General features: G+C 52.4%; 6 protein-coding genes across 10 annotated transcripts in view; 4 read left to right on the forward strand and 2 right to left on the reverse strand.

Annotated features, from left to right (window-relative positions):
* Positions 1-6,533, reverse strand: part of ZDHHC4 (zinc finger DHHC-type palmitoyltransferase 4) — a 10,340-nt gene extending 3,807 nt beyond the window's left edge. For 3 of the 5 annotated variants that reach the window (XM_037134859.2, XM_053656964.1, XM_053656965.1), the window contains exons 1-6: positions 6,469-6,533; positions 5,838-6,026; positions 5,141-5,264; positions 4,112-4,185; positions 3,438-3,616; positions 1,148-1,273 (exon numbers count right to left, since the gene is read on the reverse strand). In XM_037134859.2, the coding sequence (XP_036990754.2) occupies positions 1,148-1,273; positions 3,438-3,616; positions 4,112-4,185; positions 5,141-5,264; positions 5,838-5,917 (583 nt within the window). In that variant the 5' untranslated portion in view covers positions 5,918-6,026; positions 6,469-6,533. Of the gene's footprint in view, positions 1-1,147; positions 1,274-3,437; positions 3,617-4,111; positions 4,186-5,058; positions 5,117-5,140; positions 5,265-5,837; positions 6,027-6,468 lie in introns of those variants that run through there. The other 2 variants (XM_053656963.1, XM_037134861.2) reach the window with 2 other exon arrangements.
* A 25,328-nt stretch (positions 6,534-31,861) lies between these two features.
* GRID2IP (Grid2 interacting protein) lies at positions 31,862-48,901 on the forward strand. The gene is made up of 21 exons (XM_053656929.1): positions 31,862-31,896; positions 33,742-33,990; positions 34,217-34,302; positions 36,220-36,289; positions 36,759-36,853; positions 37,098-37,281; positions 39,369-39,523; positions 40,449-40,601; positions 40,795-40,892; positions 41,044-41,161; positions 41,842-42,203; positions 42,596-43,015; positions 43,461-43,548; positions 44,260-44,337; positions 44,842-45,038; positions 45,387-45,542; positions 45,674-45,760; positions 46,560-46,689; positions 46,779-46,897; positions 47,613-47,777; positions 48,024-48,901. Exons 1-21 carry the CDS (start codon positions 31,862-31,864, stop codon positions 48,093-48,095), a joined length of 3,117 nt encoding a protein of 1,038 aa, XP_053512904.1. The 3' UTR covers positions 48,096-48,901.
* A 5,519-nt stretch (positions 48,902-54,420) lies between these two features.
* On the forward strand, positions 54,421-67,946 carry KDELR2 (KDEL endoplasmic reticulum protein retention receptor 2). The gene is made up of 5 exons (XM_037134831.2): positions 54,421-54,638; positions 61,563-61,663; positions 64,383-64,541; positions 65,594-65,846; positions 66,838-67,946. The coding sequence occupies exons 1-5, from the start codon at positions 54,548-54,550 to the stop codon at positions 66,870-66,872; spliced, it is 639 nt and encodes a 212-aa protein (XP_036990726.1). The 5' UTR covers positions 54,421-54,547; the 3' UTR covers positions 66,873-67,946.
* A 4,602-nt stretch (positions 67,947-72,548) lies between these two features.
* On the forward strand, positions 72,549-94,414 carry DAGLB (diacylglycerol lipase beta). Its single transcript, XM_037134806.2, has 15 exons — positions 72,549-72,738; positions 74,367-74,518; positions 80,215-80,386; positions 81,289-81,547; positions 82,950-83,072; positions 84,106-84,233; positions 85,129-85,255; positions 86,770-86,853; positions 88,240-88,317; positions 91,089-91,169; positions 91,258-91,385; positions 92,202-92,270; positions 92,354-92,426; positions 93,304-93,527; positions 93,649-94,414. Exons 1-15 carry the CDS (start codon positions 72,644-72,646, stop codon positions 93,854-93,856), a joined length of 2,001 nt encoding a protein of 666 aa, XP_036990701.2. The 5' UTR covers positions 72,549-72,643; the 3' UTR covers positions 93,857-94,414.
* A 3,084-nt stretch (positions 94,415-97,498) lies between these two features.
* On the reverse strand, positions 97,499-116,646 carry RAC1 (Rac family small GTPase 1). Its single transcript, XM_037134807.2, has 6 exons — positions 116,353-116,646; positions 108,504-108,575; positions 106,072-106,189; positions 100,393-100,455; positions 99,403-99,562; positions 97,499-99,144 (listed from the first exon to the last, which is right to left on the reverse strand). Exons 1-6 carry the CDS (start codon positions 116,385-116,387, stop codon positions 99,014-99,016), a joined length of 579 nt encoding a protein of 192 aa, XP_036990702.1. The 5' UTR covers positions 116,388-116,646; the 3' UTR covers positions 97,499-99,013.
* A 12,132-nt stretch (positions 116,647-128,778) lies between these two features.
* Positions 128,779-139,185, forward strand: part of LOC119041538 (small integral membrane protein 10-like protein 2A) — a 10,717-nt gene continuing 310 nt past the window's right edge. Inside the window, exon 1 of the mRNA XM_037134857.2 lies at positions 128,779-129,219. Within this exon, the coding sequence (XP_036990752.1) occupies positions 129,034-129,219 (186 nt within the window). The 5' untranslated portion in view covers positions 128,779-129,033. The remainder of the gene's footprint in view (positions 129,220-139,185) is intronic.

The following is a 139,185-nucleotide window of genomic DNA, read 5'->3' on the forward strand; positions in this document are numbered from 1 at the left end:
TGAGAGAATGCTTCGCTGGTGTTCATAAATTTACAGTTGTTTTTCAATTTGTGCAATACTCCTGCAGAGTTCAATGTGAATAATTTTGAGATAAAAGGAGTTAGTGAATTTACTTAACTTAGGCAGTTTCAAATAAATGCTTCTGCTCTAAAGGCAAATCAATTCTTCTGATAAAGATAAACCATTATGTCAATGCAGATGTGGATATTATAGAAAATGACACTTTGGTACTGGCTTGGATGATGAAGAACTGTTAAAACTGGAATAGCTCAGGTAAGTGAGTCTGCTCTTCCAATGGCAAACTTTATGATAACTAAATACAGAGCCTGGATTTCCAATGAAAATTTGGCGTCTGCATAAGAGGTGCTGAAACGTCTCTCTGAACACACACCAAAAACTCAGTACAAAAACAAGAATATAAACTACCCCATAAATGCTTTTTAAAATATTGATTACATGTTAAAATACTATTTTAAAAGATTTCATTAATTTATTTTCAGAGAGCAGAACAAAGGGAGAGAGAGAAACACCAATGTGTGGTTGTTTCTTGCACGTCCTCTACTGGGCACCTGGCCCAAAACCAGGGCATGTGCCCTGACAGGGAATTGCACCGGCAACCCTTGGCTTCACAGGCTGGTGCGCTCAATCCAGTGAGCCACATCAGCTGGGGAAAAATAGTATTTTCGATATGTTAAACTGAATAAATTACATGATTAAAATTAATTTCACCTATTTCTTTTTACTTTTGTAATGTAGCTACTAGAAAATTTAAAATCACGTATATGTGGCCCAGATTCAATTTTTGTTGGACAGCACTCGTCTAGCATGCTGGTAACTCCCCAGAACAGGCTCTGCCCGATGGGGATCTGCAAGCACCACGTCCTGCAGAAAAACCCCTTGGGCAGGATGCTAGCCACACGGCCAAGGATGGCTGTCCTGCCCAGCACGGATGGTCGCCCACTAGGCAAGAGCACGAGACCTCACCTCCAGTCATGTGAAAGAGACCACTACCAGGCCGCCACCAGCAGGGGCTGCCTGTGTCTGGGAGTCACGTGGCCCCACTTTCCACACCTGTAACAGCCCTCACAGGTGACGTTCACTGTCTGCCGTGGGAAGGTGAAGCTGGGGCAGCCGGGGCCACACTTACTGCAGTGCTTGGACCGTGCTGGCTTCCGTAAGTCACAAGTAGAGCACCTCACATTCTTTGGAAACATGACCTCATCAAATTCATAAACTTGAAGAAGTAATGATTCATTTGCTTTTGTTATGGTACCTGAAAAAAGTAAGCACAAAGGTAACACAGAATATTCACAAAATCTGTCCCGACATGGCACAATTAAACATTGCTATATTGAATGTTTTAATTCACGTTATAATTTTTCACAGCTTTAATGAAATGCAATTCAAAGAACCAATTCGCGCACTTAAACCACACCATTTGGTGGTTTTTAGCACATCGCAGAGCTGTGACTCGTGGCCACAATTTAGAACACTCTCATCACTGCAAAAAAAAGAAGTCCGGCCACAGTCGGCGCCCACTTCTCTCTACGCCCTACCCTCCGGTGGCCAAAATCAATACATCTGTCTGCATGGATGTGCCTTGTCTGGACACTCTATATAAACAGAATCACACAGTATGTGGTCGTTGGTATCTGGCTTTTCACTAACATACTATTTTCCAGGTTCATCTGTGTGGTACCAGGTATATAAGTACTTCATTCCTTCTTATTGCTAAATAATAGTCCACTGAATAGGCATACCACATTCTATTTCACTATTCATCAGTTGGTGGACATTTAACACTTCAAGAACAGGAAAGGTTAAAATCACAAGAATGGGGGAGAAACAAGCAAATATCAATCAATCAAAGTAAAAACAGTATAATAATTTTTTAAAGATTTTATTTATTTATTTTTAGAGAAGGGAAGGGAGAGAGAGAGAGAGAGAAACATCAGTGTGTGGTTGCCTCTCACATGGCCCCCAGTGGGGACCTGGGCCGCAACCCAGACATGTACCCTGACTGGGAATCGAACCTGCGACCCTTTGGTTTGCAGCCCATGCTCAATCCACTGAGCTATGCCAGCCAGGGCTTTTCTTTTTTTAGTATAATAATATTAATATTAGGCAAAAGAGACTTGAAAGCAATTACCAGTGACAGAAGTTCATTATATTTTGAAAAAAGTTTCAAGGGCAGAGATGATACTAATTCTAAACTTAATGCATGTACTAAGAATTATACATGTGTATAACTAATACACACGCACACATACACAAACACTAGGTTCAAAATATGTCAAGCAAAATCATACAAAAAGAAATCTCTCAAGTCTACTATCAGAATGAGAACACCTCTCAACAGAAGAATTAGTACGACTATAAAAGATATTAACATAATTAATAAACGATGTAATGAACTTATATGGTGCTGTATATCCAAGAACATGGGCCATTTACAAAAACTACATGCCCAGGCATAGTGCAAATATCAATAAAATTTTCAAAAGAAATACTATCCTTCAGACCTGGCCTCTGTGGCTCAGTGGATTGAGCGCTGGCCTGTGAACCAAAGGGTCGCCCGTTCGATTCTCAGTCAGGGCACATGCTGGGTTGTGGGCCAGGTCCCCAGCGGGGGGTATGAGAGAGGCAACTACACAATGTTTCTCTCCCTCTTTTTCTCCCTGCCTTCCCCTCTTTCTAAAATAAATAAAATCTTTAAAAAACACTATCCTTCAGAACATAAACTTTCCATAAAACACAATTAAGTGGAAGTATAAACAATTAAACTAGCCCTAGCCAGTGTGGCTCAATTAGGTAGAGCGTCATCCTGTAAACTGAGAGGTTACGGGTTTGACTCGTCAGGGCACATGCCCACAATACAGGTTCAGTCCTGGTCAGAGTGCACACAGGAGGCAATTGATTGATGTTTCTCTCTCTCCCTTCCCATCTCTAAAGATCAAGAAGCATGTCCTCCAGTGAGGACAAAAAATAAAATAAATAAAAATAGAAAATTAGCCCTGGCTGGTGTAGCTCAGTGGATTGAGCGCAGGCCTGCGAACCAGACAATCGCGGTTCGATTCCCAGTTCGGGTACATGCCTGGGTTGCAGGCTGGTTCCCTGCAGGCCAGTTCCCAGCAGGGGACGCACAAAAGGGGACCGTACATTGATGTTTCTCTCCCTCTCTCCGTCCCTTCCCCTCTAAAGATAAATAAATTAAAAAATCTTAAAAAAGAAAATTAACTAAAAAATTTTCAAAGGCTCTAAATGACCCATGGGTCAAAGAAGGCAGGAAAAATAAAATTAGAATACACTGAAAATGAAAAGATTATGCAAACGCTAAACAGCAAATCTTTTGCAAAGTCCTTCGCAGGATCACTATGTTTGCAGCACCATTAGTAAGACTGACAGCTGAGCTGGCTCTACCTAGAGCCTCCACGTACCAGGATCGGTCACAGAACTTAGGGCAAAAAACGTCAGGTTTACAATGAGCAGCACGTAGGGCAGCAGGAGGAGACACAAGGAGAAGTCCAGGTCTCGGCAGTAGGCAAATATTTCCCAGGTGTATTCCGTATAAACCATCCCTTGCAAGATGAGGTGCAGGATGATGAAGATGTAGTTTCTGAAAAGAAATAGGCACACGGCTTGTTCTTGGGGACTTCTCCAGGATGAAATCAGGCTACACCAAGGAAAGTTAACTGAGGGCCAACTACTGCCTTTGGGCTTGAGATGACAGTAAGAATTACAGGAGAAACTATGTGAAACATTTGGCATAGTGCCTAAAACACGGTACGTTCTCAATAAATGTTATCTATTATTATCAGCTATCTTGGGAACTGAGTTCTCAATATCTGACTATACTTCTTTTTATGGAAATGCATATCAGTATTTTCTCACTCTTCAAATACTTGTTTGAAAGCGGACGTGTCCCGCCCCTAGAGAGAAAAGGCAGACTATCTCCGAGCACAGGTTCTGAGCCCAGGCCTCCCCGTCCTCGGCAGCAGTCCTCTCCGTGTCACCCTGGAAACCTTACAAGGAGCTTCCTGGAGCTACAGAATAGCCACAATTAACAATCAAAAGAGAAAGGAAGATACTATCTAAACTCAAATATAAATACCGTGTGTGAAAGAGGTAATGGAGCAAACTTAGCATCGCTCTCTGAAGGCATTCTGGAATTACATAGGAAAATATCTAAAACGAAAAAAAAAGGAACATTCAGTTTCATTTTTCATTCTCCCCACTTCCCCCCAGCTCCCGCCAAATTAGATGCTTTATGTTCAGCTGACAATACTGGTGATATTGTGCCCCTGCATATGCGCAGGGAAGAGGTTTAAGAGCGTAATGAGGATGGCTTCCCTCAGCTGGCCTTCCTCTGAAGCCGACTCCTCCACTTTCCGCCCCGACCTCCAAGAAGGTGCCATGTCAAGGTCTTCAAGCCAAGGGAGGGGAGCAAAGCAGATGGATCAGGTAATGCTAAGGTGAATGCCGCTCCTTTCCCTGACCTGGGTTCCATCCTACGTTCTAGAGTCCAGATCACTGGCCATTAGGCCAGGCCCCTCCCAAATCAAGCTCTTCCCAAGGACTGCTCACCCCAGTTTTGCTCCCTTTGATCCTTGAAGGAGTGGGGGCAGCCCAATGCTCAGCTTTCTGCTCCTGTGTGCCCCAGTTTCACCCATCAGGCCCCTCTAAGCAGACACTGCTCAAATCCATGCCCAATTAAAGGCATCAAATCCAGAGAAAACTACCCAACCTTAAGAATACTACCTTCCGCCCTGGCTGATGTGGCTCAGTGGATTGAACACCGACCTGGGAACCAAACAGTCCCCAGTTGGATTCCAGGTCCCCAGTAGGGGGGTTTTGAGAGGCAACCACACACTGATGTTTCTCTCCCTCTTTTTCCCTCCCTTCCCCTCTCTCTAAAAATAAATAAAAGTTTTAATGATAAAAAAATGCTACCTTCTCTCAAAGCATCAATACAAGATTACTTTAAACAATAAGGAAAAAACACACTAAGACTTTGCAATACATGACAAGTGCCACAAATGAAAGAACAAGCGAACACACACATAAAAAAGGCATCTCTTGTTTGTTCCATCAGGAATACCGGTGAGCCTTCTGAACAGTGGTCTCCAAGCAGCACTGTTACCTGTGTGCCTCCCCTGACCAGGCCTTTCAGGTAATGGGTTGTGGAGCAGACACAGATAATGGCACCACCAACCAGCACTACAGCCAAGTAGAACAGGAAGAGAACCAGGAAGTCCATCCTGGGGCTGCGAAGGAACAGAAAGAATGTGACTACACTGAGGGATTCATTCCATGGCTCATATTCTCAGACATCAGCTCCCTAAACGATTCCCAAAGCAAAATTCGCCAGCCTGTAAGCACACTGCCTCTTCCATCAGGCCTCCAAGCAGGTCCTGAGCTCTCTCCCCTGCAAAAGTTCCCTGGTTAAACCAGTGTGGCCCGCTTTGGGGAATCTCCTATCTGCAAAATCCAAACTAAAGTGGGGAAAATATGCAAAAGGCATCCACCTTCTCTCCCTCAGCAACAAATCATTCTCCTACTTCCTTAAATATATACAAATATCCATACAGATGTTGACACAGACGTAGCCTAAAGAATGTGCAGGCAATGCCATGGGAACAAGCATCCCCTACAGGCGGTGGAGGGCCCAGGACAGGCATTCTGTCTGTGAAAGGACGTAGGTACACGGGCCTGTATTAAGAAACTGGAGATGATGATTTTTGGCCTCAGTAAATATGTTTCTGGCTTCCAATTACGATGACCGAACTAGGAACTATTCACGGGGCGAGACAGAGAAAATGAACAGCAGCAATCCTCACAGTGACTCGGGTCCCCAGCCTACATATCTCTTTTTCGAATAATTTTCGGCGGGTGGCTCTGACGTTCCTCCTGGCAGCATTCACAGGGAATTCCAACGGCATCTCCTCTTGCGCAGAGGCAGGCGCCTGGACCAAGAGGGGACACCCAAGGCTGCAGGAGACATGGCTCCTCCAGGCGGCTGAATCTGGCTGCAAAGACAGATCAATTCAGCCATCGCATAAGACAACTGGTGATATAAAGGAGTCAGGGGAGGAATACACAGAGGAGAATTGGAAACTCGGGGGATGCGAGACCCCGCAGGGCGAATGGGGTTATAAGACTTCCGGAGAAAAAGCTAACTGGGGGGAAAAAATAAGCTGGGAGCCAGGTGTCGGCGCCGGGGACCCAACAGAAGGGTCTCCCCGAAGCTGTTCTTCTCCAGCCTAGGATCCCAGCAGGTGGGCCGGGTAAGGACCTTCCCTCGGGGCCCGGGACCTGAGGTGGGGGGGCGGGGCTCAGGAGGCTGGAGGGGTACTTGGGGTTGAAGAAGGCTGCGGCCCCACATAGACCAGTGCGCGGGGCAGCTGGACAGACAGACAGACGGTTCCAGGCCTGCCCGGGTACCTGAGCGCCTGGCGCAGGAAGCCTTACCTCGAAGGGCGACCACCAGCCCGGCGCGCCCCACTGGCGCTTCCTGGGCGCGCCCCCGACTTCCGTCGTGTTCGTGACGTCACACGCACCGGCTTCCGGTGGAAGTGCGGAGGCCTTGGACTCGGTGGTCTGTGCGGTTCCCGATCAGCTCCTACTGGGGCGATCGGAGTTGCGTGACTCGGGCCCTCCGGGCTGCTATGCAGCCTGACGCGGGAAGGTGGGACTTCAGAGCGCGGTTGCCAGATAGCCGAGGAAAAGATGGGCCTGCGTCTGCGGGCGGGCCGGGAGCCGGAGCCGGGCAGCCGCCTGAGTCGCCCTGCGGCCCCGGCAGAGCCGAGCGGGCCGGGCAGTCCAGGGCACGCACCCGCTGTGCCTTCGTGCTGAACATTTTGCTTTGCTTTCTGCCAGCCCCACCGTTGGAATCTTTGCTCCTGCTGTCTTGGAACAGCTCTGAACATTTTGCCCCTGGGAGCAGTGACAATTGCCTGACGACAAATCTGGAGGATAAGAAGGAAAACTGTTTCATGATGGTTGAACCTGGGGGACAAGAGCTGCTTCCAAACATAGCCCTGAAAAGGCCCCTGGGGCGTGTTTCTCTGCTCTGAACGCCTCTGAGGCCGCTGGATAGACTGGTATCTATTCTTGTACCTCTTAAAACCTGTCTCACTGAGCCAGGTCTGCCCTCCCTTTGAGGGGCAATGTCTGATCTCCAGACACTGGCCTGAAACGCGTCTTTTCCCGGCTGGCTTTGCTGCCTGCCCCCAGAGGTTTTTCCTTTTTAAAAAACTTACCGAGCTGGGCACCTTCTGATACGTTGTGTGCAAGGCCTTTATGGACTTGTAGACACAGAGTTGGAAAAAAAAACAATAGATGTGATCGCATCAGGGAAGACTGGTCATGGAGACTCATCACATCCCGACTGAGCTGGATTCGTCCTTGTCTCCAGCTCACCCTTCACCCCGGTGGTCAATTCTGAGCTGGAGATTAAGTGTTTTGAGTTAGATTTTTTTTTCTTATAATGCAGAACTTTATTTTTACTCCTATTTATATGTTTCTGGATGGTTTCACTTGAGGCTGACCAAGTCTTGGTTTGATCACCTATGTCACATTGTGCTGGGTTGACTTTCTTTCATTTTTTAAAATTTGAGCCTTGGCTGGTGTAGCTCAGTGGATTGAGTGCAGGCCTTCGAACCGGAGGATCGCGGTTTTATTCCCAGTCAGGGCACATGCCTGGGTTGCAGGCCAGTTCCTGGCAGGGAACCCATGAGAGGCAACCATACATTGATATTCTCCCCCTCTCTCCTTCCCTTCCCCTCTAAAGATAAATAAAATCTTTTGAAAATTTTGTGAAAGTGATACAATATTACGTTCTCCTTGTAAAAGAGACTCAGGAAGCCCTCAGCATGTACAGGCACTGTCTGCAGGTACCTCCACAGTGGGCTTTGGGGAGACCTTCCCTGGACACCCCCAACTGTCTGCCGCACTGTTAGAACAGACAGACCCAAAATGCAGTGGCTTTGATGGGAAAGAAGTTTCTTTCATGTGCAATAGTCCAAAAGTAGGTGCAAAGTCCAGGGGTGGTGGGCAGCTCTGCTCCAAGAAGTCCACGAGATCACACAAACCCAGATTCTTCCTGTCTTGTCACTCACTCCACCACTAGGCAGAGCTTCTCAGACTTTCTCTGTTCACAGTGAAACAGTTTCACTGTGTCACCCTCAAGTGACAAGTTTTTCCCAGAGCTCCTAGCTAAAAGAAGTATCTAACAATCCCATCTATTAAGTAATTAGCTTCAGGCAAGTTCACAAGTGCCATGTCCTAACAATGTGTCCTTTGCACACTGCATAATTGATCAAACTTTCAAATCAGGTTGGAAACCACCATTCTCATTTCCTGCTCCATGTAGATGTGCTACAGGCACTTGCTTTCTCAGTCCAAGCTAGCATTTCATGTTCAACAGTAATTTTGCTTTGTTTCCTCAAAATTTAAGAAATTCCAGAGCAACCCTACGAGTTCGTGGTGGCACCCCAGGGCACCGTGCAGAGTTTGGAGCTACAGGACTAGGGTGTTGCCTCCCCACCTTTCGGCCCCTGAGAAATGGCAAAAGAGGAAATAAAAGGCTCATTCATTTTAGGAAAGGAACTAGAATGTTGCACCCAGCCTTTCCTGCTCAGATCCCACTGGCCAGAACTTAGTCACTGGCCACGCCTGGCTCCAAGGGGTGCTTGGAGTTGTAGTTTCTGGCTGTGTTGCCATGTGCTCAGCTAACACTTGGAAGGTTACTACCAAAAGGAGGAAGTGATCTGTGGCTCAGTGGATTGAGAGCACTGGCATGCAAACCAAAGGATTGCTGGTTCGATTACAAATTAGCGCAGGTGCCTGGATTGTGGGCCGGGTCCCTAATGGGGGGAGGGGTGCACGAGAGGCAACCACACGTTGACGTTTTTCACTCTCCCTTCCCCTCTCTCTAAAAGTAAATAAGTAAAAAATGAAGAAATGAATATTATTCTCTCACATTCTGGTTATTCTTTGATGTAAATTTCAACGATTTTCTCCTACATGTCACTTATCTATTAACTTTGTTTATAGTGTCTTTGTCATACCAAGGTTTTAAGTTCTGGAGTACTTGTATTTATCAGCCTTTTTCTTTTGTGGCTTTTTTTGGGGGGTATCATTTGACAAGGTATTCTTTACTCCAACATTACACTCACACACACACACACACACGAAAAGTGCAGACAGACAGACAGCCCTGGCTGGCGTAGCTCAGTGGATTGAGCGTGGACTGCAAACCAGACAGTTGCCAGTTCAATTCCCAGTCAGGGCACATGCCTGGGTTGTGGGCTATGTGCCCAGTAGGGGGAGCTTAAGAGGCAACCACACATTGATAGTTCTCTCCTCCTGTTTCTCCTTCTCTTCCCCTCTCTCTAAAAATAAATAAATAAATTATTTTTAAAAATACAGACAAATATAGTCTCTAGTGTGTCCTTTGAGTTGATTCATACTTTTATCTCTAATCTATCTGCAATTTCTTCCTGTGATGGCTGAGATCATTTCAGAAGGGAAAGGAGAGGTTTAAAGGGTGAGCCACAGCACTATGTAACTATTAAACTCGCAGCTTCTGGCCAGCTCATATTCCTGTTTTCCATGACACTCTTTGGCCCATAACAAGGTATAGTGGGCAGTAAGGTTTCCTACCGAACATATAAGCCACATGCACTCTGGGTAAGACCGAACTACCCCCAGATCTAGGGGTGGGTTTTAGTTGGTCTCAGCCAATCAGAGTAGCCCTATCCTTATCACAGTTTTTTTAAATATCAGATTTTATTTATTTATCTTTAGAGGGGAAGGGAAGGAGAGAGGGAGAGAAGAATCAATGTATTGTTGCCTCTCATGCGTCCCCTGCTGGGAACTGGCCTGCACCCCAGGCATGTGCCCTGACTGGGAATCAAACTGCGATCCTTTGGTTCGTAGACCTGCACTCAATCCACTGAGCTGCACCAGCCAGGGCCTTACCACAGTTTTTTTAAAACAAAAGCAAAACCTCTGGAGTGCAAGGCTAGCAACTGGAATAGGAGTGAACCAATTAGAATGAAGCTAATATCCCCATTCATTCAATAGAGGTGCCTCCTGTCCCTTATATTGAATAAAGATATTAAAGAGGAGCCTGTAGCTTCACCTTCTTTGCCTTGGGACTATGAGGAAAACCAGCCTGAGGAGGAAGCCCACACACGGGGAAAGGTAGACCTAAGAGAGTCACAGAGAAGTGAAGTCAGAGCCCTGAGCACACAGTACCTGAATCCTACACACCTGTGGACTTCATAGTTAAATGAACCAAACATCCCTTTTAATTTTTTAAAAAAGATTTTATTTTTTTAGAGAGAGGAGAAGGGAGGGAGAAAGAGAGAGAGAGAGAAATGCACGTGCACCCCAACCAGAGATAGAACCTGCAACCCAGGGATGTGCTCTGACCGGGAATCAACCTAGCGACATTTCACTTTGCAGGACAACCCCCAACCAGCTGACCCACATTGGTCAGGGCACCCGCTATTTTTTTAAACCCCATGAAGTTACCATTTTCAGTACCTTGCAACCAAAAACACCCTGATTCTAACAGAAACATGTCGTCACTTGGCTCTTCTTCCTGTACCTCATATTTTTCTATACTCATTTTAAATTCTATAGAGATCTACCATATAAATAACAGCAAAGAGAAAAGACTATATTTCACTATCTTAAGTACTACTTCATTATTGTGTATTTGTGCAAATGGGAAGAATGCGAATTGTATATTCATTTGAAAGGTTTACATAACTGTAATCAGAATCTAGGCAATTTTTAAAATTGCTTCTTTTATTCAGTTTGTCCTACATGTGTTTCCTCTATCTAAATAGTTTTCATTATTATTCAAGGATACAATATAATGAACTTAATAATATATTGTTGGACATTTGTATTATTTCCTATTTTTTAATGTTATAGGTAGTTTTGCAAGTAACATAGTCACAGCTTTTATTGTTTTCAGTTGAAATGTTTTCTCAGGATGATCCTCTCAGTGGTTGGTCAGTTCCTGAAACTCATGGGCTTCTGGCATTTTGATGCTTTCCCCCTGTTCTTCAAAACCTCCAAGAAAGAAACTTGACACTTGTACACGTGTCAAGGCAAAGCAAAGGCAAAAAGCACATGCGAAAAGCACACTATTCAGTCTGAAACCAAACATTTAATTCAAGCTCGTTAAACAGGATTGCATCCCCCGTGAAACATGTGGCCAAGAATCCGTGTTCAGAGCATCCTGAACGCTCCTGTCGGCCCCTGAAACTGGACCCGTGGTATCAGTTTTTTACCTGCTCCAAGATCGGCTGACAGGATTAACCACCTTTTATACTCAGTCTCAAGTCCCCATGGGAATGACTGAGCAACACTTTGGAAATGGGATACAGGACTTCGTATCTCCCCTTGCAGCAGTCAAATTGCACCCAGTGCTTGTTTTAAATCAGCGACTTGTTGGGCAAGAGCAATTTTACAACGGGGAAAACAAGAAAAAGCTTTAAAGCAACATAACTATTTTTGTTGGAGTGCGAAGATTGTGTCTCTGTTTACTGTAAATCAGTAGCAACTATTTTAATGACTCACTCATAGTAGATGCTCAATAAAAATGTGTTGAATGAATGCAAGAAAAAGGATGAATATATATACCCAGAGGAAATCTATATCCTGGAAATCGCCAAAACAAAAATTCCTCTGGCCAGTAGGTGGGGCCACAGAGTGGAGCATAATGTCGCTGTGGCCAGGTCACACTTTCCACTTGGCCTTTGCTACCTTGATCGCTGTCCTTTAAAGCAACTGTGCTCAGCTACCAGGTCAAAGGGGGACTATCAGGGGAGAATCTCCATGTGCCAATCACTTCTCAACTGGTCTTGTCTTAACCTGGCGTACTGTTCAGCTCCGCTCACGCCGAATGCTCTGCTGCTCTGGTCCCCAATACTGCAGTTCACCTCCAGCTGTGGTATCTCTCAAATGAGCATATAAGTTTACTATACTTAAAAATTACCTGCTGTTTATCTGAAATCCACATTTAACTGGGTATCTTCTGTTTTTATTTGCTAAATCTGGAGATCCTATTTCCAGCCACTCTCTTAATGTCTCTCATCACAGATTCTGCCCTAACTGGGACCCAGAATTAGTCTTGCGGTTGGAGTTTGGTCATCCCTTGGCTAGCAGTGCCGAGCACAAGGGGCATCCAGCCCTGGACATTGAGGCAGGGCTCAGGGGTCTCAGGATGGCCTCTGAGACATCTTCAGAAGAGAGGGGCCTCCTGACCACCCGGAGAAAAGGCAGACAAGCAGGAGAGCACCAGCTGACTGGTGCAGGATGGTCTATCCCTCCATATAAAGTGTAGTTTGTGCTCTGCTTGTTCTATTTGTATATCACACAGGAAGAGGCTAGAGAAAGACAAGGGACGATACTGTGAGTGCTGTCTCAGAGCTGTGGGGACAAAATGAATGGCACTATTTGGTTAGTGGCCCGGAGCCGTAACTCTATTATTAACACTCTCAACACCCAGCAAACAGGACGGACGCTGAGCTCTGCACAGAGCAGACATGAATATAGTCCCAGAAAGAAATGTGAATGAAAATATTGGATGGGCAGGCACGTAGGGGTTAAGAGTATGAGCTCAGGAATCGGGCTTCGTGGGTTCCAGTCCAGGGTCTATCGCAACCAGCTGTGTGGCTTTAGGCCAGTTACTTGACCTTTCTGAGTCCTGGTTTCCTCATCTGTAAATCGAGGATGAAAGAATCAATCTCAAAGGCCGCTGTGAGGATTGAATGAGGTAATGCGTGTAAAGCACATTCAATCAATACCAGCCACTAATATCACAGGTTCAATCCTCAAAGTTAACTAATGTGATCGACACAGAGGAACAAAGTGGGAAGTATGTCTGGTACAAGAGGTTTGGGGTATCAGGGTTCTCTATGTTTTGAGTAACAGTAAGCCCAACTCAAACCGAATTAAATAACAAAAGAGGTTTCTGGTGTCTGCCAGTGGGGTGTCCAGAGATGGTGCAGCCTCCAGGAACGGTTTGAATCAGTGGCTGAATGGCATCACGATGCATGGGTGTCCTTGTCCCTCGCTCTGACACCCCAGTTTCAGCATTAGCTCCAGACCAGCTTCCCTCCTGGTGATGGAATGGCTGCCAGCCACACTAGGGGCTTCATGCTTTCACATTTGCTTAGAATGAGGGGGGACTAAGGGAGGTTTACCCTGGCATTCCAAGTAGGAGCGCTGAGGTCCACCCTGTCTGGCTCGAGACATGGGTTCGCCCCTGAATCGATCAATGATGGGGCCAGGAAAATGGAATGTGCCATTTGGTGAGTTAAAGGAGCTGACTCCCCGCCCCCTCCCACACTTGAAGCTGCAAAGGGGATCAATTTCTCCAAAATCACATAAGCTGCTCAGGGGAAAAGTGGATTCCAGATGGAGACCTGGGTAATACCAGAAAAGAGCATGGATGTTGGGTAGGCAATAAGTTGTAATATCTGCAGAAATCATGTCAAAAATATCCCTCAAAATTGAGAGTAAGCGCAGGATGAATGAAGGTGCAAACTGAAAGTGTGGGGTGCCCGGGGCATGGCAGGAGCTTGTGGTGGATGTCCTTCGTTTCCCAGACTGAAAGGCAAATCTATTAATAAAACTCCTTGCTGGCTGCCGTCTCCTGGTGTAAGCTCAAGGAAATGTATATTCAAAGGAAGGAGGAAATTTTAGCCACAAAGCTGTAGTAGCACATTCTGCAAGGTCACTCAGAACAGATGAAGTGCCTTAGGAAGAGCAAGAAGGTGTCAAGAGAGAAGGGCCTGTCCAACACCACGGGGCCAGCAGAAAAAGAGGAGCTGGCAAAGAAGGCCAAGGGAGGTGGTCAACCTAACTGGAGAACCAGCGGGCAATGCCGCCACCATGGAAGGCAAGAGGAGCGTTTGGTAGCCTATCCAGGGGGCTCAAACAGGGGAGCCAAGGTGAGTGGCCTGGAGTGAGTGTCCCACAGAATCCATGCAACGTCCCTGGGGAGGTGAGGAGCCCTCCATCCTGGCTCAGTAATCAACCCACCTGGTTCTGATGGCTGCTCTGGACCAGCGAGCCATCAGGGCAACTCCACTACAGATGGCACAGAGCTGCAGAGGCCCCCCTTCCCCCAACCCACACCAGACCGTGATGCAGGTGAAGAGTGAAACTTGGAGGTCATTTGTTACAGCAGCTAGCGTTAATCACCCTGACTAATACACTGGTGGTGTTGGTGAAAGCCCCAACTCAATCCTCAAGCCTGCCCTGAAAAATGCCCTTATGATGTCATCGGCCAACTTCAGCTCTCAGGTCATGGGGACGGACAATCATCTGCGCCCACCCCTCCATCCCCCCAGCAGGTGGTCACCCACACCCCTGACTTTGATCTTCAGGACATAATACAGACACACTCAGAGGCTTTGGGCCGGAGCTCATGACACGACTGCTCGATAGTAGTGCCCAGTTTGGACTCTTCTCAGTCCAGAGAGGCTGGGTGTGTTAGAGTAGATTTGGCAGAGAGAGAGGAATATGCCAGCCAAAATTTTAAAGATATTGTTTATTTATTTTTAAAGAGATGGGAAGGAAGGGGAAAAGAGAGGGAGAGAAACATCGATGTGTGAGGGATGCATCGACTGGTTGCCTCTTGCACACCCCCCAACCAGGGACCTGGCTCCGCCACACAGATGCCAGCCCATTTTAAGCTGGTGTCTGGGTTTTCCCAGTCGATTCCAGTCTGCCCTCCTTTGCTCTCCCTGGCCAAGGCCACTTGCCCAGCTCTCAACACATCCTGAACGTGTCGAGACACATTCAGACACAATTTATGGCGGTGCAGTCGTTTTGGGGGCTGTCTTCCCAACGTAGCACAGCCTGGTATTAGACAATATAAACGTGTTCTCTCACAGTCTGGAGGCTGGAAGTCGGAGATCAGGGTGTCAGCAGGGTGGTCTCTCCGGAAGCTTCTCTCTGTCTCCTCGGCTTGCAGACAGCCGGCCGCCTTCTTCCTGTGTCCTCCATGGCCTGTCTTCTACATGTACCCATCCCTGGTGCCTCTTGGTGTCCAATTTCCCGTCTTTGTAAGGATGCCAATCATGTTGCACCAGGGCCCACCCTCGACACCTCATTTTAGCCTAATCACCTCTGTAAAGGCCTTAATAAATACGCCACATTTTGAGGGACTGGGGGTTAGGAATTCGACGTATGACCTTGAGGGGAAACAGCTGATTCCATAACAGGCTGGATCCATTTCACGGTGTTCACATTCCTGTTCCTGTGAGTTGTTTAAAGGCAAAGAGCCCCTAGTGGAAGAGTCAGATTGGCCACATCGTACCTGTGACCGGGCACCGTGGTTGGGCTGGATGCTTCCCAGAGTTTGCTAGAAGCACAAAATACGGAGAAAAGCTACATAACCTTGGCTTTGGTGATGGGTGTCTAGATACAACACCAAAAGCAAATTCCTCCCAAATTTTAATAAACTGGATCCTTACTAAAATTAATACCTTTGCTTTGTGAAGAACACTGCTAAGAAAGGAAAATACAGGTTACCCACTGGGAGAAAATATTTGCGAATCATATATCAGATAAAGAACTTGTATCTGAAGTACACACACACACACACACAGCACCTATTAAAACTCAACAATTACCTTCCCCAAATGTTTAATGGTCAAAGTATCTGAACAGACACCTCCACAAAGACCCACTGATGGGAGATAAGCAATTGAAAGGATGCTCAACATCATTTCATATTAGGGAAAAAGCAAATGAAAATGTCAACTACTCTCCATGAGGATTAAAACCCAAAATAACCTTCAGGCCAGTTGCCTACAAGAATGCGGAGCGACCACAGCTCTCATTCGTTGCTGGTGGGAGTGCGGTGTCAGCAGACACCTCGCAGACGGTGCGACAAGGTCGAAACCCGTCTTACCACACAGGACAGAAATTGCGCTCCGAGATGTCCACCCACCTGACTGCAAACGACGTCTACACAAAAACCTGGATGGGGACATTTACAGTAGGTTTATTCACAACCCCGCCCCCCAAACTGGAAGCAACCAAAACGTCCTTCCATAGATGAATGGATAGCCCAGGCTGGTGTGGCTCAGTGGATTGAGTGCCAGCCTGGGAACCAAAGGGTCCCTGGTTCAATTCCCAGGCTAGGGCATGTGCCTGGTTGTGGGTAGAGTCCCCAGTTGGGGGTATGTGAGGGGCATCCATACATCGATGTTTCTCTCTCTCCTTTGCCCTCGCGCTAAAAATAAAATTTAAAAATGTTTTTAAAAATCTAGTTTATTGAAATAGAATTTATATCCAATAAACTGCACACATTTAAGGTGTGCAAGTCAGTTCATTGTGACACCCACATCCTTGTAGAATTACCACTACATTGAAAATACAGATCCCGCTTGCATCATCCCAGGGGCTGTCCCATGCCCCTCTGCCATTCCCCGCCCTCCCCGCCTCGGCCCAGGTACCGCTGGGCTGCTTTCTGACATCACAGGTGCGTTTGCATGTTACTGGAGACAAACGGAACCACAGAGCGTCTGTTACTGGCTTCCTTCACTTAGCATAATGCTTCTGTGCAGTAACATGTTATTGCACATATCAACAGTTCATTTCTTTTTATTACTGAGCAGTTGTCCATTGAACAGATGTTTGTCCATTTGCCAATAGATGGATAGGGAGATTGTTTCCCGTCTGGGGCTATAGGAATAATGCTGCTGTTCCACTCGTGTCTGAGTCTTTGTGTGGACCTAGATGTTTTCTCATTTCTCTTGGGTAAATAAACACCTAGGTGTTGGGGGGGTCGTGCGATACGTGCATGTTAGCTTTTTAAGAAACGGCCCCAGTATTCCAGAACGGTTGTAGCAATTCACACTCCCACCCGCAGTGTCAAGTAACTCCTGTCTGCCATCTAGGGAAGCATCCGTTTGTTGACACAAGAAGACAACAGGGCAGGCCAAGCAGCCCCCACGGAGCCTCCTCCAAGGACAGCACAGCTACAGCCCTGTCACGCTTGGCTCTGCACGTGAACACAGGTTCTGTTACATCAGGCGCTCTTCCACCAAGCTCTCGGACACTCTCGTTCACCCACGGTTATCTTTTTAAATTTTTTTAACATGAGGATATACTGTAAGCGCCCTAGCAGAACATATAACGTACTGGAGACTGGAGAACCCATAAGGACACAGCTATCACGCACGTGCACACACACACACACACACGAACCTGGAAAACATCTCTGAGTAAAGCAAGCCCTGGAAAACTTCCAGCTCAATCATGGTGACCTATCTTGCCCTGACCGGTGTGGCTCAGGGGGTTCGGTGTCATCTCGCAGACCGAAGAGGTTGCCGGTTTGATTCCCAGTCAGGTACATGCCTGGGTTGCATGAGACAGAGAACTGACTGATGTTTCTGTCTCACACTGATGTTTCTCTCTCTCTCTAAAATAAATAAATAAAATCTTTTAGAAAAAGAATATCTTTTAGTCTATCTGATCCCCATCCCCCACACCCTAAGAAGAGCATTTAAATATAAACCTTTTGTTTTGAAATAGTTTTAGATTTGCAGACAAGTCACGGAAACTGTGCAGAGTTCCCATCTGCCCCACGCCCGGTGTCCCCCTACTGCGGACACCTTACATTACTAGGGTACATTTGTCACCACCAAGGAACTAATACTGCTCCATCATTATTAACTAATTCACATTTCCTTCATGTGTTACCTAATGTTCTCTCTCTTCGAGGACCCCACGCAGGATCCCACGTTGCATTTGGTCATTAGGTCTAGTGAGGCTCCCTTAACCTGCCACAGCCTCTCCGGCTTTCTTTGTTTTTGATGACCTTGACAGTTTGGAAAATTCAGGTATTTTCACGACATCCCTCAGTTTGGGCTTGCTTGGTGTTTTCCTGGGAGACTGGTTGTGGGTTTGGGGGGTGGGAGGGAGGCGACAGAAACGAAGTACTGTTCTCATCACGTCTAATCGAGGGCACCTGCTGTCACCCTGGTGTCACCCCGTTGATGTGGACCTCGATCACCCGACTGAGGTCCTGTTTGTGGGGTTCGTCCCCTGTAAAGTTCCTCTCCCATGCCTTCATGCTGTCCCCTTCAAAAGGAGGTCACCGTGTGCAACCCACAGGTCAGGGTGCGGAGTGAGGCTCCGCCTCCTCTAGCTATGCAAATTACTTGGAATTCTTCTGGGAGATTTGTCTCTTTTCCTCATTCATTTAATAAATTGTCTGTTTATATCAGTATGAACCGGTGGGTATTTATTTTATACTTTGGGTTATAATCCGATCCTATGGTATTTTGTTGATCTAATTGGTGCACCATTGGTCACTGGGAGCATTTTCAGGTGTCTCCTTTGTCCCTTTGACAGTGTGTATGTCTGTGTGTGTGTGTTTAGCACTTCCTTCCTCTCTGGTCCTACAAGAGGCTCCAGGCTCATCTTGCGCAGCTCCTGCTCAAGCCCTAGAGTCAGTCGCTTCTCTAGCTTTCACTGGGGAAGGATGTGGAAATCAAGCTGAGGCACTGGACGCGCTCTTTGCCACCGGAGTGTCCTTCCTTCCAGGCCCTCGCTGCTGACAGAGTGAGCAAATGCACGCCCAGGTGCTCCCCCGTGTATGCACACGTATCTGTCACCATTTCCACATGCATCCCCCTGCAGCTGTCCAAAGGTAACCCAGTACCACGTGGGTCATGTCAGCTCTTGCCAGCTCACCGCCCCTCTGGTGGCTTGTCTGCAACCTCGCACTCCAACGCAGAGGAACATGGCTCCCGTGACCCCCTTGCTTAATCGTCTGATTCCAGCATGCACCTACTGTGTGACCTCAGAATCGTTAACCTGTACCCCGTGGGAAACACACCAGAGTGCAGTACCATGTGCTGCTCCTTTTGCCTTTAGTTTCACAGACTCCATTTCCAAAATTACTGAAATCTGCACCATTTCTCCATCCAGATCTTTCTTTCTGTTCTGGCTCTCCCTGTCTCCTGCCAGTGAAGCCTGGCCTGTGGGGCTCTGGTTGTGGTGTTCTCTGTGGGTGCCGAGTCCCCATGTACCCCCGTGTATGGAACCTCATCAGTCCCCTCTGCCACCCCTAGGCCTGCTGACAACCCTCACCCCAGCACAACCCAGCTAAATCCTCTCAATCCACTTGCCGAACTCTGCGATCCCGTGGGTGGACCCAGCACAGGGCTCTGCTCCGGTCTGTCCTCATTCTTGCCTGAGAGACCATTGTTCGCCCACCCAGGACCATGCAGCAGGGGCTGGCTGGCCACTCTGGGCCCTGGCCAAGCCGTCCGGCCATCCTGCTGGTCTGCCTGGAAAGTGGGGCCTTCTCAGATTACTCAGAGGATCACTTTGCCTTAGAAACTCCAGCTGTCACCTCGGGCACATCAGTAACCGAAGCCAAGGCCCTGAGCAGCAGAGGGCCAGCAGCAAGCAAGTGTCCCTGGCTGTCCCACAAGCACGGTGTTCTGCCACTGCAGCCACAGCAGTCACCAGTAAGGAAGGTGAGCAAACCTGGCGGGGGATGGTGGCACTCCATATTCAGGGAGGGGGAGCCTTTCGATGCCTCCTTCTCTCCTTCTGAGATAGCCCATCGGCCCTGTTGGGAGCCTGGATTCCTGTTTCCAGGGGAAGGGGAGAGGGGGAGAGACTGGCCCAGATCAGGAGCTCTGGGTGGGCGGGAGAGGGTGGGGGTCAGTCTTCAGGGCTGGGGACACAATGGAGGGCTTGACATAGTTAGAGCCGGGGTGGGGCGGCTCTTAGTGCTGTAGCCCCTTTGGCCCATCGGCACCACAAGTTGGGGGTGGAGGTGCCAGGGATTGCCAGCTGTGGCCTCTGGCAAGCAGGCGTGTGGGCCAGAATAGGTGTGCACCCAGGGAGTGGGTGTTGGCCCTGGCGCCAAACTCAGTTTCCAGCCAGCCCCTCCTGGACTGGGGAGGAATTGACTGCTTCTCTGGTGGTACAAGCTCCTCTAAGACATGTGTTGCCCACATTCTTCCTGGGTGCAGTGGACGTAGGGGTCTGGTGCTGCCACCAAGCAACAGAGGAAATGTCCGTGAGGCCCCATGGCAGTACCACTGCCTGGAGGAGGACAGAGACTGTGGGGCGTGACAGACTCCACCCCACCCAGTGTGTGGAGCTCTCACATCGTGCTCTCTGGTGGCCCAGTGACACCGGTTCTCAGGATGTCATTCAAGGGCATTTCCTTTCAGTCCATGATGATATGGGACCCTGGGTCTCCTCCCTGCCCCCAACTCTCCAGCTTCCAAAAAGTGTTTCCCAGGCGTCCTGGGAGAGGGAACCAAAGGGACAGGGGTCCCCTAGCATCTGAGGAGGTCTGAGAGCAGAGTCTCCAAAAGCCAGCCCTCAGAGGCCCTTCACAGCCAGGGTCAGGAACTCCTCAGAACTAGGCCCTCTTCCCCAGGAAACAAGCCTGCGCACGGCATATTGCCTGCGAGGTCGCCCTTCCGTGGGCTCCTGTAAGGAATCCCTGCTCTCAAAGGACAAGGGAAACACACCCACGCAGAGACGGTCCCAACCATGACAGTCATCCTCAGGTCCCCAAGCTGTGCCTGCGCCTCCACCTACCTCAACGGTCCACTCAGTCAGCCTGTCTTGGAGGAGAGAGGTACCTCCTCTCCCTGAGCCTGTCCTAGAGCCAGGAGTCCAGAGACCCCCCAATCAGCCACACCGTGCTTCCCCAACGACGGAGAGTCTTACAATTCAAAGGGCAAGCCCTCCCCCCCACCAAAGTCAGCAGGAATGTGTGAACTCGTTACTGGGAAGTCCTTTGGTCACATGGAAGTTGGTGAATTTCAGGCACAGCTGGATCCAGCAGTTCAGACGCCAAGGAGGGAACTGATCTTCCCCTTGGAGGTCGAAAGTAGAGGTCCTGGGCCTTTGAGCCGCCGCAGGCAGCACCGCGGACAGGGCCACAAGGACTCTCCTCTGCTGTTTTCTCTCTCCAGACGCACAGCAACCGCTGACATGCCGACCACCAACCAGGGTTGGCCCGAGGACTTCGGCTTCAGGCTGGGCGGCTCCGGCCCCTGCTTCGTCCTGGAGGTGGCCGAAGGGAGCAGCGCGCACGCCGGGGGACTGCGGCCTGGGGACCAGATCCTGGAGGTGGAGGGGCTGGCCGTGGGCGGTCTGAGCCGCGAGCGCCTCGTGCGCCTGGCCCGGCGCTGCCCGCGCGTGCCGCCCAGCCTTGGTGTGCTCCCGGGTCCCGACGCCAGCGCCGGCGCGGGATCCGGCTCTGCGCTCCCGACCACAGCCCTGCGGCCTCCGCGCCTGGGCCGTGGCCTCTTGCTGGGCCGCGAGCTGTTGCGCCTGGGGGGTCGCAAGCGCCCCGACGCCGTGCACCGAGAACGCAGGCGCAAGGCGCAGGAGTTCAGCCGCAAGGTAGGATGGGCGGGGCTTGGCTCGTGTGGGCGGGGCTTTGGCTCGTGTGGGCAGGGCACGTCGGGGCTTCGCCGGCCTTTCTCCGAAGACCCGGAGTGGGTCTCGCACAACGTGGGGCTAAGGACTCCTCTAGGAACAGATTTACCACAAATGCAGTGACGCTCACGTTTCAAGGTGCTGTACTTTGATGTGTGAGCGTTGCTTTTCTTTTCCACTGAGGTATGCAGTTGATACAGGTATATAATAAAGTGTTTTACATGTACAGCTCAATACATTTTATGTGAACACACCCTTGTAACCACTACCCTGATAAAAATATAGACTAAGGTGGTGGTTAAAAGGGTGGTGGTTCTGGCTTGCATCATTATAGATGAGTTTGCATCTGTGAACGGCATATAAATGGAATTATTACAATGCGTGCTCTTTTGCGCCAGGCTTCTTGCGCTCAACATTGTGTCTTTGACTTTCGTCCATGTGTGTAGCAGTTCATCATTCTTTCCGTCGCCCATATCTTAGTCCAAGCGGGCTGCTATAACAAAATACCCGACCGAGATCAGGTGGCTCATCAGCAACAGGGAGCTATTTCTCACCGTTCTGGGAGACAGCAGGCTGAGATCAGGGCGCCAACGTGGTGGAGTGAGTTCTGTCTTCTAGGTCGCAGACTTCGGGTTGCGTCCTTCTGTGATAGAGGGCGCTAGGGAGCTCTCTGGGCTCTCTTCAAAAGGGCACTAGCCCCACCTGTGAAGTCCCCACCCTCAGCACCTAATCACTTCCCACTTCCTAATACCATCCCATTGGACGTTAGGTTCTCGACAGGTGAATTTGGGAGGGGGGACACAAGCGGTATGACTGTAGCAACTAGTAATGTCCACTGTGATCCCAGATGACTTTCTGTAGAGCCAAATGCCTGTCCTGGACTCCATCTAATCCCTGCAAAGTCAGAAAGGGGTATGATCAGAGCCCCCAGAAGGGCAGGGTGTTCACACGGACATGCCAGAAAGCAGGGCCTGGGTGGCCACCAGCAGAGGGTGGAATCTGGTCCGATGCCCGGGCCAGCTGCGGTGTGCTTTCTGGTAAGGGGGCCTAGAAAAGGTGGATTCTGACCCTGGCTGGTGTAGCTCAGTGGACTGAGCATGGGCCTGTGAAGCAAAGGGTCTCCAGTTTGATTCCCATCAGGGCACATGCCTGGGTTGCAGGCCAGGTCCCCAGTAGGGGACATACGAGAGGCAACCACACATTCATGTTTCTCTCCCACTCTTTCTCCTTCCCTTCCTGTCTCTCAAAAAGTAAATAAATAAAAATATTTTTTAAAGAAAAGGTGGATTCCGCTTTGAGCTTGCCAAGCACCCCCAAAGGCTGAGAACAAATCCCCAAACACGACTGCTTCAGGAAGACCAGGGGCACTGGTGGGCACCCCCCCCCATTGGTTTTCAACAGTGGGCTCTTGGGTTCTCATTCAGCGCTCTCCCTGTCCCAGTTTTTCCTCCTTGAAGGCTCTGATATTCAACAGAAAATCCATCTGCGTCCCGTGATGGCGTCTCATGCTTAGATGTAGGTTGAGAGTGTCTGGATAATAGCTGACACCAAAACCACACTGTGGCACAGGCCCCAGGAGGGAGGAACTATTTTTTCCTCCTTCTTACATAAAGCCTCTTTCCAGCCAGCCATGCTCTCCTTTGACCTGAGGCTGCAGCTGACTTTGATTTTAAAACCACCGATGTTTCCCAGCATGGTGGGTGCACGGGGAGGGGCTGCGGGGTGCTGCAGCCTGCCCTACTCACCTGGAGGGAAACTGAGGTTGGCAGGGGGACAGCAGGAAATGCAATGTGAGAATGGCCGGCCACTCACAGCTCTCTGGTTTGGTAGCATACACTTCCACTGGGTGCCTTCCACGTGCCGGGGCCTGTGCTTGGGGCTGGGCAGGGGTAAGAACTCAGGTCTGGGTCTCAGACCATTGTAACTGGAGGAGGAGACAGAAGCCTCCACAGACCTGTGGTGTGCATGTACTGGGACTCAGGCATGCCAGAACATGGTCACTGACTGATGCCCTTGAACCCCCTGCCTCCATGGTGTCGCCCCCTCTAGAAAGCCTTCCTTAATCTTCTTGTGTCACCAAGTAGGAAGCAGCTGGATATGCAGTCCTGAGATCCAGGAACAAGCTCTGGGATGAAATCATGATGTGGAGTCACCAGGTGGGGTCCTTGGCCAGAGCCTAGTCAGGGAGCTGCGGGTGGGGCGGATGCTGGTGGGGAGGGACAGCAGGTGGAACATCGCTGAGCCAAAACAGTAAGAGGATGACCGGGTTGTGCAGAAAGGAGGACTTTGCCCTGGTGGCTGGTGTAGCTCAGTGGATTGAGCACAGGCCTGTGAAGCAAAGGGTTGCTGGTTCGATTCCCAGTCAGGGCACATGCCTGGGTTGCAGGCCAGGTCCCCAGCAGGGGACACATGAGAGGTGACCACACATTGATGTTTCTCTCCCACTCTTTCTCCTTCCCTTCCCCTCTTTATTAAAAATAAATAAATAAATTTTTTTAAAAAAGAAAGGAGGACTTTATTAACATTCCTTTATAGGCTGAGAGAGACCTGGACCTTTATATGAGCTGAAGGGGAGGAGGCAGCAGAAATGCTTAGGTCCATGCCTTTAGTGGTTACTGATCACGCACCACGATTCCAACAGGACAGGCAGGGAGCCTGCGCTCCTGCAGCCGACATTCGTGTGGACAGAGACGAGAAGGGAGCGGACACATCACAAAACAAGCTATTGCAGGTCATGACCAGTGAAGTGAAGAAACAAACAGAGGGAGATAAGACAGCGATGGCGGCCACTCAGACAGGGTGGTCACGGAGGCCCCTGAGAGTGCTTTTTGGCTCTTCATCCACTTGAGAGTGGAGGGCAGAGGGCGGAGGTGGAGGACACGGCGCCTGATCGGAGTTCAGAGGTGGATGGAAGATGAATGAGGACCAGACAGCCCTGGTTCCCACTGAAGTTGCGCCCACACGCCCCTGAGAGAAAGGTGCTGGCTCAGCCTCCCAGCCTCTTAGCCTCCCAGCCTCCCAGCCTCTGCTTCAGGGTCCGCTCAGGATGTATATTTCCATTGCACAAACACCTGTGTAATTACATACCATAAAAAGGCAAGCTGGTGTGTTCCATTCGATAACCTGCTTTTTTCACTTGCCTATTTACCACACTTTTGCATGTCTATTATACCACTTTACTGAGATAGAATTCACTTACCATACAATTGACCCGCCAAAACTGTATGAGACAGTGGCTTTTAGTGAAGTCATGACTTGGGCCGCCATCACCACTGTCAATTTTAAAACATTTTAATCACCCCAAAAAGAATCCCTGAACCCCTGACAGCAGCTTTCTCATGGCCGAATGGTACCACCTCACACAAAATCTAAATAAAACACCATCAACTACAAGATGCACCGTTGTTTCATTTTCTGGTGAGAAAAAAAAATCCCTGCCAATTAACCCACGACACACACATCCTTATCACTTTCTTGTAGCTTAATTTAGTAGTTACAGAAAGAGGATTTTCGGTCTTATTTGGACAAATTTCTTACCAGTAGTGCACAGAACTCAGTGACTATAATCATAGGAACACCTATGGCTAAATTCACACAGGAACTGTGTGCAGGAATGACAGCTCCCTGTAAGACACATCCTGACCTCAGAGATGTTAAAACGCAAAGAAATGCTCATCGTGGAACCTACGTTGTCCAAAATTACAGAGCGTGGAGTGACCCCAGCTACAGGGCAGCAGGAGTCAACTTCGACAGCTGAGGCAGGAAAGCAATTGTGGGAGGGACAGTTCGCCGAATCAGTGCTGGAGACCCAGGCTTGGCACCAAGAAAAGGTCAGCAACCCAGAGCACAGCGGTCCTAAAGCATCCTTCAGGAAGAGTGTGCTCAGGGTGTCCTATGGGCTCTGCCACTGCCCTGAACAAGCTCTGCTGTCCCCACATTTCTGCACCATTCCTTCAGTAGCCAACGCCCTGGCCAAGAGCATCCTAATGGCCAAAGCCACAACATAACTGCCAGGGTCTTGCCTTTCACCCAATTTGGAGTTTTCCTCCCTTTTTGGCTGAACAGCCAAGAAATTACACATACCTCACAAATAGCTGTTGATATGCCTGTTTCCACAAGCCGCACACATTCCTCCGAGCAGACTGGCATCAGCTGGTTTGTACACGAAGACAAAGAAAAGAAAAGTCCAGAGCCAGTGCTAATGGAGTCACAGTTCACAGTGAGGCGTGCACTCCAGGGCTTTTAGGTGGAGCCGGAACGTTCTCCGCAGCATCTAAGCAAACAGTGTAGTGGAAGGGAGTAGAGTAGTGTAATAATAGTAACTAGCAATTACAGAATGCCTGGTGCAAGTGTAAGCTCTCGTATTGATTCCTTCGATCCTTATGGTGTTCAGTAGAAGGGCTGTGTCTGGGCTCGAGTCTTGACCCCATGACCTTGGGCCAGTTCCCTGTGCCTGTAGCAGCCTCAGGGTCCTTCAGTGAGAAGGTCAGTCCTAGACATGCCCATGTCATTGGGCTGTTGAGGTCCCAGGTGGAGTGATTTGCATAAGCAGCTCATGGCTGGGCCCGGGCAGCACGCCTGCCTGGGTTAGCTGTTCTGTGGAGGTAAACTGAGGGAGGAAGGGAGGGGCGAGTGGTGAGTGATTCCCCGTGTTCTGCCCTGGGCCCCTTGCGATCATTCACAGGACCCTTCTTTGCAGGTGGACGACATTCTGGGGGACCAGCCGACAGCCAAGGAGCAGGTGTTTGCTGCGTTGAAGCTGTTCGCGGCTGAGCAGCGGGTGGACGAGCTTGTGTGGGCACTCTCCTTGGTCCTGCCCCGCGAGGCCCGAGGGCCGCTCCTGGACAGCCTCAGGTGCCTCAGTCTGGGGTGGGGTGGGCAGGCAGGGGGTGTGGAGCTCAGGGGTGGCCACTGTCCCACCGCCACCCCAGGCACTGCTGCCGCCGCCGCATGGCCTGCCACTAAACTGGACTCCCACACCCCGCAGCCCCAGAACAAAGGTAGGCGGTGACCCAGAGAAGGGGCGCTGGTTGGCTTTGCGGGGGGCCAGGGCATCACTTGGATTGAGAAGGAAAGGTCTGCTGACGGCTGGCCTGGGACAGGCACCGAGGGGGCCACCTCCTGATCTGAAGCCTTAGCCCACCCTGCTCTGTTCCAAACCCCAGGTCACAGGAATAAACAGGATGCCAGGACAGTCCTAATTCTGTCCAGAGTCAGAGTGAGGGGCACAGTGTGAAGTCCAGCGTAGTGCCAGGCGGTGCGCCCTTTGCCCTTCGGCCAGGCCGCAGGGCTGTCAGGGTCCTCCCCAGGATGCCAGAGGAACTCTCTCTGGCTGGCTGCCCTGGTTATCTTGTTATTCCCAGTTCACAGAGGCAGACTGAGGCTCAGAGAGGTTAAGAGGCTGGCCAAAGTCACACAGCAAGTGAGTGGCAGGCACGGAAGGTCAACCGGGTCAGCTGTGCACTTTCTGCTCTTCTGCCCAGCTCTGGACCATCTCAGTTTATTCTTCAGAGAAACAAACAGAATCTCCTGGTGGGTCCTTGCCTGGAGCGGCCCGGGAGTCCCCAGAGCCCCCTCCCGGAGTCCCCTCCGGGAGCCCGGTCCCCGCCTTTCCTGCCAGAAGCCACTGCTCTGCACTGCCCAGCTGTGACCAGGCCCGCGGGCCTGAGTGCTGTTCTCAGCCCGGATCCCGTGGGGCTTTCTCTCCCCACTCGGCTTCCTGAGCTGGTGTCTGCTCCCCAGCCCCACCCCTCCCCCTCCTGGACTCAGCCCGCCCCCTCCCCTCGCTGCCATTCACCCCGCAGCCTGCCCCTCCCTCTGGGCCTGGCCAATGTCAGGGACCCGGTTGGCCACCCCCCCTCCCCAAGACCGGGCGGGCACAGCCTCTCGGCTCTGCGGCGGAGCACAGAAGGCCACCGAAAGCGGCCACCATGAGCTGCCTGGGGTGAGTTAGGGGCCGGGGAAATCCGGAAAGGAAACAAAAAAAGTTATTCCTGGAGCCAAATTTGCAGCGGAGATGCGGCGTTGGCGCTGAGGGCTCCCTGGGGAGGGGATGAATGGGCAGCCCCCCCACCAGGGCTGGGCCGGGCGGCGAGGGCGTCGGGCTGTCCCCTGGGAAGTTGGCACGCGGCTGAAGACGGCTAGTACCCGGGCTCCACCAGCTCTCACTTCCCCTCCTCTCCCTCCGGTGCTGCCCCAGCTCCTGTCCCCGCCGCCTCTGCCGGGTCAGCCTGTCTGCCTCGCGGACAGCCCTCACGCCTGCGGTTCCCAGCCGCAGCCAGCCCCCGAGCCGCCGGCAGCTCATCGGGAAAAGCCGGGGTGAAGGAGGCACCCCGTTGGGCGCTCGCAATTTAGAGCCTGGGAAACTGGGAACCCTGGACACGTGGGAATGCCCGCTCCCCGCAGCACCCCCGGGGTGCCGCTGGGGAACATGAAACAGCAGCCTCTGTTGTCAGCGCGTGTCGAGTGCGACAGGAAAATTGGGGAGGCTGCTGGCGGAGGGGGCGGTGCCCAGCCTGGCAACCCTGGCAGTGTGGCTTCAGCGCCCCACCCCCATCCCATCCCATCCCCAGGCCCTGGTGGGCCAGGGGTGCACCCATCCCCACGCGGCGCGTTTCCAAGGGAGCTCAGTGGGGCAAGGGGGAGTCACCTTTATCTGTGACTGCCGGGTTGGCGGAGGGGGGATAAATGCCCGCAGAGACAGCCCAGGGCTGAGCGGTCAGGGGCAATCAGGGCGGGCTCCCAGCAGGAGGCAGCTGGGGCCAGTCTGTGGTTCAGACAGACAGTATGTCCTGTGGAGGTGGGAAGACAGTCCCAAGGGGAGTTCATCAGGACCAGGCAACTCGCCGCAGGGGTGGACCTCTGAGCGCCAAAGTGAGGGCAGTGCCACACAGGCCTAAGGGTGCCCAACACAGGGGGCCCGACTGTGCCTGGCTGTGTGCCCTCCTACCCTAGTGAAGGGCCATGAAGAGCTTCAGTGTGGCCCTGGGGACCTCCCTCTCCCGTCAGTGAGAGGCTGAGCAGCCAGAGGTAGTCTCACAGACGTGTGCGTGTGTGTGCACACGTGTGGGCATCGGTGCTCACCAGGGGCTGGAACCCTCCAAGGTCTGGCTGGTCCCAGGGGTCAAAACCGAAGGCTTGGGGACAAAGGAGAAGGAGCAGTGAGACTGTGAGGCTGATCCACGCAGCACGGTAGCCACCAGCCACATGTCACCCTCTAAAGTGAAATTTAATGTGTATTAGGTAAAATTTTAATTTCAGCTTCCCAGAGTCACTAGCCACAGGTCAAGTGCTCAACAGCCACACATGGCTAGTGGTGACCTAGAGACAGGGCACGGGAACATCAGCACAGGCAGTTCTCGGGGCTGGCACTGCCGCCCTGAGGGGACGTTCAGGTCAGTGGCAGCCACGTCAGAAAAGGGTCCCGTCTTCCTTCACCACAGCGCTACTCCCGTGGCTCAGAGCCTAATTTGGGTCTGTCCCCAAAGGGATCCCAGTGCGATGAAGTGATGGCTTTCTAATTAGGACAGGACAGGCTGTGGAAAGTGTGACGTGGTCAGGAGGGAACAGGAAAACTAAGTCTGCTCTGGGGTCTGCTAGTGTCTCAGGAAATACGGAGGGAGAGGGAGGGGCAGGCTGGGGGGGAGGGGGAGCAGGGAGGTGGTGGAAGACTTGTAACCCCAACTGACCTGGCTTGAACTCCAGGCGTGCTCACTGGCTGTGTGACCTTAAGCAGTTCACTGACCTCCATGATTTATCTGTAAAAGGGGCTGGTAATACCTACATGTCCCCCCGCAGGGCTCTTGGTAGGAAATCACGTAAATGAACTCTGCCACCTGCGAACAGAAAAGATATTAATTTTATTGGGATGATACTGGTTAACAAAATTACATAGGTTCCAAGTGTAGAATTCTGTGATATACGTTACGCGTACTGCAGCGATTTGCAATCTGTGCCGCAAGAATTTGTAGCACAAGCAATGCCTGGCTATTTAGCCAGAGACACTGACCCCCTTTGCCTTTAGATTGTCAGATAAAACAAAGATGACAACAGCCAACACAACAATAACCATCCAGTGTGAACTAATCAACGTTACACCTATTTTTTGTCGGATGGGCAAAAAATACAGTTTTTTTTTTGGTGTGCCACAGAATTTCTGTGGGTAGTGTATGTGCACCGTGAGATGGAAAAGGTTGAAAATTGCCGGTATGTGGCATACCGGGTGTTCACCACCCGAGCAGAAAAGAGACTGGTTGAGAACCTGGGGTGAGGTGCGACGAACCCTGTGCTTCCTCCCCCCTCTTCTGCTCCAACAGGTGCCGGGGACGCTGCAATACAAAGCTCCCAGGAGAATTCTGTGGGACCGGGTGGCCGGCGGTGGCAGGCATGCCTACGTGCTCCCTCAGGGCAGTTCTCCCTGGGGACGGTCTCCTTCTCCCTACAGGAGTCTCTCAACCATGGCACTCCTGACGTTTGGAGCCCAATAATTCTATGTCATGCCCGGCCATTCTGTATGTGGTTAGCAGCAACCCTGGCCTCCGCTCGCAAATGCCAGTGGCACAGTCCCCTTCCAGTTGTCATTTTGTGACAACCAAAACTGTCCCCCGGCCATGCCGAATGTCCCCCAGGGAGCGAAATCATCCCTGGTTGAAAGCTACTGCCCTACAGTCATCTGTCCCTGGTGGTGTACTCTCGCTGGGGTAGGCACTTCAGGGAAGGCCCGCTGTTGCCCAACCCCCAGCCACTGCTTGCTGCCTTGAGTCACCTGCCCCATGCCTGCTGCTGGCCCCTGGCAGCGCCTTTCCCAGCCCCAAGGCACTGCGTGCACGGCCGGCTGGATCTGGCTTCCAGCAGGAGCATTTGCTTGGTGCTGGCGTCTCCTCGGTCCACAGCAAGGTGGGCCGTGTTCAGACCTCCCGAGCAGGCCTGGTTGTGGATGCCGGGCCATCGAAGCTTGGACAGATCGACCAGAAATGGCTCCGTCGGGAGGGGACGCTTATGCACTGTGGGTGTCAGGGAGCTGGGCTCGTGGTGAAGGTTTCTAGACATGTCTGCCCCTGGCAGGGCTGAGGACACGGCTTGGGGAGGACGTGGCTCTGGTTTCCTGCTGCTGCTGGGGAGACACGCAGCCTGAGGGGTCGCTGTGGGGTGGTGGCTTTGCCGGGGTCAGGAATGTGGGGATGAGGTGTGCTAGGTAGTAGGGCCCGGACAGAGGACCAGAGATCAAAGGTCTGGTCTGCAGCGTCACCACCCCACCCCCCGCCCCACCCGCAGCCATGGTGGGCTGCAGGAACCTGCAGGCAGGACCATGGGAGCTGCTCCCCACGATGACTAAGACAGTGGTCCCCTGCCTCTGCAGTTCCAGCTGCTCTGGGTGGTGACCATCTCTTGGTGAGGAGAGAGCCTGGGGCCACTGCCCCCAGGGTGCCCTGGGCCTGCTCCCTGGCAACTCTGAGCCCTTTCTGGCCTGCAGTCAGACCTGCGAGAAAGGGCAATGCCTTGGGGTCCCCAGGGGCCTTTCCTGTCATCTCCCCCCTCCCCGGACTGTCCCTCCCCTCTCCTCCCCCAGCTCAGTGGGGCCCTCTACTCTCCTCACCACTCACCTGGGAGCAGCCCCCTGCTCCCTTCCACTCACTCACCAGGTCTCATTCACTCTCCTTCCTCTGTTTTTAGAATCTAGAGACTTGTCCCATCCCAACACCCTTTCCTGTTGCCCTCCCAGCATCACCCCTCCCCTGGTGTAAGAAAACCTCTGGTGTCACTCCACCTCCCCTTAAATCCTTAGACCCTCCCATGGCTCCCTCTGGTCTCAGTGCAGTCTCAGCGGCTGGTAGTGGCATTCAAGGCCTCCCTCTCCAGCCTCTTCTCGGTGGGAGCTTGCCCCGGAGAGGTAGAGAGGGCTTCCTCTTGCTGACCTCAACTCCTACTGAGCCCCTGAGGCCCAGCGCCACGGCCACCCGCTCCGGAAAGCCTCCCCGTGCTCTACAAGAGGCAGTCGGGACTTCCTCCGAACTGTCGGGTTCATTCTCCCTGCAGCGGGTGTTGGAGACTCGCCACTATGCGAGGAACACGGGCTCCCGGCCGGCCGGAGATCGGAGGCCAGGCGCCCGGGAGGGACTAATGAAGGGGCCCAAGGAGAGGCAGCTTGACAGCCTCGAACCGCCCCAGATTGCTCCGAGCTAGCTGATGGATGCCCCCCCCAGAGGGGCGGGGCGGGGCGGGGCGGGGCTACTCGAGAGGGGGCGGGCGCCGGCCGCGGGCCGCGCTGCCTCGCTGCCTCGGGAGGGGCCGTGTGCGCTCGCCGGGCAGAGGCACGAGGAGTCGCGGCGCCCTAGCTCTGCTCCCGGGCTAAGCTACCCCCTGCCGTCTGCAACTGCTGCACCGCTGTCGCCCGCTCCAGATGGGGAAGGACCAGGGCTTCTCCCGGCACTTTCGGTAGCTTCCCGACTGCGTCCCGGCCCCGGGGAACCGTGCGCCCTGGGCTCCGCGGACCCGACTCCGGCCCGACTGAGAGGGGGTGGGGCTGAGGCACTGAAGGGCTTTCCTGCCCTTGGTGGGCACCCCCCGCTCCTGGCTGGGGTCTGAAGGCAGAGGAGGGTGGACATAAACGGGAAGGGTAACAAGGGGCCAGTTCCCCGTGTTGGGCGCCCGGAAGACGCGCACCGCCCTTGGGGTAGGGATGGGGGCAGGAGTCTAACGGCTGGGATTAAAATGCCCTCTTTCCTTCCTACGCCTGGGCTGGTCCAGGGAACTGGGCAGAAATCAAAGTCAGGGCATGTCATGGAGAGAGAAGAGCCTAGGGCAGCTCTGGAAGGACCCTGGAGATGGATTAGACTTGACCCCCACCCCCACCCCCCACCCCCGCGCCGGGGGCAGAGCTCAGCCCCAAGGACACCGGTCAGGGAGCCGGCCACCCAGCCTTCCCCCACCTGTGCACTTGGAGAGTCACCCTGGTTCCTGTTCAGCAGGGTCTTTTCTGGCTGCTGCTGCCGGAGGGTAGGGCTGGGATGGTCATCTGGTCCCTGCCCAGGCTGGCCCCAGGCTGATGCCTTCTGGAGTCTGGGGCTGGAGCCCAAAGTGCGAGGTGGACAGTTTCCACCCTGTCATCTCTCCTTTGTCTGAGTGCGAGGCCTGTGGTGGGTGCAGGAGGGTGTGGGGGAGGCGGAGGCCAGGCAGATGGAGGTGTCAGGCTCCAGAGACCTTGAGTGACCATCTGGGGAACGAGGCTGAGACTCTAGGTTCTGGGGAATTGCTGCGGGCGGTGGGGAGGAGCGGGTCAGGCAGGGATGCGCCTGGCAGCGTTGAGTAGGCCACTCATTCCGTCCCCCGATCTCCGGGGACATCCAGAAGCAGAGCTCACTCACTGTGTGTGGTGGGGCTGGTGGGGGGAGGTCCTGATGCGCCCCTTCCCTCCCAGCAGGCAGCTATCCTGCCCACCTGGCCTTATTAATTCTACCCACAGAGGTCTAGGGAACTGAGTGGGACCACGGGCCGACCCCAGAGGGGTTGCATTTCAGTTGGCTGCAAGACCACCGATCCCCCCACCCCCTCCCCATTATTCCCTTGGTACTCGCCCCTGGTATGAAAAAAACAGGGAAGGGAGCATGGAATGCAGCCAGGTGGGGGTGGGGGGCTTGCTAACAACCAGACCTTCAGGGGCCACGGCAGAGCTCTGCCACGGCGCTGAGGCCCCGAGACTGGGCTTCCACCCCAGCCGTGCCAAGGGCCAGCTGCGTTAACTCTGGAAAGTTATGGACCCTCAGAATCCTCTTCTGTGGACCGAGGAGTCCCCCTGGGTATTACCTGCTACCATCACTCAGGTGTGGCTGGACCATGGGTGGACCCCTATTTATCGAGTCACTGAGTCCCTCCCATGGGCTGAGCCTGGCTGGTCACCGTGGTTCCAAGCTGAGCTACAGACCCAGCCCTCAGAGAGCTTTCTAGGTCGCAGAGGAGACTCATGGTCACCAAGGAAACATTCCAGGGTGTGGGTCCCCACAAGGGGGACAATGAGAACCTCCCCCCTGCTTCTCACCACCTCCTGAAGGCTTCTCTGAGAGCAGGAAGCCCAGTGCCTGGCTGGCCCAGATCGCAGAGCCAGAGAGCAAGTTCGGAGACCCAGGGGGAGGCTGGGGTGCCGGCTGCTGAGGCCCCAGCAACCCTGAGCAGAGGCGGGAGAGCCGAGGGTGGAACCTGCTAGGAGGTGCCTTTGGGCCGCGGTTTGAGGAGATCGGAGCACGGTCTGAAGGCGCGCCCCGACTCAGTCGGCCTCCCCGGCAGGATCTTCATCCCCAAGAAGCATCGGGCGCGCTTCGACGAGGTGGTGTCGCAGGGTCTGCTGGGCAAGCTGTGCCGCGCCCGGCGGGCGCAGAGCGCCCAGCGGCTGCGCCGGAGCCGCAGCGAGGAGCGGCCGGAGCGCCTCCTGGTGTCCACCCGCGCCAGCGCCGCCCCGCGCCGCCCGGACGAACCACCTCCGCACAAGACCCCCTCGCTGCTGGGCTGCCACGCTGGCCCGGGGGGCGTGCGCAGGTACGGGGGCCGGGGCATGGGCTGCAGATACCGTCTGCTCCTGGACGCGCTCATGACGCAGACTGGACAGAGGGCGCGGGCGCGAGGCATGGACACCTGGCGTGGGTGGGTGAACAGGTGGGAGATGTTGAGGGGAACCGGACATCTCGGTCCCGTGTCTCCCAGCCCCTTCTCCCCAGGGCAGGGTACGCTGCGCACCCCCACCCCGCGCCTTCTTTCTCCCCAGGACAGTCCGAATTTACAAAGGCAACAGGAGCTTCGGCTTCACACTGCGCGGCCACGGGCCTGTCTGGATCGAGTCTGTCTTGCCTGGTGAGGGGTAGGGGGCTGTCCGGGATGGGGTGAAGGACCCCCTTAGGCCTCTGCTCAGCACCTCTCCCCCCACCTCGTATTGTCTGTGTCCTTTGCGTGTCCTGCAGCAGCACGTCCAGATCATTCATCTGCTGGAGTTGGGCCAATACCATCCAAGTTCAGGGTCACCCTGAAGCCAGGCGAACCAAGTTCTCCAACCAGACCTTTCCTGTGTCCACAGGGGAGGGGGCCCCTTCCTGGGACAGGCGGCCAGAGCAGAGCTGGGGTCTGCCCAGGCTGCACCTCAGACAACATGCCCCGTGTGGGGTGCCTCAGTCCCCGTGAACTGGGCATTTGCCAAGAAGGCCAGGCCCAGAGAGGTGTGAGGGCTGCAGGACCTCTGTGGTGACCCAGTCCCCTCGGTCTGGACTCCCGCCTCCTCCCACCCAGCCTGCCCCCTCCTGTCCCTCGGACTGGGGGCGTCCTGAAGAAGGCAGAGCAGGAACCGCTCGCTCCTCCTTGCCCCTCCAGCCAGAGCAGGCGTGGGGGGAGGGAAGAAGACACTCCTGTCTGCTGAGGCAGCTCATTCCAGTGTGGAAGGTCCCTGGAGGCCAGAAATATCTCCTGGTGCTGACAGAACTCCCCTGTAACCACTCACGGGACTGGTCACCTGCTCTGGCCTGTGCCCATCCCCTCCCAGCACCCGAGCATGGTGCTGTTGGTGACACATCCCCATCAGGGCTCCGGCTGCGTCCCTTCTGCCCTCTGCCCCTCACACTGCCAGGACACGACTTGTGAGACGGGCATCTTCTGATCCCCGGGAAGGTGCCTCAGTGCCTTTGCATCACCGTTCCAGCCACTGGCGAATCCCGAGATCTAACCCTGCGTTCAGGGTCTTCTCAAATCCGTGTGCCACTAAGCTGTCAACACACTGTTGTTTGGAAAAGGTCCCAGGCTGCTCTCTGGGCAGCTTCTTCTAGAAACGGTTACTCTCTCCTCTTTGGATGTGTCCCTTCCAACTGTGCCACCAGCACCACTGCCACCTCCCTGCCTCTTCCACGTGGGCAGCCAGAGACCCGTGGCCTAGGGCCATGTTAAAAATCAAGTGCACTGGTCTGCATAACCCAGCCTCCAGGCCGGTAACCCCCTGCCGTCTGAGGTGGAGGGAGCCAGTGGGAACTGTGGACAAGCAGGCCCTTTGCTGTGGTTTCTGTGGGACGGAATGGGCACGGCAGGGTGAGCAGGCTGAACAATTCCAGGGGGGCTCGGGGGCCTGGGGCTGTCCCTCGCTGTCTGGCACTTGGCCCTGGATGATGAGGGCAAGTGCTCCGTGGCTCAGGGTGTGAGAGCTCGTCACGAAGGAGGCCAGCAGGTGTGGGCTCAGGACTGGTGGGGTTGCCTGCCAAGGGCCTGCTTGCCTGCAGCCCAGTCACTTGCTTTGTCTGGGAGTCAGCTGGCCCTGGGAGGGACAGTCGATCAGTCCAGTGTCAGCAAGGCCCCTGATGTCAAAGCCTAAAACACAAGACTGACACCGTGTTTCCCAGCCCCGAGGGAGGGCACTGCCTCCCTCCAGGCAGACAGTGTTTTTCTGGTGACAAAGGTGCAGAGGAGTCTCTGCCATGGACCTTCAGATGAGGGCTGACAGCAGCGTCCGGCGTGGGGCCCTCCAGGGCACAGGTGCTGCAGAAACGCTGCTCTCCAGACCCCCTTCGTGTCGGCTCCTCCCCAACGGCTCAGGGCTGACCGGTGGCCACGCCGTCCCCAGCACTGACCCCCACCCCAACCACTGTGGAACCGTCCCCTGGTTGGAGCTGCGGAGAACAGAGAGGCACTGTGTCCCCCGGCGGCTCCCCCCCCCCGCCCCCATCCCATTTCTGGGCTGTGAGACGAGAGTGGCCCTGCCCCGCTGACCAGCTCGCCCTCTCTTCTTGCTCGTAGGGAGCCCGGCCGACAGCGCTTCCCTCAGGTCGGGTGACCGGATCCTCTTCCTCAATGGACTGGACATGAGGTCAGAGGCCACTGGGGATGCCAGAGCTTGGCGGTGAACTGTCCCCCAAGACTGCTGCCTCTCGGGACCTCTCGGCCATGGTCCTGATCTCCTCTGAGCAGTGGGTCCCCGGGTTTGTTCCTCGTCCTGTGGGAACTCTTGAATGTATTCTCCCACCCTAGCTAGGACGTCAGTTCGTCCTTCCAGCCAGAAAACACTCCAGCTCCACAGGACACCAGGAAAGCCCTGCCTGGGAGGGGGGGTGACACGGGTGAGAGCCCTTCTGTGCCCAGAAGTGTCCAGCAGGTCCTGGGCCTTGAGCTTTTCCTGCGCAGATTAACGGGCAGGAGAGGCAGGGCCCTGGCCCCTGCTCGCGGCCCCATGGTGGACTTGTTGCACGGCCTCTGCGGGCAGGACAGGGAGGCCTGGTGGGTGGCCTTGGGCAGGGCTCATCCCTGCCAGGCCCTCCCGGGCCATCTCTGCTCCGCAGGAACTGCTCCCACGACAAGGTGGTGTCCATGCTGCAGGGCAGCGGTGCGATGCCCACGCTGGTGGTAGAGGAGGGGCCCGTCCCGTTCCCCAGCGGTGAGACCCCCACGGCCATGGAGACCTAGAGGGGGCCCCTCTGCTCTGCCCCCAAACCCACAGCATCCCTCCCCAGGTGGCGCTGTGGAACCCAGTGGGACCAGCTCAGGGACTCTGCCCCAGCTCCCCCTCCCCCCCTACCCCTGGCCTCGGGGCTGAGTCCACGGATTAGGAGTTTGATCAGCCTTAGCACCTGGCCTGGGGACATCGGGTCACCGTGCCTATCTTGCCTGTGGCCCTGCAGACTCCGATTCGTTGGACTCCCCCAATCCATCCTCGGCGCTCACCTCCCTGCAGTGGGTGGCGGAGATCCTGCCGTCCAGCATCCGTGTGCAGGGGAGGACCTTCAGCCAGCAGCTGGAGCACCTGCTCACGCCTCCCGAGCGCTACGGGGTCTGCCGGGCCCTCGAGAGCTTCTTCCAGCACAGGTGGCCAGGCCAGAGGGGGGCGGGCACCTGCCTTGGGTGGGCCCCACATCCTGCCCAGACTCACCTTCCGGGTCTCCCTGCCTGAGCCCTCTCACCCCCCTTCTCTGGGGGAGGCTCAAAGGACACAGCAGCTGGTACCAGGGGCCCCCATGTGGGGACAGGGCGGGGGGCCGCACCAGAGCACACCTGTCTCTGAAACTTCCCAGCCACGCGACCTGCACGAGTCAAGGCCTTGTCTGCAAAGTGAAGCAGACAGTGATTGGTCACCGGCAGTGTGGACAGTGGGGTCCAACAGGAACAGTACTTCCTGTGTCAGCAAGGCCCCCAACATGCCACACACCTTCAGGCATTGGCCACCGGCCACACACTCTGGGGCTCGGCTTGGTGTCTGTCTTTTTGTAGCTCAGGGGCAGCAGCTTGCCTTTATCACCCTCCTCAGCCCAGAGGGTCATTGTCACGGTGCCACAAAGCTGCTCACTTGTTCGTCCTTTTTCTTTTTTTGTTGCAAGAGTGTTATTGAGACATAATGCACATGCCAGACAAGTCACCCATTTGGCAATTCAGTGCACTGGTCTTCAGTATATTTTAGTATATTGTACACAGATGCACAACTGTCACCACACGGGAAGTTTAGAACATTCTAGTCACCTCAGAAAGAACCCTGCACCCTTCACCCCCGCCCCTGCCTGCTTCTCTCTCTGCCCCCCATAAGCAATCACTAGTCCACTTTCTGTCTAGAATTTCCCCGTTCTGGACGTTTCGTGTGAATAGAATGGCACACTATGCGGACACGCGTGTCTACTTCCATCACTTAGAGTGTTTCCAGCATTCACCCCACTTTTATGACATCTCCTGCATTGTTTTAGGGCCAGATGTCCCCCGGTGTGGATGACACACATGTTGTGCGTCTAGCCATCAGTTGGTGGACAGTGGGTGCCTCCCTCTTTCATTCCCTTTGGCCCCCGTCGCTGCCCGCCAAGTCTGATGTGTGCAGTGGGGTCTGCCCCTTTGTCTGAAGGGGTTCTTGGGAAGTGGGCAGGTGTTGCTGTTCTGCACGATGTGTTTTTTACTTTCCATCGTCACCGGGCTGTGTACTCCACCCTCTGTCTGGCTTTTGTTCACCAAGTACTCTGTGTCTGTCCCTGCCTCTCGCTCAAAAGACATTTTCCTGTATTCTTTCCTGTTCATTTCATAATTTTAGCTTTCACACCTTGGTCTTTTATCCAACCAGAGTTCACTTTTTAAAATGTTTTCTTCTTTTTTTTTTTAGAGAGAGGGGAAGGGAGGGAGAAAGAGGGAGAGAAACATCAATGTGTGACTGCCTCTCACACGCCCCCTACTGGAGACCTGGCCTGCAACCCAGGCCTGTGCCCTGAATGGGAATCGAACCTTGACCCTTTGGTTCCCAGCCGGTGCTCAATCCACTGAGCCACACCAGCCAGGGCAGAGTTCATCTTTATGCATGGTATTATACGAGGACCCTGTTATCTTTTTGTATAATACAGAGATCAGCTCACTCTTTCTGGGAAGGGCTTGGTAGTAAATATTTCAGCACTTTGGGGCCACACAGTCTCTCTTGAAACTATTCGACTCTGCTGTTGTAGCTTGAAAATGTCCATAGACGATACATAAACAGAAAGGCAAGGTGTGCTCCAATAAAACTTTCTTTATGTAAACAGGTGGCGGGCCAGATTTTGGCCCAGGGGCCACCACTTGCTGATCCCTGACTCAGTGACCCAGCTGTCCCAATACACTACATCTATTTCCATCTTCACTGCAGCTCTGTGTGGTAGATGGTACTTTTCACCCCATTTTACAGATGAGGAAACTGAGGCACAGAGAAGTTAAGTAACTTGAGAAAGGTCACGTGGCTGGTAAGCGGCAGAGGCGGGATTTGAACCTGGGTGGCCTGTCCTCAGAACCTCCCTTCCTGTCCCCTTCTCTGTCTTGGCAGTGGGAAGGGGGCACAGGGCACGAGCTTGGAATCTGTGGCCTAGAAGTGCCCCCCTGGTCCCTCCCCGCCCCACTCCGCTCCCTAAGGTGAGGCCCAGGGTAAGGAACGCCTTGCCCCTGCACCTGCCCCCCAGGAACATCGACACGCTCATCGTCGATGTCTACCCCGTGCTGGACACACCTGCCAAGCAGGTGCTCTGGCAGTTCGTCTACCAGCTGCTGACTTACGAGGAGCAGGAGCTCTGCCAGGAGAAAATCGCCTGCTTCCTGGGCTACACAGCCCTGGCAGGTGAGCATCCCGCCCCCTCCCGGGCCGGACACCCGTTCTCACCTGCTAGGTATTACATCGGACGTGGTTCCCTGCCCCGCACAGAAGTGCCCCTGCGCCCTGCAGACTCGTGCCCGCACGGCCATCTGGTCCCATGCCTGGCCCTTCAGACGCACCTTCCCAGCTTTAAGGATCAAATGCAGCCTGACCTTAGACACCCCACCTCACCACTGTGGCCTTGGGTTTCTCATCCACAAAATGGGGGCTGGGGGGACTTTGGTGGCTGTGCTGTGTGCAGACCTGGATCGTGAGTGTGCAGCCGGGTCGCACCTGGCGTGGCACTGACGAGGGCCTGCCAGGCCTTGTCGTTGCTGCTGCCGGTCACAGAGCCCTGTGCACGCAAAACCATGCACTTTGGTGTTTGGCCACAGGAGTTGAAACCCTGCGCATTGTGTCTAGGCGCTCCACACCTGCCGTTCACGGCCCGCAGGTCTACGTGCTGGCCCCTGTGTGCTCACTATCCCGAGACTGGGGACCCACAGTTAGTAGGGGGAGTGTCCAGGGTTTCAGTAGGTCTTGGGTGCAGGTATCTCACACTCTGCCTCCTCCTGGACTTCCTTTCACCCCATTCGTCCCTGTAGGCAGCTGCAGCCAGGCATTGAGACCTCGGATTGTGGGGCCCCGGGCTCCTGTGATTAGGAGAGGCCCTGTGGGGTGCGCCATGGCCGCCTCCCCCAGACCCTGTATTCCGGCTAACACCACCCTGTGCTCCTGCCCTTGGCACCCAGTTCTCACCCCAGGCTTCCCGTGGGCAGCTGTCCTAGAGCTAAGCAGGCTGGGGGCACAGGTTGGCGCAGCTGGCCGCTGCCCTCCCCTTGCCTGAGTTTGGTGGCTCCTGGTCTGGCTGAGGGGCAAGGGCCCATCTCTCCTTCATGTCCCACAACAGAGCCAGAACCGTCGCTGGACCTGGAGCCGGAGCTGTCGCCGGAGCCGTCACCGGAGCCGGTGCCGGAGCCCCAGCGGCGGAGCTCCCTGAGGGCCTCGTCCATGTGCCGCCGCAGCCTGCGGTCCCAGGGCCTGGAGGCCAGCCTCAGCTGCGGTAAGGCCCAGACCGAAAGGCACGAGAGGGTGCAAGGGGCTCCCCTCTGCAGAGTGAGAAGTCCCCAGAAACAGGTGGGGTGGCGGCCCTCTGGGGCAGGTTCTTCCTCCCTGGCCCCTGGCCGGTGCCTGAGAGCCAGAGCGCGGAAGCAGACCTTGGACCCCTCACAGCTGAGTCTGCCCTCCCTCCGCAGGCCCCAGCGACTTCCCTGAGATGCCCCTTCCTCTGGTCCCAGGCGAGCGCCAGGCGGGCGATGGCACCTCCCTCCCTGAGACTCCCAACCCCAAGATGGTGAGACCACTCTGCCCTGGCGGTGTCAGTTGGGGGCTAGGGCAGACCCCTGCCTCCCAAGCCAGCCAGGCCTGGCCTCTGAGACCGTGTGATGGCCACTCGGGGAAGGGGAAGGGGAGGGTGGCTGGACTCCCGCCTCCTCTCCCTGCAGATGTCGGCCGTCTATGCGGAACTGGAGTCCAGACTGAGCAGCAGCTTCAAAGGGAAGATGGGGGCCACGTCCAGATCCCGCGCCTCCCCGCCAGAGCCCAGCCCAGCAGGCACAGCAGGTAGGGGCTCTGCCAGCCCAGCCCCTGAGGGCAGGGCTGGCTGCACGCCCCCATCTGGCTGGCTGGCTGTCTGGGCGTCTCCCCTTTGCTCCATGGCCATGGGAATGAGTTCTGGGGAACCCTAGCAGCCTTCATGGTGAGGGACCACCGAGCCACGGTTGCCCTCGTCCCTCCTGTCCCCTCTGACCCTCCCCACTGCTGCGGATCTAGAAAGCAGAGGGCTGCCCACAGAGGTGTCCTGGGCTAGCAGTGGCTGTGGGACAAGCTGCCCTGCTCTGGGAGTGGCAGGGCTGGGAAGGCCGCTGCTGTCACAGGGCACACACAGCGACCCGGCTGGAGTTCAGAGGCAGGACCCCTGCGTGATGCTCCTGTGGGCAGGGTGTGTGAGGTGCCTTGTGAGGCTGGTCCGAGGCCTGTAGAAGGCCCCTGGGCCCTTTGAGCTGTGTTCAGCAGGTCCCAGGTGGTACTGCTTGTTCCCCTCCAAGATGAGCTGGGGTGTGTCCTGAACAGTGCCCCCACCTCTGAATTTGGATTGCCCCCTGGGAACTGTGTCCAGGGAGGGAAAGGAGGGGGCCCAGGGACACAGAGCCCACTGACCCTGGGCCCCTCCCCTCCAGCCTGCGCCTGGAACCCAGGTACTGGCTGGAGCGGGGTCCTCACCTGTGCCCCCCCCACCCCAGGGCCCAGGACTCTATCCGGCGTCTCCTGGCCCAGCGAGCAGCTCCTGCCCTCCCCCTGCTACTACCCACTGTGCTCGGGGGGCCCGGCTTCCCCCAGCAGCTCCGAGTCTCACCCCTATGCTAGCCTGGACAGCAGCAGGGCGCCCTCCCCACAGCCAGGCCTCGGGCCCATCCACTCTGACAGCCCCCCCAGCCCCGACCTGGCCCGCCAGCCCAGCCGCAGGAAGCTCTTCACCTTCTCCCGGCCTGTGCGAAGCCAGGACGCTGACACTGACCGCTTCCTGGATGCCCTGAGCGAGCAGCTGGGCCCCCGGGTCCCCATCGGGGATGACTTTCTGAGCCCGGAAAATGACTATGAGGAGGTGAGCATTCAGGCAGAGGCGGAGGGCCAGAAGCAGGTGCGGTGTGGGGGTCTTCAAGGGCGACATTGTGCCTGAGCTCCCTGCCCTGGGGACCTGTCCCAGGTCAGCCCCCTCCCCCAGCTTGAGCTATCCAACCTTTGACTCAAGCTAGGACACCCCTCATTCAAGGCTGCCCCACCCCTGTCTCAGATCACCCCATTCCTTGTCCCGTACTCCGCACCCTGTTGGACCATCCCCTGAAACCTTGGGCTAACCACCCAGACTGTCCATCCTTGCCCCTAAGCCATCCCATCCCCTACCCCAGGCCACCCCACTTTCCCTCACCTTGCCCTCTGCGCTGCTGTCCCTGAGCCCAGCCTGGTCCTCCCCTCGCCTTGTTCTGTCCCCTTCAGATGAGCTTCCATGATGATGACCAGGGCAGCTTTGTAACCAACGAGCGGAGCAGTGCTAGCGAGTGCATCAGCAGCAGTGAGGAGGGCAGCTCCCTGACCTACTCTTCCATATCCGACCACATCCCCCCACCCCCACTCAGCCCCCCTCCACCGCCACCCCTGCCCTTCCATGACCCCAAGCCCATCCCCCGCACCCCTGACGGTCCCCGGGGCCCCACTCAGACTCTGGCCAAGCCCCTTACCCAACTGAGCCATCCAGTCCCTCCACCGCCCCCGCCGCCCCTGCCCCCACCCGTGCCCTGTGCACCCCCCATGCTGTCCCGGGGCCTGGGTCACCGCCGCAGCGAGACCAGCCACATGAGCGTCAAGCGCCTGCGGTGGGAGCAGGTGGAGAACTCAGAAGGCACCATCTGGGGTCAGGTAGGTGGCCTGGGGTCCCAGGGTGCCGTGCACCAGTGGGGGGGGGTGGCCTGGGTGGCAGCATTGAGAACTTGTCCAGCTTCTGCCCCTGGCATTTCCCTGATTCAGTTCCCCCTGCATCAGAAACCTGGGGCAGCTCTGGTGAGCTCATTCCCTGCAAAGGACATTTCAACACAGGGCCAGACTCTCGGCCACCTCGAAGCCCCCTGGGTGGCTGCAGCCCCTTTGCAGCCCCTTCCCCCCACCCCTGGCTTCTGCGTGGAGAGTGTTCCAAGTGTGAGTGTGACTGACCACCAGAGGAGCCGGCTCGCGCGTGCGTGATTTAGCTTCTCCCGCAGCCTCCTGCCCCTGGGTTCACCCCAGGGCCTCAAGGGGCTCTCCCTCTGGGGACCGCAAGCCAGCTGTCAGGGTCCCTCCTCACTCTGGGCCTGCCTCTCCCTTGCAGCTCGGGGAAGACTCTGACTATGATAAGCTGAGTGACATGGTGAAATACCTCGACCTGGAACTCCACTTCGGCACCCAGAAAACTGCGAGTGAGTGGCCTGAGGGCCCCGGGGAACCCCCATACCAAGGTCTCTGTGGTGTCCCAGGCTTAGAGCCCCAAAAGTCTGCACCGACTTAATTCACTTACTGTGTCCCTGAGTTAGCTTCTCCCAGCCTCCGTTTTCCCACCTCAAAACCCAGATGCTAATATCTGGCTTTACTGCATGCCTACGAGATGCCAGACACCCTCCACCCTCATTTCAAAACTGATCCTGTGGCCCTGGCACCTTCCCAGGGGAGAGCACAGACAGCCCAAGTGACCTGCTCAGTCACACAGCCAGAGTCAGGTGGGCAGAAGGCACCCACAGACACCGCCCCCTGTCCCTCTCTCCCCTCCACCCTATGGATGTTGGGTGGGGCTCCAGGCAGCCAGGGATCCCATGTGTGCAAAGTGATCCGGAGGGGAAGAGGGAGGCCCTTGTCCCTCCAGGAAGCGCCCGCTAGGTCCAGAGGCCACTGGTCCCCCTGACCCAGTCAGCTCAGTCCCACCCATTCAAGGGTCAGAGGATGGGAGGAGGGCTGTGCACAGTGCATGCCGAATGTTAGACCCGGCGACAGAGTCCATGAGTGGGGACTGTGAACGCCGGGAGCGGATCCATCAAGGCCATGGTCAGGGGGCATCCCAGCGGTTGGGGTGGCGGCACCCTCCCACGCAGCCTTGCCTGGCCCTCAGCTCATTAAACCATCACTGACCCCTCCAGAGCCAGTACCTGGGCCTGAGCCCTTCAGGAAGAAGGAGGTGGTGGAGATCCTGTCCCACAAGAAGGCCTACAACACCTGTGAGGGGGCAGGGGGTCTCAGGGGTTGTGGGGGGCAGGGGGCGGCCCTCCCTGGGCCGCAGAGCCACGGATCCGCCCCTTGGATGACAGAGATTAGGCTGTAGGCACCCCTCCCCCAACGTACCTTCGGCCCAGCAAGGTGAAGGCCCCCCTCCCAGCTCCCACCAGACTAGTGCTGGCCTTGGGTACTCCCCCGTAGGCCCCGCCCCTGTTGGCGCCCCAGTTCTGGCCCCGCCTCCAGGCCCCTCCTAGGTTCCTTGGCCCCACCGCCACGGGCCCCACTCAGATCTAGCTCTGTGTCCTCGGGAATCCCGCCCTCGCTCTGTTCTCCTTCCCCGGGAAGAAGGACTCTCTTCATCTCTTGGCGGGCTCCTGCCTCGCCCAGGTTCCCCCGCCCCACCCCTCGAACCTCTCGGCTCCACCCAGTAGCCCGGTTGGACCTCGAGGCCCCGCCCACTTCCCGCCGGGCCCCGCCCCGGCTCACCTAGGCGGCCCCGCTCGCAGCCATCCTACTGGCGCACTTGAAGCTGAGCCCCGCGGAGCTGCGGCAGGTGCTCATGAGCATGGAGCCCGGGCGCCTGGAACCCGCGCACCTGGCGCAGCTGCTGCTCTTCTCGCCGGACGCGGACGAGGAGCTGCGCTACCAGGCCTTCCGCGAGGCGCCCGGCCGCCTCAGCGAGCCCGACCAGTTCGTCCTGCAGGTGCGGCGGCCGTGGGCCCCGCCCAGGGTCAGGGGCTGTGCTCCGCGGCCCCGCTCGCCTCCATCCGGGCTCCCGCTCTGTCCCGGGGCCGCATCGGTCCACCTGCCCCCCTACGCTCACTCCTCTTGAGTCCTAGCCAACACCGTTAATGGCCCGGTCCCACAGTAGGTCTAAAGCACAATAAATGGGTTAAGGGTGCCCCCTAGAGGTTGTGCTTATTTTTCCTAAGGGCCCACGAGGTCCAGGCAGCCGGCTCCGAGGTCCCCCATCTGAGGCTGGTTGGGGCAGTGGGTCTCCCGGCCGTCCTGTATGGACGGATGCATAATCCCGACCCTGCCTTCCTGGCAGATGCTATCCGTTCCGGAATACAAAACTCGCCTGCGCAGCCTCCATTTCCAGGCTACCCTGCAGGAGAAGACGGAAGAGATCCGGGGCAGCCTGGAGTGCTTGCGCCAGGCCTCTCTGGAGCTCAGGAACAGCCGGAAGCTGGCCAAGATCCTGGAGGTCAGGGCGCACATCTCTCTGGTCACTCCCTGCCCCTTTCCCCTGGGGGCTTCCAGCGTGGAGGCGCATCCCGAGGGACCCCGCGATGCGGGATGGGGCGAGCACCTGCCTGCACACTTTCCCTTCCACAGTTTGTGCTGGCCATGGGCAACTATCTCAACGATGGACAGCCCAAAACCAACAAGACCACGGGCTTCAAAATCAACTTCCTGACAGAGGTGAGGAGCTGGCCTTGCTTTGCCAGCGAGGCTGGGGAGGCCGGGCCTGACCAGATTGTAGCAGGGTGGCCACTCAGGGCCCTTCCCCCATGGGAGGAAGAGATGGCTGCCCACAGGCCAGGGCTTGCCTGCAGCAAAGTTGGGCAGGGCAAGGGCGTGGGTGCTCCTCCAAGCCAAGCCTTGGGATCTGGAATGACGGACTAGTGGGGAGCAGGGAGTGAAAGCTTCAGGAGGAAAAGGACAGCACACCTGGTGGGTTCCGCGCCCTCCCCAGCATCAGCACTGTTAGCGCTCAGATACCCAGCCTCCCCCCAGTGTTGCTTGGACTTTTCCCTGGTGTGTAAGAGAAAGAAAAACCCCATTTGTAGATATAAATGGTTTTTTTAGAACGTCTGGGGCTCAGATGAGCCACAGATGCTTCCAGAACATCACAAGAGGGGAGATCTATGAGCGATGCTCCCCATCTCCGTGGTGTCAGAGGCTCTCGGGCTGTATCCGTCGACAAAGACAGAGAAGCCTAGGACCCTCCTCTAGCTGGGTGCGGCGTACCTGGTTCCTGGGGTCTCAAGGATCTAGGCCAGGGAACCTCCTGACTCCTAGAGAGGCCAGTGGCGTCCCAGCAGGTGAGACCTTAGAGGGAGCAGCACTAGCCATCGGTTTGCCGGCTTTGGAGTTAGTGAGTGTTGAGGGCCAGGAACTGAAGCCGCAGTCTGGGAGGAGCAGGGCTGAGAGTACCAGGGCCGTGTGATCGGGAACCTGATGGGGACCTTGAGGAGTCTGCGTTGGGGGTCACTTGCAGCTGAACTCCACCAAGACAGTGGACGGGAAGTCCACCTTCCTGCACATCCTTGCCAAATCGCTGAGCCAGCACTTCCCTGAGCTCCTAGGCTTCGCTCAGGACCTGCCTACTGTGCCCCTGGCTGCCAAAGGTAGGCCGGGTGGGCGGGTCGGGAGGCAGAGGCGCTACTGTCCTGGCCTGGGTGTATGGCCCCATGAGGCTCTGTCCCCTTCGCTGCAGTGAACCAACGGGCCCTGACCAGTGACCTGGATGACCTCCACTGTACCATTAGTGAGATACAGGCAGCCTGCCAGAGCATGTCCCCCTGCAGCGAGGACAAGTTTGCCATGGTCATGACAGTATCCTCTGAGCAGCCCATCCCAGTGCTGTGGTGGACCCTGGGGTGGTCAGGTAGAGCTGGCTGTGGCTCCAGGGACCACTGTGGGCCCTGTCTCCCTGCAGAGATCCTGGGCAGGGGCTGCTGTGTGTCCGGGGGTGCTGGAAGAGGGTCTGTCCCGGGCCATTTAGCAGCCAAGCACTTATGCCAAATCTGTGTGTAGCTGGAAGGAGCTCTTTGTCCCAAAGCTGCTGCCTTATCCCATTGTCATGGTCCCCAGGAGAGCCCAGACTTAAGTTACAAGGCACAGAAAGGGGTTTGTCGGGCCCTGGCCCACCAGGAGACAGTTGGGAGAGAGGAACATTCCTGCTGAGCAGAGACAGTGACAAGGGCCATGGAAAAGGAGAGACAGTGTAGGCCTGGAGAGGCACAGGGGACCACCCCGAGTGAATGCTTATGGACAAGGGGCGGTGGCGGCTGAGCAGAGCCAGGAGGGAGGAGACAGTCACTCCGCAAAGAGGGGCAAGGGAAATGGCTGTGGCTGGGCTGCACATAGCTGGTCTCAGGATGAACTTGGGGGCAGCAGGCCCAGTGCCCCTGAGCAGGGCATGGTTCCCAGCTGAGCACTAGGTCTGGGGAAGACAGGCACAGGGCAGCTTGGCTGCTGTCTGGGGTCACTGCCCGGGAACCTGGGGGTGCCCGGTGGGTCTGCAGTTTCCTGAACAGAGGCCCACCAGTCATTTCTGGAGACCGCCCAGCCTGTGTTGCGGGCACTGGACGGGCTGCAGCGAGAGGCCACAGAGGAGCTAAGCAAGGCGCTGGCCTTCTTTGGGGAGGATTCCAAAGCCACCACCTCTGAGGCCTTCTTTGGCATCTTTGCAGAGTTCATGAGCAAGTTTGAGGTGAGCCATGGTGGAAGGCCTAAGGGGCCCCTCAGGAGAGGTCAGGGGCAGAGGTCGAAAGAGGGGGTCTTCTGTGAGGCAGGGTTTGGGAAAGCACCCGCAGTGAGAGGCACATCCCCCCAGTGGGGGGGGGGGTGGTAAGTCTCTGCCCTGGCTCTGGGTGGTGGGATGAGGTAGGGCGGGTGTTGCTGGGGTGGCTCCTGGAACCCCTGACCAAATCCTCCCCATCTGCTCCTCCCTGCCCAGCGGGCGCTCAGCGACCTGCAGGCTGGGGAGGGTGTGCGCAGCTCCGGGATGGCTTCGCCCCTGGCCTGGTGACAGCGGCTGCCCTACAACCCCTTCAGCCCAGGCATGGAGAGGGACACCAGAGGCTGTGCCCAAGTGGGCTGCCTGTGTGCCACCAAGGTTTGGGCCATGCCTGCCCCTCCCACACCTCCTCCCTGGGACCTTGGGCTGTCGTGCCTGTGTCTCCAGCTACCTCAGCCTTTGAACTTCCGCCACTGTGAAGGTCCTGGGTTTGGTTGGACCCCCATCTCCCAGCTGACCCCTGGCCCTGAGCGCTGAGGGCATGGGGCAGAAGTGGGTGAGGACTCCCAGGGAAAATGAACCACATCTGCCATGGGCGCTGGTGTGCTCACCCCAGAAGGACCATCCACTGCTCCCAGCCTGGCTGCACCCCACGTTCCCCTGACTTGCTTGGCTGCCTAGCTCCCAGGGATACCAACAAGAGCAGCCAGCCCTCAGGTCACGGGGAACCCAGGGAGGGGTGAGGGACTGCAACCAGCAGGAGAATTGAGAAGTGGCCACGGCCCTGGGGCAGCATCTGCTGTCATGGCGTGGCCAGAGCACACAGGTGCTGAGGAAGGACGTCCGAACATTTCTTGGCCCACTCAGAGTGGGCCCCGGGGGACGTGATCATGGAGCACAGACCTTGAGGACCCTGCGCCCTGAAGAGAGAGGCAGAGCTCTTGGACACGGCACACCACACCATGGTGCATTCTGAGACCTGGTGGTCCCTCATCCAGCCGGGGTCTCCTGGGGCCACTCAGAAGGCAGCAGGAACACAGGAAGGAGAGCCACAAGTGTGCACCCAGGCTGAGTCTTGGAAGCTGGAGGAGACTGCAGTTGGCTGTGGCCCAGAAGCAGGGCAGGTGGGGTGGGGGTGAGGGAAAGCAGGGGAGAGAAATAGCGAAGAACTAGAAGAGCAAGACCCTCTGTGTTAGATTGCAGAATTGAGGTTTTTATCCAGTGGACTAACATCAATCCCATTTGGAAGTGGTCACTTGGAAGTGGGGAGTCTGGGAGTGGGATGGGGATCATCAGGGCGGAGGCTGGGAGAACGGAGAGATGTTAGGTGGTGAATGAACCGGGGCTGGTGGCTGCTGGGGATGGGCGGAGCCATGGTCCCTGGAGCAGGTCCGGTTGAGTAAAGCTTAAGGGCAAATGACAGGATCTAGGACGTATTTGGAAACACCAGGGGCCGTCCCCCACGAGAGAGTGACCTGGATGTGGGGGGCGGGGCGGGGGAGTAGGCAGGAGAAGCTGTGGTCAGGAAGGGCGTGCTGACTTCTTTCATCCTTTCCAGCCTCCAGCTGGCAACTCTTGGCATCAGGCAGTTTCTTGTTACCTTGTTACCTCTCTCCTCACCTTTCTTCCAGGAAATTCTGAACGGGGCTCTAAACCCGTCTTTTGGATTCTTTTCCTCCCGCAGGGTTCAAACGGCCCATGTTGCTCCTGTCCTTGCCAGTCTCTCACAAGCCCGTCTTTGAGGCCATGTTTTTTGTTTTGGGTTCTCCACTCGTGGCCACCATGTAGAAATGCCTAAACCAGAACGTATAAACCCAGGGTGGAGAAGGCCACACCCAGATATGGGTAGTGGTGTACATGTCTCCCCAGCAGCTCAAGCTGGATAATGTCCACACATTTCCACAACCACATCTCTGAGGAACGTGTGATTGCTAGAGATTATAGGTCCAGCAGGCTGTGAACAGGTGTGACCCCGCAGCCCAGGTACCCCGTATGGCGTTTTCCTGCAAATGAGAAACACATGGTAGATCCGACTCTGTGCCTGGGAGCACGGGTCGGCAAGCTGGGCACTAGCTAGATTTTCTCTCTAACATGCCTTATACTGGTTAGCCATTTGCTGCATAATGCCACGTAACAAACTTTCCCAAAACTCTGTTGCTTAAAATGGCAGCCACCGACTGCTCATGAGTCTGTGGGTCCCCGGGCAGTTTTGTTCTGAGCTGGGCTCAGTGGACTCACTTGAGCACCTTTGGCCCCCTGTGAGTCAGCTAGGCTGCCGCGCTCACCACACAGGCCTCTCCCCCGAGTCAGGCCGGGGTGGCTGGGATGGTTTCACGTGGCCTCCCAGCCTCCGGCCCAATTCCAGGATGGTTCGCAGCAAGGGCGCGGAAGAGCCCTTGTGGCCTGAGCGCAGAATTGGCGCACCATCCCTTCCATCCCAGTCTATTGTCAGAGCAAGTGACAAAACCAGCCTGGGATCCAGGGGAAGGGAAATACACTCCGCTCTTGATGAGAGATGCTGTAAAATCACATTGCAGAGGATTCGGGGGTGGGTGAGAATCGGGGCTGTTTTTGCAATCAGTATACCACTTTGCCCCCTTGGCCAGGCACCTGGTACAGATCCCAGTCTCCTTAAATGCCTCCGTGTCCCTGGTCCTGCCTGGACCTAGCACAGCTCTGGCTACCTATCCTCATGTTTCCTCCAGGTGGCATGCTTCTCGCTGTCTCCTACCTGGTCACCCATGAGTGAGCTGACACCTCTCTAGATACACTCAGTCCAGTGGGCAGCCCTGGTCTGTGCCTGGTGAGAAACCAGTGGCCCTTCCGCTGGGGACACTCCCTGGTTTCCCTCAGGAAAATTATCCCTCCCCTATTTCCATGCCCTGGAGTGGTACCTACTGGATAAGGATGGTCTTGTGATTCTGGCTGGGTGGCTCAGGGTCACTGCAAGAGTCAAGTTAGAACTATTTGGAAAGGAAGGCTTCCTCTCTTTTGGATGAATTGCTGGGCGTATAGAGTGTAGAATGCTGGCAGGAGCTGCCCAGACCACCCCCTAGAGTGTGCCTGCCTGGGTGTAAAGCTAATACAGAAGGGCAGAACCGAGATTGCTCCATACACCCCTTTGTCCCTGGATCCAACCTTGCCTGAAGCAGGTTTCTGGACTTGTCAGTTTCCAAGTCAGTTTTAAAATTTTATTATTATTATTTTTGGCTTTGGCTGGTTTGAATGGGTTTCTGTCTCTTGTAACACTAAGAGGGTTGAGTAACACACCCATCAACAGATGATTATAGATGTTCAGTCTTTTAACATTCTCAGTGAACTCTCTTCATTCATAAATGCATTCGCCAATACCTTTTGACTGCCTCCTCTGTGCCAGGAATAATGCTGGGTGCAAACATCTTACAGGTCAGCCTCTCTGAGTCTGGTTTCCTAGGAGGTTGTATGTCATGGGTTTCACAGCCGAGTCGGTGCAAAGCCCTGAATGTGAGTGAGTATATGCATCACACCCTGCACCACCTCCTAGCTGTCTCCCAGGAATGCTAACACAATGCCATAGCCTAGTTACACACCGCCTTCCCCGGTAACATCAGTCAATGGTTGCTAGGTAGTGTGCTCAAGGTTTTCACACATTTCATTTCATTGTACTTCCACAATACGACCCCCTGGGTTTTGTTATCTCCTTTTTACAAATAAAAAGTCTGAAATTCAGGAAGGTTATGTGACTTGCAGGAACAAAAACTTGGGTCTGTCTACACCCAAAGCCTATCCTCTGAGCGGAAATATCTTCTTTGTTTTGTTTAACATCGTTTCCATGCGTTTTAAATTTTAATATTACTATTCCAAGGGCCGCAGATGCTAGTGACTTCAACAGAAAGCCCTCACTTCCTTTCTTACCACTTCCTGTTCCTGCTCAGAACACCATAACAAAATACCACAGACTGAGTGGCTTAAAACACAGGGATCTATGTTCTCGTTGTTCCTGGAGGCTGGAAGTCCAAGATGAAGGTAGGGGCAGGCTTGGTTTTTCCTGAGGCTGCTTTCCATGGCTTGTGGATGGCATCCAATCCTATTGGATTAGGGCTTCACCCATATCATCTCACTTGACCTTAATTACTGCCTTAAAGGCCCCATCTCCAAATGCAGTCACATTCTGAGGTATTGGGGGTTAGGACTTCAACATTGGGGAGGGGATCCAGTTCGGCCCATCACACTTCCTTATCAAGGTGCCAGGGGTACAAACAGTCCCAGTTTGAAGGAGGCCTCAGTTCAGAGATCACTGGGTTGAGCTGATGCGAGAAAGGGTTCCATCAAGCAGGATTTTCTCGCCTTACCCTTCTGCACATATCTCTATGCATCTGCTCTCACCGTCATCCCATGCTGTCCAGGCCTTCCCGTTCACTCCAGTTCACAGCATTCCTGCTTCCCCAAGCTCCCAGGCATCTCCATGGGCCAGTGACCACAACTCTCCCCATGGACTCTGCCCTGTCCCCCACAAACATCCCTCCTGCCACTGCAGCCCTCTGAGAACAGTTTAGACCTCAGTGGCCAGTGCCCTTTAGAGCCAAATGTTTCAGGCTGTTGTCCACACCGGCTGCTCTGCATCCTCACCATCCAATCACCTCTCAGCATATGGCAGGGCCTGGCTTTGCCTCTCGTCGCCCCCTGAAGCTGATATGGCCTCCGATAGGAAGCTACAAGAAGGATCTGTTGTCCTTATCTTAACTGACCTTCATTAAAGCAGCTCTGGGCACTGTTTACCCTCCCTTGGCAAATTCTCACACACCCAGGTTCTGGTTACCAGGTGTCTACTCACCGATAACCCTGTCATCCAGCAACTTGATTTCCCATGGGCCCAGCTGTTTCTAGACTTTGCACACCGCAAGTGCCCAATAATTGCCCACTAAGTCAAACCAAATAACATCAAGGTAGAGGGCTACCAAGTCGCTCTAGAGAATTACCATCTCCTTTCTATGAAACAGTTTGGTCACCTGTATCCAGACCCTTAAAACCAGGAGTACAAAGTAAAAATCTACAGGGGCCAGATGAACAATGCAAATATATGATGTGGGGGAGGCAAGGAAACAGTGACACAAGGACAAGGCTGTCAGGTAACTGACACTGGGGGAACACGGGAAAGACATTAGGGAGGGCTGGAGGGTGGATGCAATCTGCAGGGGGAGCCTCTGATCCCTCCAGCCGTGGACTTCCACATAGCTCGGGATGCAGCTTGATCTTCAGACCTTCTCAAAGGAAGCCGGATATCCAGAGTTTTACTTATTTTTTAGAGAGAGGGGGAGAGAGAGAGAAAGAGTGAGAGAAACATTGATCAGTTCCTCTCGCAGACCCCTAACAGTGTGGGGTGGGTGGGACCTGGCCTGCCACCCAGGCTTGTGTCCTGACCAGGAATAGAACTGGCGACCTTTCGGTTCGAGAGATGACGCCTATCCCACTGAGCCACACCAGCCAGGGCCAGATTTTTATTTTAAATATTTTCTTTATTTATTTTTCGAGAGAGGGGAAGGGAAGGAGAAAGAGTGGGAGAGAAACATCAATGTGTGGTTGCCTCTCATGCATCCCCTGCCGGGAACTGGCCTGCAACCCAGGCATGTGCCCTGACTGGGAATCGAACCGCGATACTCTGGTTCGCAGGCCCGTGCTCAATCCACTGAGCTACGCCAGCCAGGGCCAAGATTTTTATTTTAAATGTCCCGATGAAATGTTGGCAACCAATTCAAAACTTAAAACGAGGCGCTCAATTATGAACCAAAGAAAACATTTGTGCGAGCCAGGTGGAGCCCAGCTTGTTTGTGACCCCTGAAATAAAACATTTGCATCATTTAATGCATTCGTTCTGCCCTGGGGTAGAAGGGACCCCCTAAAAAGGGACCCGATGCAAATACGTTAGCAAGGGAGCTGTGCTGGGGGGCCACTTGGCGGTTCTGGATGGCAGGATGCTGATGACTTACTTCGAAGATGCCTTTTGTTTTAGGAAAACCACAAAGGGCTGAATGGGCCCTTTAGTCACAGGAAGGCAGGAACCACCCAGTTTTCTGTGGGGAACCTGTGAAGTCACCTGAAACCAAGTGTTATTCCTCCGAACTAGGGGTTCAGGATTACGTGCGTCAGCGTCGTTCCATTGGGAATTTCCTGGGATTTACTCCTTCATCCCACAGAATTGTTCACTCTCCCACCTAATTTTGCACACTTTCTCAAAGGGAATCGCCAGCATGATAAAATCTTCAGACCCCCTCGTAAGCCGCATCCTCCCGGACACCCCCAATACCGATCTTATCCTGAAAGATGCCATCACAGATTATTTTTTATTTGTCTCTTACATTTTTTCATAAGTAAGCCCGTAGAGCTTTTAAGATTAATGGGAGGGAAAATATCGCTCACAAGGGAGTGTTATTTCAAAAATTAAAGGAAATCGCTGGCACTCGAGGAGAAGCCGGAAGCTTCCCGCAGGGGGAAGTTGGAGGAGAGTCGGGGTCCTTCGGAGGAAGCCCGGGAAAAAGTGCTCCTTGCTCTGCCAGCGTTGGGGCGCGCCCCCTTTAAGGGGCGGGGGCGGGGCGGGGCCTGGCGGAGGCTAGCTTTCCCAGGCTGCCCCGCGCGCGCGCCGGCAGTTTGGCCACGTCCCTGGCCACGTCGCGCCCGCTCTCGCCATCTTCGTCGCTTCCTTTTAGTGGTCGTCGCCTAAGCCTAAGCCGCCGAGCCCCGGGGCAGCCGCGCCGACCGCCGCCGCCATGAACATCTTCCGGCTGACCGGGGACCTGTCCCACCTGGCGGCCATCGTCATCCTGCTGCTGAAAATCTGGAAGACGCGCTCCTGCGCCGGTGAGCAGCGGGCGAGGGCCGGGTCGCAGACCCGGTTGTCCGGAGGACCCGCCGACCTCGGCCGGCCAGCCGCCAGCAGGCCTGCACTTTCCAACACGCCCCCCGGCGGCTTGGCGGGCGGCGGGACCCAGGGGGCCTGCGACCCCTCCGGGTGGGCTATCAGGCCGGGGCGAGATGTCGTGGTCCTGGGCCCACTCCACACTTGGTCCGCTCCAGAAGTTGAGCTGTCGGGGTGCAGAAGGCGCCAACCCCACAACAGGGAGCCCTGTTCTGCCTGAAAAGTTTGGATGATGGGACGGGATGGGGGCTCAGACAGGCGTGCCCGCGGTCCTTGGCTTTAATGGGCGTCTCCCCTCGGGCCTGAGCGAGGGCCTGGGCCGGGGCCTGGTTGAGGGTCGGGAGGTGCGAGGACCCTGCGAATCAATGGAACGGGCGGGAGGAGGATGCGACGAACCGCGGACGCCTCTGCCTGACGTGGCAGGCCAGCGCGAGTGCGGTAGGTGGGGCGGGGATGTGGAGAGGTCACTTCGCTCCGAACCCTACCCATTTGAGGACTGCCTTTAGGTTAGGGTATCAAGTCAGGCCTGTCCTTAGAGTTCTGCGGGCTTTACCCCCAGTTCTCTGGTCCAGGATCACTCCTGCTATGGGGGATAGTGTGGGGAGGTCTCTGAAGAACTTCTTGGGAACGGTTAATGCAGTTCTGTGAAACCCACTAGTTTGTCAAGCTGCAAGTGCCTCCATCTAATAACGGGTTTTCTGAAACCTGCCGCGCCTGCAGAACCCCGCGGAGGTCTCCTGTGGTCTCCTGTAATTCCTCACTCCACGTCACCAGTGAGTTGGCGACTCCCTCCCAGGAGTACACATTTCTTGCCCGCAGTGCTGGGAGGCAGTGAGACAAGTCTTGCTGCTGTGAAGTTTTACATTTTATTAACACTAAAACTTTCAGAATGGCGACTTTTTGGTTCGCTGGCCAGCGCTCAGTCCAGTGAGCCATACCAGCCAGGGCTTCAGAATGGCAACTTTTAAAAAATGCTTCCTTAAACTTATTTTTGGTGCCATGGCCAGAGTGAAATAACTTTTGATGAATTTGAGAACTTGGTTTTTGCGGAGGCAGTAAAAGATGGAGTCCTAAAGGACCTGAGTGACAGAGATTCCATTTACCTGATTGATTTCTAAAAATTCCCATGTCTAAAGTAACACCACATCTTTGATCGCCACCTTCAGGCCTCACCTCTCTCCCTGGAACATAGCTGAGCTCCAGGAAGTAAGCAAAAACAAAAAAGACCTTTGAGCAATCAAAATGGATGTTACAAAGTCCAGGGACTGAACCAGTGTGTCAGGCTTGAAAGTGATCTCTCAATTTGTATGTAGTTCAGGGTCATTCAGTTGTATGATTTCCAGTGACAGCAAAGTAATCACAGCGGTTGTGGTAGCTGACATTTAAGTGCTTGCTGTATACTAGGTCGTGAACTAAGTGTCTTATATGGCTCATTCCGTGTAGTCCTTAGAATGACCTTATGAAGGGGGCGCCATGGTTCCCATTCTGTGGATGAGGGAACCGAGTCTACAGAGGGTGAGAAAACCATGGGAGAGCCAGGATCCAAATAGGCAATCAGTGACTTGCAGTTAAGGGTTTTGAAGAAATATCTCTCTATTTTGTCCTAAGTAACTTCAGTTTAAACATTTGATGCCAGACCAGTTGTTCAGGTCCTTTTTGTTAGATGTTTTTCTTCCCTGGAGCTTTATTGAGATATAATTGACATGCACCATTGTATTTGTTTTATGTGTACAGCTGTAATGACTTGATATGTGTATATTTTGCAAAATAATTATCACAATAAGTTTAGTGAACATCTGTCACCTCAGGTAGGTAGATTTTTTTCCCTTGGGATGACAACTTTTAAGATCTGCTGTCTTGGTGACTTTCAAATATGCAGAATCACTAAGTGCTGTCACGGCATGTCCCTGGGCCTTCCTTACTTTATAGTCAGGAATTCGTACCTTTAGGGCACCATCACCCATGTTGTCCCCCTCAACAAGAAAGGTTACTTTTAATCTTTATTTTTGCTCCAACATTTTCAGATACGTCTCTTCATCTTCTTTCACGTGTTTCTCGGAACCCCACTGCTGCCAGGCTGTGTGGGTGGAGCGCAATGTCTCCTCGGCATGCATCTGAACTAAGGAGGGTGTCGGGGAGAAGTTGGTGCAACCCCAGACAGAAAATTTCTTTTAAAAAAAATTTTTAAATTTTAATCTTTGTTGCATTTTTTTTACCCATTACCATTTAGTCTTATCCCCCTCCCCCCGCAATCACCACACTGTTGTCCCTGAGTCCTTTTCCCCTTTTAGTTTGTTTGTTTTTTTAATAGTGTTTTCATTTGGGAGATTGAGGAGCATTTAGGAAAATATAAAACACCAAAGGAATTAGAAAGGTAAATCAGTGAATTAAGCTTGTGTGTGTTTGCCAAGTATTCCTAGAGTTAGTCCATAGTTGCAGGGTGTTGTGAAACTGTTCTCACTGTCAGACTTAGGGGCATTTTAGTTCATGCATTAGGTATTTCAGGGCCTGAAAATCAGAATCACCAAGGTTATTTATTCAGAATTAAATGCTAAATTTGTCTAGCTGATTTGTTTTTCCATCCTCAGTGATAAAAGTTGATTAGAGACTTTCGAAAGAGTCAGAATTTGATATGAGTTTCTCAAATAACTGGAACAGGAGACATGGATATCCAGGTCGTGTTTCTCACTCTGAAAATACCCGTGTTGGGGTTCACGGTGGGGATCTGGCACCTGTTCTGGACACACCTGCAGCTATAGAACCGCGGAGCTTTTACCTTGCAGGTAAGGGTTGAGGCAGGCTGGTGAGGAAGCTGGAGCTCGCTTTTCTGACAGGCTCGTTCAAGAAGGGCTGCTTGACGAGACCAGTTGGAAAGTGGGGGCAGAGGATCTGGTCTCAGTCTAGCTCCATCTGAATTGGCATTGTCCTGTGTCCATGCCTGCCATTGTCATCACAGAGGGGTGCCCGAGTGAAATGTGAGTTTCTCATATTCCCAAACAATCATTGCAACTGGATCCACAGGGTGCTCACGTTATCACTTCATCCCTGTCCCACACACTGAACTGCGGAGCCTCAGAAGAACAAGGCTGGGTCTGTAGATGAAGGAGTTCTGGCCGCGTTTTCCGTAGGCTGAGAGTTAGTTACTAATAGTGCTGTGTCTGTTACACTGAAATTGCTAGCGGAATCCTCCCTCTTCAAGTCCTCCATCTCTCCTCCCTCTGTGTTGCTTAGATTGTTGCTGTGTAGGTTGTAGACTTTTCATCCTACCACATATGCCAGGATCGCGCTGCGTTCCTGTGTTTCTCGTAATTGCATGGTTTATTGCTGAAGTAAATGGAAAACACCCAGTCTTTTGTTGTCATTGAGTACTTCCGGAAGCTTTCGCATCACATTCCCAGCCCCCCTCTTTGTAGCAGCTGTCACCTCTGGTTTCTGAGTGCCAGCCTCTCGAGTATTTGTTGCTTTCAGACATTTATTGACCACCCACTATGTGCAAGGCACTGGGGACACAATTCAGAGCAGCAGCTTGTAGGTATCAGTTTCTGCTCTCAAGAAAGCTGTGATTTGGTTGAGATAGTAAGATATATATATATATGTATATATGAAGATTTTAAAAATAGGACATTAAACTACATAAGCAGTCAGCTCTATGAATGTGAAGTGGCAGGAAGGACCCCAGACAGTCCTCCTGCTGTCCCACCAGCGGCGTGTGAGACCTCTCCGAGCAAAGGTTTACACCTGCGCTGCCGGACATGGACGCTGGCCTGAGTGTGCTTTCCTGCTGCTGGATGGGCGAGGCAGCCAAGGTGGTAGTCTCCCCAGATTAACTTACTTAGAATATCATCAAAGTTAAAAAACAATGAACTGAGGGAAACAATCAGCAGTGTAGTTAAGTGACAAAGTGTTCATACCCATAGTAAGATAGTTGTACAAATTGAAAAAAAAAACACCACCTAGAAAAATGGACAGAGTTGGCAGTTCACAGAAGAATGACAGAAAGCCAGCTGAGCATGAAAGAATGTCCGGCCTCACTGGCAGTTAGGAGCCTGGGCAGGAAGACGGCAGTGCCCTGGGCGCCCGATGTCAGCGGGGTGTGAAATGAAGGGTATTCGCAGCTGGTGTCGGTGGGTATGGGAGTTGCACAGCCTTTCCAGGGGAAGTCTGACAGTGTGCCACACTCACAGTTACATACATCTCGTCCCAGCGGTCTAGGGAATCTGGAGCGGAAATTGTAATGCGTGTGAAGAAACCACGATGAGTTATAAAGATGCTTATTGTATCTGCTAAGTACAAAACACTGTATATACAAAGATGTTCGTGCAACGTTAACAACAAATGGGGCGCAACCGAAATGTCTCTTACTGGAGTGGCTGCACGAACGTTGGTGCGTTCACGGTCTGGAGCACTGCACAGTTGTGGAAAAGGAGGAGCTAGGGAGGGGGCTTCAGAAAGGCCTGGAAGTTCGCACTCAAAATGCAGGTGGGAGGGGTGTTAAAAAGGTCTGTTTGCCTGTTGTTCCATGTATTTTAGCCCAGTTGGAATTTTTAATAAAATAGCATGGAATACTCCAGAGTGAGCATTCTTGAGAGCTGATAGTCTTCACATGCTCTGGTCTCAAAACAAGAAGTTGATTCTAGGAGTCCTCCTGCTTCCTAGCAGGTGCTCCTCCAGGAAGGAGACTCTCGCCCCTGCCCCTCCGTCTTCAGCTGGGACTCCTGCCTTCCCGCGAAGACAGAGCAGCTTTTCTGTTTTTTCTGGCTTATCAGGGTCCCAGGCCCGGAATAAGAAGGTGGCTGTGTGAGTGCCCTTGGATGCCCCCATGGCAGTTCCTGAGTGGATTCTGCCCCATGGGACACACTCCAGGACACACGCTGCCTGTCCCTGTCCTCTGCCCATGCTCTCTCTGATCAGGGGGCTCTCCCACCGTCTGCTGGCGGTAAATTAGGGCAAAGCCCGGAGCACATTACCTATTGGCAGTCACAGAGACACAGTGTGACTTAGGAACTCTTTGGAAGTATTACCCCAAAATACCACAAAAGGAGAAATTACCCCACGACATGAAAGTAAGATGAATTGCATTTTCCTTTGTCCATTTGTTCATTCATTCGGCAGACACTTCCTTAGCCTGCTGTGTGTCAGGCCCAGTGCTCAGCACAGGTACATCTGGTGGAATACGGCAGGTCCCGGCCTTCAGAGATCTCCGTGTCTAGTGGGGGTGGAGGTCAGCAGCTCACTCACCCCTGTGTCCTAGCAGCCTCCACAGCAGCTGGCGTGGAGCAGTTCCCATTACAGAATAAACAGCGGTGAGGGTGGGTCTTCAGAGGTGACTTCCCAGAGGAAGTGATGTGTGAGTTGGGTGGCAGAGGGGAGTGGCAAAGGTGCCCTGGTAGTCCTTGGGGTGTAGTATGGGAATGCAGAAAATGAGGACAGGGTGTCAAACCTGCCTAGCTGTCAGAGTTCCATTGGAATGGACCCTTTGCACAAAATTTGCCCGTATGTACCCTGTGCGTTTTTTTAGTTAAAATATTGGAAAGAACCAAATAGGCAATTAACTGAAAATTCTCTCTCAAGGCTCCAGCAAACATCACATGTGAACCATGGGCCCCCTGTTCTCCCGCGTCCCATCCTGTCTCTCGTTTTCCGTGTCCACTGCAGCCTCCTTGGTTCTCCTTTGGAACGGGGGTCCTTGGTAGGAAAGTAAAAATCTTCATTTCTGCAGGAAAAAATAGCAGCTTACTGTCCGTATCCCCACCCTTAGCCCTTGAGGTCGGTTACTGTGGATGGGTCCAGGTTCAGTTTCTACTCAGGTGTTTTTATGAGCAGGCTAGAACTGCAAGTAATCAAACACAGGAAGTAACATCCTTAGATCCAGGCAATTAGTTTCAACAAGCTGCAAAATTGTTCTGTAAAGTACTGTTATTTAAAACGTGGTTTTGGGGTTACAATGACATAGCTGCTGAAAACACGCTTAAATAGGTCTGATGGTGTGAGGTTCCCAGTGTAGATGAGGGTGGGCAGCTTCTGACCTCTGGGGACGCCCGGGTGCCTTAGTGCGTTCGCTCGGCCTCCAGCAGCTGGAGCCCTGAGTGCTTGGCCTTCGTCATGAATATTTGGCCCGAGGTAGGTGTGGGAAAGGCCCAGTGCGCACCGTGTGACCTAGACGGCCCCCACCGAGTCCAGATGTGCGGCCGTGGTGCTCCGGAGGTGGGTCGGTGGGTGGGTGGTGGAGGTGGGGACAGGTTCGGGGGACAGGAAAAAGCCTGCTGCTTCTGAAGACTGGCTGTGCAGGGGCAAGGCTGGTTGTGCATTGAATCTTAAGAGGTGGAATTTTTAAACATCGTCACATGCCCAAGTGTATACTGCCGTCACAGAAAGTCATGTTGGAGGTCGTACGGGGGGCTGGTGCTCAGCCCTTCCTGAGCAGTGTCCCCAACTCAGCCATCAGAGTCCTGCACCATCGTCGGAAGGTCTGTCACCACCAGTTATTGTTTCCTGATGGAAAGAAAGGTGTCCCTATGGTGACAGACAGGTGACAACACTAACTAATAGCAGAATTTCTGACCTGAAGTGACATAACTGAGAAATGAATCTTGTTTTGAGCAATATACAGCCTGGTATGGGCTCTGGCGTAGTTAAGTCACTGGGCAGTAGTCACCCCGTCACACCAAGGCAAAAGTCGACAGAGCCTCCCAGGGGAGCAGGTGCGAGGGTGTTAAGGGAAAGAAAAACGGACACTCCTGTGCAGAGTCAGCCCCGCCGTCAGCCTGTGTCCCTGGCGGGCACCGCCCTCCCCACCACAGCGCCTGCGCAGTGTTCTGGGATCAGAGCTCCTCAGGCCTTTCTGATTCTTTCCTCTGTGTCCTTAGGTATTTCCGGGAAAAGCCAGCTCCTCTTTGCACTGGTCTTCACAACTCGTTACCTGGATCTTTTTACTTCATTTATTTCCTTATACAACACATCTATGAAGGTAGGTATGGCATCCAGTGGAATATATTTCACTCATAAATCACAGACTTGTGGAAATTTACCATTGAGTATATTTATTCCATTTCAGAGCGTTATCTTTTTAATTAAATGCTTTGCACTTAGAAATGTTTTAACCTTAAGCTCCTTGATTGTGATAAACTTCTAATGCCCTTGATAACCCTGTAAGAAAGAGAGGTAACTGTGAGTTTTCAAGCAGTGGGAAATCACTGACCTCCCGGTTCAGGACAAGGAGCAAAAGCCAGGTCCCTCGCTCCACGCCTCGTTTTGCTGCTGAGGTGCTGTGTTCGGGTCCGCTCCTTCCCTCCCACCCGGTCCACGTTCCTTGAGCTTCTACTGTGTGTGCCGCCTTTATTCCTCTTGCCAAGCTTCTACAACATCTGTACCATAATTTACCGAACCCGTGTCTTAAACCTTTAATTTGTCCTCAGCATCAGATCCATGGTGCCTAGCCCACATTAAAACTGACGTGTAACTATTCAAATACAGAATGTCCACGCACACCCAACATCCCGTGTAGCACTTGGTGGGACACGCCCCACACTCGGAGAAGCCTCAGTTCCGTCACAGGCATTGAAGGCTCACAGGGCGGGCACTTCCCTGGCGCCCAAGGAGAGAGCAAGCAGAGGTCCCGGTCTGGTCGGGGAGCGCAGTCATCCCAGGGCCAGACGACTGGCTGCGGTTTGGGGCGGGCGCTGTGAGGGAAGAGTGTGTCTCCGGGATGTTTAAAGGAGCCTGGTTCTTGCTTTCGTTCACTCTCCAAACACCCAGTGGGTACATGTGTGTAGAGCGCGGTCGTGAGCACTTGGTTATTGGCACAACCAAGGAAGTGATGTTTACACCGAAGCCCCCTGGTGTGGCATTTCAGACAGCTCCCCAACACGCAGTGCCCAAAAGCATCTTCATACGCCCGGGTCAAATCAGACAGCAGTGTTTGAGTCTGCTGCCTTTACTGAGAAGCAAATCTGAGCTGCCTGTGATCATTCCAGCCTTCATTACTGAGTGATGGGAGCCCAGTCATCAGGAAGTTGGCTTAAAAATGCCTGTGTCCCTGCTTGTCCAGGCAAGTTGAAACCCTAGGTATTAGAAGGGCGTGAGAAAGGAGCCCTGTCCCTCCCCGTCAGGTGGCACACCTGAAAAGTCAAGGGTGTGAGTCAAGTTTTATGTGCTCCACTCTTTACTGTCAACGCCGAGCCCTGGTGAGAGCAGAAGGGGGTTCTGTCCCCTGTGGCTGCTGAGGCCTCGTGGACATGGTCTGGGCAGGCCATGGGCTGGGTGTTGGGGAGGGAACCCCGGCTGCCATGTGCCTTGGCCACCGTGGGGGACTCTGTACATTGGTTTTGTCTGTTATTTTACTCGTGTGCGCATGTACACGTGTTTGTGTGTGGAGAGAACTCTGACAGTATCAGATATTACTCTTGATTTTTTTGGTTGTTCTTTGGTGTATGGATGGGTATGGCCAACAGTTTTTATACCTTTTGACTATTTGCAGATATAACTCATGAAGTGCTAGGGACAGTGTGGTGTCTATGTTTGTGTTGAAATGTGTGAGGGCTTAATGACTGCTTCATTGCCCCAGGTCATTCGCTCACACGCTGCCCAACTGAGTGTTGTGAGGCGCTTTTCCTAGGAAGTCGCACCAGCAGGGCGGCTGGCGTCCCGGTTGTCTGGGTCCCCAGGCCAACCTGCTCCTGGGCTCCTGGGCCTCCGGCTCTGCAGTCCGGGAGTCGATGCAGCTTCCAAAGGTCAGACTCTTCCTCGGGGTCAGATGAATCGATGGCGAGGGCCTCTCGAGTGGGCAGGACATGTTAGGTCACGGCGCCCTGCTAGCCTGAGCCGCTCAGCTGTGTGGCTGAAGTCGCTCCTGTCGTGGGCAGCAGCGTTTTACAGACTGTCCCTTACTTTCGGGTTTGCTCTTATTAAATTACTAGACAGAGTGTCATAGCAGCTGCTGAATGTTCAGTGTTAAAGCAGCGTGATTTAAGTAAAGACATTACTGTACAGTTTGACACGAGTTACATTATTTTATCTTAGCCCCGAGAAGTGCCATGGTGCTGGAAGGGAGGACATTGGCTTTGGACTACATCGAACTTTGGAGTCTTTTTTTTACCTTAAGCGGCATTCTAAAAATTTAAAGTGGGATTAAAAATACATTCTTTGGCAGTTTCTTATAAACTTAAACTTACATTTAAGATACGACCTGAGACTCTACTCCTAGGTAGTCATACCCAAGAGAAATGAGAAGCCACACAAAAGCCTGCACACAATGCTTGGAGCAGCCTCGGTCTGCCCGGTACGCGGGCGAGCAGACTGGTGTCCGCACGGTAGGTGCGGCTGGTCCTGCTCACACGTCAGCCACGTGGCGGGATCTCGGGCGCAGGTGGCCGACTGAAGGAAGCTGGCTGCTCGGTCCACAAACTGTGTGACTCTGCTTGTGCAGCGTTCTAGAGACCGAGTCACAGCTGCGGAGACCGGGGACAGGCCGGGGGGGCATGACCCCAGAGGGGCAGCAGGAGCGGTTCTTCTTCGTGTGAGAGTGCTGAGGCGCGTGTTCATTGTGGTGGTGGTCATGTGGCTCCCAGAGGGAATGTTACTGTGTTTAAATTTTTAAATTAAAAAAGGTATATGGACACTGCAGAAAGCCAGGCGAGTTGGAAGCATTGTGAGGTGTTGATGGCCTGGTGGTTTTCTCTCGCTTGTAGCTTATCTACATCGCCTGCTCCTACGCCACAGTGTACCTGATCTACATGAAGTTCAAAGCGACGTACGACGGCAACCACGACACCTTCCGAGTGGAGTTTCTGGTGGTCCCTGTGGGAGGCCTCTCGTTCCTCGTCAATCACGACTTCTCTCCTCTTGAGGTTCGTAAAGCAGCTTTTTAGTGGGTCCTTCCTGTTCTCCGGGAAGCTGGGCCTGTTTGCAGGCAACTTGGGGTTGCTCTGTTTCGGTTTTTGTTTCGTTTTTAGTGGGTGAGCTGCTGGTGCAGCACAGACTGGTTTAAAGAAACCGGGGGCGGGAGTCACGCCCACCAGTGTTCTGGTGTCTGACGACAGGCCATTGCCTGACTCCTCTGCACTACCAGCCTGGCTTCTGTGGCCCCAGATGTGGGCCTGGCCTGTCTGAGGGTTTGATGAGCGTGATCTCCCCAGCTCTGTCTCCCCTTGAGGGACAGGTGTCGCACATTGATGCTGTGCTTGTGACCCCCCTGAGCCACCCCGCTGCCACACTTCTTTGCTGTAGGAAACGTGGTCTGCGTGGTACCCAGCACCGTGCAGGCCTCGGCCGCTTGTCGGTGCCAGCCCCGCCCTCCACACCCTGCGGCTCATTGCCCGCGCTGCTCTTCGTCCTCTGGGGGGGCTCTGAGTGCCTGGGCCTTTACAGCGCTCCAGGGGCCACCTGCAAGCCCTCCTGTGTCAGTGTGAATAGAGGACCTTGTCGGGCAGAGTGTGCGTAGTTACAGCTCTGGTTTCTTATAACCTTGCATTTAACTGCATGGAAAAAGCCTAAAGAGTAAGACAAATAGACGATTTGGAGAGTCCGGAAAGGAGAGCAGCTGGTGGGGGAATTAGCTGTGAGGGCGGGGGAGGGGCCTGGCTGTCCGAGTGGTCGCCCTGGCAGAAAGCAGTGCCGACTCGCGTCCCTGATCCACACTGGGACACACATAGATCCCAGAGGTTTGTGCGGGGAGGAGGGTGGTGTTGGAGAGACATGGTAATGAACTTTCAGAGAGGTGGAGATGCCCAGGTGACCCGGCTTGTCACTGGGAATGTGATGCAGCTGCAGTGTCTGTGACTCGTGCAGGCGTTCAGCTCCTCCATCCTGGGCTCAGCTGCTGCCCCAGGGTGGGGCAGGGGTGTTTCCTGTGACCCGCGTGGGCCCTGGGAGCTGACGGAAGCCCGTGCTTCCCCTGCAGATTCTGTGGACCTTCTCTATCTACCTGGAGTCGGTGGCCATCCTGCCGCAGCTCTTCATGATCAGCAAGACCGGGGAGGCGGAGACCATCACCACACACTACCTGTTCTTCCTGGGCCTCTACCGCGCGCTCTATCTCGTCAACTGGATCTGGCGCTTCTACTTTGAGGGCTTCTTTGACCTCATTGCGGTGGTGGCTGGCGTGGTGCAGACCATCCTGTACTGCGACTTCTTCTACTTATACATCACGAAAGGTACGTGGCTGCCCGGCCGGCCTTGTTCCCGTGCTCCGGGCTGGCTCTCGCTTCACGCAGCAGAACCGGTTGCAGGAAAACATCTCAGCAGCCATCCAGTTCAGTTCCGGGTCAGGTTCTTCATCTTCTTTGGCTGTGACTGTATTGTCTTTTGCAATGGCATATTTTCATTGCAGAAAAATTCAGGACAGACAGTCACCTAAAACCTTGCCACTCAGAGACCATTGTTACTGTTTCTGTGAATGTGACTCCAGGTCTCTGCAGACATAGGCAGACACATGATCAGCTGCTCCTTTCCCACCGACGGCTTTTCATGTCAGTCACTGGAAACCTCCGTGGTTTTCAGAAACCACAGTGTTTCATTACGTGTATCCCCACAATACTCCCGTCCACCTGTGCACGTTCAGGCCGTGACCACTGTCCTGCTGCACGGAAATCCAGGGCTTCCATCGGCGTCCTTGTATTGCACGTGTTCACGTCGATGTGAGCATGGAACATGTGAGCTCCGCAGAGCCCCGGCGCCAGCTGTGGGCCTTGCATGGGCATAAGTGTGTGTTTGTGCGTGTGCACTCAGATTTCTGTCCCCGTCCTCGGGCTCAGGAGCCCCTGCACCACAGCTGTGGGCCGCAGGCGAGGAACTGTTGTTATTACAGCAAAGTTCCTGCCAGTGGACTTTATGGTTCCAGGGCATATGTGTCTGAACTCTCTTCTAATATTCAGATTGTATAGCCCTCTGTACGTAGAGACAGTCCATTTTACTGTGTATTGATTAGGGAAGAAAGTCATGATAACAGAAAGCTGCTACAATTTAGCAATAATTTCAGTCACATTTGTATTTCTATTGACACCCAAATCCAGTGACTGTTGGTTGCCAGAAGCTTGTTTCCTTGCCCCCACCCTGTGTTGTGCTGAGTGTGACAGACCTCGGGGGTGGGGGGAAGGGGCTGCAGCTTGTCTGTGCGGTGACCTCTTGCTTTCTCTCCGGTCCCAGTACTCAAGGGGAAGAAGCTCAGTCTGCCAGCGTAAGTGCCAAAGCCCGTCCCCGGCATCTGTCCCCCAGGGTGCTCGGACAGACTTCTTTCCACAGTGAAGGCACGAGATGCTCCACCCGGAAAACCAGAAACTCAGCCCTTTTGTTGCAGCCGGTCGGCGGCGGCTCTGCGAGGACCCGAGGAGAACCAGAGGTTTCTGTTTAATGCATCTTGCCTTATCTTTTTTTATTACTATGTACAAAGATTTTTTTACACAAAGAAACTTAATGCTGTATTAATAAATTCAGTGTGTAGCTTCAATTGGGGTAGTTCCAAAAGTGATGATTTTGTGAGAAATTGTGTAAACTTTTTTTTTTTAAATTCTTTGAATTGTTGAAATGTCTGTGATGAAATTGTACTCCTTCACAGTTGGTAGATTATATGTTTGCCCATCTATCAAACTTGCATTCCACTCTATTTATTTTTAGCCAAAAGATGTTTCATATTTGTTTGACATCTGAAACACTACGGTCAGTTCGGTGTATCTGTTCAAATTTCTTCCCCTCAGATATGGAAGTCTCTCCCTTGGACATCACAACACTACGTTTAAGGCTGGTAAGGGTGACATGCAAGTACTATGGTTTTCGCTACCAAAAATTTTAAGATTCTGAGTGTGGACAGAGTCTCATTTAAGAGTCACCAAAGGTGCCCACCGGCGCGCCTGCCCGCCCTGCTACAAGCATCCCTTTGACACTGCCCCAGGGGCGTCAGAGGGCTCGGTTGGGGGGCAGGGGTTCTGGCTGTTTGCCGTGAAGGTGTGGGATACGGGGACGTTAATGATGATTTTGGATCCGGGACTCGACTCCTCTGAGGACTAGGACACAAGTACTTAGCCGTCGTCACTTTGGCTTACAGTTCTCCAAGACGACACAGCCATGCCCGGCTCAGATTCAAACAGTTTTTCAAAGTACTCTTGGGACAGAAATGATTTATATATTTTTAAATTGGCAGAACGAATTACCATTCCTCACATTCTTACTTTTGTTTTTTGTTTTTTGTTTTGTTTTTACTGAGCTCTTGCATGATTTATCTTGTGTTACCACCCTAATAAACGTTTTATTAAACATAAACTAAATGGTCTCTTTTTCATGAATTAGGCTTTCGGAACATCCTATGGCAGGATGATCTTTTTGTTTGTTTTTCATTCGGCAACCAAAGCTCTATATGGGGCTGAAAACAATTGTTGTCTGTGTTTTATGGGAAAATTGGAATTTTTCCTTCTGATTTGCCATGAGGTTGATTTGCTACATTTTTTTGATTTATGCAAAAGCACGTGAATGCACTGTGACTGTCGAAGTGTTGAATACCATCAGTGCTCCCTACCAGAGGGGGGTGTAGCAGGCTCACCTGCTGCGTTGAAACGGAGCTGGCTGGGCTTTGTTTTTCTCCAGTGTGTCTCTGAACGTCTTTCTCAGTTGGCTGTGTGGCTGCGCGGTTCAACCTCCTGTCTGTCCCTCTCTCTTTCTACTGCTGCCCCCTCCCTTATGGTTTTGCTCTTGTGGATCAGTGTCCCTTTCCAGCATCCTCGTGTTCGTTTAGCTTCTTTTCATCCTCCCCGGAAGATTCTGAGAACCTTGAGGAAGGGAAGAAAGCCCCCGTAAGTGGAGCAGACTGCTTGCGGCCCAGACTGGAGACAGGGTGGGGGCTCTCACAGGCTTCAGTGCACGTAACTCGGACACCAGTGGGGCTGGTTCACGGGGCAGCACAGTGCACAGGGCTCGGGTCTGGGAGCTCAGCAGGCCGTCCGGTTTCTGAAATACCTTCCTTCTCTGGTCATTTTGCCCAAGTAAAAATAAAATTGGCTGAGATGTGACCACCACACTGTGCCAACCAGGATGGCATCTTAATAGGCTGCCTGAGCCGCGGCATGGGATTGGCAGCGTCCTCGCCCACACCGGAAACAGGCCTGACACGGAGGCCTGGCCCGACGCCCCTCATGAAGCCCCGTTTCAGAGTAACTGCCTGAATAAAGGTGGTCAGGTAACTAAGATTTTTTTTATTGAGCTGTTTTATTTATGTGGAGATTTTTTTTAATGTAAGCACGAAGAGAGAGAAAGCATAGTTAGCACATTGTCCGCTACATGATAACTGCAAAGCTGCTTGCCGTTGGCTGCCCGCAGACTCCTGTCCATTCCCTGCCCAGCTCTGTTGCGTTCAGAATAGCACTTCCTGCTTTTTTACAGTCTGGTCAAAAGAGGATAAAGTAGAGAAATTGGTTGTGGGAAGGGGGGAGTGCAGGTAGAAGGTCTTGCAAGAAGATCCAGCTGTTCCAGTGACGTCACCAGGTGGAACAAGTGCCTGGAAAGGTCAAGCAACGGTTTCGTTTCAATCCAAAGTAATTTGTGGGAACCCTGAGTAAGAAAAGCTGAGCTCAGGGGTCAGCCTTGTGTTAAGAGTCTTGGCTCCCCACACTCCAGGCCTGTGACCCTGGACCTCAGGTGTGCCCTGTCCCCCCTCAAATGCGGAGTCTCCTGCCGTAAAATTTCTGTGGGGTGGCAATGAGCCCATGTGGGTGAAGCTCAGGACACAGCTTCGTGCTGGTGAAGTGCTCAGCACCCCAGGGGCCTCCATTTCCCTTTTGTGCTTAGCTTGGGACAGCTGTTTCAGAAGCCGGTGGGATCAGTTGTGGCCCACTTGATGGCACTGGGCAGCTGTGTCGTTGTTGGGGGACCGATGCATCTATAGAAATACATTGGGTGCCTTCCCAGCCACCCATCCCAGTGAGTTCTGCGGAGGGCCCATTGCACTGGGACTCCAGGTGGGGTTTTTCCGTGTGTCTCGCCCTCTAGTGGCTAAGTGTGGAGTTTGCAAGGAACGTGTGCTCTGCTCAGCTCCGACCTGCCGCCAGGTCCCGCCCCCCAGCCCCGCCTTCCAGCCCCCGCCCACTGGGTTAGCCATTTGCAGCGTGGTCTTTATGGACTACTAAGGTGCTGTGGGCATTTCTCCTGCAGTTTTGAAACAATCCCCCCGTATCCCTTAAGTTTAAGAGCAAATTGAAGCACAAAAGAGCACTATCCCTTTTCAGTGATGACCTGGGTACTTTTTTTTTTTTTTTTTTATCATACTAGAATACTCCAGGTCTCTACTCCTAGCTTCACCTTGGGCACTTAAAAGGTGAGGTCTTCAGGCAAACACGACACTACACAATACTTTCTTCCATTACTGAAACAATGGAAACACAGACCCTACTGGTATTTACTACTTACAAGGTTTCTAAGACAATTAATGGTTCTGTAACAGGAAAACTGGTGTGCCCTGAAACCAAAAAAGTGATTTGTTAAAACCGAAGATCTCAGGACTGTAAAGAATGCTTAAGAAAAGCCAGGCAGGATCCAACGCCTGCCTGAAACGGCCCACTGCCAACTGACCTAAACAATCACGGGAACCCTGAATGCAAGGACGCCTGTTTTACTTGGGGCACAGACATTTACTCAAAGAAAATCAAGTCCTCAAGGGAGGAAAAGAGGAGATGAATCAGTTGGGAAAATGAAAGAGTAAAGATCAGTTTTCTCCAAGTTAATACGAAGATAAAATGACGTGCCAGAAAGGTCTCTGAGGAATACTTACTATTGTTTGCACATATATAGGGAAGCTAACTCAAAACAACAGCAGAGAAGGATACCTAAGATGTCTGCCCCCCAAAATACAAGACGGAGCAAACAGGGCAGAATGTTATCCGTCGTTAAATCCGGATGGTGGGCCCTCCAGTGTCCCACATCTCTGAAAATTTCCATCATTAAAAAAAAAAAAGTCACAACATGTCATTTGCCTTTTCAAGAGCTGTGCTTTGACTTGGGTTTTCATTTTGGAAACAAAACATGAAACATTTCAAAGATAGATCTTTTTTTATACATCTCTTTTCAAATAGCCATTCTAATAAAAAGGTTGAAAACCAGTGTTTAAGGAAATAATATGCTTTGTATGAGATACCTGTACGACGGAATGTTTTAAAACGGGCTTAATTCAACTAGTGGGTTGATATTACAGGGGAAGGGTGGAACACACAGGGATTCGATCTACACAAAATGCATTATTCTTTAAATCTGCACACTACCTCTGAAACTTAGTTTTGTGGGTGGTTACTGATAATGATATTTTCACAATCCCTACCTTTACCGACAAAAGTTTATGTTAAAAAATTATCTGATTGCAAAGCCTTACAGATCCTGTTTTCAAAAGGGCATAATTACATTTAAGAATATGTGCGATCACAGGCCTACCCTAACTGCTGAATCACCCCCTCACCTTAACTCCTACTTTCTCTCCAAACCTCATTTTAATATCTTCTTCAGGAATATCCTCCCTGACCTGTCATTACCTAATCAGGTGCTCAGTAAATATTAACTTTATGAATGGGTGAATGGCTCTCTCCTATAAAAATCTCAAAACTTCCCTTTATTTACAATTCCTTATATCGTTTTAACAACTATCAGGTCAATTTCAGTATTGTTATTTTTAACCCCGAAATTCTGCCCTTTAGAAGACCCCTAAAGGAACTTCAGACTTGGAAAATCTTGACATTTAGTGGGTTTGTTTATTCATTCATCAACCATTTAATGTATTCCATCGTGTGCACAGCAGTGAACAAGATAGACAGGGTGCCTAGCTCATACCGCTTACATGGGAAGGTGGGAGCAGAAAGGGAAATCACGTGATAAATGCCAGGGAGAGGTTGAGACAGAAGCTGGGAAAGTGAATGGGGACCGTTGGGTGTGCCGTTTTAGATAAGGTGGCCAGGGAAGGTCTATTAGAGGTAGTGACACTTGAGCTGAGGCCTGAATGAAGTGAAAGACACGGAGATACAGGTGAGTGGAGCATCCCTGGTGCAGCAAATAGAAAATGTAAAAAGCCCCAGGGCGAGAATGAGTTTCAGGGAGGAGCAAACGGCCGCAGGCAGTGGGGTGATGGAGAGTAGTAACCCAAACTCGGAGAGACAGACAAACTCTCCTTTACGGACTTGTGATGTGTGACTACCAGGGAAAGGCCTTTGCGAGGCGGTTGGAGTCTAGTATTTTTTTATACACGAAGTGCAGCCTTGCAAGATCAAGCGGAGGATGGGCTTGGTCCGACGGTGCAACGAGGTCCCTGGGGCTGTTGGATGGGGAAGGCATTGCAGGGGGAGCAAGGCAGAAGGAAGAACAGTGGGGAGACCCGGTCGGGCACGAGATGAAGGGGGCTCGGGCCAGGTAGCAGAGTGGAGGTGCTAAGACGTGGTCAGGACCTAAGGCACTGAATGACGGCCTGCCGGGAGGAGGGCGGGCAGGGCAGGTTATTCCCCAGCCCCCTGCCCCAAGCTGCCAGGCGGTTTCTGGCCCTCAACTCGGGAAAGGTCCCCTGTTCTTTCCTGCGGACCGTGGGATGCACAGAGGACTCAACTTCGCACAGGCCTGGAGCCCCACAGAGCGGGGATGAGCCGCATTAACAGCCGTGTGACTCTTGGCTGACCAATCCCTCCGGGTCAGATGGGTCTTCATCCAGAAAATGGAAATACTAGCGGGATGGGCTTCACGCTCGAGCACACCTGCGATGAAGGCGGCCTGCGCCTTCCCGGGCCGCTCAGCGGCACGAGCGCAGCGCCCCCCAGCGAGCGCCTGGCATGGCGTCGGCTTGCGCATGCGCATGGGCTGGGCTTCCCCTCTCGCGCGCCTGCGCGGAGATGCGGTCAGTTTGTTTAGGCAGCCGGGAGCGTGAGGGACGCTCAGTAGCAGAGCCTGGCGCGCTGCAGGCCGGCCGGCAGTGCCGAGGCTACGCGGCGGGGCCTTCGCCATGCCGGGAATGGTGCTGTTCGGCCGGCGCTGGGCCATCGCCAGCGACGACTTGGTCTTCCCCGGGTTGTTCGAGCTGTTCCTGCGTGTGCTGTGGTGAGGACGTTGGGCTCCCCTCAATGCCTGCGGGCGTCCCGGGCGGAGGAGCGAGAGGGCGGGGTGGCGTGCAGTCTGAGAGCAGGGACGGTCGTCAGGTGACTGCAGGGTCCAGAGTTTGCCTTGCATGCTCTTACCTAGTTCTCGCCACCGGCCGAGGAGGTAGGTGCTGTTACTCTCCCGTGTTGCGGACGGCAAAACTGAGGCCCAGAGCAGGGGCTGGCGGCCGGGACGCGCGCGTGCTGAGGGGCAAGCGCTGCCCTCCCCCGGCCCCTGCGTGCGGTCCGAGGCTTGGCTGTGGGAGCCGCCGGGACTTCCTTGCCTCCCGAAATCCAAAGCCTGGGGACCTGCTTCCTCCAGCCAGAAGCAGCCACCTGCATCCTTCCTGCACTCCGCGCGCGCGCGCGGTCCAGCATCTGGTACCTGCCAAAGGAAAGATGGGAAATAGCGCCTTTCAGTGCCGTTCTTGAGCCGGGTGTGGCTGAATTCCACGAGAAGCGGACAGGCTTGGCGTGTATACGCTCTTGTTTTTCAAAGCGTGAAATTGTAGGCACTGGGGCCCCGAGGTCTGTTCTCTCAGGGCATGAACAAGGAGCAACACATTATTATAGTAGATTCTTGATGGGAAAGAGAAAAACACACGGAATGTTAGGAGCTGCTGCTCCGTGGTTTCATAGTTTTTGGAGCTGAGCCTTTCCAGATGGTTTTCCCTTATTTCTAGATTCAGGGTCATACTATCGCCGAGCTGACAAAAGCATAAAAAATGTTGGAGTCCTTTTCCACTTGGACTAGAATCCCTGGCCTGCGCATGAATCCCTAATACCGGGTTCTCGTCAGGCATGCTGACCCCTCTGCTGAAGTACTCCTGTGATAGGGCCATGACTTTGGCGCTATTGAGTGCTGCCTTTCATTATTATGCTCTGAATTACAGAACATATTTGTGAGTGGACAGCACTTGTCCTTTCAAGTTTATCAATGTGTGGGATAGAACGTCGTTGCATAACTTGCTTCCCACACCTTTTTTTTTTTGTATTACACGTAGTAGATTAAAATGTGTGTGTGTGCTTAAGATTTTATTTATTATTATTAGGGGAAAGTAGAGAGAAAGACGGAGAGAAACATCAATGTGTGGTTGTCCCTCTTGAGCTACTGGGGACCTGGCCCACAACCCAGGCATGTGCCCTGACTGGGAATCAGACCTGTTACTCTTTGGTTCGCAGGCTGGCACTCAGTCCACAGAGCGGCACCGGCCGGGGCACAGTGTGTGTTTATCATTTCTTGTGAATCCACAGAAGTAAAAATTCTCTTGCTAATAGTTTAGCAAGCATGTAGTTTGTGGGTTTACCAGCTGTGTGTTTCTGAGTCATCAGGGGGCTGTTTCCAGCTGCCCAGATTGTATTTGCTTTCCTACAGCTATAAATGCCTTTCCTGTATTACAGCAGGCGCAGAATGAGAACAATCATGTAAGCACAGGAAGTGGAAAACTCATTTATTGATGAAAGTGATATTTCAGAGCAAACCTCACCTTGTTTTGGAAAATACTGACTCCTTTTCTTGCTTCCTATCATGTTTTACAAAGCAGCTCCTTGGGGTGCATTTCTAACCACCACCACCCCGTTTGCCAACAGGTGGATTGGCATCGTGACCTTGTATGTCAGGCACAGGGGGAGGCTGGACTGTGCCGGAGGGGTCCTGCTCAGCAGCTACTTGATCGTCCTCATCGTTCTCCTGGCGGTTATCATTTGCACCGTGTCGGCCATCGTGGGTGTCAGCATGAGAGGTAAAGGGGCCGCCTTTTCTGTTCCACACCTCGAGTGTGTAATAGCTTTATCGGCATGTAATCCACACACCATCTGACTCACCCATTTAAAGTGTGCAACACAGTGGGTTTGGGTGTATTCCCAGAGTTTTGCAACCATCACTGCGGCCCATTTGTGAGAACATTTGTATCACCCAAGAAGAAACCCCACACCCAGTAGCAGGCCCTCCTTAACTCTCCCCAGCCCCAGGCCACACTTTTTCTCCTCAGGTTTGCCAGTTTCGGACCTCATGGGGGTAGAATCACGAGTGTGTAGCCTTTTGGTCTGGCTTCTTAGCTTAGCATACTGTTTTCAAGGTTTACCCATGCGGTGGCATGTATCAGTACTTCATTCCTTTTATGGCTCAGTAATATTCTGTTGTGTGCACCTATCCCGTCTTACTGATTCATTCCCCAGTTGGTGGGCATTTGGGTGGTTCCCACTTTCTGGCTGTTACAAATGAGGCTGCTGTGAGCATTTACCTACATGCTTTTGTATAGACACATGCTTTTGATTCTCTTGGATGTGCACCTTCGGCAGAACTGCTACAGTGACTCTGTTTAACCTGAGGAACTGCCAGACTGTCTTCCAAGCAGCTGCACCGTTTTTGCTTTCCTACCAGTAGCTTATAAGGAAGGGTTCCAGTTTCTCCACATCTTCGGCAGCCCTGGTTATTTTCTGCATCATAGCCGTCCGCACGGAGGTGAAACGGTTCTGTCACAGTTGATTTGATTTGAGTTCCTTGATGACTCAAGATACTGAGCATCATCTCATGTGCTGATTGGCCATTTGTTGCCATTTTTGGAGAGTGTCTATTTAGATCCTTTGCCCAATTTTACTTGGGTTATTTGCCCTTTCACTAATGAGTTGCAAGAGTTTCATCTGTTCTTAATGATACTTTTTTCTGCATGTTGCCATTTTCCACAACATGTAGCCACTGTAGCTGAGAATGCTGGAAACCTTCCCTGTCGATTGCTCTGGTTCATAGGATGAGCTGAGCACTCTGGTGACTAATAAAGAGACAGATTAGGGGGTAAAACGCCTCCGTCAAAGGCAGGGCATGCCCCATCCAGCACACTGAGCGTTTTATCTCTGCTGGAGTGGGTGTAGGAGGCGGGCTTCCAGACGGAGAGGGCGGCGAGCCTGGGAGGCATGGCCGACGTGGCGGTGTCAGAGCGAGATCTTGGCGCTTTGGGATGATAGACTGAAACTTAAAGAACGCTAGTTCTCGGGGAGAGATACAGAGAAAAGTGTCGGTGGCAAAGTGTTTCATGAGACAAAGACCTCTGGGTCTGGAGGACCAGGAAGTGTGGTGTGTGTGTCCGCGTCCTGGGGCGAGCTACGGAAATGAGCTCTGTGTGTTCTAGTGACACCTCTGAAAACAGCGACGCCTGGGGTCTGGCTCAGAGAAGGTCCCCGTCCTGTGGCCATGTCAGTCCCCGAGGCTGGATTGTCACTGGTGCTGGATGATGAAGGAAAGGAACCGAGTGTGTACAGTGTGGCGTTTGTGGCATTATGAAGTTGTTTATAAGTCAGAATTCCTGAAAGATGAAGTATTGAAAATGGTCTCATTTCAGATACAGCATTACCTGATTTATTTGTCCTTTCTGTTCAGGTCACATTCTGGTTAACACACCATGTTTACAAGTCTAACTGTGGGTTTAGATCTGAGCAGTAAGTGTAAAGGTTTTTCCCCTGAAGTGCTTCCCTTCAGACACGTTTGAAGCTGTCAGGGCGCATTCGCATGCCTGTGCCGGCTGCCGGATTCACCAGGCCCCGCCTCCTCCACTGGCACAGGCTGCGGGGTCACCCGCCTCCTCCAGACATCACCCAGGTTAACTTGGGACATTCCCCCAGCCTTCCACATACCAAGGCTATGTGTTCTCGAAGCTGGCCCTCTGCCAGGCTTAGGAATGGACATGTGACCCGCCCTGGGGCCAGTGAAACTCAGGGAGTTTACTGGGAAGTTCTGGAGAAGTCCTTCCCTGCTCCCCTAGGACCATCATCCTCATCAAGGATGATTCTGTGCTTGGATGAGCTCTTGAATCCCATTGCGTTCTGGCCTCAACGGGCACCCCACCCCACCCCTCCCCCGCACAGGAGGGCAGAGTGGTGAGGAGCTCCCGGAGCCTGGGTGCCTGTCCCGGCTCTAAGTCAGGGCAGGGCTTCCTGGTGTGCGTGCGGGTTTGAGCTGGGCTTCCTGTCGTAACCTGTGGCAAGTCATCACAGCTGGATTGAAAATAGTGTTTTGTAAAAACAAATTCATGTAATTGCCAAGTGGTCACAAACGATTAACATCGTGTGAGACTTAGAGCCAGTATCCTTAATTATAAGGAGTCTTGTGACAAATAAGAAGAAGCCCTGACCGGCGTGCTCAGGTGGTTTGGCGTCGTCCTGCGAAGCGAGGACAGGGTGTGCGTCTGGGCTGCGGTTCCGTCCCCCGTTGGGGCGCATACCGGAGGCAGCTGATCCGTGTTTCCCTCTCTCTTTTTCCCCCCGCTTCCCTTCTTTCTAAAAATAAAGAAATAAAGTCTTTAAATAAAATGGGTCAGAAAAAGACCAATGGTAGAAACAATGGGTAAAGATCATGAACGGTTGAGTATAAATAACTTTTCCATTGCTCGGCCTCAGCCCGATAAAAGTCCGCCCCAGCGGCACACCGAGCCAGTGGTGCCGCGCAGACACGAGCAGCTCACTTGGGCTGCGGGCATCGGATGTGGTCGAGTCTCCTGGAAACCCGGAGATGCTGCGTGTGTGCGTCGGTCCATTTGTTCCTGTCTACGTGAATGTGTGCGAAGCACTTGTAGGCACGGTCCCTGCACTGCTGTTCGCAGGCGAGAAAGACCGGAGCAAACTCCACAGGCCGCTGGTTAAGTGACGGCTGTGACTTCTTGGTACGAGGGCCCGCTGTGCGCCTGTGGAAGGCAGTGAGAAATGCTGGAACAGACGAGGGAGGGTCCCCACCGAGCCGAGGCAGGGCCGCGTGCTGTCTGAGTTGGCTGCTTTTTTTCTCCAGGGTGTGTACCCATGTCACCTGTTGGTGTGCATTCTCTGGGAGGCCTCCACTGCACCTGTTTATCTTTAGGAAGGTGCAGAAAGGTGCTGGAACTATTTCAACGTTTTGCCTTTTACCTGCATGACCTGCACAAAATCAAGGAATGTTTTTTGTTTTTTTTTACAAATCGTATATTTTAGGTATATTTTTAAGTAACTGTTAACACATTTCTTCTTGATCCCTGGATGCATTCCATTGCCCCCTCTGTTTTACCCAGTCACCTCAATAGTTCATCTGTCTTTTGAGTGGAAAGACCACATTTGTTTAGCTTTTGGATGACTTCTCTCTAAAAGAAACACAAGTGGTAGATAGAGCACAGGTGGAACACAGGGTATTCAGTCCTTTAAAAATATATTTTACCTACTCTTCAGAGAGAGGGGAAGGGAGAAAGAGAAGGCTGCATCAACCGGTTGCTTCTCGCACCCCCACACTGAGGTCCTGGCCCACAACCCAGACATGTGCCCTGACTGGGAACCAAACTGGCGACATTTTGGTTCACAGACTGGCGCTCAACCCACTGAGCCACACCAGCCAGCGCTGGAATTCAGTCCTTTTGTATTCGAAAGCCTGCAGCTTGTGTTCTGGCCTGTCCTCTGTTTGTTGGTCAGCCGTGTAGCTTGGTTGGGAAGAATGTTGATGTCAGCGTGGTTGTTTCTAGTTTTGATGCGGGAACCTCCCTGATGAAACCCTCCCGTTCCTGCCCCGTGGGAGGTGGAACCGGGGAGGGTCCACCCTCCTGATGAGCACATTCGGACAGAACACCCTCGACATACAAGGTCTGCCAGTCGCTGCGTCTGGTTTTGGTTATCGGGCATCGTGCATCTCTGCGTCTTTATCTCTCAAAAGCTTGTCTCTCCTCCCAGGCCGGAGAAGGTTGCTACAGTGGCTCGAGGTGTTGAGTCCGAAGATTCCGCGACACAGACCTTCCTTTTGTGGCACTTACTTAAATGGCTGTGCCCAGTGAAGGGCAGGGGGGTTACTACACCGGGACTGCTGGGGACAGAGCTTCAGCGACACAGCTGTCTTGTTAACTGGGGGTGCTGGCCCCGCCACGCCCACTGCAGCAGCCAGGGCTACACCTGCAGCACTTTCCCTGGGGGAGAAAATAAGTACCTTGGTCAGATAAAAGTGTTTCGCTGGGCAGGCGTACTGTATAAAGACTTTTTCAGAATGTATTTCTCTCCTGGAATCTTAACCAGAACTCCATTTCCTGCTTCCTTATCCCTGTTATTTTTTTTCTCACTACTGCAGCATCAGCGTGTCGGAGTTTCAGGTCCGGGGGTGCTGAGTGTGAGGGTCCGCCTTCCTGTGGAGCCCAGCCCTTCAGGAAGCCGTGGGTGTGCGCAGAGTGATTCCTGTTTCTCTCTCGGCTGTTACACAACAACAGGCTCCAGATATAGAACTGATTTTTCACGCCTGCTCGTCTCTCGGACGGATGCTGGTTCAGTTACCTCATGAGCTCTTGTCTTTGTGCCAGAAATGAGTCCCCATAGTGTCTAATATTTTAACATGTGATTCCGAGTAATTCCTTCTGATGGCAGATCATTTTTGGACCTTAAAAGCAATTCCCTTACCAAATCATTCTTCAGAACTCAGATTTGCTCTGTCTTGATCACATGGTATTTTTGTGTTAGTTAAATTAGCATTTACCACAACTTTTTACCAAAGGGAGATTGTTGATACTTTACATCAAGACTTGAAGCATACAGAAGGTCTCTGTTGGTTCTTGGGTTTATTTTGCAAAGAGAGTAAGAATGTTGTGTCTAAAACGTTAGGCTTCTGTAAGTGGTCGTGAACATCAGACCTGTTCATATATCAAAAGTGGGGACCGTGGGGCATTGGGGCAGCAGAGAGCTGAGGCCACAGACGTGCGTTAGGTTTTGGAAAGTATCTGTGTAGCTCTCGGAGCCTCGGGCTCCTGGTTTGCACACCGGGACAGTGACCGTCTCACAGGCGCCGCGAGGACCGTGGAGGAGTGGGTGCCCAGTGTTCGCGGTGCCTGGAGTGGCAGGGGCTGCAGTGCAGGGTGGAGCTCACGCTGTTGTCTGTCAGACTTGCATCTCTGTTTGCAGGGGATAGTTCTGTTTTACACTGGTTGTCCCAGCATAATTGTTTGTATATTTTTCTTTTAAATTTTATTTATTCATTTGCAGGGAGAGGGGAAGGGAGGGAGACAGAGAGGGAGAAAAACATTGATGTGCGAGAGAAACATCCATTGGTTGCCTCTCCCACGCCCCCAACTGGGGACCTGGCCTGCAACCCAGGCGTGTGTCCTGACAGGGAATCGAACATGCAACCTTTCATTTCGAAGGTCAGCATTCATACCACTGAGCCACACCAGCCAGGACTGTCCTCACATGGTCAGCCTAGTTAGAACCCCAAAGTGTTTTTAAACCCTAATAAGTCTAAGAAGTGAATCTGAGGCTTCTTGTCACGTTTCCCATCCCTCCCTTTGTGACTTGCTGTCCATCTCAGGCACTGGTTACCAATCACAAGTGGAAGAGGCCAGGGGTGGGCATGCGTGCAGGACCACAGCGGCCCTAACAGCTGCACTCCCGCAGGAAGGAAACTCTTCATCTCCGAGGGGGCCAGTGACCAGCTCGAACATGTGCTGTGTTTCAGGGACCATCTGCAACCCTGGGCCCCGGAAGTCCATGTCCAGGCTGCTGTACATCCGCCTGGCGCTCTTCCTGCCCGAGATGGCCTGGGCTTCTCTGGGCGCCGCCTGGATAGCGGACAGCGTGCAGTGCGACAAGATCGTTGTGAACGGCATCATCGCCACCGTCGTCGTCAGGTGAGGCCTCCCCATCGTCCCTTTCGGTTTCTTGTCACAGACGCGTCTGCAAGGTGGGTGAACAGACCTTTCCAAGTAACGACAGGTGGCCCCGCACCGTGCAGGCTCCTAACAGAGTTAGAAGGTGGGCCTTTATGAGGAAACCGTAAACATTTAGAGGCACCCATTGGTACACGAGAAATAACTCATCTCCCATTATGCATCTGTTGATGGAGTTTTCTTTCTGACCAGCTCTCATACATTTTTCTGTACAAGAAGGAAGAAAATCTGACGCTCCCAACAAAGACAAAAAAGTCAATGTAGGATGAGAAGAAATACCGTGTCAGGAATGGCAACAGAATTATACACTGGAGAAGATTTTTGCATTTTCCAGGCTCAACATTTTTGAAAGATCTAATTGCATCCCTTGTGTTACAAATAAGGAAATGGACCCTCATGCTTTCGGTGCCCTTCCTGGGTCTCACCACCGGGGGCAGCCGAGTGCCTTCTCTGAGGTTCGTCTTCCGGAGGCAGCCACGGGTCAGGAGCCCACAGAGCCTCAACCGTGGAGGACGGCCTGCGAAAGGCCTGGCAGAGCCCTCGCGCTGTGGGAAAGGTTCCTTCGGTTTCACTGAGAAGCAGCACTGAGGAATAAGGGCCTGGTCGTGGTCAGGGGGCCACCACTCTGCTCCTGTTTTCCTCTGTGACCTTTACTGTTAGAGCTCTGCTCTTTGGGGGGCCTCATAAGGAACTTTCCAGAAACAAGGCTGCACGCCCTGGCCAGGTTCTGGGAGAGCCGCGTCTCCCCCGTCCCCGGAGCCACAGTTGTGCAGACGTGAACACTGAAGCCGCAGGAGGGAGCCTGTGGCACCAGCCTCTGACGTCGGGCCCCGGTCATCACCTGCTTTCTCTCTGTTTTGCAGCTGGATTATCATCGTGTCCACTGCGGTCACCATTATCATTGTCTTTGACCCCCTGGGGGGGAAAATGGCTCCGCACTTCGCTGCTGGCCCCAGCCTCCTGGACAGTCACGAGTCGAGCCAGTTCCTGACTGGCCTCAGGACGGCCGCCACGAGCGTGTGGGAAACGCGGATCAAGCTCCTGTGCTGCTGCGTTGGGAAGGACGACCGCACCCGCGTTGCCTTCTCCAGCACAGCGGAGCTTTTATCCACCTGCTTCTCAGTAAGCCGCGGGGTCTGGCTCCGCCCCTTTCTCCTGTTTGAGTCCGCATTGCTCCTGTTAAGACGAGTGCTCGACCCTCATTGCCATAAAATAGCCCTTGAGAGTTTGTGATCTGGGGAGTGATGTCGCTCCCCAGGATGCGCATGGAGGGCGGGGGCGGGGCGGGGGGAGGCATCACCCAGGGCCCTGCCCTGGCAGAGCCTGCCTCTCTGGTCAGCGCCCCCTGGTGTCAACACGGGTTTTGAATTCATTTTTGATCCCACAGAATGTGTGTTTAGGGAATCGTGCTGCCGTCTTTTCACGCCCTCCATTCGGTCAGTGCCCGGCAGACACTGTGTCCCAAGTGTCAGGCAGCCAAGGTGCCATCAGGCCTCGGCTCCTCACTGCTCCGGGGCATGACGGGCACGGCAGGCTTCCGCCGCTGTTCATAGCCAGGCAGGAGGCCATCACCACTCTATAGAGTGCTTTCGTCAGCAACTTGGAGATACCTGTTTTCCTGTCGTGTTTACCGTGTGTCTTCCCCTGTGATGGGCTCCGACGGGCTGCTGCGGAAATCATGGCTGAGACCCAGGCAGGGGCAGAGGCCTTCTCCTGCCCTCCCCTGCTCCTTTGCCGAGCTCTGTGTCGCCCCACTGCCCCAGCCTCCGCGTGCAGGTCAGAGGAGTGTGCCCCCCAGGCCGTTGTAAAAGAGTGCTCCCGCCTAGTCTGGAGCCAGTTGAGAGAAGGAAGAAGAGAACCTGGCCCTTCCCGGAGGGTGGCACCGCCTGCGTCACACTTGGAGAACTTGGGGCACAGGGGCGGCACCAGCCCCTTCCTCTGGACCACACGTGTTCGTGGGCAGTGCGACCCCTGCCGGCTCGCTAGCCCTCCTGGAAGGGAAGGGGCAGGTCAGGCTGAAGAGACTCGGCTGCTTTCCCAGCTCAGGACTCTTCCACACGCGATGTGCCCACCAGTCCAGCCTCCTGTGTCCCTACATGGGCCTGTCAACAGAAACTTCACAGCACCTTGAACACAGAGTATAAACTGGGGCCAGAATTGGCCGTTGCTGTGAAAGTGGCAAATTTGCCCACTTTACTCCCCAGCCTTATAAAGGATGGGAGGTACATTAAAAACAGCTAAGCCATGGAAGAGAAATTTGAAAATAGAGACCCACAAAATTTTTATGTTCTCCAGTGAATTTGTCTGAAGGTAGGGTAATAAAACACATTAAGCTCACTTACAGGAGGAGCCCCAAAAGGAAAACACTTCTTAAACACCTTTTTAGATATAACTCTACCTCTGTGTGTGTTTGTGCATGCACATATGTGTGTGTGCACACATGAATTGTATAAAGCTGATTTTGAGGATCTCATAGGCAGTTCCCGCCGAGTTATATGACAGGCTGTTGTGGTCTCGTACCCAGGACACAGACCTGGTGCCCAGTGACATTGCGGCAGGCCTCAGCCTTCTCCACCAGCAGCAGGACAGTATCAGGAACAACCAGGAGCCTAAGGAAGTGATCAGCCATTCCCCAGGCTCCTCCCAGGTAAGCGCATGCTTCTGTTGAGTTGCACAGTCTTGACATTTACACTGATTTGTAAATCTTTTTGAAAGAAAACAAACCCCCAAAAAAAACAAGCCACCCCCCAACCTGGCTCAAAACTAAATTTCCCGGAATTTTAAAACACAACCCGGACTGGCTCAACTAAAAACACCCAGCCATTTTTTTTTTTTTTTTTTTATAAATACCTTCCCAAAAAAAACGTGGCCAGCCTGTGAGCCAAAGGGTCGCCGGTTAGGGGACATGCCTGGGTTGCAGGCCAGGTCCCCCACAGGGGACACATGAGAGGCAACTGCACATGGATGTTTCTCTCCCTCTCTTTCTCCCTCTCTTCCCCTCATCTAAAATAAATAAATAAAGTCTTTAAGAAAACAAATAAAGAAAACTAGCCAGCAGCTATGCCAGGAGCTGGCTTGGAATCAGAACTGTGGCTTGTGCTGGCTGTGGTTTGTCACCTGTTAGGTGGGGCAGCTTCTCATCACCTGGAGTCAGGTGGAGGAGGACAGTCCTGGCCCCTTCGACATCCATTGTATTTTTAAAGCATCCTCTTCCAGGAAATCGGCTGTGAGTCCAGCGGAGGGGCCCTCTTCTCTGGGCCTGGGGAGAGGAACAGTTCAGCTCTGCTTGATCCCAGTTTTCCTGCCACAGATCTTTGTGCTTTTGGAAGAGAAAGTTCCGCATAGCTGCATGTGTCCCTCTTACTCGGCACCTAGCTCTCAGCTGGTCTGTTGCCGTGGCCTGAAAATCTGGTTTGCTCCTGTGTCGGGCAGGAAGTCACCCGCTCCTCCCACCAGGAGCCTGGGGGATGCTGGGGGTTTCTGCTGTTGACCCCACTGTCCTCGCTGCACGCTGTAGGGTGAGCGTCCTGCCCGAGTTTAAGGACTTGTTTTCCCCGTGGACGTGCTCTGAGAGGTCTGTTGGATGGGCAGAGAAAGGGGAGATCAGGCATTTGAGTTCCGGTCTAAGGAACTCCAGAAGGGGTTCCCCTCGACCAAGAGCCGGCCGTCTTCCCCTGCAGGAAGCCGATCTGTACGCAGAGTTAGAGCACTGCCGGCATTACATGCAGTTCGCAGCGGCCGCCTACGGGTGGCCCCTCTACGTCTACAGGAACCCGTTCACCGGGCTCTGCAGGATCGGCGGCGACTGGTAGGCTCAGGGGGCCGCGCCTGGTGGGCGGCGGTGGAGGGATGGAAGGGGGCCCCCACGTTCCTGTCCGCCCATTATTTTGTAAAAGTCATCCTAGTTCCCTTAAAAAAAAAAAAGCCTTCTGTTTTGCAATCTTTCAGAAACTGCAAGCACAGCACTAAGCATTCCCACATCTCCTTTATCTGGAGGCACCCGCCGGGACTCATTTTTGTCACGTGGGCTGGGTCGCTCTCCGCAGCCCTCCCCTGAGCACCGGGCTGCAGTTGCAGGCATCAGTCCCTTTATCTCTGGTGACTGTGTCCTGTTCTTCGTAGGAACACGGACATTCTTTCATGTAGCTCCAGTACGGTTGTCAAATTCAGAAAACTTACCGTGAATCTCAGCCCCTTTACAACTTGTGTGCCAGCTTTCCCAACCGTCCCAATACTGTTTTTATAGCGGTTTTTCCTCCAATCCGGGACGACGCATGTAGTTACGTTTCTCCTTCAACTCGGAGCCGCTTCTCCGCCATTTTTCACCTTTCTTGACCCTGATGTTGTGAAAGGGGCGGCCCAGCTGGGCTGCAGACTGGCCCTCACTGCGCGTGGCGGCGTGCACGCCAGACACCTCCAGTGGGGACGCTCTGTGAGGAATCTTGTCCCTCGTGGTTCGTCACAGAGAAGACACGTGGTGGCAGTTGGGCCCATTTCGGGTGATTCTGGGGCCTCTCTGTCCTTGCTGACTTCGTTCATTTTTTTGAAAACGTGAAGCGTTCCCAAGATCCCAGAAGTCAACACTCTAGTGAGGAACGAAGCACGCGGTCTTTGCACAGGATGGGGCCTGGCGCGCCCCCGCCCCGCCCCCCAGTGCCGTCAGTGCTGCCAGTGTGGTAAGCTTCGGCTGTGCCTGTGCTTAGTTGCAGAAGCCGGACTACAGAATACGACGTGGTTGGAGGTGATCAGCTGCACTGCCATTTTGGCTCCATCCTGCACACGACGGGGCTGCAGTACCGGGATTTCATTCACATAAGCTTCCATGACCAGGTGGGGCGTGGCAGCACTTCCTGGCCTCTCTAGGGCCCTGGCGTTCGTTGAATTCTGATGGAAGTTATCAGTTACTCCCCCGGAAAGGTGTGTGTAGACACACATACCACGCACTCTCCCACCCCCAAGTTTTACGTGTCATTTCAGGGGCTTTTCAACCCCCCAGAAGCCCACACCGGTCTAACCTGCATTGGAGCAGGACATCTTCCCAAGAGAGCTGTGTCCCCTGCTCATGGGTCCTTTTGTCACTGCAGAGGGGGGAGTCCCGTGTGGGCAGGCCCCACAGAGGTGCTTGGGGTGGGTCAGTCCCGGTTTTGGGGTCCGAGCTGCACCCACAGAGATGTGGGGCAGTGGGTCTCACACTCTGCAGGGAACCAGGAGCACCGGGAAGTTGGTGGCCCTCCCGTGCTGTGGTTAAGGAGCAGTGGTCTCTCAGCTCTCGCGTGCACTGCCCCCTAGGACCTCCTGGGAGCTCTCAAACCCCCACAGGCCCAGGCCACACCCGGGTCCACTGTGTCAGACCCCTGGCAGTGGCCCTAGCTCTCGGCCCCCAGGGGGTCCAGTGGGCAGGAATCGGGGCCACTGCTGAGCATCCTGCCCTGCGGCTCCCAGCAGCCCAGGTCACAGGCTGCTCCCAGGGAGCCCGAGTGGCCAGGGGAGACGAGGCACGACTCTGATGAGCTCCGTGCGACTCCACGTGTGCAGGCCTCGGGGAAAATGGCGGCGTCTCAGAGGAGACTGTGTCTCGGAGGGCTGGGGGCTGTTCTGGGAGCTCCTGCCAGGCCCCAGGGTCATTGTCGTTGGGCTCCTCTCCTGGGCAGGCCGGGGTGGGGCGTGAAGTCGGCGTCCTTCCTGCCTGCTGTAAGCACAGAACGTCCACCATGAGCCAGTGGCCATTATCACAGTATCGCTGTCACTGGCCCCTGGCCGTCCATGGCTGGGTGTTGCATCTGCACTCCAACCCGCAGCGCTTAGTGCCACCATATCCCCTGGGAGATGAAGGAGAGTGGGAGCTGGAGACGCCCTCAGTGTCCTTGCAGGACCGGCTGCGAAGGCCAGAGCCCGGATGCTTGGTGCTGGACGAGAGTGATGCTTACCTGGCCCAGATGTCTCACCTGCTCGTACTTCACAGAACAGGGGCTCTGGTCCCGCCACCAAGCTGGCCCCACCCCACCTGTGGGTGACAAACAGGGTGGTGGTAACCTTAAGACAGTTGGGGAAAAGGGACCTGTTGGCCTTGGCCTGGCCTGTTAGCCCTGACCCGAACGGATGACTGCCATTGGTCCGCACGGCGCTGGACTCACCCACTGACCCTACAGAAGCTGGGCCACAGTGCGGGAGGCCCAGTGAGCCTGTAGCCCCGCAGCCGTGCAGCACGGGCGGGAGGGCAGGGAAGTGGGCGGGGGAAACAGGGTTTTTCAGGTGAACGAAGGCGTGGGCCAAGAAAGCCTTTGGTGCACAGAGAGCCAGAGTGGCTGTCCTCCCCGAGGCCTCACGCGTCTCTCCCCCCACAGGTCTACGAGCTTCCCTTCATAGTGGCCCTGGATCACAGGAAGGAGTCTGTGGTGGTCGCTGTGAGAGGAACCATGTCTCTGCAGGTGAGCAGCCCGACACAGGCCTGGGAACAAGGGGCACAGACGCCTGGGGCCCTTCCCAGCCAGTTCCTGCATCAGACACAGAGGAAAACCCCGGGTCGGGAAAAGGGGAAGTGAATCCTGGGTTGTGAGATACTTCCTTCGAAAAACGGGTGAAGTTATTTCCTTTTAATTGGGAAATGCCAGAAACGTAGACGCCAGTGGGGTGGGCTGCCCATTGGAGGAGCTTCTACGGGGGCGTCCACTTGACTCCCTGGATGTGCCTGGCCAGGCCCCCAGCCTGGGAGACCATCCCCTTGAATTCTCTACTTCCAGCGCCAGAAAGGAATAGTTAAGCAGTGTGTCAAAGTCACATCATGCTGTTGTCCCCTCCCCACCCTCCACCTCCACCCCCGCCGATGTGGTATCCTTCTGTTGCCCCGTTGCATGGAGACACGAGGACAGGGCCTCTGGTCTTCCTCGCCCACTGCCCAGGCTGTTGAGCGTGGGTGCGTGCGGCCCTGCCAGGGCCCCAGTCTCTCTGGCTATCTCCTCGCCACCCCCAGCGCCGTGGCCCCTGTCCTGGTCCCAGTTCCTGTCTTTCCTGGGCTAGGGAAACGTTTTCTACCCTGGTCCCTGTCTCTAGTCTCTCACTGTCCTAGTCTGTCCCAAGTACTGTCGACAACTCTTGGGAACGTGGGTCAGAGCTGGCCACTCAGAAACCTCCAGTGATTTCCTGCTGCTTTGAACACGGAGTTCATGTTTCTGGCCCCAGCTTGGTTGGCGCTTTAGACCTATCCCCTGGGCACTGGGGTCTCAGCCTGGGGCAGGTGCTGCCCTGGGTCCTGGGGACACGCCTGCCTCCCACAGGCCACCTCTCTGCGGTGCCCCCTTGACACATCCATTGCTGGGCTCCTGTGAGCCCGGCCCACTGCCTGCTTCCCGTGTAGATGCCTCTGTCTTGTGTCCTGCAGCTCCGTCAGGTGACAGCGCCTGTTTTGTGCTTCCTAAAATCAAGTATTTGGGGGGGTTCTCGGCTCAGGTGCCACTTCTCCCAGGAAGCCTCCCCTGCCTGCTCCGTCTGCTCCCTGACTTGTCAGTGAGCCGTGGACCGAGTCCCAGTGCAGGGCTTACGGGTGCTTTGTGGAACTTGGTTATGTGCAGTGATGGAGGACAGAGGGTGTGTCTGGGACAGGTCCCAAGTCCTCCTCTCTCTTGTTCATGCCTGGCTCAGAGGTGGTCCTACAGCAAGACTCTCTGGAGCTATTGGCCTCTGGGTTTCTCTCCTGAGTTCCGGCTTCACGGGTTCAGGCCCCCACGGTCTGACCCAGGAGAATGCCAGCCCCGCTGTGCCCGGGAGGGACCCGCCTCATCCCCGCTGACACCTCTTCTCCCGATGCCCTTTCACAGGACATCCTGACGGACCTGTCAGCAGAGAGCGAGACCCTGGACCTGGAGTGTGATGTGCAAGACCGTTTGGCCCATAAGGTAGAAACCCTGGGGTCTGGGGTGTTGCTGGGTGAATGGGGTCAGAACTTCCCCCTGCGGAATGTCCTGTTCACTCCAGCCACATACAGACAGCTGCCACACGCCAAGTGCCACGCCCAGTGGGCGCTTGTGTCCCCACGGTGCCAGTTCCCACCCCAGCCTTTGAGGAGAAGCAGGTTCAGAGTGGCTTGCCAGAAAGCCACTCAGCCCTTGGAATGAGTATCAGAGTCGGCATATGAGCCCTGGTCGAACATGCTCTTCCTTTGTGGTTAAAGCAGTATGTTCCGACGGCGGGAGAAATGGCCTTCATTCAACACAGTGCACACCGGCCCCTCTTCTGGAAGGCAGGCTCCGGCACTTTCCTGGGTGCTGCTCCCGGCGTTTTCTCCACGCCGCGGCCTGTGCTTGGGGTTTGCTAGTGCTGTGCTGTGGGTGGGTGGGTGGGTGGGTGGGTGGGTGGGTGACACGGCCTGCCCTGAGCATTGTTGGCTTATTTTCAACTGTTTTAAATGTAAGTAGCCTAATACAGGGTCCGGCAGAAGTAATGCCCCTGATTTCATTATAAAATCATAAGCACATCATCCTGCAACATAACAGTACCACCATGGGACACTTTAGGTGAAATGTTCAAATTAAAACTGTAAATTATTACACCCATGGTATTACCCTACCAACCACATTCAAGCAGGCGTTACTTCTGCTGGACGCCGCACTTTCCATTTTAACCGTCCGTAAGTGTGCGATTCGGCAGCATCGGCACCTTCAGAATGCTGTGTCCCTCAGCACTGTCTGCACCCAGAGCTTCTGTCCTCCCAAACGTGACGCTGACTCCCCTTCCCGGCCCCTGGGAAGCACCCCTCTCTGCCCCCCGTGGCTTTGGTGGTTCTGGAGCCCCCACCCAGGAGGGTCGCATGGTCCGTGGCACCCTTCTGCTTCTGCTTTGCTTCACTCAGCAGCGCGCCCTCCAGGCTGGTCTGCTCAGTTGAAGGCCGGAGTGAGGGCGGTGCCCGTACTTTGACTGTTGTGACTCCCGTGCAGAGACGTGTTCAGGTCCCTGCTCCCATGTCTTTTGGGCGTAAGCCCAGCAGTGGGTTGCTGGGAGTCTCTGGTTTTAACTTTGAGGAACTCGCACAGTTTTCTAACAGCTGCCCAATTACATTCCACCGGCCAGTGTCAGGGTTCCCTCTCTCCACGGCCACACTTCCCATTCTCTCCGTGGGGGCAGCCTCTGTGGGGGTGGGCGTGGCCTCTGCCTGTGGTTCCCGGGAAGGGTGAGGTCCCAGGGCAGAGGACGGCAGGGCGGGCCTCGTGCTGGTTTATACACTTCATGTGCTCTTTAACTAAGACACACGTGTTACCTCCGTAGTAATCACTTCTTTAAATAAAATGCCGAACTTTTATTAGGTGTGGGTCACAGTCGAGCGTGGCTGCTGGTCAGGAGCCGCAGTGTCCTCCCGGGGCCGGTTTCTAGTAGGAAGCGGACTGGGGCTTCGACGGCCGCCAGTTAGAAGCCCGACAGCCCCGAGTGCGAATTTTTTCCCTTTAACCCTCGCTACATGTTTGTCCCTCAAGTCACAAGAGTCCATCTTACTGTTGCACGTCTTTGAAAATTTTTCATGCCCCATGACAGACATGCCGACCCGCCCACCAGAGTCTGTAGGAGAGGCTGAGGTCAGTCCTGGCAGGCCTGTCCCAGGCTGTGTGACCTCGGCCGCTGCACCCGGGGTGAGGCCTCTACTCTTGGCTCCGGCTGCACCGAGCTTGGCTGTGACACTGTCCACGGTGCCTGGAGTGGAAGGCTCTGCCCTGGAAACGTTCTTGGCGTTTTGTGTGTGCGAGGCCTGAGCCGGGAGACACCCCACAGCGGCTCCGGTCCGAGCGGCTCCGGTGCTAGTCGGGGGGGCCCTGAGCCAGCCCTGTGACTGGCACCCAGGATGGGCTGGAGGAAGCCGACAGCGCCGCGCACTTGCAGGGAGCAAAGGGAAACCAGCTGTTTTGTCAGGAAGTGCTGTCACGTTGTCCCCAAGATGGCAAATGTGTCAAGCCACCTTTTGGTTTCTCTTCTGAGGCCAGGACAGCGCCGTGCTGCCAGAATTACAGGCCTGGCGTCAGAATGCACGGCAGCTCCGGAGACGGCCAGCGAGGCTGCCGTCGTGCCCAGAACTTCTCCCCGTCCGGCCACAAGGAAGTGCCCTGACGTGTGCCGAGAGCATTGTCTCTCCCAGGGGGACTGCTCAGCCGTGTTTATGCGGAAGTTTTACACGGTAGTTGTTGAAACTAAAGCAAAACCTGACCTCCCTAAAACTCACTTTGAAGCTCTAAGTTTTGCCTTTGCAGGCACAATGGATGCTGAATCAGTGCCCCTGACTCAGAGCATTGTTTTAGTGTCGTTTCGAAACCTCAGTTATATGCGACCTAAATCTGACCAACCGTAGGGACTTGGCTGCACTAACCCATGGTATGCCCAAATGGCAGGAGAGTGTGGTCACAGAAATGCCCTGGAAATACCCACTGAGGAGGACAGGTGTTGCTGGTGGCGCCCATTTGGTCGCAGGAATGTGTACTGAGCACCTGCCGGCACGCCGGGCTCTCTGCCGCAGGTGCTGGGAATGTCACCGTGAGTGGTGGGCGTGGGTGGCCCTGCCTGAGATGCTTCTCCCTTAGCAGGGACAGAGTCGCCAATAAGTGTGCACAGCGTAGTTCTGTCATCCGTCGTTGGGCGGGCACCTGCCTTGTCTGACAGTCACGAGTCGCCTCCTTTGTCTTTTCAGGGGATCTCCCAAGCTGCCAGGTACGTGTACCGTCGACTGGTCAGCGACGGGATTTTGAGCCAGGCCTTCAGCGTTGCTCCCGTGAGATTGCCACTTTTCTTTATCTTCCATTTTCTCTGCCACCAGCTGTTTGGCTTTCTAACCTTTCTTCATTCTGTCTGTTCCCCAGGAGTACCGGCTGGTGGTCGTGGGGCACAGCCTGGGGGCGGGCGCCGCGGCCCTGCTGGCCTTCATGCTCAGAAGCTCCTACCCGCACGTCAGGTGCTACGCCTTCTCCCCGCCCCACGGGCTACTCAGGTACTGAGCTTGTGAGTGGGACAGGCGCTGCGGGTGGGTCACGGTTAGGGCTGGTCTTCTGTGGGTGGCTTAACTTTTCATCCCCAGAAGTTTGTTTCCCAGTACTGTTTGGTTAAAGGAAGACTGAGCAGCCTTTCACAGGTCTGTCTGACCATGGCTTCGACTTCCTAAATGACATGGTGCTGTGTGACAGGCAACACAGCGATTTATACCTGTTGCAAAATGACCACCAGTCTGGTGAACACCACCACACGTTCTTTCTTGTGATGAGGACCTTGATACTCTTGGCAACAACCTTCAACTATGCAAACGGCGCTACGTACAGGCAGCGTGCTTACTTTGTAACTGGGCGTTTTGACCCCTTCATTCCCTTCATCTGTTTCACCCCCCCCCCAGCCCCACTCCTGGGCAGCCACCAACCTGTTCCCTGTCAGCCTGTTTAGATGCCACCCACATGCATCTGTCGGGCTCACCTCACTGGACACAATGCCCTCAAGGTCCTTCTGTGTTGTTTCAAATGGGTAAGGTTTCGATTATATATAGAAAACTTTTGTAAGGGTTTATTTGAGCCAAACTGAGCGCATGTGCTAGGGAGTGAGGTCTCCAGTGCTGCCGAGATTTCATCCGTTTTCATAGCTGAGTAATGTTCCATCGTGTGTGTATGTCCACACGCACACACTTCGTCCACTCGTTCTGCAGTGGACGCTGAGGTGCTCCCCATGTCTTGGCTGCTGCACCGACGGACACGGGGGTGCACACTGTCTTTCCAGTCAGGGCGGAGGAAGGAAATAGAACCAGTTGTTCTTTAAATTTCAGCAAATCTCTTCATGAGTACTCAAAGGACTTCACCGTGTCACTCGTCCTGGGCAAGGACGTGATTCCCAGGTGGGTGTGCCCGACGCTCGTCCGGGGAGGGGCGTTGCCATAGAGACTGAATGCTGGGCCTCACTCTGCCCTGTGACGAACAGGTTAAGCGTGACCAACCTAGAAGATCTGAAGAGGAGGATCTTGCGCGTGATCGCGCACTGCAACAAGCCCAAGGTAACTGGTGCCCGTCGGGGGCTGCGGGGGCGGGGCCTCCCCAGGAGGAAGATGCCTCGTGAATTCAAGGCCTCTGTGCCCAGGGCAGGTGGTGCTTTGCTGCCCAGACATCTGTGCCTACAGATGATGTCTAAGAAAGCAGAGGACCAGCCCTGGCTGGTGTAGCTCAGTGGATTGAGCGTGGGCCTGTGAACCAAAGGATCGCAGTTCGATTCCCAGTCAGGGCACATGCCTGGGTTGCAGGCCAGTTCCCAGCAGGGGATGCACCAGGGGCAACCATACATTGATATTTCTCTCCCTCTCTCCTTCCCTTTCCCCCTAAAAATAAATAAATAAAATCTTTAAAAAAGATTTAAAAAAAAGAAATGGTTCTTAGAGGTGAGGTCTGAGGCCGGGAGCAGGTAATGAGATGTGAGCTTTGACCAAAATAAATACCAAAATGGGATTTAGTTTAGAGCTCTGACAGTTTTAGATTTTTCTGCTAATTGGAACAAAAATTTTAAATTTAAAATAAACCTTCTACTTACCAGCCACCACCCCAGATTTTAAAATACTAGCCACTAATGTCTTGAAGGGAAGAGAAAAGCTGTTTTGGCAGAGTCACCTGAACAGAATTAAGGGTAATTTGCCCTCAAAATGTGTACGATTCAGCTTTTAAATATCGCATCTAGTGTGACGGCTCCTTTGCCCGGGAGTCACCCGAGTGGAGGCCCAGTGACCCCACACTCCTGAGATCTGTGACTTCAGAGCAGGGACACCGCCCGGCACCTGTCCCGGCTGAGCCGCTGCCCCCTCACCCCGGCTCAGGTCCCAGGATTCCCGGGGCCCTGCAGAGCCTCTGGGTGACGCGGCGCCTCCCTCTCGGTCTTGCTCTCAGTACAAGATCCTGCTGCACGGGTGCTGGTATGAGCTGTTCGGAGGGAGCCCGGACAGCCTTCCGACCGAGCTGGACGGCGGCGACCGTGCAGACCTGACACAGCCTCTCCTCGGGGAGCAGAGCCTGCTGACCCATGGCTCCCCGCTGCCGTCCCCCACCAAGTACCCGCCCCTCTACCCTCCAGGCCGCATCATCCACCTGGAGGAGGAAGGCACTTCCAGGAGGTGAGCCACGGGCCGCAGGGCCCTCACGCGGCACGGTCCACGCACCACAGTAACAGAAACACGTGTGTGCAGTGGAACCCAGAGCGATGCTTTGCTAGTAACAGGTGGTTTTCTTCTCCAGGTTTTCCTGCTATACTTCTCAGTATACTGCCAGGTGGGCGCACGAATCAGAATTCAGCAAGATCCTCATTGGCCCAAAGATGCTGACGGACCACATGCCGGACATCCTGATGCGAGCCTTGGACAGTGTGGTGTCTGACAGCAGTGTCTGCGATTCCTGTCCTGCCCCAGGGGGCTTCAACGCTGATGACAGACTTCCACCGTTGTGACTCGACGCCTGAGCGAAGCCCATGACGCCAGGACAGCGGTAGGAACTGGACAGGCACTGGGCTTGGTGGTCTGAATGGTGGGCTGCTCTGGGAACCAGCTGTGACCCCAGCATCTGAGCACCAGGAGTCAGGAGGGCACCGAGGTGGGGGGGCTCCCGAAACTGAATGTGGGTGAAGCCCCACAGAAGCCCCTCTCCCCGGTGGCCTGCGGATTCCTGGGCTTCTGAGAACTGCCTGGGGAAGGGCGGGACTGCAGCAGCTGGGTTTAAGGCCCCCTTTCCCTGGCGGCCCCCGGTCAGCTGAGGCCGCACTGGGCACACAGGTGTGCGGCTCATGCAGCACACGGACCTTCCCGGCTGCACAGACAGCCCTGAGCTGTGACCGGGAACCCAGACGAAACCAGGGAAGTGCGTGGGGAAGCTCCCGCCCCTCGGGCTACAGCCTGGTCCTTGTTTACACACACAATCCAGTGTCTCATCAACACCCGCTGGTGGGAACACTCTTGGGGCTGGCCAGTGGAATTAGAGGGCGTCAAGAAATAAAGCACATACACATGTCCCTGGTCTGCGCGGTGCTGTGCTCTCCTGCTGGGCGCTCCCAGGAAGCGCTCTTTCCCTGGGTGGTCTCAGCGGTGTTCTCCTGCCCACCATAAGCAGAGGGCAGTCGAAGTCTTCCTGGCCCCATGGCTGTGGAGCAGAGGTGCAAGGACACCTGGCTTCACCCCAGGCTGCAAAGCCAGTAAAATGACGGCGCAGGGATTTCTTTAAAGAACAACGCCCACAAGGAGGGGAAGGCACAGGACAATCGGGAGGCTGGAGGTCAACGGAAGCAGATCACACCCAGGCCCCCCCGCACCTGACACGGGAGGGGGCAGACCGGGCCTCGCCGAAGTGGGACGGATTTACCTGAAAGCTGAAGAAATCAGGCCCTTGTCTGCTCTGGGGCGGAAGCAGGGGATGGAGCACAAGTACAGTTGACACCTCCACTGACAGTGCGGTTCCTCCCTCCTCCCACTTGGCCCCCGGAAACCTTCGGGGAGAGCAGTCAGTCACCAGGGAGAGCTGGCTGCAGTGATACGAGGCCACAGGGCCACTCCGTGGTCACAGCCAGAGCTCCTTAGCTTCAGAAAACCTGCGAAGGGCCCTTTTAACACTTGGCTAGGAATGCCACGTAATGTCCAATTTCTGCAAGTTTTGTTTTCTGAACCTAATTCCTGCACGTTCTCGGCACGAAAATGAGAGATCTCAGACACACTTTGAACAGCACCATCCTGCAGAGACTCACCTGTCCTCCGTGTTCTCTGCTTTCGAGGTTCCTGACCTGTAAGTACGAGCGGAGGATTGCCAGGATCTTGAGGAACAAGGGCCAAGAGAAACAGGTGCAGAAGCTGCACACCGCCCCAGCTGCAGGCAGCAGGAAGTGCCGCAGCCACAGAACTGACCCACGAGGCCCAGAGGGTCTCTAGGGAATTAAAACAGAACCCCGCACCCCAAAGTTAAAAGCACGAAAGAGGACATGAGCAGAAATGGACACAGGAATAATGGGAGTCATGAGGTTCCAGACCACAAGGGTTGTAAAAATAAACCTAGGCCAGAAGACCCAGGGAAAGTCTCCCCAAATCCCTGTGCAGTGGGCATGGCTAAGGAAGCCTGGAGAGGGGCCTCCAAAACCCCAGGGGGCGGGGGGAGCTGAGGGCCAGCCTGGCCTTCCAGACTCAGCCAAAAGATAGCAGGGTGGGAGGAAGTGATTTTCAAAGCTTCGAGGGCTCAAAAACAGCAATTTCCCACACTCCTCGGGCTGGCTCTTGGAGCACCTGTTCACCAAAATGAGGAAGTATATTAAAAAAAACAGCGTCAGGTGCAGGCAACAACGTGTAAGGGTGGTTGGAGGGTCCTGAGACTTTAGGAAAATGAAAATTGATGAAACGTGTAACACACCTGAGCATCTTAACAGATTTCAACAATAGAAAACAGCCTTAAATGAAAGTTTTCTCAAAATCCAAAAATTGTTTAGGGAAAGGCCAACTTGCATTACTGTGCGGCTCAGGTGTCTTTTACGCAGTAAAAGTAGAGACACTGAACAGTGAGCGCCAACCACAGGACCCGTGCCCAGGCGATGGGAAAGGTGCTGGGAGCCCGCGGGTGCAGCCAGCAGGCAGGAAGCCCTCGTCTCTCCCACAGTGGGCATGTCAGTGAGGAGGGTTAAAAACAGAGATCCACCCACCTTCCAAAGTGCACGATTTAGACTGAGCCCTGCAGAGAGGCTGGCTGTTTATCTCCAAGAGGTTTAATCCACCCTCGTGTGACAAGACCTCGTAAAATCCCAGAAAGTGGGTCCTCGGGGCTGTGTGTTGGGGAGCACGTGGAGGCTGGGGGCGCGTGGCCCCGGTGGGGAACGGAAACCCTGCTCCCTGGCCCCACGCAACATCTGGCCGAGTCACAGCCTGTTCTAATAAGCCAGTGATTTAGTAAGTAAAAAAAAGCAAGCATGAATTACACATGTGGAAATAAGTAGCAAATTAAAAGATACACATGAGGAAACAAATTGAAAGATCTCAAAAGCCCCTGGCTCTGGGGAGGGTATAAAAGGGGAAGGCTGCCTTTTTTGTAGCAAACCTTTAGAACTATTTGGTCTTTTTTTTTTTAAATAATTTTATTTAGTTATTTTTCAAGTACAGTTTTTAATCTATTTTTCCCTATTTGGTCTTTAAACAGTATTTATCTTTAAACATATTTATCTTTGGTCAAAAGGGAACTCAAAATACTCAAAGCAATAAACAAGAGTTTAGAAAATGGATTCTAGCACCAACTATTCACAGCACGACTTCAGGCCTCAGGAAAATCTTAAAGTCATACCGTCAGCTTCCGCCCTTCCACAGTGCCAGTTTGGGTCCCGCCACCTTACTTTCAGCCCAGAACCCTGGCCGAGATGCACACGCAATGCACATGTGCACTGCACACAACTACACACGTGTCCCAGGGTGGACACTGTCTCACATTCAGCTGGTCCGAAACCAAACCACCCACAGTCCTAATCACCCATGTCTCCCCCTAGAGAGGCCACTCCCTGCGCCCCCAACACAGAAGCACGCAGGGGAAACGAACACCAAGTGAGGCACATTGAACACCCCAGGAGACGGTTCGCCCAGGTCTCCGGAATTCAAGTCCTAGGGCACACCCACGCCTTTCTTCCTCCTCAGGAGTGTATCTTCAAAACAGGTCCCCAACCTCTGGGCCTTGCTACCAATCCAGGCCTGACAGCAACTGGGCTGGAGAGCGGGAGGTGAGCTTGAATGGGATGCGCTTGAAGCATCCTGAAACCATGCCCCTCACCCCGTTCCGTGGGAAAATTCTCTTCTGTGAAACTGGTGTCTGGTGCTGAAAAGGTTGGGGGCCGCCATCCTAAACTCTAAGGGTTCCCACAAGACTTGCAACCAGGGGAGCAATGGGCAGTGGCGGTGCATCCGGAGCTCACCCGTGGACCCGTCTCCAGGGCCCCCTCCCCTCTCTGACTTCCCAGTGAGCCAAAGGAGCCCCATCTGGGCTCCCCTGATGCTGCTTCTGTCCTGGGCCCTCGTTTCCCTGTCCCCAGCTTGAATAAACAATCTCAAAAAGTAAAAAAAGAATTCAAGTATTACAGTCATATGATTTAAGGATTTATTAAGTCATACATGCAAAACATACTGCTAATTGCATTAGCAAAAAGATCAATGTAAAAACACTCCACAATTCTGCAACTGTCGATTTAAAAAATGTTGTTCTAGTGGTTGAAAGGCCCCGCCTCGTGTTCTCACCAGTGGGGAAGCTGCACAGAACCTGGTTAGCACGAGCACGGGACTTGCAGAACCTCACACCCCAAGGGGCGTGGTTAGGCAGAGCAAGGGGAAGCGCGTCCACGGGGGGAGGCGGCCGGCATCGGTCAAGGTGCGGCGGTGGGGATCTGGCAAGACAGTGATGTTACGAAGGTCCGTAGTAAGAATATCTAAAATATCTTAAAAACTGTAAAGATGCAACACGTGATTTTTACATCTAGTTACTAGAAAACTAATTAAGGAAAGCACTTATTAGCTTTGAATAAAGAAACATGAAAAGAGGAATGCACTTTTACTAATCTAAAAAAAAAAAAAAAAAACGTATCAAGATTTTGTACAAGGAGGCATACTGCCTGCTGAGAAGGGATTCTCTAAGAAAAGCACTTTCTCAGTTAGTAACCGTAGGAATGACCAGTTCAAAGACGAATTAAATGCCCAATTCCGGGAGGGGCGGCAGGTTTAAGAAAAAGGAAAAGCCTAAGAAGACACTTACTGATTAATACCAACGTTCTTCATCATCTACTACATTTGACGGAAATTAACCTATTTAAAATTTTACCCGTGACACTGTTACTCAGTTTAATTAGTACGTGTACAATGTAGTGTAAATTAATTTCCACTTCATATTTTGTCAAAATACTGCTGTCTTCACCCTCAACCACACCGAGCGCTCCTCGCACCCACCCCTGCGCGCCCACGTCTAGAGCAGAGCACTTCGGAGGGGACACGTGAGTGAGAGTTTGCTTCAGATCTCAGCCAAAGCTGATACACTAACATTTTAAAAACTCTCACGCTGAAATCAAAAAGATTGATCCAAAGGGTTGAGCTGTTACACTCATTCCATTATGATGTACAGTACAACGTTAGGTAACGAACATGGGCTGATAAATTACCGATGCATTAAAATGGCAACATTTCGTAAGAGAAGCAGAACCTCTCCAGTGCGAAACTCGTTAGAAAGTGCCTGCCTTCCCCACCTGCAGAAGCTGCAGTCTTCTTGAAGACAAAGGTCTTTAAACGGTTTAGTGCTTAGTGTTCTTAGCACAACAATGCAACTTAGTTCACAAGGTATTTTGGCAACTCTTAATCTGAGCAAGAATAGGGACTTTTGAAAAATAAGGCTTTAAGAAAGCTTATCATTTTAGGGCTACGTTTTAATAGAATATGAAAGTTTTAACTCTTACACTTATTTGTTTAAATAAAACCTAAAAATTACTGATTGGTTCAAAATGGTTTTATGGAAAAACTAATCTGTAACAAAAACTTGGCATTGAGTGCGAAGGCTCCGTCGTTCTTGAGCAAAGCGTACGAAGGCTCCCGGGCGGGCGGCGGGGGCCGGCCGACGTCTACAACAGCAGGCACTTCCTCTTCCTCTTCTTGACGGGAGGTGGGCAGAGAACGGCTCGAATGGCTTCGTCGAACACTGTCTTGAGGCCTCGCTGGGTGAGAGCCGAGCACTCCAGGTATTTGACAGCACCTGCCAAGACACACAGCCTGTAATTACAGCCACACGGCCAGGTTCCCGATCAGAACAAAGGCCAGGCTGCTCCCCCAGGCCCTGCCGCCTTCTGCTGGAGCAACCCCTAACCCTGCTGCCTCCTCCCGAACACTGGACACTACAGGACTCACACAGCTGGTTCCCAAGCCAGACCCTGGTCTGGGGGAACGTGCTCTCCACTTCCGCAGACTGGAATCCAGTCTGCACCAGGCACATGAAAACCACAGGGGTCCGTACCGATCTCCTTAGCCATGGCTAAGCCCTGCGGGTAGGTGATGGGCGTCAGCTTCTTCTCCTTCAGTTTCTCAATCGTGTCTTTGTCATCCCTGAGATCAAGCTTTGTCCCCACCAGGATGATGGGAGTGTTGGGACAGTGGTGTCGCACTTCAGGATACCACTAGACAGATGCAGAGAGAGAACAAGGATGTGACACACTCCTTTACACGCTCCCTTACCCGAGTCACAGCCACAGCCGCCAAAATGTCAGCCGCCCCTCATCACTGTGACCCTACAGGACCTTCATGCAGGAGGACTGCACCTGCTCTGGTGCCACAAAGGCCGGGGACCGCTGTCCTCCGTTCCAACCAACACCCTCATGGACCCGAGTGAGGCCTGGGCCCGGCACAGCACTTCCTGCTGGGCTTTGTGGTTCAACAGCGAACCGGAGCTACTTGCAGGGGGGTGTGAGGTATGAAAAAGCCCCCCACCAAAAAATACCGCGTCATTTTTGGTACAAGTCAAGTTCTTAGGTCACCTCGGAAAACACTCCACACGGGTTGACAAAAGGTTTACAGTTGCGATACCAACGCTACACTGCACCATAAACAGTGATGAAGAAGCCTGCTTCGCGCCCTCACCCCGGACATGCGGGGACTTGACCAAACTGGGTGCACCAAGGCCTCGGCGCTGCCGCCATCGCCCGACTGAGCACTCCCAGGACGGGCATTTTGCAAGCGTCCTTCCCCCAGAGTGGGGAAGACGCAGAAGGGGCGGCACGGGCTGCGCCCCATCAGTTTAACAAGGACACACAGCTTCTGAGTCACCCCGAAGCCTGGGAATTCTGCACATCGAGCCACACACTTAGAAGAGTAATTCTTTACCTTAACAGAACTACTGAAACCAAGTTAACTGAAAATCACAGTTAGTAAATGGTATTTTATTTCTCAATGTTTCTTCCTGAGAGTGACATTATATAACCAAATATTTTTCTAAAAAACGCCCACTTACCTTTGCACGGACGTTCTCAAATGACGCAGGACTCACGAGAGAAAAGCAGATTAAGAACACGTCCTGTGAAAAGGAGACAGGGCGGGGCTTAGAAGATGCTCTCACAAAGACTGCGCTGCACCAGCAGCCCCTGGAGCGCCCTGTTACCGAGAGAAGGGGCGAGAGGGCCAAGTGAGCCACAAGCCACTAGAGGCTCCAGAGGCCTCGGGTCAGAGCCCAGGTGGCCTCTTTCCATCACTCCCACCTCTCCCTGGGGGCAAAGATCAAGCGTCAAGGTGCCACTTGAACATTTATTCTGTAAAACCTGGTCTGCTTCTCAAAACATTATCTACAAATGGTATGTACGCTTTTCATTAAGCTCCTCATCTGCACATTAAGTACGAAGTTTTTAGATGATCACTGGACTCCAAGTAAACTTTTTTTACTGATTCTTTAAGAACCGCCATCGGCCCCTGGCACAGAGTGGGCCTCCAGTGTTTGCTACATGGGCACGTTCCCCATGAGCGGGGTGGGCCAACGTGCAGGTGACGTCTCCCAGATGTCAGAGCTCCAACAGCCAAGCAGCCTGGGGAACCAGCACCGGGGCAGGTGTGGCTGAGGCAGAGTCAAAGGAATGGGAGGAGCAGAATAAACACCTGGAAGAATTTCACACTAGAAGTAAAATATCGGGGTTTTCCCATCCATTCTGTACAGTGTAAAAAAGTCTCAATATTTGCCTGAATTTAAAAATGCTTGAAAGTTTCTAAAATGCTAACTTCATAAGGCATATTTCCTGGACAAAGGTGATCATGCTACTTGTGAAAAGCCCGACTGCCAAGCCAGCACTCTCGCTCATCCAGCCGGCGTCCGGGACCTGAGGGGAAAGAGCACCCACGCAGCGGCTTTTCACGCACACCACTTCCCTACACCAGCGCATGCACGAGTCGTCCACGAACCACCTGTGCAGATCACGACAAGTCAAAGCATGTGGGTCAGCTCAGCACAGCCACACCGGACAGACCTCTGGCACCGACACCAGCAGGAGAAGGCAACCCTGGTTAGTCCTGCTCAGCCAAGCTCAGGGCCTGCGGTGGGCTTCCTGGCGGAGCCCCCACATTGCCATTAAAGCCCCATTCATAAAAGCCCCTCTCCTTTTACTTAGGAGGAAAAGAAGCACCCCCAAACGGCTTTCATTCAAGCTAGTAGGTAAATTGTCACATTCTAATACAAGCATGATTCATTAAGCAAAACCCCAATCTTGAGTGAATTAGATATAGAACACTCAAGGAATGTGAGGCTGAACAGGAAATCCTAGCAAAACTAAGAGAAAGGAGAGGACAGATAAAGCTGGAAACCGAAGTCGACTGAAAGTTTTACATACGGCAATCGGCTTGTCTTTGCCCCTGGAGGTCATATCCTTACCGTGCGTCTCTCCGACCTAGTAACGCACGAGAACTTCGTTTGAGTGCAGCAAAAACGGAGAACAAAAGTCAACTCAGCCCGTCATCCGTTCCTCATCAGAATGCCGTCTCTGCTCCCCCAGAGTTCTGACCTAAAGCAGGGGAGGATCTAACAGGTCTATGATGCCAAAGCCACAGAAACACTGTCCACCAACCTGGGGAAGGGGCCGGAGGGGGCAGAGAGAGGGCAGCACAGGCTGGGAGGAGACAGGGCACCCTGTCCCGCAGCAGCCACCACAGAGGGCCCTTGGACACGTCCCTCCTGCCACCAGTGCCCACGAGTGATGGGCACACCTTTCGCAGCTCTCCGTCCCAGGATCAGCCGCGGGCCCGGCTGAGGCCGGGCACACAGGGAAGCACCTGCCTGGGGGCCAGGCCTGGGGAAAAGGGCCCCAGAGCGGGGCCAGGGCTTTGGGCCACGGCAGGACGTGTGTCCTCCCGTTCGGGGAGCAGTGTTGCCATGCTGAGACCTTCCACCCTCCCCTGTGAATCTCGATGTGGTGGCTCAAAGTGACAGCATCTGAGTGTCTGTCACAATGCCTTCCATTCATCTCTGTCCCCATAAAAAGGGAAAGACTTGCTCTTCCAGCCACACAGAGCCCTGGAGTTCTTTTAAGAGACAGGCAAAGGAGAGAATTTTTACTTGACCTTGTTCAAGCTCCTCTGGTTTCCGATTTGAGACCATTTATGTTCCCGTGAACATCCAGGTCTAGCCTGTGAGCTGTTTTTGAAGACCTGTTCTCATCAGGCCTGGACGCGGAGCCGAGTCCTCTCTGTGACAAGGGGGCTGCGAGGGGCTGGCCACAGAGGCGCCGTTTCAGGTGTCCTCGGACGGCATCCGTCGCACCCTTTCAACTCTTAAGAACGTCTTTTCTGACGAGTCACGGGGTTTTCCTCCCCCCACATGAGCGCGGTACCACCTGCCCCCTCCCCCCCACATGAGCGAGGTACTGCCTCACCAGGAATCACTTCTCGTGCTTCCGACCCTCACCTCCCAGCATCAGTTCTCCAGACCCTCACTTTCCGCTGAGGCCCACGCAGTGTTCACACTGCTCTCCCCGGCCTGGGGTCCCCTCTTTATCTTGTTCTCGCGATGCTCCAAGCCCCCAGCAGAGCCGCCTTTGGCATAGCCACCCTCTCCCTTCCTCACAGGTCATGGGGGTGGTTCTGGAGTCACAGGCCACCTTCCCTATGGACTTCACTGTTACTTCCCTTACAGCAGCAGGGCAGTTCGAGCACACCCACCCCCAGCAGGCCTTTGGTGACTCATGACTCCCATACTGCACAGCCCATCCCCACTGGTCAACATCGCAGTTCTTCCTGCCACGTCTGTACCGGTTAGTGGGACAACCCACAAAAAGCCAAGTCCGCCCTGAGCAGGAGGAGAGTGGGCCAAAAGCTCCCTGCTCCAAAAGCACTATCATTTTTCTTTCTTTCATTTTACGCTCTTCCAAATGCTTTCCACCTGGTTTTTACTTTCAGGGTTGTAACAGTTTTTAATACGGGCGTTCTTCGCAGCAAAAAAAAAGACCAGGGAGCACAGACGCCTGGGGCTCGCCCGGCACCCGCCGCTCTGCCACAGCAGGTCTGCGTGGGGTAAAGCAACGTCCCAGGGCACCGGCGGCAGACGAGGTCCCGTGTGACCACGCTGAAACTGAGACCCAAAAAGAATGGAAGATCGCTCACTCCACCATCCTGTCTAAGCACAAATACAAGGCACTGTGCAAACTACAAAACACCAAAGGCCCCTCTCCCAGCCAAGGAGAGTAACTACCTCCGTGCCAATCACAGCTCCGGACTCTGCATCCTCATCCTCTAGGGAAGACTGACTGTGACCCAACCACCGAACCACCCTGACTCCTGCCAGTACCTGAGCCAGAGCAAAGCTCCGCTTCCCCGAGCCCTTGCCCGGCCTTACCCACCAATCCCCCAAGGGGCGTGTCTCCCCAGACAGTGACAACCCTGTGCAGCCAACCACTGGTGTGTTCTCGTGACCTATGGCTGGAAGACACTGAGGCTGCAACAGCACCCAGCAAAGCTCGAGCCCTGTGAACATCAGAAGAGCTGCACCAAATACCGAGGGCTTGCTTTTTGTCTGACATTGCAGTGACCCAGCCAGAGCCTGCACACAAAAGGAACACACCGCGTGACACAGCAGGGTTCTCGCCGGCCCGAGCAGAGGCAGGTGCAGCAAAGGAAGCCAACCATACAGCTGAGTCTCCCGGTGCACACACGGGGCTCAGGCCTGCGACCATGGCAAGTCACACCTGTTCCCACTCACACCACGAAATGCTGGAGCAGGGAGGCAAGCACAGGTGAGTAGACAAGGGAGAGGTGCTGGGCTTGGGCGCCATGGCAGTCACACCTCGACTCTGAGCACACCAGTTGAAGATGAACGTGCAGAACTTACAGCACATTTTTAAAGAAAATGTAAAGATAGTTAACTGGAGGGTGGGAAAGCCCCAAGGATTATGTAATCTAGAAAAGTTAAACTGGAATAGCAGCTTATATTGAAAACGACTACCTGTTCACCATCTTTAGGAGAACAAAGTAAAAGCTGATGGTTTAAACAGACTCCTCTTAGCTACGCAGAGCCACCCAGCAGAGATGGACACCAGCTTCTCGTGACCAGAGGAAACAGAACGTCTCTTCTCAGGCACCACAAAAGACGCCTCCCACCTGGCCCTCCCAGGGCAGGCGCAGGCAGAGCTGCGGGGGAGCCCCAGGGAGCAGCCCTCAGACCCAGGGAGCCAGCACCCGGAGACGTGCTCCCTCCACGCAAGGCCCGAGTCCCTTCCCCTCTGCAACAAAAACTCAGGGTGCAGCCAGTGCGTCCCAGGCCTGCTCCCCTCGGCGGGACAGCACAGTTCAAAGGAAGGGGCCGGCCCCTCAGCAGCCAGGATGCCCTCCCCCCTCAGCTCCACGGAGTGCAGGCTGGCACGCCTGGCACTACTAGTCGGGTGCGCTCTTCCTCTTCGTCCCTAAGCACCTCCAGCTGGTACCTGGGACACTGTATTATTACATGGTCCTCGTGAGCCCCCTGAGGGCAAGAACCACACCTGCCCCTTTTAGCTGCTTCAGTATCGGACAGGCAAGCCGTCCTTCCCCCTCCCGTGGAACAGGACATACGAAGTGCAGGTCCCAGCCCTCATCGCCGCGGGCTGGCTGCTTCCGTCAGTCTTCTGTGACCTTTAGCACACAAAACGGGAATCCCGCCCGGTCACCTCTGACACACCAGGAGCAAGTCTCTCAAAAGGAGGCGGCCACGCCCTACCTACACTGCGTCACAGGAGGTGGCTGAGTGACACCCCACCCTTCCAGATGGATCCAGTGGGGAAGGAGACTCCTGGTATGTTTGCCAATCCACTCAAAGTCTGGAATTATTAAGCACCCAGTGGTACGGAATAGATTCCTAAACACCTTGAATTCACACCATTTGGACATTTGGCTGGTTTTTAATACTTACAGTTAATTTTTAGCTGAGATTAACAAAAACCATGCAATTCAAATCTCCCATTTTATAGTTTTGGTCTGTTACCAGAATTCAGCTAAAGAACAATAAAAAACTGTCAACACACAGAAACTGCATCCGGCAGTTCCTCCAGCAGGAAACAATAAGAAAGCGACTGGCATGGAAAAGGCTGTATTCAGAAGTTAAAGACTATCATTACCAAACAGCAAGTTTGTCTAAAAGCAGAAACAAAAAAGACTTGGCAGACTGGAACCAATTAGTTATTCTCACCTACACGACCCACAACTGGGAAAGTGACGATTAAGTCAATCAAAGGACCAAAGCCTGCCTTCTCTGGACGTCTCCATGACCCTGACCCTGACCACTTCTGGCCCTCCTGGCTCGCTGAGAGGATGGACAACTAACTCACGAATCGGTTTTGGCTCTGAACTGAGGAGTCTCCGGATCGATCAGTGCACGGACCTGGGAACAGAGAGGACTCCCGACAGAGCTGCACTGCAGGGCCTGCGACGTGCCTGGGGCCGTTCCACGTGCCGTCCAACTCACCCAGTCCCACAAGTACAGAGGTCAAGACCAGAGATGAAGAAAGCTGCCCAAGGTCACACAGCTAGTAAGAGGGAGAGCAGGATCTGAACCCAAGGAATCTGCTCGGCTGCCTCTATGCCCAAGAGATGGTAACAGAAGCAAAGCAAAGGTGATACACAATGATTAACCACTCAGGAGTTGTGCATTGTAAAGAACGCATTACAAATCAGTTGTGATCCTTACTGTCTGCGGATAAGACAAGGGACGTAATCTGTCATAGTCTTCTTGTCCGGCAGTATCCCATAATCCAAGATTCACCGGTTTTCCATCTACCATAACATTGGCAGAGTAGTTGTCAAAGCTGTAAAACATGGAGGAAAAATGGTTAGTCTCTAGCCTTGGAGCATAAGGCCCAGGTCCAGGACCTGAGTCACTGTCCCTGCTGGGGTCCCAGAGGAGGAGGTGCTGAAAAGGCGGGGAGTGGGTCTGGAGGCCACCAGGCCAGCAAGTGTCCTCCCTGCAGGCACCAGGAGACACTGTGAGTAAAGGAGAAGGGAAACGGGGTGGAATGTGAGGGAGACAAACACACAACTTGAGAAAAATGCCAAAAAACAAAGGGAAGCAACTCAATTTAACAGAACAAATTACTGTCAGCAATCAAAAGCTCTGCCTTTATGAATGGAACATTAAGGTTTTTCTCCTCAGGACAAAATAATGCATGAACCCGGTCCGTCTCTCAAGTCCCACTTGCGGAGTTCCTCCTGCACGTCTGACTCGCTTGCAAGGACGCACACGGCTGGGTGTGAGTCACACCTTGGCCGTGGTTGTCCTGCCTCGGCCATGGTCATCCAGCTGCCGCCGACGTGCATAGGGGCTCTGAGAAGCCGTCATGGGACGTCTTCAAAGTGCACGTGCCGAATTACACGTACATTTACCATACTTTTTAGCTGCCACACAGAAATCAGTTAACTGTAAGAGGCAGCCCAGAAAAGCCTACAGGCTGATGGGAAAATAGGTTGACAAGAAATCACTGCACGGATTGTACCGTAAGTAGTTCTCTAAGAAGAAAAAGCAGCCACCACGCAGAACATGGTGGAACTCCAGACCCCGCACCTGGGAGACAAATGCAGGGTCTTTGCTGCACTGGGGCGATAAAGTCAAGGTCTGAGAAGGGGCTAAGCTGGTTTGCAGGATTTAATGACCAAACTGACTTTCATAAAGAAAAGGTCTGATGTGTAGAGATTCTGCCTCATAAGAAAAGGATTGATTTTTCACTAAATGGTGACTTTTTTCCCATCTGGGTAAAAAAAATCAAGTACCTGTCTCATACTAGACCGAAAAATACATTCTAAATGAATTAAAGATAACAACTTTAGCTACAAAAGTTCTAGAAAAACTCCTGGAGAACATCCTGCATCTCTCAGGTCAGACTGGTCTTCCCGGCGAGACACGCTGAACACAGGGAAAGGGGAGAGGGCGCGTCTGTGTCAAAATGTTACATTCGTTTAGGGTGGAAGACACCACAACAAAGCTGAGGACAAACGAGAGACAGAAATTAATATTTTACATACAAAAGAAAAATTTTCACTAGAAAATTAGTCAGAAAAAATTTCACTAGAAAAATAAGCGAAAAATCTTGACAGGCAATTCACAGAAGACAATAAATGGAGAGGGCATATTCAAAAGACCTGAACCCCCCGGGCGACCAGAAATGCACATGATGAAGCACCTTTTCAGGTCTGCAGCCACAGCCTTGTGCAGGGGCTGTTTCAGGCACAGCTGGGCATGGCGGTCACCCTTCAGCAAAGGGGTAGTAGGTATCAATATTTAAAATTCGGCACAACCCCACTACTAATAACCTATCACAGGTGCACAAACACACACACGATGATGCTTAACACAGCACTGTCTGCACAGCCAACCCCCGCAAACCCAAATGACCGGTGGGGACATCAGCTGGAGTAGGACAGGACGACTCCATGTGCATTAAAATAAGCACACGCCTCTTCAGGGGTCACCCGCGGGGGAGTGTTTGCCCCGGGAGTCAGTTCCGGGGGCAGACGGGCCTTGGGGTGTTTGTTCAGGGGAAGGAAGCCATGGTGACACAGCTCATGGTGGCCACAGGGTGGCGCTCCAAGGCTGGGCTCTGGAGTCACCCATCATCAAAAAAGCACTTTTCCATCGTCACCCAATTCCGTGGCCAACAGGGAATAAGCAGTCTGCAGCCAATCCCACCCCCCCAGTTTCAAGGGCACGGCCCCAGTACCCACAGCAACATGTAGGCAGTGGACAACTTGCCAAGAAAGGCCATTTACAACACAAGGAAGCAGGTCCCTTCCAGCGCCTCAATCCTTCACACACAGAGCCCGGACAGCCACCGCCATCTGGGACTCTTCAATTTCCCAGCCTCTACACTTCAATCACTTTAACTTTTTTTGGTTCCTAAATGTCTAAAAATCAATTAGCAGAGTTGTGTGTTTCATTGCTATGTGGAAATTTTACATTAAGTATTTCTTAAAAGCCCAAATATGTAGACTTTGGTGAATGTTTGAGAGAAAAAGTAATCATAGTTGTTCATGTAAGGATTAAGAATGACTTTATAGAAAAACAAAGGTCAGAGGCGTCCAGAAAACACCACAGGTGTGTTGCTTGCCAGTTCGACAGGAAATACTCACACAGTGGGGATATACTCTCCAGGAAATGCATTGGTTGTGTAGCTGATCAGCAGGCAGGTTTTACCTACGGCTCTAAAGAGAGAAAAGAGGTGTCAGTTGCTTGGTTATCACGAATGTAATCCTAGTTTTTCATTATCCTGTTAAAATAATTCAAAGAAAAAGGGGCATACACCAAGTACGTAGCATAAAGGAAACCATTTCTATAACGTTTTATTTAACACCACACACATATTTTTATCCTGAAATGTAAACAAACAGAATTCTTCAGAAAGGCAGACTCGGGAACCTTCACATTCTGGTTATGTGTGTAGTGTTATTCTGTATGTGACATTAGCATTCATAGTCCAGAGAGTTATTAAATAAGCACAAGTTCAAGAGGAAAAATACTTAAAATTGAAAGTCTTTTCTGTGACCATCTGTAGAAGTCTTTCATCTAAGAATCTCATTCTATCCTGAAATGATTTTGATGAAAACTAATGTGCAAACACAGCTTTCCACTTTGTTGCTAAGTAACAGTTTGCTGCCGCTGACTGGCAGCTCCAACTCTAGCCCCTCCTGCAGCCGCCGCCCCCGCCCTGGGCAGTCAGTGCTGAATGTTCTCTCCACAGAGGCTTAGTCATCACCGCCACACAGAACTGGTCTCCAACTGGTCTGTGTTCACTTGCCACCTCCCAGCCCCCACCCTCACGGATCAGCGTTGAGTGCTGCGAACACAATATCCTGACATGTTCACTAGCAACTCAGGGATGCTGGAGGGAACTTCCCAAGCAGCTGCAGGGAGGAGCAAGTCGGAGGCAGGAGGGCCTCCTGCACAGCTGCTAACGGGGACAGTGCGCCCCTGAGCACAAGTCCCAGTGGAGTTGGAAGTCTCCCAACCAGTTAAAAAAATTTTTTAACATCACATAAAAATTAAGGTTGCTGCACCATTAGCCAAAACAAAACAAAACAAATAACAGTCTCAGACCTCCAACACTCACAGAGGAGCTTCAGGAGCTTCCAGAGCCCGCATCCTGGCCTCCCACGGGCTCACCAAATGCCCTCCTCCCGAGCCCGTGGCCCTGCTGTCCTCGGTCGGCCGACCACAGTTCCCCACTGTTCCGAGGACACACTGGAGTTCTGAGCAGTAAAACCTTCGGCCTGAGAGAAGCTATGTGCTTTTCTCTTTTCCCTGCACTCTTAGCCTAAGGCAAAAACCTCTCAACGAGGGCAGATTACAGGCCCATCCAGTCTTGTCAATACTTGTTTCACTGGTAACATTATTAAGGGCTTAACAAAATTGGAACTCCCCACCCTAAAGACCTCACAGTCAAACATTATATCACTGGGAGGTAGCTTCCCACTCCTGAAGGCTGTTTACAGAGATGACTCACTGGCCATACATTCTGTTAAAAGCTTAGAATGTCAAAATAAACCTGTAGGAGCAGGAGCCTAAGAATTGAAGTCACTACCCTGGATTTGAGACTCACCCATGGCCAACTCTATCACTCACTGGCTGGAATTTGGTGTAAGTTTCAACTTCCTTATGCCTCTAGTTTTCTCAACTGTAAAATGGGTGCAAAACTACCAACTCCATCACAAAACCATTGAGTATTAATTCCATTTCAACCTGTACCAACAAACTTGCTATACCAGGAAGTGTACTAAGTGCTGCAATGAACCAGACTTCATGGAATTTATGCAGGAACTTAATTTAAAAAAGAAAAATATCATCATGATGTAAGATTATAGGAGTGACAAGCATTATCAAAGATGCTCTGGAAACACACAGCAAAGAGATGGAACCCAGTCAGGGGGACCGTCAGAGGAGGTGGCAGTGTCCGCTGAGACTGAGGGGAGGGGGAGTCCAGACAAGAGCAACAGCAAGCGGGGAGACCAGAACCAAGAGGAGCCCAGAATCACTGAAGAACAAAGAAGGAAGCTACAGAAGAAAATGGGAGAGGTTGTCACTTCTTGCTAAGGACCCGGGACCTGATCCTACTTGGGCAGTCACACAAGGTCTGTAGCTGCCCAGACACCATGGATTTGCATGTTTAGGAGAAGCTTCTGATGCTGCAGAGAGACAGCGGAAGCCGGTGCTGGAAGATAAGGAAGCAGCTGCTCCGTCCCAGCAACCAGCCCTGGCTGGCGGGGCGGAGAAGGGGCTTTTGGGGGAAGAGAAAGGTGACCCCTAGACTTGAGGCAGGACAAGTGTGGCCCGGCCACAGCTTGGATGTGGCAGCTGGGGAAGAGAGAGGGGTCTAAAACCATAACAAGTGAACCTCTTTTCAGAATTACAAACGTGCGCAAAAATATTCATATTATTGCCATTTTATGTCCAGGCTAGGCAGCAATTAAGACTTTAACTTTCACATTAAAATGCAGTAGCATTTCCTTTCAGAGCCTGGCCTGTCTCTTCTAGATGTGTGAGGGACTTAGCCAGTGCTGCAAGTACGGACTGCTGTGTTTTAAATTCCTTTTCCTGAAAGGCAGTCTTCGGCTGAAGATCTTTTGAAGGGTTGAACTGTAAAGGAATTCAAGGTAAAGACAGAACCTGATATTGACTGAAGTTTTGTTACCAAGCGTTTGCTACAAGTCTGCTTTCTATGTGGAAATTATTAAACTATAAAACTGTAACTTTTTAAATAAGGACAGGCCTAATGTTTGATTTAAATATTTCCTTAGTTTTAAAAAATAGATAAAAAGAAAAAAAGAAAATGGTCACTTGCCTCCTTTTAAATACACTCTGCACACACCCCAGAGGCCAAAGCCCACACTGGCTCCAGGCAAGGTAACGGCTTCCTCACAGGAAGACCGGAGCCGCACTTGGTCACAGCTTGCACTGATGCTGCTGCAGAATTCTGGAAGTTACTATTTGCTTTAGAATTTCCAGCTGTATATATTAACTGCTCAACTCAACCTCTTTTTAATCTTTGAAAAATGCCTTAACTCTAGAACATGAACTTGAGTCTATTGGAAGAAAGTTTGCACAACAAGCACTTTTTCTTTGACCTGCCTGTGCATCGATCGGCCCCACCCAGTACAAATAACCAAGATCAAGCCCAGGAACTTATGGTTCCTTTTTCTATTAGGAGAATTTTAAAGAAACCTTTTACTCAAAATATCTTGGGTAAATTTCAGTGTTAATTCCTGAAATCCACAAACCAAAACTTTAAAAAAATTACCAATAAATCTGGAAACATCAGCAATTCCTTGATGTGGGAAGAAAAAAAAAAGGAACCCAGGAAGTTCAAAAAATTTAAAAAGACCTTGAATTGAAAGTCCTCAAATTCTACTGGGAAATGGGAATGGGTAACAGTAAGCCTTCAGTAAATGTGTAAATGCAGAGAATACGTTCAGAAAATATATGAACTAATAAGTCCTTTCATGCTACAAAAATACAAAACCCAACCGCGAATTCTGATGCTCTGTTACAAACAGAGGACGCCGTGACCAATGTATAGGAAACCACCCATTACCACCACTGGAGGCTTAAAAAAAAAATCGAACTCTGTGTAGTTTCTAGAACACTCAAAGCTGAAGATTCTACCTCTAACCAAGTTCAAATCCAAAGCAGCCTTTACTCTAAACGGCCCTTCTGAAACTCGCAAGCTTACGGGGGGGGGGGGTTAGCTGATAGTTGAGTCAGCTAAAGACAGTGCTCAAAACGAGAATTTCTATCACCCTCAGTCTCCTTCAGAATGGACTTCTCTATTAAATCCACTTAAAACACTGCCTCCTTGACCTGGCTGATGTGGCTCAGTATACTGAGCACCGGCCTGGAGACTGAAAGGTCATCAGTTCAATTCCCAGTCAGGGCACATGCCTGGGTTGCAGGCCAGATCCCCAGTTGGGGATGTGCAAGAGGCAACCAATCGATGTTTCTCTCACAGATCAATGTATTTCTCCCTCCTTTCCCCCATCTCTATAAATAAATAATTTAAAAATGAAGAAAATATTCCCTCCAATAAAGTTATGTAATAAAGCAAACAGAGCAAAATGCTGATTACAGAATCCAAGTAGTGGGTACATGTGTGTTCATTGGGCAATTCTTTCAACTTTGATGTATGTCTAAAAATTTTTCGTATTAAGATGCTGAAGGAACAATATTTCTTCTGATGACATCTGGCAACGGCCAATAAGGACTCGGCAGCAGGATTCCTGATAAAACATCTCCTTTCTAGGAAGACCACCACTGGGAGACAGCTACCTGGCGATGCACAGGTGAGAATACAGCGCGTGCTGAGACACTGGATAGATAGCAGGTACAAAGATGGAGCATGTCAGAGAAGGTGGATTTAAGGTTTCTAAAAATGGATGCCTGATCCTCCTCCACTGCACCAAACCTCAAACTTGTACTGAGATTGTCATGTGAAACAGCTGTCAGTGGGGAGAGGTGTTGGGTGGAAAGGGTGGAGGAACTAAGCAAACACCACAGACAACAGTACAGTGACGACCGGAGAGAAGCGGGGTGGGGAGATGCAGGAGAAGGTAAGGGGGGTAAACGGCGATGGGAGGAGACTTCCCTTGTGGTGGTGAACACACAATACAGCATACAGATAATTACAGAATTGTATACTCAAAATCTGTATTTTTTAACTTACTGGTTTTTAGAAAGAGGAACATCTATTTGTAGTTCCACTTATTTATTCATACATGGGTTGCTTCTTGCATGCACCCTGACAGGGGACCAAACGCAACTAACTACCTGGCCAGGGCCCAAAACCTATGTAATTGTATTAACCAGTGCCACCCCAATAAATTCAATTAAGAAAATAGTTCACACACAAAAAGATAAGTCATATACAAACTAACCATCCAATAAGAGAATGACCGAATAGGCTAGGACTATAATAAACAATAACACATTACCAAAACTGCTCCCCCAAAAAAGCATTTTGTATCATTTCACCAACCAAGATCAGAATCAAATGCTAAATCTAAATTTGGAAGCCAGTGAGGAATTCAAACACCTTTACAAACGGATAAAAAATATGGCACCGTGTGCCTCAAGGCAAAATACAGAAAGACAATTCATGAAGCTAAAAAAAACAAAACAAAACGCATGTATCATGCCATTACTGACTGACTGTCCAACAGAAATGGAGAGTAACTGGTGTGAATACACTTCTAACAGGACAAAATCGTGCAAGACACTCTTCACACTCAACTGAAAAAATCCCTGGGTAGCAATATCTAAATTAGATCCTGGGGTGAAGAGCCCACTAGCCAGCCCAATCTGGGTGCCAGTTTGTAATGAGTGAAATGAGGGCTTCAAGTCATTTAGCCCCAGACTTCCAGTAAACCAAAGCAAAACAACACTATCAAAAATGGCTGTTTGTAAATACTTGTGTCAGATGCTGTCTTACCCAAATAAGGCTAAGAGGAAATCTTGGGACAGAGGACTCTCAAATAAAAGCAACAGACCCTGTGTTAAGGAAGGACTGACAAAATTAAAAAACATCAAAATTTTCCCTGGCTGGTGTGACTCACTGGGTTGATTACTGCTTTGTTAACCAAAGGGTCACTGGTTCAATTCCCAGGCAGGGCACATGACTGGGTTGCAGGCCAGGTCCCCAGTAGGGGGCATGTGAGAGGCAACTACATCTTGATGTATCTCCCTCTCTAAAAATAAATAGGTAAAATCTTTTTTTAAAGTATCAAATTTTATCTCACATTTTAGAGGCAATGCCAATTAAATCACAATATAGGAAACAATCCATGAAAAGAATATATGTTAACTGATCCTAGTTATAACATGGTTATGACAGCTTTTAAAAATATTTTAATTTTTTTTAATTTATTGATTTTTAAAGAGAGAAAGGGAAGGAAAGAGGACAGGAGGGAGAAGAAGAAAGAGAAACACAGACTTGTTCCTCTTACTGATGCCTTCACTGGTTGGTTGGTGTATGTGCCCCAACAGGATGGAACTGCAGCCCTGGCCTGTGGGGCGGATGCTCTGACCAACTAAGCAACTCCGAGATGACTCCCAAGAATATTTTTTAAATGAGGAAGCTTGCAATTCGTGGAACCTGTCTGCCTTCATTGCTTAAACTGCCCATAACTGCCTGCACCCCCCACATTAAGTGTTAGCCCCGCTAAGTTTAGACCCTCATTTACAGCGAGCATTCCAACTTTACCACCAGGGATGTTTTATTAGGGTAAAAGCAGAATAATGTTTTTGGTATAGAAAATGAGGTATCTAAATTTTGTACTGAAGTACTGTTTGCTCCATTCTTTCCATTAAATAATACAGCTTAAAATTTTCTTGTAAAGGCACATTTCACTCCGAACATCACTTAGCCCTGGTCAACATCGATGTCAAATACAGTATTAAAAAACTAAAACACGCAAGGCCAGGAACCGGGTTTCATGCCTAACGCTGCTGCCCTCACAGAGCCGGGCAGCGCCTGCAAGCACCAGCCCCGCAGCAGTGACTCGACAGCTAGGACTCATTAGCCGGTGTCGTGGAGTAACCGCATGACTTCCCCTCGAGGCAGTGCTCTGGGGGGCAGTGACACCGCAGGGTTTCCGCGGGGCGGTGGGGCGGGGATCTGCAGGACAGATCCGAATCCCCTAGCAGGCAGTCAACAAGTACTTGGCCGGATCGAGCCAGCAAAGACCGTAGAGGTCCCCATCGGTGAGTATTACATAAACGAAATATATCTGCTTGTACTTATGTCTTAGTTTTAAACTTTCAATAGGAATGTTACACACGATGGTTAGTTATTAAAACTTCACCAATTTGACCCTCTTTTTTAAAACTTACAGTAACAGTTTCAAATGTCTAGCTGATCGAAAGACGCTGAGAATTCATAAACTCATGGAGAGGCATCAAAGCAACATCAGTGCTCAGCACGAGTTAGGGAAGAGTAATGAAAGGGGCCAGCGATGCCGAAACGTGACGTTACGTGAGTCAAAAAATGCACCAGTTGCATCCTGAGTTTGATGAAACTGGTAGTTAATTCTCGGAGCTTCCCTGTTCACGCTTAACTACTCGAGCAATGCTGAAACACACAATTTTGCTCGCATTACACTGAGATTCTTGTTTCTATGGGCAAAAAAAAAAAAACCACTGCATAAGACAAGTCTTGTCTTCCCCCAAGACCTGTAACCACCAGACAGCAATGAAAAGAAATGCCCCGAGTCCCAGGGCCTCTCAGCCCGGGAAGCCTGCTCTGCTACACCCCATTCCTAATGCAAGAAACGAAGGCCAATTTCTTTTTTTATGACATCACGCTCAGAAAAAAAGAACCTTCTTAATCACATCCAGCTCTTCGCAGCTAGAAACTTAGAAGTTTCTCCACTGGACGAAAAGTGACCATTTAAAAAAATGGCCATTTTTAAAAAATCCTAAAAGTGACCAAGTACCTGTGGAAGGAACCCCTGGTCAATCAGTTTAGGGTCCCCAAACTAAGCCGGGCAAACGCTCGGCAGTTAGAACCGACTGACCGCCAGGCGTGCGGCGGGATGCTTTCAGTGGGGCTCGCGAGGTTCATATAAAAGCCAAGGAAAGAGTCCTTTTTTTAGGAAAAAGAACTCTCTAAGCCCACGAAATCCACAGCTACGGAGGGTGGTGGCAGAGCGCCGCGGGGTGAGTTTGGCCGGGCGGTCAGCGGGTGCGGGGAGAAAGCAGAGGGTGGAGTTCACTTTTCCCTCCGGCCGCCTAAGGCGATTCCCTCCCCCACCAAAAAGAGAGAAAAGGGCCAGAACCAGGCGCGCGCCGCCCGGTCCCAGGAAGGGGTGGCGGCCCGCGCCCCCCGCCCGCGCCCTGAAGAGACCGAAGCCCAGGCCCCACGCGCGCCCTCGCTTCCTGTCCTGCCCCAGCCCCAGCCCCCCAGCTGCGACCCCCGGCCCCGGGCCGCGTACTCACCCGTCTCCCACCACCACACACTTGATGGCCTGCATCTGGGCCGCTTGCTGGGCCGCAGCGGAGGCGGCGACCGGGCACACAGGCGAGAAGCGGCGGGCTCGGGGCGCAATAGGCAGGCGGGCACGCGGCTGCGGGCGGCAGGACGCAGGGTGCCGGGGCCGCAGTCCACGCCGCCTCGCCTTCCACCTACGGGAAGCCGAAGCCCAGCAGCGGCCACCACCCAAAGCTGGGGAAATCGGCAGAGAAACAGGAAATGGCCGCTCCACTCACATCCGGCCGTCCCTCCCCGGTGCCGGCGCTCTCAAGCTTGGGGCGGGGCTTTCCCGCCCGCGCGCTCCTAGGACTGCTGTGGGCTTCGGGCACGCTCGGGGACGTTCGGGAGCGCTCGGAGACTCCCGGGATCGCTCGGACGTGCTCGGGAGAGCTCGGCACCAGCCGGGCACGTGGGGCGCCATCTTTGCGCGCCGACGTCGCGGTCCCACCCCGGAAAGCCGGCGTTCGGTCTAGAGAGTTAACCTAGGTCTCCGGGGCCCGGCTGTTGTGCTTGCCAGCCACTCCGGTGTGAACCCCGCGTGGGGGAGTGGACCTGTCCTTTATATGCGGGAATCGTAACTTGTATGAGATAGAGCCCTTTTAGAAAATTCAGGACCCAAAGTATAAAGAAGTTAAGACCGTATGTCACACCATTTGTTCAGACAAAACCTAGGTTCATTCAGCCAAAAGTTCTGAACGTTCTCTCTCACATTTCTGTGTCTCAATGCGTTGAGCAGTTATTTCCTATGCTTTTTGTTGAACAGAAATTTTAACTTCCACCGCTGAAAGGCTTTTTAAAAAGAACGGGCTCGTTGGGGCATTTCTAGCTGGAAAAGCAGACCACGGCCTGGGGCATGGAGTCTGAACCACCTGCAGCAGCTTCCGATGGAAAAGGCAATGTGTCTGGGTCCTGGAGCTGACCGGCTCTTGTTCGCAGACAGTTTGGGGAAAAAAGATGTAGATTGTTGTGAAAGAATGTGCATTGGCTACAGATAAGCGGGTGGGAGAAGGTGAAGCAGGGCCAGTTGCGGGATAGGCGCAGAGTCCACAAAAAGGAAGCGTTTGCTCCTTTGGGTGGGTGGTAGGCAATAGTGTAGAAAGTTCACATGGAAAGAAGAAGTGGAAGCCTCTGGGGTGTGATGGCTCCTGACTATCCCCCCTTTTAGATAATGGCGGAAATAGCCCCCCTAGAAGTCCAATCAAAGTTCCAACCTCACGCTCAGGAATTGTGAGCAGTGTCTTTAGCTGGCCCCCAGCTACTAACAGGCTAACTTCTGTGCCTTTCATTTGTTGGTCCTCCGTAATTTAATTCAGAACATCTCAGGATTTTTCCCTTGTCACTTGGTGCCAAGGCCTGGAGACAATGTTCTGTTAGCAGACCATGAAAGTGCCAGTATTTTGGTATATTTCTGCTCAGATATTTTATATACATCCTGAACATGCTTTAAACAAAATAGTGAAGTCAAACTGAATTATCATTAGAACATTTTTATTTTATTGTTTTTAAAGATTTTATTTACTTATTTTTAGAGAGGGGAAGGGAGGGAGGAAGAGACAGAGAGAAATATCAATGTGTGGTTGCCTCTCGTACGCCCCCCACTTGAGACCTAGCCCACAACCCAGGCATGTGCCCTGACTGGGAATCCAACCAGCAACCCTTTGATTTGCAGCTTTAACAAATAGCACGAGTCCATGTGACTGTCCCCAGCTTTAACAAATGGACCCTTACAGTCACATGGACTCGTGCTATGAAGTCAAGAACCCACACACTACCAGCTGGCCCTAGGCAGACCCACTCAGGACCAGGTCCCTTGTCTGGTAACATCAAGAGGCAAAAAACTATATTCAGGCTAATAAAAGGGGTTTCCTCAAGAGATGAGAGTTGAAAGATGAGTTTGGGTGGGATCTCTGGTGGGTCTTGATGCAGTAAGAAGAAAAGTGTCTTCCACGGACACCCAAGTCCTGGAAGTGAGAAGGTGAGGACCGTCCTCAGATGATACCCAGGGAGCCAGGCCTGGGCATTGCTCCAGGTCTATAATGTAGAGCTAATCGCAGGCTGCCTGGAATATGGACCATATTCAGACAGGACGTGAGTTTTTGAGCCAGCCAACACGACACAACCACATTTACATCATTATTTCTCTAGACTGATCATGTGAAAGTCCGCCGCATAAGAGACTGGATTGTTACTATAAAATAAAATTAATGTGCAATCCACATAATGGAAATCAGCGTTAATTTAAAACCGAGTTAAATGAAAACTCCTCCAAATTTGGCTTTGAGCATCTATTTGTAATGTTCTCCATGGCAACAGATGGTCCAAAAAAGTTAAAATTAAACTAAGCAGACATTAGACCATGTGTGTTTCTGAATGTGCTCCATAGTTGCTTCTCGAGTGCCTTTTGTGGATACAATCATGTATGTATCCTGCTTAGGTCCCTCATTCAAGGTCAGTCACGTGTTCTGCTCCAGTCCCTGTCCAGGGGTTGGAAGCATGAGCTGAACGAAACAGACCCCTGCCATCAGGAAACCTACATTCTCGTGGGAGAGACACTTAATAGGCAAATGAACATATGGTATTCATTTCCAGGTTAACATGGTGGAATTACATTCAAGTATTTAATCTCACTTCAACCCAAAGTGCCACTAGCAGTTCAGAAAAGGGATTTTTTAAAAAAGATCCCCATAGTCCTACAACAGAAAGCATACGAAAGACGACAAGAGATAATAGAAGCTGGAGTGAGGGGACAGACAGGTTGAAACCGATTTAGCCACCTAGACGGGCTGTGGGGAAAGCAGATGGACAGCAGAGAATTTCCCCAAGGGCCAGGGACCCACCACACCCGGCACCTGTGGAGCTGGGGTGAAGGAGGAGGACGGGGCGAGGAAGAAGGGGCAGTGGCAGGCGGTCTGCATGGCCTCCACTTCTGTACAAGGCAAGGTGGCTGCCTTCTTTCCCTCCAAAGACTTCAGGGCTCTCTCTAGAGAGGGCAAACCAGAGAGTGTTTAGTAGCCCAGGCTGACCCTTGAGCCTCTCTAAGCCCCTCCTTCATGGCTCTGGCTGGCACTTTTCTTCGGAGCAGGAGGGTGTAGAGTGGAGGGCTCCACTCAGGGATATAGCAACATGGGAGGGGTCTTCAGGGAGCCTTCCAGCTCCTTCAGATCTTCCCGTTGGCTCTTAGTTCCCCGCCTCCAATTGGCAGCAGACAGCCATGGATTAAAGGGTATGAGCAAAACTTCCAGAATAGAAGCTAGAAATCGAAACACGCAAAATAAGCACATTTAAGAAAAAAAAAAAAAAAACAGCGCAGGGAGAAGGAAACTATTTTTAAAAAGGCTGTCAATACCGTTGTCGATAACCCATCCATAAATAAGAAGGGAGCACTTTTTTTTTTAAAGAAAGAAACATTCAGATGATTTTTGAAAGAAGTTAGATAAGGAAAGCAAGCTGGCAGGAGAATCTCAACAGAAGGATTGAAATACCAAGTTGAGGAAATCTCTCGGAGGACCTGAAAGATGGGCAGGGTTGGAAAATGGGAAACTGTGAGGATGTCAGGGAAGCGCGGCCCTCAAGCCCCAACCAGCCCGATGCTTATCCTACGATAGGAAAGAAAGCCCAAAAAGAAGGCAAAGGAGGAAATTTCCCAGCCCTGAAATCCAGAAGTCTCCAGAGGGAAAGGGCCTGCCGGTGAGGGAAGACACACCCAGCCCTTGAGTCTGTTCTTGCAAAACCGCAGAACAGCAGGGGCAGATAAGGCCCCACCAGCTCCCAAAGAGAAAGCACAAGTCATTCAGGAAACAGAAAGTGGAACGCCTGCCGGAGCCGTGCCTTCCAGATTCTGAACCAAAATGATTTTCCATCAGGAATTCTTCTCGCAGCCAAAGTATTGATACGACAGGCAGGTAAAATCAGAAGATTTTCAGCCCGGGAAGTTCTCAAACGTGTTTTACCGCCCACACACCATACCCCAGGAAGCTGCTGGAACATGAGTTCACCCCGGGAGGAGGAAATAAACCAGAAGAGGAAGAAACGAGATTCAGCACAGCACAGGGGAGAAGGGACACCCCCAATCTCGTCGGGGCACAGGCAAAAAGCAACCCATGGGTGTTTCTCTCTCACATTGATGTTTCCTTCCTTCTCTCTCTCCCTCCCCTCTCTCTAAAATCAATAAGCATGTCCTCCAGTGATTTTTGTTTAAAGCACACTCAGAACAACACCTTAGAGAAAATACTTCAAACTGTTTCTGAGAAGTACTTCTTCATGTGAATGGTTATACTCCTGCCTGTACGTGTCTCTTTCTCCCCCACATGTTGTTATAAAAAATGTTCAAACAGGGCAGCCGACAGGAATGTGCAGTGACCACCTGTATCTCCATCTAAGTTCTGCAATTAACATTATACTCTGCTTCATTACATAGCTGTCCACTCCCCTGAGTTTTTGATGCATCTCAAAGGAAGTTGCAGAAATCGGTACATTTCACCCTTAAACACTTCAGCATGCACATACTTAATCGTACTCCTTTACAGTTCACTTCCTTTTGGGTAAAAACTTACCATGACATGCATACATCTTCAGTCTACTATTCCCTGAGTTCTGAGAAATGCAGACTCCTGTGCGACACAGCACCCCATCAAGACACAAAACATGAGCATCGCCTCGCGTTCTGCACCCGCTGCACCCGCTGCACCCGCAGTTCCAGCGAGGCCTGCGCACGTGTGGGAGGAACGTGCCTGATCCGTCACTCGGTGCTTTGTCGCCGGAGTTTCTTGCACGTAAAGACAGACATTCGCGTTGCTGAAATAGCAGCTTGCGTGGCAGAGCTTATCCTGAAGAATGTGCCCCTGTCCAAGCCCTCCTGGGGTCTTCCTGCCCCTAAAGCAGTGACTACTTTATTTTTAAACAGAGATTGTGAAATATAACAAATGAAAGGAAAGAGCATTAAACCTAAACATACAGTGCAGGGGGGACCATTTTTCACCATGTCAGGGTTTTGCAGTGATTTCCTCTCTACCCTCCAATACCAAGCGGGTACCACTATCTCGCTTGGGGTCAACTGTCAGTGTTCCCTCTTGGCTTTTCGCTGTGACAAGTGAGGATGTAGCTTGCTGCTCTGCCACCATTTCCCCTTTATTATAGACGGGTCCCTATTTTAGTTCTTCTCTTGGTTACGTTGAAACTTGGGGTAACGTACTTCTCCCGTCTTTGCTCTCCCCACCATCTCTGGGTCCTCCTAGGTGGGGTCAGCATAGTGCCACAGGGTCACCAGGGCTAGCGGGGCCTGGGCCGAGCAGTGGAGAGTCTGACCCAAGGGCAGGCTGTCTGCCTGCCCCGTCTTGTGGGTTCACCAGCTTTGTCCTTGACATCTCGACAGCTGGAGTCCTGCCCAGGATTCAGGGGGGAGAGATATTAGTGTTATCTCCCACCCCTCCAGACCCGAAGTCAGCTGCTGCTGCTGCTGCTGCTTGCTCCTTTGTTGGCTAATGTTGCTGGGTGTGGTGGGACACACCAGGAAATGTCCAGTAGAAATATTACGGCAAGCTCTGCAGAGTTGTGCCAGTAACAGCATTAAAAAAAAAGCAGAAGGAAACAAATGCAAATATATATTTTTAAAGTTTTACTTATTTTTAGAGAGGGGAAGGGAGGGAGAAAGAGGGGGAGTGAAACATCAATGTGCGGTTGCCTCTCAAGCGCCCTCTACTGGGGACCTGGCCTGCAACCCATGCATGAGCCCTGACTGGGAATCGAACCAGCAACACTTTGGTTTGCAGGTCCATGCTTAATCCACTGAGCTACACGAGCCAGGGCCAAATGCAAATATTTTTAAAACTCATGTATGACGGTGTGATGGATGTATCTCTTGCACATAGATGTTTCTCTCCCTCACTTTCTCCCTTCCCCTCTATTTGAAAGTAAATAAATAAAATCTTTAAAAAAATGAAGGAAAAAAACTAAAAAAAGAAAAATATTAGAAACCAAATACATTTGCATATATATACGATTACACAAGTACATACGTATATACATACGTATATATGTAATGCATTCGGTCTTTGTTCCCGGTTCCTGGCACAGAGCTCCTAACACCCTTGGAATTTCCTCAGTGAGGGGAGTGTCTTCTCTGACTCAAAAGACCTTTAGAACCAGACCTGAGTTTATGCTAATGAGGTCACTGAAGGCTGGTCTCCAGATAGCTGCTGGGTGGGGGCTGGGGGCCACACACACCAACCACACCTTAGAGGGTGGGAACCTGCAGCCCCACGCCCCAGCCCCCAGACTCGGGAAAGGGACTGGAGACCGAGTTCAGCAGCAGAACAATGGTTTGGTTCCTCGCGCCTGTGCAATGACACTCCCCCCCCCCCTACCCCGGGGAAACCCTGACACCGCCAGGCTGGAGGAGCCCCAGGGTTGGAGAGGTTGGTGCATCCTGGGAGGGGTGGTGTGCCCAGGGTCCATAGGAGAGGGCACTGAACCTCTGTGCCTCCCCACCCCTGGACCTTGTCCTATTTCACCTTTAAAAAGCAACACTCTTTTGAAGTATGACTGACATATAAAAAGCTATGCTTATTTCATGTATACAAGGTGAGTTTGGAGACACACATTCGTGAAACTATCATCACAGTCTGTGTCGTAAACATATGCATCACCCCCAAAGTTTCCTCCTGCCTTCTTCACTTCTGTGTGTGTGTCGGGGGGGGGCGGTTTACAGGGGCCTGGCCCACAACCCAGGCATGTGCCCTGACTGAGAACCAAGCCCGCGACCTTTTGGTCTGCAGGCTGGTGCTCAATCCCCTAAGCCACACCAGCCAGGGCTATTTTGTTGTTCAAAAAAAATTTTTTTTTCCGTTACAGTTTACATTTAATGTTCTTTTGTGTTAGTTGCAGGCATACAATTATATACTTTACACAGTGACCCCCTGATATTTGCAGGACCCATCTAGCACCTCACATAGTTATCACAATAGGATCGACTGCATTCCTATGCTGTGCTTCTCACCCCCGTGACTTTACTTTTGTAAGTGCCCACCTGCACTTCTCTGTCCCTTCACCTTTTCACCCGGTCCCCAACCCCTCCCCTCTGGCAACCATCAGTCTGTTCACTATATCTCTGAGTCTGCTACTGCCTCCTTCACTTATTATATTTGGTTATAAGAACACTTAATACAAGACTTACGCTCTTAACAAACTTTTAAGCACACGGCGCGGTGTGGTTAACCATGGGCACTGTGTTGTGCACTAGATCTTTCTAGAACTTACTCTTCCTGTGTATTTGAACCCTTGGAGTAGTACCTCCCTGTCTCCCCCTTTGCCCAGCCCCAGGCCAACACCATTCCATGCTCTGCTTTTGTGAGTTTGACTATTTTAGATTCTTCATATTAGTACTATTGTATAGTATTTGCCTTTCTGTGTCTACCTTATTTCACTTAGCACGCTGTCCTCCAGGTTAATCTATGTGTCACAGTTGGTGGCATTTCCTTCTTCCTTAAGGCTAAATAATGTTCCGTTGTATCCTAGTGGGCTCTGCATCTGGCCGTCCATTTATAACAGACCAGTAATCATAAGCATAGCAGCTTCCTAAGTTCTGTGAGTCATTCTAGGGGCTTATCAAAACCAAACAGCATTGTGGGTATCCCAGATTCGACAGCCCAGCCTGTCAGAAGTATGATCAGCCCCCAGGACTTAGGGCTGGCATCTGAAGTGGGCGTGATCACATGGGACTGAGCCCTTGAGCCTGTGGGTTCGACAGTAACTTCAGGTGGTCAGTGTCAGAGCCGAGCTGAGTGGTTGGACAGCCAGTGGGCATCAAGGAGCTGCTGTGCTGGAAACGGCAGGGAGCCTTTGAGATGACAGCAGCCCCAGCCACTGTCTGACAGCAAAACCAAGAGCCTCCCAAGTGAGATGCACGTTAGCAGGGCCCACTGAGCCCCCAGAATAGCAGAGATGAAAATAAAATGCTTGTCGTCTTAGGACGTTTATAGGTGTACTCGGTTATGGGGTGATTTGTTATGGAGCAATGGTGACTAAGGAGTATCAAGGATCCACATGGGGACAAAGGCAAAATCAGAAGTGAAAGAACGGGGAAGGCAAAAGGCATGGGGGGGGCGTGGTCAGCTGTGGTTCTTGGGTTGCTGGGGACAGAAAGCTACCCTGGATTAAGGGGACAAGAAGAGAGAGATTGATGGGAAGTACTCTGGTCAGCTCACAGAATGGACGGAAGTCGAGTGACCAGGACTCAGGAAGGACGGGATCCAGGGCCGTGCTGGGGCCCACAGGGTGCCACTCCCCTCATGTCTCCCCTCGTGGTAAAGGGAGGGGGACATTCTGGTTGGTGTGGTTCGGTTACCTACCCATCCTGTTGGGGGAAAAACAGGAGGGAGGGACCCAATGACTCACAGCCCACCAGAACCACAAGGAACGCAGTAGAGGAAGTCCCCCCAAAACAGTGGGAAGTTGTGGCTGGGCAGGCAAAATCAAATGATAACTACCGTATTCATTAGGGTTAGTGCGGATGACAGAGACCTAAAGTGACAACGGCTTGAACAAGATCAGTTTATTTTTCTCGTGTGTAAAAACCCAGAGGTAAGTCATGCAGGCTGGTGTGTTCTTAGGTATGAAGTCTCAGGGCCCAGCTCCTTCCTCGGGGACCAAGATGGAGCTCAAGCACATCTAAGTTCCAAGCACAGGGATGGAAGGACGCCAAGAGCGTGTGCCCAGCAGTCTTTATGGGATGATTCTGGGAAGAGCCGCAGTTCTTGCATTCCATTGGCCAGCACTTACTTAGTCACGTGACCATAAAGCTGCAGTGCAGGTTGGGAAATACAGGCTCTGCTGAAAGTTCTATTACCCCTAAGAGAAGAGGGGACCCAGGGGACCACGATCAGGTCCTGCCACACCCACTACGTGCCTTCTGGCTGCCTGGTACACGCATACATTTCCACATATTTCATATTTTTATTTAATTAAATTAATCAGTTATTTTTATTTTGACAGTACATTTACTAAAGCTGGGGACAGTGAAACAAGGAAGGGCTCAGGACAGAAGAAGCAACGGGAGAGAGCCTGGGCGGGGCTGCTTCGGCTCACTGGAGGGTCAGAGAAATGCGGGCCTTGGAGACAGGTTCAGGGGGTGAGACCGGGACGAGATGCCACAGCGCATTGCTCCCCCGGTTGCAAGTCTGTGGGGTCCCTTAGAGTTGAGGGGATGCACGCCTGTGGGGGAAGAAGGAGAAGGGAAAGGCATGGGTGTGGTCCCGGGAGGGAGAGCTTGCCTTGGATATTTTTAAATGTTCCCACCCATCATAATGTAACCACGATAATCTTGTGCTCAACCGAGAACACAGGCGCCCATCCCCAGGAAACACAGATTCAGGTCCAGGTGCCGGCAGGGCTGCAAGTCCAGGACCTCTTCCTTCAGTCCCATCTCAAAGTTTGCCACCTGGGGACCAAGCCGAAGTTTAACCAGCACCAACTCACTTTACACATGTATAATAATGAGGAAAAGGAGAAGAAAAGAGATCTAATAAAAGAAAAAAATTTTGAAGTCACTTTTTAAATTGTTGCACATGTTATTTTTTAAAAAGATTCTTATATGTATATATTTTTTATTGTTGTTCAAGGACAGTTTTCTGCCTTCTCCCCCCACCCCTCCCCTAAAAGACTTTAATAACAATAATACGATGCAGCAAGCCAGGAAGTGCCGGTGGGCACTAGCCACAGTCCCCATTCCCACAGTCACAAGTTTGGAGCTGCCTTTCCTCGCTTCCCCTTTTCACTACCCTTTCCAACATCCCCTTGTGTTTGGCCAGCATCAAAATTGGTTTCTTTGCTCAGACCTCTTTGCTGAAAGGTCTGAGCCCTCAACAGTCCAGCCTAAGTAGGGATTCTGTTATCTTTTTAAACCTTTATCTTTTGCTGGGTAATAAATGACTCCTACATTTAGAGGTGTGCAAAACAACAATAAATAGCCAAGGGTCAGGTGGAATGACCAATTCCCAACGTCCTTTTTGACACTTGAGTTTTTTTTGAAATTAAGTCCAGGCATTGAATTTGGTTGATAAATGTCTTAAGTCTCTTTTAATTTATCAGTTCTCTTTTACTCTCTTTCTTTAAGGTGTTTATTTATTTATTTTTGGGGTCACAGTCTTGATTTTGCTGGCTGCATCATTGTGGATGTTCAATATGTTCGTCTGGTAATTGGATCTAGGGGCCTGATAGATTCAGGTTCGATTTTTTTGTTGTTACAATTCTATTTCATCAGGAGTTACATGTCTAGTTGTTTCTTTTCATGTTGTTAGCAGTCATCAGTGATCATCACTTAGATTCACTAATTCATTAAGGGTTGCTTGGGGTCCATAGTTAAACATTATTAATCATCATGATTATTACTGAATGCACTGAACTTGCATTCTAAGAACCCGAGGGCTCTGGGTAGGAAAATACCGACCACCTCCCGGGTGCCCTCTGTCCACCTAGGACTGTGCTGGAGGCTGTGCCTGCTGTCATTCATTTCTCACATCCTCGTTTTACAGAACCATATCGCAGGCCTTGAGAAGCTGCTGAACATGGAACCTAACTTCCCTGAGCTTGTCTTACCAGGTTAACCTGAAAAGAAAAAAATACTTTTTATCTATGTACCCACCTACCTATTTATTTCGATACTGCAACAGCAGGAGGGACGATTGTAGGCAAATCCTCTGGATCCCGTTGATCAACGGTAAATAATTTTTCCCACTTGCCTCAGCCTCTACTCTCCTCCCTGCTCTCATAACCCTTTGTGGCTACAAAAGTACTTTACACACTGACTTATAATTAGTTCTGTCTGTTAGTTTCTCAAATTATAATTAACGGAATGTCTTCCCAGAGATGCCAGGAAATTGAGGCTCAGTTAAATATTCAGTCGGGAGGCTAGACTGATACACCAGCCTGCTTTATAGCTTGGGACTAGTTCACCTCGGTAGGTATAAAGCCTCAAATCTTGTTAATTTTTCTTTGTGTTCTCTTTTAACCTTCCTTATGTCTAATTACAACAGGCTGCTTACCTTGCTCAATTTAGTTTTATGGTAATTTTTTGTGCTGTCTTAAAAAACAAAACATTTTATTTAGCCCTGGCTGGTGTGGCTCAGTGGTTGAATGCCGATCTATAAACCAAAGGGTTGCTGGTTCCATTCCCAGTCAGGCCACATGCCTGGTTGTGTGCCAGGTCCCCAGTTGGGGGAACATGGGAGGCAACCACACATTGACGTATGTGTGGTTGCCTCTCATGGGCCCCCTACTGGGGACCTGGCCAACAACCCAGGCATGTGCCCTGACTGGGAATGGAACCAGCAACCCTTTGGTTCCCAGGCAGGTGCTCGATCCACTGAGCGACATCAGCCAGGGCAGCACAATCCCTTTATAGAGTAGACATTGGAAGAAAAATGATACTGCTAAATAATAGTCATAAATGGCAGTACTAGAAATGTCCTCTGTGGTTCATAATCTTTGGACTATAGATAAATAAAATGAAGATTTAAAAAAAGTTTTAAAATTCATTTTAGGATACAGAATTTTAAAATGACTTTTAAAAATTGTTATTGCAAATCTGTTTTCCGGCAAAGGATTTTTATATATAAATCCACTTTTACACTGTTGCTTTCTATTCTTGCTTTTCTTAAACGACTTAAGACTTGCTTTTCATTTCATCAGTACAACTCTCTTGTCCCCCCTGTACCAAATTCCCAGACTTCCTCATTGGTGGGCAGAAGTAATGACCTGACATACTTTGTCTGAATTTCCAAGAAAGACACGGACCTCCCCACCACTGAAACCTTTGGTAGAAACATACACGCTTAAGTAGGAATGTAAAAACTCACCGTGAAAACCCTCCCAAAAGACCCACAACACCAGTTTTGGAAGTTTAAATATTTTTCTTTTCGAATCAGGGGCTTTCATTAATATTATAATTATTAAAAGATTAAATTTTATATAAGAGGTCACTGAACAAGAATGGCTGCGAACACAAGCAATCTCCAGAGAGCGAATGTTGTGTCTGTTGTTCCCAAGAAGCCTCCCTTTGTTTGCTTTTTATAATTGTGGTAAGATATACATAACATAAAATTTACTATTCTAACAATTTTTTAAGCATACATGGCATTAAGTGAATTCCCAGAGCTATGTGCCCTGGCAATTCCAATTCACTGTTCCTCGCCTCCCTCCGTTTTTGTTTTCTTTTTCACCATTAGGGGGCGGTCGTAGACAGCACATCAGCCGCCCTCCCTAAAGTCACCGCGCACGCATGCGCATCTCACCTGCGGGAAGGTGACCAGCGGGACGAGGCACAGCCTGGGGGCGGGGCCGGAGCACGCAAGCGGCGAGCGGCGCGGGCATTGTGACGTCAGGCCGGTTGGCCCGGCCCGCAGCGGGTGGTGTCTCCCGGAGGTGCTTCCCACTGCGTGACGCGCGGACTCCCCTCCCCGCTGCCCGCCCGCCCGCCCGCCGGCCTCGCCGCCTCCTTCGCTCCCTCAGCGCGCAGAGCGCTGGCAGCGGCCGGGGCGGAGGCCCAGGGCGACGCGGGGCCTATAAGAGAGCCGGCGGGCGGGCTTCAGAGCACCGGGCGGCTCGGGTCCGCTGCCGGTCAGTGCGCGGCGGGCGAGCAGCGGGCGCGGGTCTATATGGCGGCGGCTCTGTCGGGCCTGGCTCTCCGGCTCTCGCGTTCCGCCGCCGCCCGCTCCTATGGGGTCTTCTGCAAGGGGCTGACCCGCACGCTGCTCATCTTCTTCGATCTGGCCTGGCGGCTGCGTATCAACTTTCCCTACCTGTACATTGTGGCTTCCATGATGCTCAACGTCCGCCTGCAGGTGGGTGAGCCGCGGCCGCGGCCGCGCCCGCCCGGCCCCTCTCCCCACACGCTCCCCAAACGCGGGTGCGCCCTGCGCGGTCCGGCCACCTCGCCCAGGGCGCTGAAGATGCTGGGTGTTTGCCAAGCACCGTGCATTGGGAACCCCATGGGAGAAAATCCCGCAGAAGTTATTGTTATCCCCATTCTGCAAACGGGGCCGGGGTGGGGGCGAGGTGGAGAGCTTACTGTGGCTTGCCTGGGTTAAGGGCCTGCTGTGGGCGCGGATCCACCAAGAGGCGGGTGGATGCTGCTGGCTCGGGCTAAAAGGCTCTGGCCCGGAAGGGAAAACGTTGCCCAGACAATTACAAATTGGGCCTCTGGGCGGGGTGGCTTTATGGTTGACTTTTCTAGTTCCCAAACTTAATGGAGCGTCGAAAGATAGTATCCTTGAAATTTAAAGTGGACTAATGCGTGTTAACTAATGCTCTGATAGATGTATCTTATTTATCCTGGCCGTGGTGGAAGTGGGATAGGGGTGAAGATGAGGAAAAAGGAGGTGGGAGAGGTGGAGACAGACGCAAAGGGTTCAGAGGCCAGAAACAAGTCAGCTGTGAAATTGTGGAGACAACCCCCCCCAACCCTGGAGATCACCTTTGTTACAAGCGACTGACATGTTTACGTCCTTCGAGTTACAGATGCCTGTTTCTAGTGGAATGGAAAGTCGTCAGATTGAGAGTTATGCTTTCCAAGTGTGTTATTCGTGACCAAGTGCAGCCTGCTGTTGGATTCTGTTTCCCTCTTCTGGAGTGGCTACTGGGGACTGGGGCCAGGTCCAGGCCGTTTGATGGACGAGGGACAGGCTGAGGGACAGGCCCCAGTCCCTCGGGAGGTTGCAGTCTGGCAGTACCTGTGTGGCTCGGCTCCCTGGTGTGCAAAATGAGGAAGCCTGAGCTCTAGGCCCAGGCAGTGCTGACACGGGGAGGTGTTGTCCTTTTTTCCCCCTTCTGGTTCGGTTGTACCAGAATGACATTGTCCCTGTGCCTGGACCTTCAGGTTTTGGGTGCCTGTCACTAGTGATGGCAGACCATATAAAATGTGAAACTAGCTGTTTATCAAAATTGTGTTAAGGTAAGGTGAGATGAACTGGCCTATTTCAAGGTCCAAATAGAGATACTTTTATGTGAGCAAGGGCTTGCGGCATCCTGAAGTGGTAACCCACTAGAGGAGTTGAAAACTCAGATACCTTTCTAGCAGATGGTATGACTGGGTCAGATGTGCTGGGCGTTGGGACTGGGGTTCCAGCGAGCTCTGCCCCAGCCAGTTGCTGCTTGCTCATTGTTGTTTGCCAGATCGAGTGATTTCCAAGGGAAATTGGATAGCTGCTTTTTAGATATCAAATTAATAAATTTAAAAAAAAAGCTTTGTGGGTAGAAAAAATATGTGTCTGCACTTTGGAAACTCTTGTTCTACAGTTATATTAATAATTTGCAGTCATTTATAAAATTACATGAATAACTGTAAAAGAAAACTTAGTACATAATGTTGAAAATTAGTTTTGTACCATTAAAAATTGGTGCAAAATATGTCCACTTATGCAATACTTATGCCCGCCCCCTGAGTCCAGGCCACCATCCTTACTCACCCAGATGACTGCAGTAGCCTCCCATATGTTTTCCAGAAGATCATGTCATCCTTCACAGAAACGAAAAACAGAACTTCCCATAGCACACAGAATGCAGGTCACCTGTTTTACTCTGCAGATCTGACTTCTGTTCATCTTTCTTGACTCTCAGCCAGCTTGTTTCTTGGTGTATTGGAACAGTGCTCCAACCAACTGAGCTACCCAGCCAGGGCTCTAGCCAGCTTGTTTCTTGCTTACTCTTCTTTCTCACTGTTTCCTGTCTGAGGTCTGAGTGCACCAAGCCCCTGCCTGCCCCTGGGCATGTGCTCGTGTGATTCTCTCACCTTGAGTTCTCTGTGCTGGCGTTTTCAGTGCTGGTTCACTCTCCCACCTTGGTTCTCACCTCAGGCAGGACCTTTGTATCACCATATTGACGTGACCTTGCACCTGCTCTTTTCCTTGTGAGAATGCTGAAGGCTTGTTTGTTTCATGTGCAATAAGGAATAAAGGATTGCAAATCTCTCCTGGTTTGTAGGGCAGTGAGATGATCTCTGCAAAGGCTATTCAACTGCAAATTTTATAACTGGGAATCTGTGTGGTGATGTTTGAGGGTAAGTGCATTTCGAAGCGGGGAAGTGGCTCTACCATAGTGACGCGGGCAGTCAGGAGAGCTAGGTGCACCTGTCCCAGCTGCCCAGGAGAGACGCCTCGGTGGACATGGCGCCACGTGACCATCCAGGTGCAGCACAGCCTCAGTGACTCCTGGGAGCTGAATGCCCTAGGAATCACACCTTGGCCTTTGCAGTCTGGTCAGGGGTGGGCGGGGTGGGGGCACTGGCAAGGTGGTCACAGGGACCTTGGGAAGAGCTGCCCATGATCGACATGGAGGCTTTAGGTTTGGTCTCGGGTCTGATCAGGTGCAGCAGCAGCCATTCCCAGGGTGAGATTTCCTCTGGTATTCGCATCTGCTCCTGCAAACTCCCCTGTAGGTTTAGGGTTTCTGTTCATTTGTGGAAATGACTAACGTACCTGATTTGAGGCTGTAATTATTCTCATCTCCGGTAAAGGGAAGGGCAGCAGAAGAGAGGGTCTGAGCAGAGGGGCAGCCCCGGGTCTCCGTGTTCCTTTGGCTCAGGTCACTCCGTCCCCATTCTTTCCATTGCAGGGGGACCGGGATAAGGGACTCCACTTCCCACACGTTTCCTTGGAACCCTTGAATCACTTGTAGGGCGGCAGGACATTTTAAGGAGGTTGATATCTAACGCAAAAGGTGATTAAATGAGAAGAGGGTTTTATAAACTGAGAAGGGTTATGATTCAAAAATACCCTTTGGAAGCACACCTTAATCTAGAGCCATCAGCACCCTGCTTATTTGTGTAGAGTCTGAAGGACGTGGCAATAAAAAATTAAGAATCCATACCAACCCCCGAATGCAAATTTTCTACAAGGTAGAAAATTGTACTGAGAACCAATCGTAATTGAACAAGTCCTGCCTACACCTTCTCAGGCCTGTGGGAAGAATCAAGCGTCTCGGCCTCAGCTCACCCAGGGTTTTATAACTGTTAAGAGAGAAGGACTAAAAAGAACAGCTGGGGAAAAGGAGACGATAATTGTTAAACCGAGTTGTCACGGCTCCTTGTCTCCTTTGAGGTCCCCGTCAGCCACACTGCCCTGTGCTGCCCAGGCCCGAGAACCTTCCTCTGGCCCATCGCTCTCCTCGTTCTGTTTCTAACTGCTCCTTCATAGTCCTTTTCTGAACGACTTTCTAAATCCACAGCTCCACGTGGGCCAGTGATCACCTGCCGCCTAGAATCTTCGTTTGTTCATTGCAGTCAGGCAAAGCGTTCAGGAAGGCAGGTGGGAATGGGGAAGCTGGTTGCCTCCTACACAGCACGTCAGCGTGGACCCCGTTGATTAGATGGCTTCTGAGCGAAGAGGAGGTGAGGGCTTCAGCCTCAGAAATGTCTGAGATGGGTTAGCAGGGTGTTTCACTTTGCACAGAGAAGACCTTACAGGCAAGCTGTGCTATCCTTGACTCAAGTTTTTGAAGTCTTACAAGTGCAAGCAGATATTAGAATGTATAAATTAGATCTGCATGTACTCAGGTTAAAAGATACCCACCATATATAAAGAAGAGCGAATGAAAAAAAACAAAACTACCTGTTGTCCCATTTAAAAAATGCGTACATATGCTTGTCACTGCCTGGGGGTGGGAGGGAGCATTCCAGGACCCGGGAGGCACCCTGACTCGGGAGGGAGCCTGGTCACTGCTTTTCACATGATCTTGGAGAAGAACCAGTGTTTCTTCACCTCCATAGACTGGGTAACATAAGCAGACACTTATTTCTCACAGTTATGGAAACTGAGAAGTCCAAGGTTAAGGCACCGGCATGGGCAAGGTCTCCTGAGGGCCCTCCTGGTTCCTGGCTGGCTCCTTCTCATGTGTCTGTAGGCGATGGAAGGGGCCGGGATCTCTGTGGGGTCTCTTTCATAGGAACACAAATCCCATTCGTGAGGGCTCCACCCTTGTGAGGTCAGTACCTCCCTGAAGCCTTAGCTTCCAGTGCCATCATCTTGGAGGGTTCAGCGTATGAATTGTGGAGGGAACACAAACATTTAGACCATAGCACCACCTGATAGCTAAAAAGGAATTGCTTTCACATGAGGAAGAGTGAAGGCGGGCCTGACCTTACACCATACACAAAAATCAACTCAAAATGCATAAGAGACCTAAACTTAGGAGCCAAAACAGTAAAGCCCTTATAGAAAAAAACGGGAACATCATGATACTGAATTTGGCGATGATTTCTTGCCAAAAGCACAGGCAACAAAGAAAAAGTAGGTGATTTGGACTTGATCAAAATGAACAGATTTTGTGCAGCTAAGGACGCCATCAGGAGAGGGGAAGGTCTGGACAGCTTCGTGGGATGGGAGGAAGTGTTTGCACATGGTGTGTCTGTCTGATAAGGATTGACAGCCAGTGATGCAAAGGACCCCTGCAACTCCGCAGTACAAGCAGCTTAATCCAGAGGTTGGCAAAGGGCTTGAAAAGACCTTGCTCCAAAGAAGATACAGTACAGATGGTATTTATACAGATGGTACAAGATGATGCAATATGTCCCCTCCCTTGTCACCCAGTGATCGCTTCTCCGTCCTCTGTTGGACAGAGCCCTCCAGCAGCATCTCATCACTTGTTTCCTGTGCACTCCTGACCGTGGCAATGATGGTGACAGCTGCTGTTCATTGGACACCCATGGGGTGCTGGTCCACACGATGTTAGGTGCTTTCACACATTGAGTCCTCGACACTTTGAGGAAAGAGGATTGTTTGTCTGAGGTCCCCAGCTGGGACACAGCTGCCCCAGCCCCTCGGATGTATGAGCAAATGCACCTTTGGCACCCAGGTGATGGAAGGAGGTGGCTGTTGAGACCTCATAGCTGGCTCTTTCAGGGCGGGCGTGATGCACACCTGCTGAATGAGTAGTAGCAGGACTCAGTCCTGTGGGTGTTGCCTGCAGCTGTGACTCGGCTACCGTGGGAGTCCTTCCTGCTCTTCCCCTGTGCTGGGCAGCCTTTGAGGACTTCCTTTCAGCCACTTCCTCGGTCCGATCAGTTGAGTCATGAGCACAAGGGTGTTAAGGTGTGTAGTGTTCCCATCTGAGAGCTGGAGGAGGCCCGGGTGGTCTTGCAGTGTGCTTGAGAGCCATCCTAAGGCAGGACCCCACGCCAAGCCCTTGCCGTTGACCTTGCTGAGCAGCCCCTGTTGGTGTGGCTGTGTCTCCTCCCAGCCCCCTTTGGGAGCAGCCTTGCCAGCTGGCTTTCAGAAACATCGAGGCCAGGGTATTTTTAGTTCGAGGAGCAGTGGTATCCAGACCATCGGGTCCCCGAGGCCATTAATAGCTCAGGTTAGGGAAGGTAAGGTGACAGCAGTCCGGGAGGGCGGCAGCTGCCGAACTGGGTCAGGCCCATTGTCACGCAGCTGCCTCTGGCAGGCAGGGTGTCTGTGGAAGGTGACTTCTGTCTGCACTGTGGCCCGGACACACCCAGGCTGTCTCGCTTTCCGTGCAGCCTCCCCTGGCCGCTCTCCATCCATTTTCAACCTTTGCCATGTTTTGGGGGGGGGGTTGTGGTGAAGGAACTAGCTCAGGAGTCTGCTCCCAGTCCTGCCGTGGTTTTTCCTGACTTGTACTGGCCTGAACTTCAGAATAGACTCCTTCCTTCGCTCTAGGGGTATCGGTTTGCTAAGTTTGCGTGCCGTAATTGATGCGCTTACTTCCTGGACTTCACATGGGGGGTGGGGGGGACACTGACACCGTTGGGCCCAGGCCAGTTTATTAGGTGATCACACATACTTCACTGGTACAGCATAACGCACCTACATGTATGTAACACAGCGACGTGTGTAGAGAGTGTAGGAATGGGAGCTCAGCTCTCCGGCTGTGCGTGTGTGCAGCGCTGTGGGGTCAGAAGAATCCAGTGAGCAGATCTAGCAAAACTTTCATCATTAAATATATGATTACTTTATTGAAGAAGCAAGCCGGGGTGGTTTTGCTGCCCAGAAGATTTTCGTTAATCCAGTAGAGCCAGACGGTCTTTAGCAAAACGTGTATTCTGTCATCATTAAATATATGATTACTTTATTGACTTCATCGGTGTTGCCTTATTTAAAATATGTTAGCACAACTCTGGGGTCTCTGTTTTTCTGAATAGCCCTAGTTATGCAAGGACTTACCAAAAGTGGTTAGCAACTAATTTCCCTGAGGGTTGGCCCGCATTAGATGACCTGTTTTTCTTAAGAATTTTTTAAAACCTGTATTAATGTGTATTAAAAGTATATTTGGAAATGCTTCCATTTTAGGAAAGTGTTCATTCTTAGTACATTTCAAATTAGTAAAATAAGTGTAAGGTTTGGAAGAATGTGGTTTGGGAAGTTAATTTGAGAGAGACTGTCAAGAGAATTTAATTATATTTGACTTGGTAAATTTTGAAAGTATTTTTTAAGTTGTAGTAGAATTCACACTTGTAAGAATTGTACCTATTGCCCTGGCTGGTGTGGCTCAGTGAATGGAGCACCAGCCTGCGATCCAAAGGGCTGCTGGTTTGATTCCCAGTCAGGGCACATGTCTGGGTTGCGGGTCAGGTCCCCGTTTGGGGGTGTGCGAGAGGCAACCACACATCGATGTTTCTCGCCCTTTCTCTCTCCCATCCCCTCTCTCTAAAAATAAATAAATAAAAATCTTTAAAAAGAGATTTGTGCCTCTTAAAAGTTCTCATCACAAGGGAAAAACCACATGTGTGTGGCACTGTCTGGTGACTTGGGTGACCACGGTGCAGTATGTGGGTGCTGAGTGCCACACACCTGAAGCTAATACAGTCTTATGCCACTTATATCTCAGTGGGAAAAGATTACACCCTGTGTTGGTATATTGCTTTGTACTGTTCAAATATCTTTTTCAGTTTTTTTAAAAGATTTTATTTTTTAGAGCAAGGGGAAAGAAGGGAGGGAGAAAGAGGGGGAGAGAAACATCAATATGTGGTTGCCTCTCATGCGCCCCCTAATGGGGACCTGGCCCACAACCCAGGCATGTGCCCTCACTGGGAATCAAACGCATGACCCTTTGGTTCCCAAGCCAGTGCTCAATCCACCGAGCCACACCACCAGCCAGGCTGTTCTGCAGTTGTGATGTAGAGTAGTGGTCACACTGCTAGCAAAACTTTTGAGTGCAGCTCACATATATGTATATATACACATATATGCATATCTATACACAATTCTACACATGTGTATATACATACATATCTGTTTATACATGTATCCTTATAAACTATGTATTTTGCTCTATCAGAATATGTGTGTATTTTTTTAAAGATTTTTATTCATTTATATTTAGAGGGGAAGGGAAGGAGAGAGGGAGAGAAATATCAATGTATGGTTGCCTCTTGTGTGTCCCCTGCTGGGAACTGGCCTGCAACCCAGGCATATGCCCTGACTGGGAATCGAACCATGATCGTGTGGTTTGCAGGCCCGCGCTCAATCCACTGAGCTACATCAGCCAGGGTGAAATATGCATGTATTATTAAGCATAGAAAAAGTTAAAAAGGGGTGAGATGGAAATAATCAAAGATGCTCCGTATTTTCTCCCATTGCTCATCGAACTGGGGCTGCCCCATATAACAACTGCCTGGCTGGAAGACCATGTGCAGTTTTCCGAGGTTGACCTGGAGCTAACTAAGCTGTTCACGCAGGAAACACACATAACCCCCTCCTTTCAAAGCACTTGGTGCAGACTCTGGCTTCTTCCCTGGGGGCCCTCAGAGACCCTGGCCTTGTGCACCTCAGCGGGTCCGCACTGTCTCTGTGCGGCACAGGAGGGCCGCCCCTGCCTCGGCCCCTCAAAGCCTGCCGCTGCTGAGTCTCAGCCTCCAGCTCTGACAGCGCTTCAGGTGAAGTCTTCACTAATTCGTCCGCTTGCCGGAGTCCCACCATCAAACTGTGTCCCCATCTGAATTCCTCCCCGTTTTCCATTAATGACACCATCCCCCAGAATTGAAAGTCAGAAGAAATCTGTGGATCATTTCACCCTCTTCTACATCTGGCTGCCACTAACTTAAAAAAGATACTCTCCCTCTCGCCTTTGCTCCGACAGGCCCGTCGTCTCTCTTCTGGCGCTGTTGGAACGGCCTCCTAATTGGCCCAGTGTGACCCCTTTCCAGTCTAGCCACCGCACTGCAACCAGACTAATTAATTTTAAAGGCAAACCTAGCAACATTTCCTGGCTAGAAATTCCCGTGTCTCTCCATCCCTGCCCAGGAGGTCCAGGCTCCTGGCGCCAGTGGCCCTGCCTCATCCTCGGCCCCTGGTTGGCGCTCCAGCTTTAGCCCTTGTGCCTTCTCCTGCAGCCTCCAGTAACACTTACGTGCTTCGTTTTCTTCCCAGTGGACTCTCTGCAGTTCTAAAAAATTCCATACTCATGTGCTGTCGTATAGCTTAGAGCCTCTAGTTCCACAGGGTTGGTTAAGAGGAACAGCAGTCTCCTGTCCCCATGGCTCCATCCCCGATGCCAGCCACGCTCAGCTTCTCCTGGTGGCACCCCGTCTCCAGGTGCTGGGGGAGGTTTTGCTGCACTGCTGGCCTGTGGGCTTTGTCTCCGCCTCCTGCAGGAGGTGAGTAGCCGCTCCCTCCGCCGGCGGGCTGCCGCCTTCTTCCTGTTAGAGTTTCTGCACTTGGGTCAGGCGGCTGCTCCTTAGGGCAGCCTCGTAGGAAAATTAGGGAACATGCCACACGTATCCCCTTATATTTCATTTATTACTGTTCTGGGTCATGGTTATGTTTTAAAGGAACAGGCATCAGGTTTTTTTAACTTGTCAATTAATAAGGGAATTAGTACAATGTCATAATCACTTTAAAGGAGAACTTAGACAAAAACACGTGTATTCAGGGGTGCTCAGGTGAATTTACAAAAAAGGTGTAAAACTGGTCAGTGTCCACAGGGCAATAATATGTGGCATTCTTCCAGACAAAATTAGTTTTCATTTCTTTGGATAAGAAACCATTTGCCTTCCTCTTGAGATCCCTACAACTTAGAGCCTTGTATAGCAGCTCAGACAGAGGTGCAGGGCCCTATAAGTTAGCCCGGAGGACGCACTGGCCAGCGCACCCGGTGATCTCAGTTTTGGTCCATTTCAAAGCCTGTCACATCTACTCCTACCTCTTCCCCATTCAGGGCGTAGTAACGTCAGAGCAAGGTTATTCTTGGTCACAGAAAAAGGCTGGTCTCTGGGTTTAATGAGCGCAGCAAGAGCGTTAAGTGGGGGCCGCCTTGCATTTGCTCTTGAACAGCAGCTGAGGTCACGAATCAGCTCCTCTCCAGAAGCTTTCATGCGAAATCTCAGATGGGGCTTTGCAAGCGTCTGTTACCTGCTGGCCTGAGAGTGGGGTCGCAGCTCAGAAGCTTTCTCCATATAGTTCTACTCGCAGCGCCTATAAGTTCGGCTGGAGGCTTCCTTTCAAGGCTCCAGAATTTGCCGAGGTTCCTACCTGCCCACAGGTGACCTTCCTGGCCACCTGGGGCTGGACCTTGTACGCCAGGGCCCTCCAGGCGGGCTTCCCAGGAGGGCTTTGTAAACCCTGGCTCCGTAAGCCAGGTCGACCTCGGTTGCTTATGAGTGGCTTGTCGTTGCCAGTCATTCTCCGATAGGACACTTCAGGTGAGGCCTCGGCGGCGTCATCACGTCATCCCCTCACGCACTGGTTAGAGGGGCAGGGATTCTTACCGAGCTTACGCGAACGAGCACCTGCCCTGCTGTGAAAAATACAAACCTCGGACGCCTTTCTTGTTTTGAGTGACTTTGGGAAACCACAGCC

This window comes from Artibeus jamaicensis, unplaced genomic scaffold, assembly GCF_021234435.1.
Source record: "Artibeus jamaicensis isolate MK-2021 breed Jamaican fruit bat unplaced genomic scaffold, CSHL_Jam_final scaffold_3151, whole genome shotgun sequence".
Classification (NCBI taxonomy): Eukaryota; Metazoa; Chordata; class Mammalia; order Chiroptera; family Phyllostomidae; genus Artibeus; species Artibeus jamaicensis.

Coding starts and splice junctions, on each gene's coding strand:
- KDELR2 (XM_037134831.2), top strand. CDS start 54,548: ATGAACATCTTCCGGCTGACCGGGGACCTGTCCCACCTGGCGGCCATC. Junction 54,639..61,562: donor GAAGACGCGCTCCTGCGCCG/GTGAGCAGCGGG, acceptor CTGTGTCCTTAG/GTATTTCCGGGAAAAGCCAG. Junction 64,542..65,593: donor ACGACTTCTCTCCTCTTGAG/GTTCGTAAAGCA, acceptor CTTCCCCTGCAG/ATTCTGTGGACCTTCTCTAT.
- RAC1 (XM_037134807.2), bottom strand. CDS start 116,387: ATGCAGGCCATCAAGTGTGTGGTGGTGGGAGACGG. Junction 108,576..116,352: donor TGTGTGGTGGTGGGAGACGG/GTGAGTACGCGG, acceptor TTCTCTCTTTAG/AGCCGTAGGTAAAACCTGCC. Junction 106,190..108,503: donor GGAGAGTATATCCCCACTGT/GTGAGTATTTCC, acceptor CATGTTTTACAG/CTTTGACAACTACTCTGCCA.
- GRID2IP (XM_053656929.1), top strand. CDS start 31,862: ATGGGGAAGGACCAGGGCTTCTCCCGGCACTTTCG. Junction 34,303..36,219: donor GATCGAGTCTGTCTTGCCTG/GTGAGGGGTAGG, acceptor TCTTGCTCGTAG/GGAGCCCGGCCGACAGCGCT. Junction 42,204..42,595: donor CGGAAAATGACTATGAGGAG/GTGAGCATTCAG, acceptor TGTCCCCTTCAG/ATGAGCTTCCATGATGATGA.
- DAGLB (XM_037134806.2), top strand. CDS start 72,644: ATGCCGGGAATGGTGCTGTTCGGCCGGCGCTGGGCCATCGCCAGCGAC. Junction 81,548..82,949: donor TTTTATCCACCTGCTTCTCA/GTAAGCCGCGGG, acceptor TCTCGTACCCAG/GACACAGACCTGGTGCCCAG. Junction 92,427..93,303: donor CGCACTGCAACAAGCCCAAG/GTAACTGGTGCC, acceptor TCTTGCTCTCAG/TACAAGATCCTGCTGCACGG.